General features: G+C 44.0%; 15 protein-coding genes, 3 long non-coding RNA genes, 1 other non-coding gene and 1 pseudogene across 25 annotated transcripts; 13 read left to right on the top strand and 7 right to left on the bottom strand.

Moving 5' to 3' along the window:
* LOC8059409 (protein LURP-one-related 11) lies at nt 2,894-3,837 on the bottom strand. The gene is made up of 2 exons (XM_002456852.2): nt 3,528-3,837; nt 2,894-3,429 (listed from the first exon to the last, which is right to left on the bottom strand). The coding sequence occupies exons 1-2, from the start codon at nt 3,786-3,788 to the stop codon at nt 3,028-3,030; spliced, it is 663 nt and encodes a 220-aa protein (XP_002456897.1). The 5' UTR covers nt 3,789-3,837; the 3' UTR covers nt 2,894-3,027.
* LOC8059408 (protein LURP-one-related 11) lies at nt 7,904-8,991 on the top strand. The gene has a single exon (XM_002458992.2). It carries the CDS (start codon nt 8,108-8,110, stop codon nt 8,711-8,713), a length of 606 nt encoding a protein of 201 aa, XP_002459037.1. The 5' UTR covers nt 7,904-8,107; the 3' UTR covers nt 8,714-8,991.
* On the top strand, nt 11,818-12,933 carry LOC8059407 (protein LURP-one-related 11). Its single transcript, XM_002458991.2, has one exon. It carries the CDS (start codon nt 11,968-11,970, stop codon nt 12,613-12,615), a length of 648 nt encoding a protein of 215 aa, XP_002459036.1. The 5' UTR covers nt 11,818-11,967; the 3' UTR covers nt 12,616-12,933.
* Nucleotides 16,716-17,981, top strand: LOC8059406 (protein LURP-one-related 11). The gene is made up of 2 exons (XM_002458990.2): nt 16,716-17,154; nt 17,269-17,981. The coding sequence occupies exons 1-2, from the start codon at nt 16,858-16,860 to the stop codon at nt 17,626-17,628; spliced, it is 657 nt and encodes a 218-aa protein (XP_002459035.1). The 5' UTR covers nt 16,716-16,857; the 3' UTR covers nt 17,629-17,981.
* LOC8059405 (thiamine pyrophosphokinase 1) lies at nt 20,082-23,508 on the top strand. Of its 2 annotated transcripts, XM_002458989.2 has the most exons (6): nt 20,082-20,411; nt 20,569-20,665; nt 21,405-21,477; nt 22,692-22,793; nt 22,880-23,129; nt 23,217-23,508. In XM_002458989.2, exons 1-6 carry the CDS (start codon nt 20,258-20,260, stop codon nt 23,330-23,332), a joined length of 792 nt encoding a protein of 263 aa, XP_002459034.1. In that variant the 5' UTR covers nt 20,082-20,257; the 3' UTR covers nt 23,333-23,508. The 2 variants fall into 2 exon arrangements, with proteins under 2 accessions (XP_002459034.1, XP_021311094.1); XM_021455419.1 differs by lacking the exons at nt 20,082-20,411; nt 20,569-20,665 and adding an exon at nt 21,238-21,296.
* Nucleotides 23,657-27,422, top strand: LOC110433399 (tafazzin). Of its 2 annotated transcripts, XM_021455418.1 has the most exons (9): nt 24,175-24,308; nt 24,459-24,554; nt 24,661-24,772; nt 24,858-24,976; nt 25,054-25,119; nt 25,240-25,437; nt 26,051-26,169; nt 26,366-26,471; nt 26,547-27,422. In XM_021455418.1, the coding sequence occupies exons 2-9, from the start codon at nt 24,552-24,554 to the stop codon at nt 27,111-27,113; spliced, it is 1,290 nt and encodes a 429-aa protein (XP_021311093.1). In that variant the 5' UTR covers nt 24,175-24,308; nt 24,459-24,551; the 3' UTR covers nt 27,114-27,422. The 2 variants fall into 2 exon arrangements, with proteins under 2 accessions (XP_021311092.1, XP_021311093.1); XM_021455417.1 differs by lacking the exons at nt 24,459-24,554; nt 24,661-24,772 and having other exon boundaries at nt 23,657-24,308; nt 26,547-27,412.
* LOC8057796 lies at nt 27,922-33,661 on the top strand. The gene is made up of 18 exons (XM_002458987.2): nt 27,922-28,440; nt 28,542-28,686; nt 28,783-28,977; nt 29,071-29,327; nt 29,472-29,478; nt 30,348-30,767; nt 31,008-31,145; nt 31,314-31,395; nt 31,493-31,569; nt 31,673-31,788; nt 31,873-31,990; nt 32,123-32,239; nt 32,334-32,425; nt 32,591-32,657; nt 32,760-32,841; nt 32,949-33,040; nt 33,124-33,267; nt 33,353-33,661. Exons 1-18 carry the CDS (start codon nt 28,079-28,081, stop codon nt 33,497-33,499), a joined length of 2,658 nt encoding a protein of 885 aa, XP_002459032.2. The 5' UTR covers nt 27,922-28,078; the 3' UTR covers nt 33,500-33,661.
* On the bottom strand, nt 34,450-35,641 carry LOC8059403 (tropinone reductase homolog At5g06060). The gene is made up of 2 exons (XM_002456851.2): nt 35,524-35,641; nt 34,450-35,447 (listed from the first exon to the last, which is right to left on the bottom strand). Exons 1-2 carry the CDS (start codon nt 35,613-35,615, stop codon nt 34,706-34,708), a joined length of 834 nt encoding a protein of 277 aa, XP_002456896.2. The 5' UTR covers nt 35,616-35,641; the 3' UTR covers nt 34,450-34,705.
* Nucleotides 36,876-40,583, top strand: LOC8059402. The gene is made up of 3 exons (XM_002458986.2): nt 36,876-36,967; nt 37,072-37,165; nt 39,005-40,583. Exon 3 carries the CDS (start codon nt 39,006-39,008, stop codon nt 40,317-40,319), a length of 1,314 nt encoding a protein of 437 aa, XP_002459031.2. The 5' UTR covers nt 36,876-36,967; nt 37,072-37,165; nt 39,005; the 3' UTR covers nt 40,320-40,583.
* On the top strand, nt 47,477-48,925 carry LOC8057795. The gene has a single exon (XM_002458985.2). The coding sequence runs from the start codon at nt 47,651-47,653 to the stop codon at nt 48,362-48,364; it is 714 nt and encodes a 237-aa protein (XP_002459030.1). The 5' UTR covers nt 47,477-47,650; the 3' UTR covers nt 48,365-48,925.
* On the bottom strand, nt 55,359-57,915 carry LOC8067864 (cytochrome P450 89A2). Its single transcript, XM_002456850.2, has one exon. It carries the CDS (start codon nt 57,231-57,233, stop codon nt 55,662-55,664), a length of 1,572 nt encoding a protein of 523 aa, XP_002456895.1. The 5' UTR covers nt 57,234-57,915; the 3' UTR covers nt 55,359-55,661.
* On the top strand, nt 58,795-65,783 carry LOC110433827. Of its 4 annotated transcripts, none has more exons than XR_002451167.1 (4): nt 58,795-59,027; nt 64,535-64,764; nt 64,892-65,137; nt 65,487-65,783. It is a non-coding gene; the product is annotated as an uncharacterized LOC110433827 (long non-coding RNA). The 4 variants fall into 4 exon arrangements; XR_002451164.1 differs by lacking the exon at nt 58,795-59,027 and adding an exon at nt 64,129-64,455; XR_002451166.1 differs by lacking the exon at nt 58,795-59,027 and adding an exon at nt 64,129-64,455 and having other exon boundaries at nt 64,853-65,137.
* On the bottom strand, nt 59,637-64,824 carry LOC8067863 (potassium transporter 5). The gene is made up of 9 exons (XM_021456551.1): nt 64,599-64,824; nt 63,907-64,129; nt 63,103-63,351; nt 62,745-62,795; nt 62,376-62,636; nt 62,140-62,192; nt 61,797-61,911; nt 61,472-61,726; nt 59,637-60,850 (listed from the first exon to the last, which is right to left on the bottom strand). The coding sequence occupies exons 1-9, from the start codon at nt 64,755-64,757 to the stop codon at nt 59,889-59,891; spliced, it is 2,328 nt and encodes a 775-aa protein (XP_021312226.1). The 5' UTR covers nt 64,758-64,824; the 3' UTR covers nt 59,637-59,888.
* LOC110433837 lies at nt 67,407-78,131 on the top strand. Of its 2 annotated transcripts, XR_002451221.1 has the most exons (4): nt 67,407-67,550; nt 67,667-67,736; nt 76,699-76,770; nt 76,959-78,131. It is a non-coding gene; the product is annotated as an uncharacterized LOC110433837 (long non-coding RNA). The 2 variants fall into 2 exon arrangements; XR_002451222.1 differs by lacking the exons at nt 67,407-67,550; nt 67,667-67,736 and adding an exon at nt 76,336-76,384.
* On the bottom strand, nt 68,106-73,354 carry LOC8067862 (potassium transporter 5). The gene is made up of 9 exons (XM_002456848.2): nt 72,871-73,354; nt 72,299-72,521; nt 71,536-71,784; nt 71,277-71,327; nt 70,910-71,170; nt 70,691-70,743; nt 70,314-70,428; nt 69,970-70,224; nt 68,106-69,483 (listed from the first exon to the last, which is right to left on the bottom strand). Exons 1-9 carry the CDS (start codon nt 73,027-73,029, stop codon nt 68,522-68,524), a joined length of 2,328 nt encoding a protein of 775 aa, XP_002456893.1. The 5' UTR covers nt 73,030-73,354; the 3' UTR covers nt 68,106-68,521.
* LOC110433838 lies at nt 75,147-75,517 on the top strand. Its single transcript, XR_002451223.1, has 2 exons — nt 75,147-75,187; nt 75,307-75,517. It is a non-coding gene; the product is annotated as an uncharacterized LOC110433838 (long non-coding RNA).
* On the bottom strand, nt 79,588-81,284 carry LOC8059401. Its single transcript, XM_002456847.2, has 2 exons — nt 80,870-81,284; nt 79,588-80,734 (listed from the first exon to the last, which is right to left on the bottom strand). Exons 1-2 carry the CDS (start codon nt 81,032-81,034, stop codon nt 80,354-80,356), a joined length of 546 nt encoding a protein of 181 aa, XP_002456892.1. The 5' UTR covers nt 81,035-81,284; the 3' UTR covers nt 79,588-80,353.
* On the bottom strand, nt 87,868-87,948 carry TRNAL-AAG. Its single transcript has one exon. It is a non-coding gene; the product is annotated as a tRNA-Leu (tRNA).
* LOC8081304 lies at nt 88,320-88,913 on the top strand. Its single transcript, XM_002458984.2, has one exon. The coding sequence runs from the start codon at nt 88,417-88,419 to the stop codon at nt 88,729-88,731; it is 315 nt and encodes a 104-aa protein (XP_002459029.1). The 5' UTR covers nt 88,320-88,416; the 3' UTR covers nt 88,732-88,913.
* On the top strand, nt 90,096-93,291 carry LOC110433407 (annotated as a pseudogene).

Genomic DNA, 113,579 nt, shown 5'->3' with positions numbered 1-113,579 from the left:
CAAATAAAAACAAAAGTGCTACAATAGCGAAATCTGAAATTTTTTCCGAACTAAACAAGGCCTTAAAGATGGTATGAGTAGATTTATCTTAAACACAGTTCCATAATATATATATATATAGTGTTCCTTTTGCTATACTTCATAGACTTTGAGCCTTCTTTAGAAATCTGGACAACAGTAGACAGAATCGCACACATATATAGTCATAGGCACACACACATAACACATAATGCATCACCATTATCATCGTCACCATGCCGTCGTGCACCAATATATATATAAAAAGATCGGCTTTTCTGTAATCCATATATGTACGATTTGTTGTGTTTTTTCATAGAACGAGCTGAGTTTCCCATGCTCAAGGCCGAGCATGCAAGACCTTGCAGGATGGAATGCCTCTATGAGATTTGAGTGAGAGACTGATCGAGACCGTATCTTCTGAAAAGTTTTCAGAAGATTTCAGAAGAAAGTTGGTCCATTCGTGATTTTTTTTTCTTATCGATCGTGATAAAGTGTTCGATCGACCGTACTCTCCTACTACAAGATTTATTATTGAGCCATGCTCATTGTTTGTGTAATTGAATTAGTCAAGCTCGATTTCATATATATGCATATATTTTAACATAACATCAGTATATATTATCCCTGTTCGTGTTGTACACTTGAGCTGAAAACACAAGGATACGTCCTCACCGACACCAGGACGAGCTAAACTTTTATAGAATTTTCTCTATCTCTACTGACTACGTACTGTTCTATGTTCTCTTCCAGAAAAGTTCAGTAACGCGTACTGCATGCGTGGACTGATCCGGTGTTTCATTCTCTCAACAACCATTTGGGAATTGGGAGGAGGCTGGAGTTTGAATGAATGCCAATCTGAATCCAACAGGGAAACAGGTAGCACGTGGAAAAATAAGAAAATAAAAGGTGCACATGATAACAAACTACTACGTAGCCATCAAAAGCACACTTATCTTTATAGGAAATTGGCAAAAAAAGAACGATGAGAAAAACTCATCGTTCGCCATTTGCAAAAGTACATTGAAAGAAAGCAGCATCACTCACAAGACTTACATAAGTAGTCAATCAACAACCACAGTCCACAGCCGAAGAATAAAATAAAAGTAAAGAAAGAAAATGGACTCTCTTTCTAAAAACGGTACTGCTAGCGTCCGGACGTCCGGCGCCAGCAGCGCGTCCGGACGCCGTGCTCCCTACCCACACCACACGGAGAAAAAAACCGTCAGCCTGCCAACTAACTCGCCCCATGCAAAGGACCACCTTTCGTCCGCTCCCCCGCACAAGGAGCCCATCCCCACCTCCACGAGCACGGGATCTGCCCGCCCCCCACCTCGCCGCACCCTAGCATATCCGTCTGCCGCCAACTCGTTCCCACCGAAACGACTCCTGCCCCGCGCCCGCACAGAGAAGAAAGGCGACCCCCACGTGCACAGATCTGTCCGCCCACAACCTTGCCAACCCAGCACCTCTGACCCAACCACCAGCTCACCACCATAGTCTGTCCTCTAGCTACAACTATTGCAAACATCAAAGGACATCTAAAAATGCAACAAAAAAGAGAAAACATTGCTAAAACAAACGGAAAAAGCTATTGAAACAATGGAAACAATTTAATGCAACAAACAAAAAAATAAACTTCAACATCAAAAAAAAGTCTACTGCAACATTGAGGGAAATATACTAAAACATTGATAAAAACCTATTACAACATCTCAAGCACTACTAATGCAACATTCAAAAAAACATCTGTTGCAACAAAAAAATCTACTGCAACATCGAGAGAGAATCTGCTGCAACAATGAGAAAAAACTATTACAACATCTCAATCACTACTAATGTAACATCGAAAAAAACGCATGTTGCAACAAAAAATCTACTGCAACATCGAGAGAGAATCTGCTGCAACAATGAGAAAAAACTATTACAACATCTCAATTACTACTAATGCAACATCGAAAAAAACGCATGTTGCAACAAAAAATCTACTGCAACATCGGGGGAGAATCTGGTGCAACAACGAAAAAAACAAAATAAAATATCTCAAGAACTGCTCTGCAACATCAGAGAAATGCGTGTTGCAACAACCAAAAAAGATACTGTTGCAACATTCCACATCATCTGTTGCAACATTGAAAATGAACCATTGCAAAACAGCGACGAGATCTGACTCACTGAAACACCAGCTACCACAAAAATCCTTAGATCTAGAAGGGGAAGAAGAGGAGGAGGAGGTGCAGCAGGAGGGAGCCAGATCTGGGTCCAGTAGGAGAAAGAAGGGGGAGAGAGACCTCAGATCTAGATCCCTCCCTACCTACCTCGTCGGAGCCACACATGGAGGTCGCAGCACACGAGATGCGAGAGCAGGGAGGGAGGGAGGGAGGGTGCGCGGCTCACTGGAAGCTGCCCGCCATGGCCCCCACTCCGATGGCTATGGATGTCGCAGAGGAGGGAAGAGAGGATCATCTTCGGTGTCACGGAGGTCACATAGAGAAGGAGGGAGGCAAGGATGGTGCGGCTCGCTGGAAGTCGCTGCCATCGCCCTCCTCTTCGTGTGACATGGAGGTCGGAGGGAGGGAAGAAGGGAGGAAGGGAGAGGGAACAAGCGAGCTGGATCTGACTGTGCCTCCGTCTTGGTGAGCAGCAGCGAAGGCAGCGCAAGCAGTAGCAGAGCGGAGCGAGCGAAGATGGAGCCACGGCGCGCAGAGAAAAAAGTGACGAGCGGGTGCGTCGGGTGGATAAGAAGCTACGAGACGCGTCGGGTCCTTTCCCTGGTTCGCTCGGTGGAGTAGGTCTGTCCGATGCGGACGGACGCTCTAGAAGTAGCATTACCCTTTAAAAAAACACTTTATCCTTCACCTGCTGGCTGCTTGAAAAAAAAACTATTTCCAAAAATCTTGTAGTAACAAAGTAGCTGTAAAAAACTGCTCTTGTTCCCTGAGTAAACACTGCAGCTGCAAGCCTGCAAGCAGTGCAAAAACGTTCAGTTTCAGAAGACGTCTGTCAGATTCAGATGCAGCGGCTGAGGAGGCCGCAAACGACCACAAGCCCAACAAGCAGCAGGCGATCTGCTGCATCTGCAGAAGGGCCCACCGTCAGGCTCAGGACGTCATCTCCCAGCACCACCCCCGACTCCGTCTGCTTCCTCTTCGTCTCCGCCACGACCTCGCCGTCGGGCCCGCTGATCCTATACTCCGATTTGCGCGGCACACCGTCGATCCTGTAAACCTCCCCGCCGACGCAGACCGTCGCCACAGCTCGGCCACTGTCCAGCGGCCCTCCCTTCTTCTTCAGGATCCCACGGGCCTTCTGGACGCTGAACCATCGCTTGGAGCTCTCCTCCTGCTCCATGCCTGCAGTACCGGTGGTGCCATAAGAGTAGCCCTTCCATGTCTCGAACGCCGCAAAATTCTGCAGAGAGAATCACACACCCAAGTGTTAGCTACGCTATATAAGGCCTCGTCACTCGTCAGAGAAGGACGGCAATGTCGTCGCAGGCATGCATTCACCTTCTTGAGGAGCTTGAGCAGCGTCCTGCCGTCGCCGTCCATGACGTACGCCTCGTGGCTGCGGCTGCAGCCGTAGTTGTCGACGCGGTAGGCGACGCGGCCGTCCTCGCCGTAGACGGTGCACCCGTGGCCGCTGAGCACCAGCGACTTCATCCACACCGTGTACACCTGCTGCTTCCCTGCCGCCGGATCGTCATCACTCGGAGTAGCGGCGCGCGGGTGGAGGTGAGCGGATAGCGGCTGGATCCTGGTGATGGCCATTGGTTTCTTCTGAACTTGTGATGAGGTGAGGTGAGGTCTGAGGTCTGACCGTCTGAGGTGAGCGTCAATGCGATCATCTTCTGCGTTCATTTTATACATGGAGATGGAGGCATGCATGGCAGGCCTCACCATGCCTGCATTTCGGATCTTATGAGTATTTTATTTTATTTGTTATCTTTAAGATAAAAGGATTATCATTAGGTGGGTTCTGCTCTCCAGCCTCTCCTCCTCCCCACAGTTTTCCTTTCAGAAAAAAGGTGGGTACGCTTCTGTTCTGCTTCTGCATGCAATGTTCATCACGAGGTCAATTTCAGCAAAACTTGTTTAGTCAGGGATCGGATACTGTACTATCTCTCTCTCTCTTCTGGAAAGTGATCGATGCTGCATGGACATTATACGCTTTGTACACCATGGTGTCTCCTGTATTTAATTTCCAAGTATTTTCTGACTCCTTTTTCTCCACATGTTTCTGTTGGGGTTGCTCAGTGTTCTGTTAAACGCGTGCAGTGTCACAACGCGGATGTATTTTATTTTATTTTTTCTACTTTCTTTAGCTTCGTAGCAGGAGAGCATCTGTATTTAGTTTAGTACTACCTCTGCCCTAAAACTGCTGCTGTTTTAGTTTTGCGCTAAATTAAATTTCTCTAACTTTGACTAAGTTTATATATATATATATATATATATATATATATATATATATATATATATATATATATATATATATATATATATATATATATATATATTTTATAATGTTATTATAGATAGATAGATATGTACGTTTTCTATTAGTTTGGTCAAAATTAGAGAAGATATTACTTACTATAAATGACCTAAGTTTGGAACTAAGAGAGTAGTATATGTAGCAGTAACAGAAGTGCTGAGTGAGACAGATGGGTAAACTAGCTATTTGATTTGGAAAGGTGTCGGTCATAGATTTTCATAATGCCTTTTCCTTTTTACATTCGGTTTCTTTTCCCTACTTTATATATGTGGAAAGAGGCGATGACTGAGGGTCAATATCTGAAAAGTTGCAACAATTTTACTCAAAAGCAATCCATATACGTTTTTATTTCTTTATCTAAAAGAAGCATTTTCATTTGACCAGCTGACTCCATGGCAATCACATGACGCGGTCATAAAGTTATTCGTCACTTGAAACCTCACTATTCCAAAATTACTCTGTTTTGAAAAATGGGAGGTTGCTTGGAGTTCCTTGAAGTTTTCCTGCACGAATCCAAAACAAACTTAATTAAACCTGCTAGCGAGCTGAAGATTCTGATCATGATAAACGCGAAAGCACATGTGTACAGAGAACTGCACTACATACACATTGCACTTTTGTTCTCACCAAATATTCAGATGTTTTATTTAAAGAGAAACGTTGATCTGTCATTTTATTTTCTTTCTATTCGCGGGAAGCTTGGAGAAGGAGCGTGTGATTCGGTCAACAAATTGTTTTTCCCTAGTACACCAACTCTCAGCTGGGGAAGTATATATGCTAATGTTCAGTACCTCAAATATTCCTTCTGTCCTTCAGTACCCCAAGTATAGTATAGAACTATAGATTGTAGTGCACCCGTGCTTTCCATGCCTTTGGAGCAAGCAAACAATTCGATCGGATGAATAATGATCCTATTCACAAGTCTTCCATTGCATCACATCGATCGATCAGGTACAACTGAATGTCTTCATCTGCAGTTAGTTTATGAGCATTATGGAGTAGCTCAGACGCTAATCCACACGAGGCTCCCAAATGCTATGGTATGCAGGCAGGCCTTGCACTAATTGTTAAATCCGACGTCGCTCGCGATAATCTCGTCGCCAATCGCAATATATGCAAGAAAAGTCAGAGACTGCCGCTTCCCGAAAAGCAGGAAACGCTTCATCTGATCGCAAAAAAAACACGCACAAGTGCATGCACTCTAGGTGGATTAGGGAAATAATGGAGTTTTATTTGAAGTTTATCATGCACTGCCAGGTGTGGATAAGCAGTAATCTGTAAACAAAGCTTGTGGGTGGCCCCTGGTGCTGACATCGCGTAGAAGGATGCGATGAACATGAACAAGGATAGAATTCGGTCGCCATGCACATCACTCCATGGAAGAAGCGAATGGAAACTAAACCTACTAAGGGCTACAGCAGTACTGAATAAAACAATCAGATCGTTGTTGAGATCTGATCGCACATGTTTCCCGTTACTCCGATTCTTTGTGGTTAGTTGGGATCCTGATGAACTGCATTGGATGAAGTGAGCCCTGCCCAATGCCAAAAGAACATGGACAGAGATTATGCATTTTTAAGCTGAAATAGCTAGTTAGGTAGTTATATAGCTACACTTAAGCATCTTGGAGTATGTATTTGCACTTGTAGTAAATGAGAATCTTAACTTTTTTTAAAAAAACTTAGCAGGAGCTCTGCCTCTCAATTAAAGAAAAATAGAGGTTTATGTACAGAAAGTCCGAAGGCCTAAAACACCCCAGAGGACACAGAATGAGAATCTTAAATGAACTACTGTATTAGGCATTTAGGCTAGAGAAGTAATGTCTGAAATGAACTCTAGAACATACTGTATTAATCGTACCTGCCTGTAATGATTGTATAATTGAGTTTTTATTTGATGTTTTTTTTATTTTTTTCGAGATTGGGTGTTTAACCTGTTTTTTATTAAGAGGAAGAGGAAGTAGGCAAAGTGCCCAAGTTACACAAGCGATCCATAACGGTGGCAGGCCATCGTTAGCGAATTAGAACGACCTTAACTATTCAGTTGTAAATTACGCCTCATTCTTAAGCAAAATGTGTGACCTAAAACTGGCGGCTCCCTAGGCACGGACAGCACTGGTCATGCTCAAAAAGAGGACATTCATCGCCTCACGCGTCGAACGGTGACAAGGGCATGGTGAAGGCCGTCTGGAACTCATCAAATGACGCCTTGTGAGGAAGTTGCGTCTCCACCTCCATGCCGAGCCTCTGGTGTTTATCATGCACTGGCTTGTGTGGATAAGCAGTGATCTTAAACAAAGTTTGTGGAATTGTAGGTGGCCCCTGGTGCTGACATCGAGTAGAAGAATGCGATGAACATGAACAAGGATATAATTCGGCCGCCATGCACTGATGCACATAACTCCATGGAAGATGGAAGAAGCATATGGAAACTGAACCTACTGAAGAGTAGTACATACAGCAGTAGTGATTAAAACAATGAGATCGATGTTGAAATCTGGTCGCACATGTTTCCCGTTACTCTGAGGTTAGTTGGGATCCTAAACTGCATTTGTTGAAGCGAGCCCATGCCAATTGCCAAAAGACCATGGTCCATGGATAGCTGCACATAAGCTCAAATATATAACTAGTTATTATGTAGTTACACTTACATAGCTGCACTCATTGTTTGGACTAACCCGCCCTAATTCACATGTATTGATGTGAAAAAATATTAATTTTTCACTCCATGCATGGAAGATGGAAGAAGCAAATGGAAACTGAACCTACTAAGGAGTCCAGCAGTAGTGAATAAAACAATGAGGTCGATGTTGACATCTGATCGCACATGTTTCCCATTACTCTGAGTCTGAGGTTAGTTGGGATCCTGATGAACTGCATTGGATGAAGAACATGGAGTGAGCCCCGGCCAATGCCAAAAGAACATGGACAGAGAGGTTTACCTTCTCTGCTTCTAAGCGTCTGATATAGATATATATACCTCATATATAACTGCACTTTAAGCTGAACTGAAATAGCTACTTAGGTAGTTACTATATAACTGCACTTAAGCGTCTTGGAGTATGTATTTGCAAATCTTAACTGAAGTTTTGTTCTGAGAGAGTTGCATACCTGACGCCCTGTGGAGTGGAACATTACTGTATTATTAGGCTGAAGTAATGTCTGAAATGAAACTCTGAACATTACTGTATTAATCCCGTACCTGCCTGTAATGACAGTATACTATATAACCATGAAACATTTTGTTGCCTTCTTCAGCAGCCTACGATTAATAATCAATCAAAACCCCAGAGACAGCTGGTAAACGTGATCGATAATGAATCGAAGTTGCTCATTGCTGACTAGGACTCTAGGAGTACTTCTGTCGTAGTACACACAAAGAAAATGAGCTCGATAAACAACTTTTGGTACAGCACTATTATATATTATATCATATTTTGCATGACGCGTATAAGAACACAAGTTTTTACAATTTTTTAATATGGCCTCCGAAATATATATGGGGTGGCCATCCATGTACAGGCAGCCAGCAGCATCCCATCCTCGTCATCATCAGCGCTCAGCAGAGCAACCAGCGCGCCCTCTCGACCCTCCCCATGGCCAAGATCCAGCCTTTGCCCGCAGCCTCGTCGCCGGCGCCTCCCTCCTCCACGGTTGAGGGACAGCAAGTGTACACGGTGTGGATGAAGTCGCTGGTGTTCAACGGCAACGGCTGCACGGTGTACGGCGCGGACGGCGGCGTGGCGTTCCGCGTCGACAACTACGGCTGCAGGGGCGGCCGCGAGGCCTTCCTGATGGACCGCGCCGGCAGGACGCTCGTCGGGATCCGGAGACGGAGCTGCTTCGGGATGCTCAGGAGATGGGAGGCCTGCCGGTACTCCGAATCCGGGTCCGACGGCGGCGAGGAGACGAGGACGCCGTGGTTCGCGGTGCGCAAGGCTCCGGGCGGCGGAGCTTCCGTGACGATGCATGGCAGCGGGAGGACGACGTACGCAATCGTCGGCGGGTGCTCGCGCAAGCCGGACTACAGAATCATTGGCGGCACCGACGGTGCGGCCGTGGCGGCGGTCGCGCGGAAGCAGACGCCGGCCGGGGTGGTTCTTGGGGACGACGTCCTGACGCTGACGGTGGCGCCGGGGACGGACCATCTCCTCGTCCTGGGGTTGGTCGTCGTCTGTGGCCTCATGAACCGTTGCTTGTGATGGCCGATGGCCATGACTTCATCACAGCCAAGCCATGTGATTTTTCCCCCCTTGATCAGCTAGACTGATTCGAAGGAGGATACAGTGTGAGAGCGTGCTTCAGAGTAGGTTAGTGGCTGGCCATTTTTCCCACCAATTTGAGGACACTTTCCACTTTTTGGTGGATGTATTTTTTTTTTATCCGGATTCTACGGATGTACAACTGTATGCTGGCCACATATACATAGGCCTTGTTTAGATACACCCAAAAACCCAAAACTTTACAAGATTTCCCATCACATCGAATCTTGCGGCATATGCATGGAGACATTAAATATAGATAAAAAAGAAAACTAATTACACAGTTTACTTATAAATCACGAGACAAATCTTTTAAGCCTAGTTGCTCCATAATTAGATAATGTTTGTTAAATAAAAACGAAAGTGCTACAGTGTCAAAATCCAAAAAAATTATGAATCTAAACAAGGGCATAATCTGTGAAGCATACTTTTTTCCATTGCAGACTTTAGTTTGACTTTTCTCTTTGCTAATTTTGTTTTTTTTTCATTCCTGAACATCCTATCATTTGCTCACAAGTTTAGCACGAGCAACCTCAGCATAAATGTGTAAGTAAATTCTTGTGTCACTTCGCAAATCCAGGAGCTACTGCAGGTAGCAAAGATGTCATTATGCAAAAGTATATACTCAATACAATTTGACCTCAATATAATCGAAGATAATTTTTTGCCATGTATGATAAAATCACTGCTCTGGAGTGTAAAGACATGTGGAAGTCGTAGATACGACCTATGCTATGAAATTTCAGATATGCAATTATAACGGTTCATATACTTCATAGAATAGAGTTGACTTACGTAATTTTGTTGAGAACTGTTCAAACATTTGATCGTTTACCATATGTCATTGCGATATATATTTTTGGTTGATTTGTTACATGCTGAGACCATCAATATAGCTCTGACTTCAAAAAGTATCAAAAAAAAAACCCTGTAGACTGTAGTAGTTGCTCTGCTGGCTGTCTTGATATGAACTGTCTGACACTTACTATTTATCCTAGGTAATAATCATGTTTCATAGATATTCACTTTCAACACCATAGAATTACTTCTTCTCTCAGCAAAACAAAAGTAGGAGAGACTTTTTTTGATTAAAAAAATAGGAGAGACTTTGACCCTAAAAGTGCAAAGCACGTATGTACAGAGGACCCCACATAATGCACTTTTATTCTCGTCCAATCATTAAGGTTTCTTTATTTGGAAATGTTGGTGGACCATTTTTTTTTTTTTTTTTTGCAATCCACAAGTTCTTCGGCTAGTTATATTTAATCTCAAATTATCAACTCTTCTTATTTTATATGCTAATTTCCAGTCCCCCAATGGCCCTTCTGCCCTGTGATATAGTACAACTACAATTTACTACACATGGGTCTCATGGCTTTGGAGAAAACTAATACTCAGAAGTCCTCCAAGGCATCACATCGATCGAGCTTGTACAACTGCATCTGCAAATAATTTACACCCATTATTTAGCACAGTTGGTAATCTGCACAAGGCTCCTAGTTTCCTGGCGTCTTCTCCCCATTGTTTAGTCTGATGATGGCTCTTCTGCTCAATATATAATTAAGGCGTTCATCTTGTCCTTGCCATTATTTCCAAGCCAACCAATTAGCTACTCCAAAAAAGCCGGACACAAGTGCTTGCACTCTACTAGCTAGGAACGTAATTCATAACATGCTATTGTTTATTGTTGTATATATGGATGGACTTATATATGGTACGGTACACTACCATGTGTGGATGAGTTTAGTTATGGGTGTCTGTCGCTGTAGGTGACATCAGAGAAAAGGGGAAGAACAACAATATAAATCGGCCGCCACATCATTTCAAGTAGGAGAAGCGCCGCCAGAAAATTGTAATCAGGCCTACTAACTAGGCCTGTGACAGTACTGTCAGCGCTTATCCTTCAGCCGAATAGAGCAATGTGCTGTTCTGATCGATGTGGAAACCTGATCGCACGTGTTAAATTCGCTGTTGCTCTGGGATCAGATCGTAATCTTAAACGGCATTTGAAGAAGAGATGGTGGGGCCTCTCGCTTGCGTCCCATGTCTATGCAGAGTCATACTCCTTTTATTTTTCTAAATGTTAGTATATTTGGTTTGTCCTAATTTAAACATTGTAATAATAACTATTTTTAAAATTCTTATAGTTTGATAATATATGAATTATATATTATGATAGTATTTCTGGTAAAAAATCTTAAATATAAATCATATAATATAAAACTATATAATTTTTTTTAAAAGAATCAATGGTCAAAGATACAACACGTTTGACTTAGGAAAAACTAAATGTGAGACTTAAAAAAAACAGAGACAGTATATAGGATTATGGAAAGACTCATCTATATTACAATCACCGTGCTTCATAGTGACTTACTATAGCACAACAAAGGCCTGGATCTGGTGGAATTAATCCTTCGATCAGTTAGCTAGGGTTGATGCTACAATAGCAGTAGGACGATCAGCAGGAGGCGGCCCGCACCGCCTCAGTGCCTCAATAGTCCGATGCCTCGGCCTCCTCGTTGCTGTCCCGACGCTGCCTATCTCCTCCGTGCAGCAGCCGGCCGAGTTCATCAATTGCGTAGAGAACGAGAGAGTGAATAACATATGGGCCTTACATATCATTCACTACTAGAATACATTTGGGTGGTCGTGTTTACATATATAGTATTGATAGAGAAACATAAAGAAATGAGGTATTATCAAAATAGATGGCTAGCATTGCTGCAGATGTTTCAACTCCTGCCTGTACACATTTACAAAGTACATCACTGAAGGTTTTAGTTACCTACCAAAGTATACCAAACCATATGCTAGATTTTTCTAAACTCCAGAGACACGCGCACACACTTGGTAAACGTGATGATAATAGTAACCTTGTCGATCACTGCTGACTCGTACAAAACTAGAATGAGCATAAACAACTTTGTTAAAAAACTATAATCTATCATTTCCCATGACGCGTATAGGAACAAGCACCCAGTTACCCGCTCCAATTTTTAATCAACTCTATGAAACTCGCAAAACATAAAGAAGAATAGATGGACCTATCTATAAATATATGTGGGTGACCAGTCATCGTCTCACTGCAGCCTGCAGCTAGCTACCGACAGCAGCAGACCAAGCAAGCAATCAGAGAGAGAGAGAGAGAGAGAGAGAGAGGAGCTCTGCTAGCTAGCTCTTGGACCCCATCAATGGCCAAGATCCAGCCTCTGCCTCTGCCTGCAGCTGCAGCTGCATCGCCTCCCTCTTGCTCTCCCTCAGGGGATGGGCAGAGCCTGCAGAAGCAGGCAGAGTACACGGTGTGGATGAAGTCGCTGGTGTTCAACGGCAACGGCTGCACCGTGTACGGCGCCGACGGCGGCGTGGCCTTCCGCGTCGACAACTACGGCTGCCGCGGCGGCCGCGAGGTGTTCCTCATGGACCGCGCCGGCAAGACCCTCATCAGGATCCAAAGAAAGGGCCGCCTTGGGTTGTTCAGGCGGTGGGAGGCTTGCCGGTACTCCGAATCTGACGACGGCGAGGAGACGACGACGCCGTGGTTCAGAGTGCAGAAGCAGAAGGCTGATGATGGAAAGAACGGCGCCGCCGTGACGATGATGCACCATGGAAGAGGTGGCAGCGCGGCCGCGTACACGATCGGCTGGTGCGCGGCGGGCAAATTGGGCTACGAAGTCACCGGCGCTGGCGGCGCGGTCGCGGCGGCGGTCGAGCGGAAGCGGACGCCGTCTGGTGTTGTGCTCGGAGACGATGTCCTGACGCTGACGGTGGGGGCCGGGACGGATCATCTGCTCGCCTTGGGTTTGGTGGTCGTCTGTGGCCTTATGAAACGGTGCTTGTGATGGGGAAGTAGGGAGTTGATGGCTGAGGACTCTCTCCATGGAAGTGCTGCTGCTCCATCACACAAACAAATTTTATCTTCTCTTTGTGCAGTTTTTGCAGCTAGATACATGGTGCAGTGAGAGATTGGTGATAATAACTAGTAATGTAGATATACTAGCAGCAGCTTGGATCCTTTTTTTCCCACCAAATTGAGGACCCTTCCCCTCTTTTTGGTGGATGTTTCTTCCTGGATCCTATTATGGTCATCAGATTGTTTTGCTGTACCTATGTGTTGGCGATATTGGGCAGTAACAAATATACTTATTTTTATTAGCATACACACTTCTGCTTATGATTGCTTTTCACTTAAATTAAGGAATAAAACATCATTCCAGCCTTCACATTCACAAGTGAATGCTTATGGCCAACCAATACACAAAACGAGTACTTAGACCAAGTTCAGCTAGACGGAGATGAAAGAAACCAAAGTCCAAAGTCCAAACCACTTTTCAACAATGGAAACATCGATAAAGAAAGAGGCCTAGAAAGCTACCCTCCTATCCTGTGTGTACCTGGCTTTTACTCCATCAAAACACTTCATGTATCTAGGCACTACAAAACTTTGACTATATATGCAAAAATGTGGTTATCTGAGAGCACATAATCTGGATTCTGGTAACTCTAACCTTACTTGTGGTGCGCTAACCTTAATTATAGTCAACTATCAACTGTGTACCATCTGCGGATGAGAGGCTGTAACCTTGTTTCCGTATTAAAAACCAAGACTTCGACTATGTCTAGGATGTAGATTCGATGGATCTTGAGGGAGGATGAAAGCAGAGATGAAGAACACTATAACATTTCAAATAGTTGAACTAACTTTCATGGACCATATATAATCCATAGCTTGCTAAGACACATGAGCAATTTTTGTTAACGAAACTACTAAGTTGCATGCGCCGAGAAATTTGACCCAAAAGCTTAAGTTTTGACTCTCAATGAAGGGTTGCCCATGAACTACTGATCAGCAACTCAGCATTATCGTTCCTGCAACGCATATATACCTATGGCTTATATCACTACATGTATGCTATAATACTTGGTGAATTGGTGTTAGATATATGTGATATGTCATAGTTAACTCTTTAAGGTTTAAGGTTTAGGTGCGCTCTATGAATGTTCAGAAGGTTTAATTCAAACCAAATTTGTTTAAGTAGGAGAGTAGCCCATCAGGGATCAGACGATACCGTAGCAGGTATGTTGTTTATCTTAGCTTCTGGAAGTAAAGTGATGTTGTATTTACGTGATACACTTGGTGTACGATTCTACGATATAGATCATGTGTATAAAAAATCTTCATTTTCTCCAAATGTTTTGTTGAGGTGCATTACTCAAATGTTGACCGTATTACAATGTGCCAGAATCATTATCTTTTTGGCACTTGGCTTTATAGTAAGAGAACGACTGGTTATAGTTCAGTCTTCAGAGGGAAGTATCCAACAAAAAGTGTATTTGTCTACTCTATGCCTTTTTTGAGGGAACGGTGGGGAAAAAAACCCCAACCTTTCTTTTTATTTTTATTTATTCAAGGAAATATAAAAATAAAGAGATTACAGGAGCACGAGCTGTGCTAAGGGAGCTACCAAAGCTTAAAAAGGAAAAAACAAGTTCATTAAGAGATACTCTCTAGCCGCAGTTGTAGAAAATCAGCGCGGCCAGGCTTGGATTTGATGCAAATCAATCCAATTTCATGCTTGAAGTGAGCTTTCCAGTTCGCCAATAAGCAAGCCTTGTTGTCAAAGATGAGGTTATTTCTAGAGCACCATATGGACCAACATGCGGTGATTAGAACTTCCCTAAAGACTGGGTTAGCAAAATTGATTCTTGCATCGATAATCATGCCAAGGTGAGGAGGTTTAATTAGGTTCCAGTTGATGCCAACAAGGTTCCAACAAGCTTGACTGAAGGGGCAAACAAAGAAGAGTTGGAACAGGATTTTCTCCATATCCAGATTACAGATGGCGCATGAGTAGCTAGTGAGCTGCATGTTTTTCCTCCTCAACATATTTCTGGTGCTAAGTCAGTCTCTAAGGAGCAACTAGAAGAAAAATTTGTGTTTTCCAAGGTTTTCACCTTTCCACATCCAATCAAAAAGAGGTGAGGCTTGCTGACTCCCAAGGAGCAAGGCTGCCTGGCATTTGTCTATTTCATCATTTTTTTATTTGAATATTGCATCTGTTTAATTTCATATGCATATAATTTACACTTCTTTTGTGAATAATACAACTTTACAGTTTAGTATAGCAGAATTGTTGAATCACATGACTCCATCTACTTTGCATATTTTGCTTTTGAAAAAGATGTAAGTCCATACATGTGCCATTTTTTTTTTGCATTCTAGCATTCCTCTCTCTGAAAAGACTACAGTTCAATTGAAATTGAAAAGGTCCTGAAACATTTTCAGTTGTGCAGTTGACTCAGTTGCAATTGCGACCCCATATTAATACACCCAGATAGTGAAGCTTATTTTCTTGGGATATCACATTATCACTGCAATCTTCAAACATTTTTTAAAACAAGATAAGGTTAAGTTTGGATTGGAGATTGGCAAAAGAAATTTATAGAAACTATATAAATTATTGTAATCTGAAGTAGGCTGAAATGCTGCTACAATGCTACAAGCCGAAGATATCATAGACGTGAAATGCACATATTGTACTATTTATTTTTGCCTGATCCAAAGGTTGAGATGTCGTTTTCTTTTCATTTTATTTTATTTGTAACTTGTAAGAAATGCTTGGAGACATATATAAATACCTTTGTGAAAAAACAGAAGGAATGATTCAGTCAAAATCTTTTGCTACTTATGCATTATTCAATCTCAGCGCCGTATATATATATATATATATATATATATATATATATATATATATATATATATATATATGCTGATATTCAATCCCTCTAAAGATTCCTTCTGCCTTGTACAAATTTTAATGCAAGCATGGGTTTCACGTCCAGGAGATAATGTTCGTGCAAAATAAAAGTATTTGAGAAGTCTTCCATTGATCGTATCGGTACAGCTACATGCGCATTATTATGACCACGGTTGGTATCTGTTGCTGATTCGCATGCACGTACAGGTCTACCAATTTTCTACTATAAATAATCCGTGTTGTTTAAGCTAATGAATCATATTAGATTATATTATCCCGGCGCATGATGGAAGCTATTTTAGGTAGCAACAATATTCGACATACAGGTATCCATTTTACTCCAACACCAGAAGAATGCGGTTCCCAAAAAGCAAGAAACGCTTCAAATCAAATCAAAGAAAAAAGACCTCTTTGCTAATTATAACAAGGGAAGAAGTCTATATATTTTGGCCATCCAACTATTATCCAAATTTGTTTTTTTAACTATATATAAATCTAAAACTATTAATTTTGACCATCAAGTTATTAAAACTGGAGAAATTTAACCATCTGATTCAAAGGTGGTTTTGATTTTTAAAAAAAATAGATTATTTTCAAAATGCTCATATAGCTAATTCATCGATCCCCACGCACAAAAACATGCATCCACAAATTAATCAAACTGTGTTCATCTAAAGCCATTCAGTACCATGCATCCCCTATATCTAGAACATCTTGGGCTCTAGATGGCATTCTCGCTATGAACAACCTGTATAATATACTGAATTTCTGTTACCTACAGATCTACTGTGGCATTGTTATTAGATTATCAGTAGAAACTCCAGCCACACTTGGTAAACGTGACCATTAAGTTGATCATAGAGGTGACTCCTTTTTTCAGAAAAAAAACAAGAAAATATTTCATTAAGATTAAGCAAATGAAAAAGGTCCCCAGCCTCTACCATAGAGCTGACTCCTGCATACAAACTAAAGCTTGCTAGCTACTTATATATTCAACTATAATTGGTATATATAACACTAATATATACTTATATCATATCGCATGACGCGTATGATGAGTACGATTAAGTACCCAATGACACAACTAAATTTTTTAATGTGATTCTCTAAAAGTGGAAAACTAAACACGAACAGATGATATATATATAGACACATATATAAATATAACACACGGGAGACCTAGCCAGTACTTGCGTACCATTCTCATCGATCTTCAGTCTTCACCATATATATGATTAATTTGTTGAGCAAGATACCAACAGATCATCGGAGGTGGAGCAAGTAGTAGCAGTCAGCTCCTCCTCCTCGACCACCCCGTCGTCCACAATGGCCAAGATCAAGCCATGGCCGGCGGCAGGTTTATTGTCGCCAGCTGGTTCCTCCTCCGACGATAACGACGAGTGCTGCCAAAGCTCGCAGGGAGCCGTCGAGCAGCAGCAGCAGGCAGCAGCAGCAGAGTACACGGTGTGGATGAAGTCGCTGGTGTTCAACGGCAACGGCTGCACCGTGTACGGCGCCGACGGCCGCGTCGCCTACCGCGTCGACAACTACGGCTGCCGCGGCGGCCGCGAGGTGTTCTTCATGGACCGCGCCGGCAGCAACCTCATCAGGATCCAAAGAAAGGTATAGGTTCTTCAGTTCTTTGCTAGCTACACAACGACGAAGTTACTGTCTCCAACAATCGTCATCGACTCATCGTTTAAACTAAAAGCTCTGTCGCCATTGTTATGCATGCAGAGCTTTTTTATGTTTAGGAGATGGGAAGCTTGCCGGTGCTTCGACGATGGAGAAGGAGAAGAGGCGAGGCCATGGTTCAGAGTGCACAAGACATGGAAGCAGGACGACGGCTGCGCCGCCGTCGTGACGATGCACGGCAGCGGGAGGACGTATAGGATCGAGGGGTGCGCGCGCAAATCGGACTACAGGATCCTCAGCGCAGACGACGGCGCGATCATGGCGGCCGTCGGGCGGAAGCGGACGTCGGCCGGGGTTGTGCTGGGAGAGGACGTGCTGGCGCTGACGGTGGGATCGGCGACGGATCATCTGCTCGCTTTGGGCTTGGTGGTCGTGTGTGGCCTTATGAGCCGCCGCTTGTGATGGGTGGGATCGCAACGGCCGATCAAGAACGGAATTTGGTCTTCTTTTCCTGTGTTTTTTTTATGATTTGGAAGATACTAGTTTGATCCTAAGGCAGTGTACCAGTACGGACATGGTGACAAAATTTTATGTAGTTGGTGCCTTTTGGCGAGCTAGAATTTGTTCGTAGGTATGTAGGGAACAGTTTGGAGATCCCCCAACCCCCACCCCATCAAACCGAGGGCAATTTGTACCATTAATTTGTGGAAGATTGTCTCCCCTGGTTTATCAAGCTATTAAAGCTACGTATCCAATTGTAACTTTGCAAGAATTGTAATCTAATGATGAATCTGAATGTTTATTATCCACTTACTTTCGTCATGGGCATGTTTTTACAGTGTGTGGTACTTCTATTATCCAGCAAAGGAAGACATTGTACATGCATGGTTCATCGTAAAAGGGCCAAACTAATTGTGTGGTTACCTAGACAACTTTTGCAATTTGGAAGTTTTTTTAGGGATCACGTCATATGTTTCAATTCGTCAAGAGGTTTAGAGATTTATCGATGATCAAGATTATGTCATCATGCATATTCTAATTCATTCTAAGGTCTTGAGTTCGTTAGATAACAAACGGTTGTAAGCGATGAATGATAAAGAAAAAACTTTCACTACTTAATATTAGGGATAGGTTAAGAAAACGAAAAAGAAGCCTCCCAATGTCCAATAATGCAGTAATAGAGGTGGAACTTTGGCCGTACCATGTTAGTGACACCCTGGCTGCATGACCTTTTGGTACGACCCAAAGCAGGACATGATATAATAAATTTTAGGACACACTAATACCAACATGATAATCGACCGTGCTGTTTCTAGGATCTTAGTATGATGGGCGACCTGCATTTTGAGTTGTGATGGGAATAATACAACTTTATACTTTAGTGTAGTAGAATTGTAGAAGAGAATTCATATTTCAAGTTTGGTGTGAGGGATTTTGAATGGAAAATTATAATGATAATTCAGGATGGAGGTGGTGATGTATTTATATATCTCTTGTTAAAATAGAATTGCCATCCCTACCCTAGGGAAGCGGTGTAAGTTGGCTCTCTAAACTCTCATTCCTCTCCTCATTAAAACTCTCGTTCCAATGAAAAAAACAAAAGATTTATAAACTCTTACCTTCAAACTATCATTACCTCTTTTCAATAACTTCTAATTAAACTGAAGTAAAATTCCTGCTATCAATTCTCTTAGAACAATCCCTACCCAAAAACCATGAGACAATTTCTATACTTACCAAGGCCTTGTTTAGTTCCAAAAAATTTTGAGAAATCGACACTGTAGCACTTTCGTTTGTATTTGATAAATATTGTCCAATTATGGACTAGCTAGGCTCAAAAGATTCGTCACGTCAATTCCGACCAAACTGTGCAATTAGTTTTTATTTTCGTCTATATTTAATACTCCATGTATACGTCTAAAGATTCGATGTGACGGGGAATCTGAAAAATTTTGCAAATTTTTTGGAAACTAAACAAGGCCCAAGTCATATAGAAACTACATAAAAATAAAACAAACCATGTTTCGAATAGACAATACTCATCAAAATATAATTCTATTCAATCACATCTCTTCTCTCCTGATTTTTATCACTAATAGTGACCCCATGGTACTTTATATGTAGTGTGCTAGCTTTGCCCCTGTTTGTAGATATAGTGTGCATACATCGGAACTTTTTCATTTCTAGTGGTCTCGCTATTCTAAATTATACTTCCCCATTTTAAATTATTATAAAGCGTTTTGATTTTTCTAAATTCATAGCTTTTAAAATATATTTAGATATGCACTATGTCTAAAATCAATATATTGCTAGGTACTCAAAAATTGTAATATAGAGTTATGTATATAAAAAATGTCAAAATAACTTCAAGGCTTGTTCTTCTGGCAGAAAAGATATGGCTGCAAGTATTGTTTGCTGATTTATTGTTTTAGAAAAATACTGGATAAGCTTAAGAAATATATATTTTTGTGATATCTCTTGTCGCGGCAAATAACTTCAGTTTTTTTTTCTCACAAATAAAAGTTTAGAAGTGTTTGAGAATGTCTCTCATTTCTCCCGTTAAATTAGGCCTTGTTTAGTTCCGAAAAGTGAAAAGTTTTCGGTACTGTAGCACTTTCGTTTGTTTATGACAAATATTATCCAATCATGGACTAACTAGGATCAAAAGATTCGTCTCGTGATTTACAGCTAAACTGTGTAATTAGTTTTAGTTTTTGTTTATATTTAATGTTTCATACATGTGCCACAAGATTCGATGTGACGGGGAATCTTGAAAACTTTTTGCTTTTCAGGGTGAACTAAACAAGGCCTTAACAAAAAATGATTGAAAAAAAAAACCTGCCACATCAGACCAACGAAACGCAAGACGCAACCCCGACTCTGACTTCTCGTTCCACGTTCGTCGTTCTCGAAGGAAAAGGAGAAACTTTTGTGCCTGCGCGTGCTCTTTTCCCCTCGAATCAGGAGTTGCGACTGGGAGCTTCGGAAGCCTGCCTTTTCCCATCACGGGCGCAGCACAGCAGCTCTTTTCCCATCTGTACCCCCCGCCCCGCTAGGCCGCTCCTGCTCCTCTGCTCCACCGGTGACCGCCATGCCGCTCCCGACGATGACCCACTCCTCCGCGTTCCTCCTCCCGTCCTCAACCGCCCCGTCCAACCCCAGCGGCGGCGCCGACACGACCACCTACGCGCTCGTCGTCCTCAACCAGCGCCTCCCCCGCTTCGCGCCGCTCCTATGGTCCCGCGGTGACGCCCCTCTCCCTCTCCTTCGCCCGCCCCCCACCTCTCGCCATTGCTTGCCGCCTCCCGCTTCGCTTGATCGGTTTCTGGCTCTCCGCTCTCCGCGTCTGTCTGTCTGACTGACTGACTGACCCGTGTGCGTTTGTTTTCCGCTCGAGGGCAGCGCGCCTGCGCGTGTGCGCGGACGGGGGCGCCAACCGCGTCTTCGACGGCATGCCGGAGCTCCTCCCGGGCGAGGACCCCGCCGAGGTCCGCACCAGGTGATTGCGAATCCCAACTTCGCCTGTTCCTTCCGTTTGGTCGTCCTTCACGCAGTGTGGTCGGATGAATTGCTCGTCATGTAGTCGATGGAATGCACCAGAGACAACGACGAGTCCTGCTGTATTTGTCTGATTGTGCGCGGATGCGCCGCGAGAGCGATGTAGCTGCTCGCATAGTCGCATGGCGCCAAGGGGTGCCTTGCCGAATCCGGTTTCCAGTTGAGTTGATTCCCAAATATGTTTATTGCGCGCAGCGTCCGCCTTGCCACTTCTTTGGAGTACATAGTTTAGCTGGTATCGTTTCCATTCTCGATGAAGTCGAAGACGTCCTCCCCATTGTACTGTAGTTGCTATATCTTGCTATAGAATGCCCGGTTACCTTTTCCCCTTTCTTTTATAAGGAGTACAAAACATGTAACTTGCTCTTTCAGATCAATGAAAATCTCTAGTGGTGTTGAAATTATGCTTCTTTTCTCATGTCACACGTGTCTCAGAGCATCATTATGTTTGCCATAAATTTGAGAAACCTCTGTGCATCTCTTCTCAGATTTGAAGAATGGTTAATCTAATCAGTGTTAATCAGCTGAAGATTTTGTGTATGTGGGGATATTCTGTCAATCAAAGGAACATGGTTGGTTGGTTTACCATGCCTGTACTAGTTGGCATGAGATGTATACAGTTTGGTTAGTTTGGAAGGATTCAGGGCAGTTTTAATTTAATGTATCTTATCTTTGTGCAGGTACAAGCCAGATGTAATTAAAGGGGACATGGACTCAATAAGGCCAGAAGTGAAGGAGTATTATTCCAATTTGGTAACTACTGTATTTTGAATATTTAACATTCATGGTTGAAAATGACAGGCTAATGCTTGGTAGCTCGTACATGAACCTTATAGTCGTAAGCTTGTACATGAACCTTATAGTCGTCCTGCATTTAACAACTGTCAAGGACAATTTTTGAGTGGACATGTATAATGCTATCGACGTTTTGCAATCTGGGTCCACGTGAATATGTTTGAAGTTCTCCTTTGGCTGCTGCTTATGGCAATAACGAACTGGATATTAGACCTTGATCTCTGCTCCCTCTGATTTCAAATGCAAGTTGTTGTAGAATCTCTGTTTCAATTTAACCATCAATATGTTAATGATTGTGTAGAATCTGTAGATTGATAACATAGAATTAGTACTCCTAAATTCTTCACGTAAAATACCTTTACATTGAGGGAGGGTTGTGTGGTTGGCTGGTCTCGGAATGCAGGTTAGAGTGCTGCTCCATGAGTTTGTCACTGTCACTTTGGTTCCAGCAGGTAGCAACTTTTAAGCCTTCTGAAAAGGCCAGGGCTTTGTCCTCACTTTTTTTTAAAAAAAATACAGCATATATTTTTTTATTAGAAATTACATATGTTCTTAGAAATCACAAGTCAAAATGTCACATTTGGGATTGTGTCAATGTCCTAGATGACCTATGTTTGTAATTAAAGTAAGTGTTTCTTAAGATTGCTTTATTAATCAAAGTAGTATGTGAAGTGAAAGAGAAATGCTGGATTATTTGCAATCAGTTAGGCATATCGACTGTCCAAACTTACTAATCTTGAATAAGCTATGCACCTATGCCTTGTTTGTTTTAGATTCTTGTCCAGAGAATCTGTATCTAGCGAAAAAGAAGCATGTAAGACATGCAAACATAATACTTTCTTGTTTCATTGTTGATTGTACTTTGAATACTGCACCTCCATTTTCCTTCTGGACATGATTTGGAATATCATTTGGAAAGCCCGTGGGCTAAGAAATTAGGTACTTTGATATCCCCTGTATTCTGTTTCTGATTTACTGCCTTCGGAGGAAATTTATAGAAGCCATTGGTAAATTGAGGAAGTACTTGTTTGCTGGTTCTGTCTCCCATAACATGTCCAACGCTGCTTTAAGATGCAGCTTCCTGTTCGTGCACCCTTGATACTGAAAGCTCATTACTGGGACAGGAATCCATCGTGACTGACTTATTGATACTCTTCTTTGATTGATTACAGGGCACAAACATAGTTGATGAATCACATGATCAGGACACAACTGACTTGCACAAATGTGTATCATTTATCACAAGCGATCTCCCTGTCCCAGAGAAGTCTAATGTAGTCCATTTAAATTGATTAGAAAAACATCCATTATAACTGCAATGTCAGCTTAACAGATTTTACTGTGATTTCTCTAATTGCAGCTGTATATTCTTGTTCTTGGTGCACTTGGTGGAAGATTCGATCATGAGATGGGGAACATCAATGTATTATACCGCTTTTCAAACATCAAGATCATCCTCCTATCAGATGACTGTTCAATCTTTCTGCTCCCCAAGACACACTCTCACGAGATCCATATTGAGACATCGGTTGAAGGTCCTCACTGTGGTTTGATTCCCATGGGCGGCCCATCAGATATCACCACAACCACCGGGCTCCGGTGGAATTTAGGTAAAAGTGTCACACCTTGTAAATCCTCTTTATATTGTATAGTTGTATGGCAGCGTCTAAAATTGTTAAACTGCACTTCCTATTCAGATAACACAAGCATGAGGTATGGTGGATTGATAAGCACATCTAACATCGTGGATGAAGATAAAGTAACGGTGACTTCAGATTCTGATCTGATCTGGACAATATCGCTTCGGAATTGAGCTGAACATGCATAATTTTGCATGATTCCATGCCCAAATTTTGTCGCCTCAAAGTTGCATGACTGCTGTAACGTGGTGTGATATTGTTTTCCCCTGCATTTTGCAGCTGCATATGTCATTATGTCCATATATGTGAACTTATTGTTCATAATTTAAGGAATCCAGCATCTGCCAAATGCCCCCAATCTATTCACAGCTGTTTGTGCATCTGATTATCGATCAATTGTCGAAGTGCATGATTGCAAACAACTCTTGCATTTTTCAAGATTTCCTTGGCCGTTTTGGATGCATTCGGATGTTTCTAGATGAGGAGCCACCTGGGACCCTTCGCCGACGCTTTTGTGAGCTGGAGTAGTCCTTATCCAATCAAATCAAAGTAAATAAAAAACAAAGAAAGTCCTCATCCAATCAACAATCGGCTCCATCCTCTCACTGTCACCGGGCCCAACTTGTGCATCAGGCTGGACCCACCCCTGATATTTTCCGGTGACTATCTTCCTCTGCATCTGGGTCCCACCACCTTTCCCTCCCCCGCCTTCTTCCTTCCTCCCCAAGACCGCGAGAAAAATTCAGCAGCAATCGCAATTCGCAAGCTCGAAGCTTAAAATAATCTCTTGTAGACGCCTCTGGAAGGTCAGCAGCTAAACCCAGGTAACCTCCAGTGCTGGAGCCGTACTCAACCCTAACCCTAGCCCCCCAATGGCGGCCGGCGGCGGGGCTCCGTGGGCGGAGCGCGCGCGGGTGGTGGGGACGCAGATCCGCAACAGGTTCCGCGTGGCGCCCGTGGACCACCGGTCGCTGTGGCTGCGGGCAGACAGCCGTGTCGCTACTGAGGCGGTCCGGCGGTGGTCGGATCGCGTTCGGGCCCTGCTTCAGAGGGACCGGGGCGCGGATCGGAGCTCCACGTCGACGGAGACGTCTCCTGAGGCGGCGGCGAAGCCTTCGTCCAGTGCTTTGAGATTCTACAGAAAGAGAGGTATATATAAGTACGGTTTTTTGCACTAGTTTGGTTCAATGTTGGTTCGAACTTCGAAGTGTGTTCACTTCAGTATTGTGATGGTCGCTGCGCGTAAATGTTTACAGCTTCGATAAACATTTAGTATCAGTTTCTACTATTTTTTTTTAGATAAGGGATAAAACAATATCTGCCCTCTACATCCAAGGACGTACACAGCCAATTATTACAATGTTTGGGATTAGAAAGGAGTAAAAGCAAACCATGGTATGAGACATTGACCAGGACTCTAAAGTAAACAATAAATATGTTTCCATCCTTTATTAGAAATCTCTAAAGCAATAGTCTCTAATCTCTTGCTTATCGAAGATAGGATGTTCTTGGTTTGCTCATCACGCTGCAGTGGGGCCCAAAAGCGGAGCCAATACGCTCCCCTGATCAGTTTCTACTATTGGAACTGCAACTAGCCAACTACGCAAAATTTGGTTGCTACAACTGTTTTAAGTTTCGATTATGATCTCATGATAAAATAAAAGGAGATCCTACTGATGAGTTATTGTTATTTACCAGTGGGCAAAGAAGTCAATGGGATTGAAGACTCTGTTATTTTTCGTTCGCTTCAAGCATTGGCTGTTCCTCTTATTGGCAATGCATGCTATGTTTTTATGCATGGCCTTAACTCTGTTCAGGTATCCTAGCTAACAAGAGAATACTTGAGTACTCTGGTCTACTTGTTTCATTTTCTCTAAACTCTGAGGATGTGCAGGTTTATGGTGCAGAAAAGCTTCATCAGGCATTACAAGGGAGACCTAAAGGCAAGGCTCTTCTAACGGTATGTATTATCTTTATTGTAACACGTTACTCTTATGTGTATCCATGGGAAGTAAATCTAAAGGTTTTCAGCTATGCTTCTAGTCATGTATTGTTTTATCTTTGTAATTTTCATTTTCAGGTCAGCAATCACGTGGCAGCAATGGATGACCCCTTCGTAATTGCCTCCCTTCTCCCACCATCTGTTATGCTGGAAGCACAAAAGCTGAGATGGACACTGTGTGCAACTGACCGTTGCTTTACAAATCCAGTTTTGTCTACATTCTTCAGGTCCGTTAAAGTGTTACCTGTTTCTCGTGGTGAAGGCATCTACCAAAAGGTATCCATCTTATTGTTATCAAGTATTTGACTGTGTGGTCTAATTTTTTTAATGCTGATGAGCCGATTTATCCATGTGATTCATATTTTGGAAGCATCAGTATTTTAATTTAGTGAGTAGCGTCATCTTGGGAGTTGTAAAGGGCAGAGATACTCTCATGTGCCTTCACTTGTCATTTGTTCCTGCTATACTTCTGGGGAGTAATGATGGCAATACATAATGAAATTCAACACCCACCAGGCTTTGCTACATTTTGAATAGGGAAATTGCAACAAGTGAAGGTGTGCTATTGTTTTTAAACAATTATCATGTGGATTTGAGAATTCCTTGGTCTAATGTAAGTAATTGGATGAAAAGCATAACAAAGTCACTGGTAGTTAAGGTACTATAGTGAACCCCTAAGGTTATATATTGGTATTCCTTGCTGCATGGGTTTTACACACTTCCTTTTGCCCTCTTCTCGTTTATACAATGTTGATTAATGCCTTCATGCTTTGAATATCATAAGTCATCTTTTTTTCTGATCTAAAATTATGGAGTATGATTGATTACATTTGAACTATTGAGTTGGATGCATCACTGGATTTGTAGTCTTTTTTCTTTCTTTGTTTAGGGAATGGATATGGCACTTTCAAAACTTAACAGTGGTGGATGGGTTCATATATTTCCTGAAGGAAGCCGTTCAAGAGATGGAGGGAAAACCATTGCTCCTGCCAAGAGAGGTGTTGGAAGGTTAGAAAATCATTTCCCTCCTATACTGTCCTTTTTCTAAAAGAATATTGGACCACTGATCACCAGCAGTTTGCTTCTGTCTACATAGCAAAACCTGCACTCCGCTTATGCATGTACATTCCAAACTTGTGTTTTAAGGTTCTTACTTATTGACCAGTTGAGTTTTACTCAGTTTGATTGCCTCTTGTTTTACCAGATTGGTAATGGATGCTGACAGCCTTCCAGTTGTTATACCCTTTGTCCATACTGGGATGCAGGATATAATGCCTGTTGGAAAACGCATCCCCAGAGCAGGGAAAAGGGTGGGCCCTCTAACCCACACGACCCATCAAATGCTGTCATAAATTATCCGCTAAATCATTTATTTGATTTTGTAGGTGATTGTGGTTGTGGGTGACCCAATTAACTTCGATGACCTGCTCATTGACAACTGTGATGATGCCCAACACATCTCTAGAGGTATCTTGTATGACAAAGCAACAGAAAGAATTGGGCAGCGTTTGCAGGAACTGAAGGTTGAAGTTGACAGACTGGCTGCAGAGCAGCAATCCGAGCTCCAAAACCACAACGCGAGTGATGACGGATACCGGCTGTGGCAGCAGGTCGATTGGGAAGGATTTGGCATAGGGAGTTCCATGTTGTCATCAGAACCTTCAGCTATCCAAGTTCCATCAAAGGAAGCTGAGCCTGAACCGCACCTGGAAGTGGAACAAAGCACGTCTCCAGCCCCAAGTGCAGCAATCTCTCACAATGTTGCTGTTCCACACTGGTTCCAGCGTCACGTAGATCCTTCTGAGCTCATGGGGTTCGCTGCACGTGGCCTGATCAAGAATGACAAATTCTTTGAGGAAGGTTACAGGGAACTCCAACAATCGGCTACTACTATGAACACTTGGTGGATTTCTCGTGCCAACAATGCTGCACACCGATGGAGCACTGCTTGACTGAGGCCACACTTTCGCCCTCCCTTTGTACATAGGTTGCGGGCAGTTTTGATAGACTCCAATTCTCTCTTTCATGGAGTTGGTGAAAATTAGGGTTATGTGTCGACTATACAATGTCTTACAGAGGTGGGCGTATGATTGTACTTTAGGTAAATGTCAATGTCATCCTCCATCTACACTAGAGGAATGAGCAACACGATATTTCAAGTTATACGAGACCTCGAGGTTTTAATACACGTGTAGCAGATCATGGACCAAAGGCCCGACACAATAGTCTGTTACTGAAGTTCTGCAGTTCATCTTCGGCCACCTGTTCTTGGGGCGGCACATTTGGGGCGTTTTTTTTTTTGCACCTTTTTTTCCCCATTGATTGAGAGGGGGAAAATACCTTTTTTTCCCATTATAAGAGGAACGGAGGTACGAAAAGTTTTTCATTAACAGGAACTTCCGTGACTGTTCAGATATTTACTTTTTCAGTGGTTCAGCAACGCTAGGCATGAATTCAAATAAACCAAAAACTGCAAAAAAAAAAAAAAACTGAACAACTCAGTCGCCATAAATCTTGTACTTTTGCTTGTTTTTCTTTTATTTTAAAATCGTTTATTTACCAGAATTTATGGCAACGGTACTTTTGCGTCTTTTCCTTTTATTAGTTTAGATTATTTTTTAAAAAAAAATCGTTCATTTACCAGAATTTATGGCAACGGTAGAAAGGCAGCAGAATCAATCACAAGCTCCCCAACGTTCACCACGCGAGTTTGAACATTTCATAGCCGTTAGACACAGCCGCACATCCCCCACCCTCCGCATTTAAAATTTCCAACTCCGCCTCATCTCCTTTCATTCCCCATTCTCCACAAGCATCAATCTCCGCCGCCGCCGCCCATCCTCGAGCACCATTCCCGCAACCGCCTCCGCCTCCGAGTCCGACTCCAGCGAGCGAGCGCGACCAGCGACAGCGATCCATGGCCCTCCGCGCGCTCGACAACACGATGCCCGCCGCCGTCGAGGAGCGGCCCAAGAAGGTGGCTAAGGTGGGCGTCCCCGCCGCCGCCGCCGCCGTCAAGGCCACCTCGCCCGGGAGCGGCGACAAGAAGAAAAAGAAGGGGAACGACGAGAACTCGGCGCCCAGGGCCACGACCGCGGCGGCGGAGCAGGCCGTGGAGTACATCCCGTCGGAGGAGCTGGCGGCGGCGGCCAGCCCCAAGGCCAAGGCCGCGGGGCTGGTCGCGGACCTGGACTCCAAGGACTGGGTCAAGACCTGCGAGGCGCTTAACGACGCGCGCCGCCTCGCGATCCACCACCCCGCGCTCCTCAACCCGATCCTGTAAGTTTGATTTGCTGTTGTTACATTCTCGTCCGATTTCGATTTCGGGACCTTTTTTTTCTCACACGTTTTGTTAATTCGCGTGGCTGATCCGGCGGCAGAGAGAAGGTGGTGCTGGCGGTCGTGAAGACGATGAAGAGCCCCCGCAGCGCGGTGCTCAAGACGTCCATCATGGCCTGCGCCGACATCTTCAGCTCCTTCGGCAACCTCCTCTCCTCCGTCTCCGACGACGCCTTCGACAAGCTGGTATGTGCCGTGTCGCGCTCGCACCCCCACCCTCAAGGGACAGTTACAGATCCCAGCTCGCAGCAGCTGACTGACTGATTTCGTCTCCGTCGGCAGCTGCTCCAGCTCCTGCTGAAGGCGTCCCAGGACAAGCGATTCGTGTGCGAGGAGGCCGAGAAGGCGATGCGCGCGATGGCGGCGTCGATGCCGCCGCTGCCGCTGCTGAAGAAGCTCAAGGCGTACGTCCACCACGCCAACCTTAGGGTCAGGGCCAAGGCCGCCGTCGCCATCTCCCACTGCGCCGCCCGGATGGTAGGCCACGCCACGCGCAGCAGCTGCTGCTCTGTTCAGTATATATCGCTCGATTTCAGAGACTCAGAATTCCGTTTGTTGGCGTGTGCGCAGGACATCGAGGCGATGAAGGAGTTCGGGATGTCAGCTCTGCTGCAGGTGGCGGCGGAGCTGCTGAACGACCGTCTACCGGAGGCGAGGGAGGCCGCCCGCGGCGTGGTTTCGTCGATGCACGCGGCGTTCGCCAAGGATGCCGCCGCCAGTGGCCAGGAGGACGACGCGGCCGCGTCCTGGGAGAGCCTCTGCTCGCTCAGCCTCCCGCCCATCTCCGCGGTGGCCGTCGCTAAGATCACCGCCTCCTCCTCCTCGTAGTAGCCACGCGTGCTTTGCTGCGTTGTTTGAGCTCGTCGTCCGGTTCGGTTCAGAATCAGAAAATGTAGCGCTGCGTGAGTCAGAGTGAGTGACTGAACTAGCCTAGCCTTTTTGCTAGTTTGTCGCTGCTGCTGCTGCTGTAGCGGCCGAGTTCTGTTGTTTGTTTCATTGCTCATTTGTTTGTTTCTACTCCATGCTATCTCGCATGGTTACTTCTGTTTATCCATCCCTTTGTGTTACACAAGTAATAACATATCAATTCACATGGCTTACTGGTGTGTTGTGTGATAACGTGAAGTAAAACTTAAAAAGAGTCTGAATCTGAACACATAGACTCATAGAGGAGAAGCGGATATGAACAGGGCGAAAATTCAGGTTCAGAAATAGACAGGCCGGAATTATGTTTGTCCAATGTTCGCTCAACTTTCAGCGTCTAGGCAACGGAGGTCTCCTGTAGTCCTATACTCCTATGTGTGGTTTGACGCGGTTTTTTTCCCCTTAAGGGCATATGCCCTCACTCTCTTACGATGTGTGTTTGTACACTTCTCAAAGCGAATCCAATGGGTGGGAGAGTGAGGGCATATGCCCTCAAGGGCAAAATAAACTTACCCGTGGTTTAAGATGGGGTCAGAGACTGAGATGGGCACTCACTCAGCTCACGCTCATCCAGCAAAGCAACCGAACACCCAAGCTTCTCTCAGTCCTCAAACCTGTCGCATCCATCTGAAAACGACGTCATAATTGTCCTTGCCGAGCAATCTTCCAAAAGATGAGAAAAAAACTTGTGCCTTCACCCCGAAATTCAAAAAGTTTTTAAGATTCTCCGTCACATCGAATTTTGCAGCACATGTATGAACCATTAAATATAAATGAAAACAAAAACTAATTACACAGTTTATCTGTAGATCGCGAGACGAATCTTTTGATCCTAGTTAGTTTATGATTGGACAATATTTGTCAAATAAAAACAAAAGTGCTTCAAAAAAAATTTCGGAAGGCCTTAGGAGTAAAACACCGAGGCACGTTCGTTTCGTTCGTTCCCCGGCCTGTCACTGCCAAAGTGCCCAGTGGGTTCAATCATTCGCCGTGTGAGAGTGAGAACCAGCACGAGCAGCAACATTCGTAGGCGACCAGCTGATCTGCGGCTGATTGCTTGCTTCAAGGAATCGGAATCCTCCTCCAGTCCTCCTCTCTTATCCAAATATACCACTCGTGAGTCCGTGACCCGTCTGCGTCACGCAGATTGTCTACTTCCACGAGCGTCCATGGACGGGAGCAGCAGCAAGGTGGTTGAGCTCAAGCCGCACGGCGACGTCGCGGAGGAGGACCCCGCCCGTCGCGGCGGTCCGGGGACGGATGAAGCCGATGACAACGAGAAGGCGCCTCGCCGGAGCAGGCGGGTTGCTTCCCTCGACGTCTTCCGCGGCCTCACCGTCGCGGTAAGTACACCTCTCTCATGGCTCATGGCAGCCAAGTTATTGGCAGCACCGCAGCAGTGGGAAGCAAAGCAAGGTTTCTGAAATTGTTCACAATTGCAAGCCACGAATTGAGCGGTGGAGATACAAATGTTTGGAAATCATAAATTGAGAATTCGTATTGGAAATCTGGGTGCCTCTGAATGGTCTGAATGCTGAGTTGTCTGTCACTTGCCAGCAGTGTTCAGTGTCGTTTATGTGCAGCTGATGATACTGGTGGACGGAGCCGGCGGCGAGTGGCCGGTCATCGGGCACGCGCCGTGGAATGGCTGCAACCTCGCCGACTTCGTCATGCCCTTCTTCCTCTTCATCGTCGGCATGGCCATTCCCCTCTCCCTCAAGGTCCGTCCGTCCGTCCATCCCATCCATGTTGTTCGTCTCACGTTCATCCCTGTCCGCATCAAGTCTGAATTCGACACCGATCAACTGAAAGCTGCTGACTGTTGTCACTGTTTCGTATTCGTTGGCCTAACCTTTTTCTTGTCTTGGGACAAATCACGAATGTAACAGAGGATCCCAGACCGTGGCCGAGCCGTGAGAAGAGTAGTCATAAGAACACTGAAGCTGCTCTTCTGGGGCATCCTGTTGCAAGGTTATCCTGCTTCGAATCGTGAATGAATGTGCTTTGCAAGTCTATAGGCTCGTGCAACAAAGCTGATTAGCAAATGGTGAATGTGTTTTGTGTTCAGGCCGTTACTCCCATGCTCCGGACGAACTGACTTATGGAGTCGACATGAAGCACGTAAGATGGGGTGGAATCCTCCAGGTACAAATCTGAATACTAGTAATTTTTTCCTCGTCTCTGAGCCTGAGAAAAAAAAATGGGGGGATGTGTGCTATCCAAAATAATTTGGTTTTTGCTCCTGCAGAGGATCGCTCTTGCGTATTTGGTGGTTGCAGTTCTAGAGATTGTCACAAAAGATGCAAAGATTCAGGATCAGTCAAGTTCAGGTTTCTCTATATTCAGAATGTATCTTTCTCAATGGTATGCGAGGTTTGGTTTTCTTTCAAGTTCCGAAATTTTCATTTAAACACGCTAACAGTGTGCTGTGCTGTGTCCATTTGCAAGGATTGTTGCATGCTGCATCCTAGTGATCTACCTGGCCCTTGTCTATGGGATTTACGTTCCTGATTGGGAGTTCAGAGTGCGCAATGTTGACAGCCCAAACTACGGGAAAGTGTTGACGGTACGTGCTTCCTCCAGTCTGTGATTGTGGACTTTATTTCTCGAGCTTCAAAAGTTAGCTAATTAGTAATTACCATTTCTTTTTAATTTTCTGAAATACTACAACTCATCTGCAGTGTTCACTGATGTTTAGGTGACGTGTGGTACAAGGGGGATATTAGACCCTCCTTGCAACGCTGTAGGTTACATTGACCGCAAAGTCCTCGGCATCAATCACATGTACCAGAAACCAGCATGGAGAAGGCACAGGGTTTGTGTTTCCTGACAAAACAAAGCTTTGCTGGTGCTTACTGTTATTTTTAGCGCTTAATTCAGTTGTACTACTACTATGGTGGTCCATGCAGGCCTGCACTGATGATTCCCCACACGAGGGTCATTTCAGAAACGATGCCCCGGCATGGTGTGTTGCGCCATTCGAACCTGAAGGGATACTAAGGTAACTGTCATGCTACAACATCTGTTGCCGTAGCATATTCAGAGTTAAGTTCTTACAGTAGCGGTAGTAAGCAGTAACTGAAAGTGAAGGCCTGAATTGGCCTGCTGAATGGGATTCCGCATTTACAAATTCAGGTTAACAATGTTGCTTTTGTCGATTCCGCAGCTCACTCTCTGCGGTGTTGAGTACGATAATCGGTGTTCACTATGGGCATGTGCTTGTCCACATGAAGGTGTGATATCACCTCTCATTTACAGCTCTATTACGGTGTGGTGTCAGAAAGCAGAGATTGCAACACGTTTACTGACATGTGGTGTTATTTCTGAAATTCCAGAGTCATACAGACAGGCTGAGGCAGTGGGTAACCATGGGAATATGTCTTCTTGTTCTCGGAATCATTCTACACTTTTCACATGGTATAAATAAAAAACATACATACAAATGACTCAAGTGTCATCTTTCATATGAGTTAGCATACCTGAATTCCGCTTAACAGGCAGCTTTTTTACACATTTCCTTGTAGCAATTCCACTAAACAAGCAGCTCTACACATTCAGTTATATCTGCGTCACTGCTGGGGCTGCCGGAGTCGTCTTCTCCGTACTCTACTTCTTGGTAAATGCCGTATCCACGATCCCGTGCATTCAGTGTCTGAATTAAGATTGCTTAGAAAAACCATGGAGAACGCTTGCTTGCAGGTTGACATCGTGAGCCTGCGCTACGTCTTCGCGCCGCTGCAGTGGATCGGCATGAACGCGATGCTGGTGTACGTGATGGCCGCTGAAGGCATCTTCGAGGGGTTCCTCAACGGGTGGTACTACGAGGGCACCAACAACACTCTGGTACATAATAAAAAGCTACTGATTTCTTCAGTTGAGTTGATGAGAACATGCAACTGACAGAAGCTTTTGTGTTGGTTTGCTGCAGGTTTACTGGGTGAGGAAGCACGTGTTCGTGAAGGTGTGGCACTCCACCAGGGTGGGCATCCTCCTCTACGTCCTCTTCGCGCAGATCCTCTTCTGGTCGCTCGTCTCCGGCGTCCTCCACCGCGCTGGTCTCTACTGGAAGCTCTAGCGAGGATCATACACATAGTCACATACACAGACAGTAGCATTAGCATGTTCTTGTTTGAATCGTATTGGAACTGCACATGATACCTCAAACTCAAAATCAGATGTATATTTACAAGCGAAGTCAGTGTCTCGGTTGTCGGTAGTAAATCACATGCCTGAATCATACGACTACTACAAATAGTCTGGCAAACTGTCACTGTCAGGATCAAAGGTCATCGAGTCATGCAGATCCCAGTAATCTGGCGGGAGAAACTGCAACTGATCGCGCCGGCACACCGGGCACGTCGACGCCTTGTGGAACCACGGGGAGATGCACCAGGGGTGGAAGCTGTGCGTGCACCCCGGCAGGTCCGTAACCTCGTCCGCTTCCCGCGACATCTCCTCGAAGCAGATGCAGCACGACGGCGCCTCGCCGCCGCCGCCGTTCCCGCTCCTCCCGGCCAGGCCACCGCCGTCGTTCTCGGCGCACGCCCGCAGCAGCGCCTTGGCCTCGCAGTACACGAACTCGAAGTGGACGCTGATATCAACGATCGCCTCGAACGTGGCGCCGCCGCCGCGCTGCACGGCCACGGCGAGGGCGCGCTCGACGCCCCGGGGCACGGCCTCGTCCCAGTACGCCGGGGTCAGGTAGCGGTACTCCTCCTCCTCCCTGAGGCTGTGCTTGATCGCCCGGCCGATGAGGCGGCGGCAGTCGTCGCCGCTCCGTAGGTAGTTGGCCTCGCCGCCGCCGCCGCCGGAGGAGGAGTTGTCGTCCAGGGCCAGCCATATCTCCCTGCTCATGCGCCTGGGACGGCGGACCCGCTCGCTCCGGCCCCCGATCCCGAGCCACGTGTGGCACTCCGTCATTGCCAGGCGCAGCACCAGCTCGACCCGCGGCCCAACTCCGCCGCCTGGCGGCCGGGACTCCACGTCCAAACGCGTCGTCTCGGACGTGATTTCCAGCCCGTTCGGCATGGGCGGTTCCTGTTCCTCGTCCATTGCTTGCGCCGCGCCTTGAGCTGTAGCCAGACAGTGCGAGATGCGGCGTCCCAGGGTGCGCTGAATTATATGTAACACACAATGCGTGGCCATAGATCATCGTCAGCAACGGATTCCGATTCCGATTCCGATTCCGGTTTGACGGGATCCAGTTTTGCGAGGGGTCGAATCCGATGAGATTTCGTGGCAGGTGGAATCCGACTCGAGTACAGGACATAGCACGGCCTATCTATGCAGCTATGGTGCGGCCACCGTCGGCGCAGATGACCTGCCCGGTGACGTAGGACGCGGCGGGCATGCAGAGGAACGCGACGAGGGACGCGATCTCCTCAGGCTCCCCGAGGCGGCCGACGGGCACCCGCGCCTCCTCCGCGGCCACCATCCTCGCCTCCGTCTCCGGGTCCAGCTTCAGCCCGCTGTTGCTCGAGAGGTCCGTGCGGACGCCGCCCGGCGCGACGCAGTTGACGCGCACGCCGTCGCCGGCCCACTCGGCGGCGAGGCTGCGCGTGAGCTGGTTCAGCCCGCCCTTGGTCGCCGAGTACACCGCCAGCGCCGGGTACGCGACGAGACCCGCGATGGAGGACACGTTCACCACCACGGCGCCGGCTCCTCCGCCGGCCGCCTCCACCAGCAGTGGGTGCGCCAGCTGCGCGAGGTGGAAGCACGACTCGAGGTTGGTGGCCATGAGGCGCGCGTAGTCGCCGGGCGCTGTCTCCGTGGCCGCGCCGAACAATGTCTGCCCGGCGTTGTTGACGAGGATGTCCAGCTTGCGCCCCAGCTCCGCCCGCGCCGCGGACACCAGCCGCTCCCGTTCGCCACGCACCGACACGTCGCAGACGGACGCCGTGACGCGCCCCGTCAGGCTGGCGTCGGCCGCCCACGCGCGCAGGCACTCGTCCAGGTCGCCGGCGGTGCGGGCGCACGTGTGCACGCGCACCCCGAGCCCCGCAAGCTCCTCCACGATCGCGCGGCTGTCAGTCAGAAACTCAGAAGCATGAGTAATCCAGCGACTGAACGTGCATGCATGTGTATGTGTAGTTTAGTTACCCGATCCCCTTGCTTCCTCCGGTGACGAGCGCCGTCTTGCCGGCGAGGCTCCACCGTTCCTCCCTGCTCCGGGTGGTCGTCGGCGCCGCCATGGAGGTAGATCGCACTCGCACTCGCACACGATTTGTCGGCGTTTCTTTGTGTGCAGTGAGACGAAACGAAAGATGTATATATGGATATGGATGTATATATATCCCATTAGTCGCAGTCCGCGGGAGATATATATATATATATATATATATATATATATATATATATATATATGCTGCAGTGGCTAGTGTATTTGGATTCTCCGTCACAGGATGAACAGAGATGCCTAGTTTCTTCGCCTTGTTTTACATGTTTCGTGAATATCTGCTGTGTGCACGGTGGCGTGTTTTCGAACTCCAAATGCACTCACGCAGGTGGCTTGGACCGTGGATGCCGCCCGCTCGGCCGGCACCTCTGTTGCGTTGCGGTTTTGCGACGGGCTCGAACTAGGACGCAAGGTCGTTCAACTAGAGGTCTTGGCCCGTCAGGTTCGCCGTGCGCGTGCCGATGTGCCGTGGCAAGCCGCGCTTCACCGACCCCAAACTCCTCCAAGGGCTGATTTGTCAGAGGCAGAGAGGATTCAAGCCAATTGTCAACAAGGTAGAGACGATTCTGTGAGCATGAAGGAAATCAGTAACCACACCTGAAAAAGGCAATTTGAAAAATCATTACCTTGTGTAGTAAACGTCACCTTATTAGCAAAAGGTAACAAACATGTATTACTACCATGGTTAATCATCTTGAGTAAGCTGAATCATCAGTTTAGTGAAATTAGTTCAAAGTTAATAGTATGTATGGCTTCTTTTAATCTAAAAAGAACTCCTCTAGTTTTTAATGTGGATAAACTTGTGAAAAGGTAATACATGTGGTAGGAGAGAGTCGTGGGCCTCTCTCCCACAACATGTGACTCTGCCACCCCTCGTGTTTGGAAAAGGTATGTTCTCTGCCTCCTTCAGTCCTCCTCATACTCATCTCCTCCTTTCTCCCCTTCTCTTTAGCCGATTTCACTTGTTAGGGTTTCAGTATACCGCGGCGGCGGTCAGTGGCGTTATCGATTCCTACCTGCTTGGAGGGATATGGATACAGTGGCAACTTTGGGTTCTAGGGTTTGGATCTCCTTCTCCGCCTGATCCACTTCAATCCCAAGGAAGAAGGAATCATCCTCACCCAAGGCTGGGACTCACGCTCATGAGTCGTGAGCCTCTCTCCCACTACATGTGACTCTGCCACCCCTCGTGCTTGGAAAAGGTATGTTCTCCGCCTCCTTCAGTCCTCCTCGGACTCATCCCCTCTTTTCTCCCCTTCTCCTTAGACGGTTTCCCTTGTTAGGGTTTCAGTAAATCGCGGCGGCGGTCGGCAGTGTTATCGATTCCTACCTGCTTAGAGGGAGACGGTGGCAACTTTGGTTTCTAAGGTTTGGATCTCCTTCTCTCAATTCCCTTTCCCTCTTGTTTTGCTTGAACCTGCTAGTACAACACTAGGATGTTTGAACCTGCTAGTATGGTATTATGTTCCTAGGATCTGTGCTGCAATTTCCTCCAAGATCAGGATCAGTGGTGCTATCTACTCCAAGATCTCAACACCATCTCGACTAAGGCACTTTCTTTTTTAGGTATGGCTTGGTCTCCCTCCTGCTCCACTCTTTGTTGTTGTGTTGCTAAGTTCTTTGTTATGTTATTGGCTAATGAATAGTTTTTGATGCCATGTTCTTGCTTGTCATGCCATGTTTGTACCAGCGTATTGTTCCTGATTTCCTATTGCCATTATTTTTTTAGTTCCTTGTGTAGAATAGTAGCAGCAAAATGTGTTTTTTAGTAATATGTGATTTAGTGGATTTATGATCTGTGACAAAAAAAATGCCTCCAGTTGTGTCTTTTGTAGTTAGGTATTAGTTCTTTAGGTTTCAATGAGATGTGTCTTTTCCAAAAAAGAAACATAGCTAGGAAAAATTTAGTGCATTGTGAGGGGGGTAGCAATTTAAATACACAGAAGGAGTAGCAATTTAATGCTGCATTTGTGTGACTTTGGGAACTGTTACTTCAGCTTTGCTTTCACTAGGCTCTCAGGGCAATGTGACTTTTGAATACCTTCTAGGTTATTATTTGACGGCCTCACTGGTTGAGGAAAAAGGTTATAAATTATAAAATTTGTCTTGGTAGCCTGCAAACTGAATTTATTTTTGCTTTTTTTGTTTTTGGAGCTAAGAAGTGGCACCAGTGCTTACATGGGTTATGACTGCATTATTTGAGATAATAAGATAGAATTGTTCCCTATTCCTTATTACATGGATTGTATTTTTGCTTTTTTGTTATGCTTTTCTGTTAAGTCATCCTTAGCAATGAGATACAAAACTAAACTACCTTTCGAGGTAAGCTGCTACTTCTTAGCATTGCACTATCCTTGTTTCATGGTTCATGTCTATTGCTATCTCTAGTTGGCATGTTTATTGTTCTATGACTGCTATCTCTAGTTGGCATTAAGCTATATAGGTCTTGCTTTCCTAGTTATTGTTCTATTACTGTCTCTAGCGGCGGAGCTAAGGCTCAGCCACCTAGGGCAGTTAGCTAGGCTCCCTTGCTGCTGGCCCAAGTAGCAGAGACAAGGAAGATGAGGAAAGGAAGAGGGTGCTAGCTAGGACAGAGGGAGCAGTAGCAGATACTAATAATGAGGGGAGGAAAGTTGATGTGACACCATCCTTAGACGTCCCCACACTCTCAGTAGGTTGCAACTACACCACCACCGTAGCTTCTGAGTTCACATTTTTACAACAAAAAACGCAAATAGCAGAGGAGAGGAGGCACGTAAATTACAATTCTCTAATATGTAGATGTTGAATGGAATGGATGATCAACTACTATTGTGCACTTGAATTTATCTTTAAAGTTCCATTTCCAAGCCACTGTGAACTTGTGTTCTAAAAGATTATTTTCGTTTAAAATTTAAAATTATTACATAATTATGTGTGCTACTTTTTCTGATCTTATCAATATTAGTATGGTGTTATGTCTTTGTGCAGGCTCCATAAAAATCTTGGCTCCACCATTGGCTATCTCTAGTTTTTGGAAAATGTGCTAACTTGTTACAATAATACTATCCATGATCCATCCAAGCCAAATAAAATACCTTTTTTGAGAAACAAACAAATAGAAGACATGGGAGGGGATTAGTGGAAGGGATCGGGTGGGAGCCTGTAAGGGGATCGGGTGGGCGCACGGGGATCACCCAACCCCAATGTGGCTTCCTTTTCACATTAGTTTTCATCCCTCATTGCCAAATGAAGCCTTAGGAGTAGTGCTAGCTGTGGGAGAAAGGGAGGAGCAACGTGGTGATGAGGTTGTCACTAGCCTGGGTAATTCCTAGGTGTGAGTTTGTTGCATTGCACATTGAGCATGCTAAATGATTATTGTCACGAGTGTTGTCATTGTTGTTAGCTATTTTTTTACTCTTTCAGCATGGATTCCATGGCGGCTCTACCCAAGGACCCCCTCATTGAGATCTTCTCTCGTGTGGACAACATCAAAGATCTCTTCATGTTCGCTGTGACATGTCGGTGGTGGCTACACCGTTTCACCGACCCAGCCTTCCTCCATGAACTCTGTCGGGGAAAGGCCGAGGACCACCACGTGCACCTCCTTGGGTTCTTCTTCCATGAGACAACATTCAAGCGCTGTAAGAGGAGATTCAAGTGCGGCAAGAGGCAAAACTCCTTGGTCTCTGTGCCTACTTTCTTCCCGACACCAGGATCACCGCTTGGTCCTACAGGTCGCTCACTCACTTCATTCTTTGCTACCGTCGCTAATGGGACCTTCACCTATGCTGAGCCCCTCGTAGCACGCCACGGCATCATATTGATGAACCTCATCCCCCGCACCTTCCGCGGCGCTCATCATAGCTTCAAAGACATGAACAAGCCATTACTCGTCGGCCTCTGCAATCCTATCAGCGGTGAGCACCATGTTCTCCCACCCCTAGAGTTTAGTGCCAATGTCTACTTTAGCTCATTCGCCATCATCACAGCGGCCGACAACAACAATGAAGGGCAGCGGGGCAACATGTTCTCACAGTTGCTCGTCATTAGCCGATGTCCTCGGTCTGATGCGGTGTACCTCCACTCATACTCTACCTCTACATGTTTTTGGAGCGCACCCACCAAATGTCTAGACAAACATCGCTTGTCCATGTTGGGTGGGAGATCTGCTGTCATTCACCAGGGCATGGCGCACTGGCTTTGTGTGGATTATGGGTCTAGGAAGCGTCGGGCCCAAGACAATGACTTATACAAACTAAGTGTGGAGGTGGGCACCACGCACATCTCTTTGACAAAACTCCCAATCCGTGATGGAGGCTTGCCAGTCCTTTGTGTTAACAGAGACAACAAGCTCTTTGTTGCTTGCATCTACCTTGGGCATGTGACTATTTGGACGCAACAAGAAGACGGCGAAGAGGAAGGTAATGAAGGCACCCCTACACCATGGCTCCACACCGTAATCAGAATTCCAGCGGCAGTGCTAGACCCAAACTATCGCCCTCTATGGCAGGGTGGCGCGAGGTGGTATCACTTTAATAAGGGATCATTGCTCGTGGTGTATGACAACAACTCTGTCTTTGTCCTCGACCTCGAGGAGAAGGTGATGGAAAAAGTTAAGGATTGCTTGCTACCCCAAAGTGACAATCAGGGTCGGGTGTTTGTGCCTTACCAGATGGGCTTGGTGGACTTCTTTGGGTCTCGCCGTCCTGCTTTCCTATTGGATGATTTGGAAGCATAGGAATGACATTGTCATGTTCATTAAGCTCCACCTACCTTTGAACCTCGGCCACTCTCTTTGCAAAAAAGGAAACTGCAATGGCCACCTACCATACATGTGTGTGACAGGTTCTGGTGTACTCTTCTTGTTTCGTAATATGTTATAGTCATCGATGTATGCTCATAGATCCTTTGTTATCCCCCAAATGTTGTAATGTGGAAATAATATGTAGTCATTAATGTATGCCATGTTTTAGATACTCTTCCATCCATCAAATGTTTTAATCAGTGGAGCCAAAGTTTGTTATAATCGTTTGTTGTTCTCTTATTTTCTTTGTTTTCTTCTTTGTTTGTTGATCTTCATGCAGTTCTCCTTCCTCTTTTCTCTATGTACACCTTTGTCTTTTTGTTTTGTTCTATTTTAATAAATTTCTGCATGAGTCGTGGTCCCTCCAATTCTCTCAAAAAATGTTTTATTCTTGAAATAATGTATGGTTCTGTTGCGTTGTAGAGCTCAACACGAAAAACTAAGCGGGTGTTTGGTTGGAGGTACTAAAGTTTATCATGTACTATAGCATTTTTATTATATTTGACAATTAGTGTCCAATCATAGACTAATTAGACTCAAAAGATGAGAGTTAAAGTTTAACTCCCTCAACCAAACATGGCCTCAAAGGAATCTCACGATAGGGCAATACATGCAGTACGTAGTTCACTACGGGAGACAGAGGCTTTGCCGAGTGTCAAAAACACTCGGCAAAGGCCCAAATACACTCGGCAAAGCCTTTGCCGAGTGCCACACTCGGTAAAGAGCACACTGCAAAATTCTGGCCGGCAAAGAGGTCTTTGCCGAGTGTTTTTTATCGGGCACTCGGCAAAGAAAAAAATAAAAAAACTGAAAAAATAGAAAAAAAACCCTCCACGTTTTCTTTCAGCTTTTTTTTGTACAAAATCAACACGTTTTCTTTCAGCTTTTTTTTTACAAAATCAACAAATAGGCCGCGAGCAGGATTCGAACCTGCGACCGTGAGCTCAAGGAGCTCCCTCCTTCACCACTGCACTACACCATAAGTTGTGATTACATTGCGTTTTGGTTCCTCATGTATCATACTAAATCATATGTAAATTGATTATTTGAGCCTCTAAACGATTTCAAATCAAAAAGTTGTCAACTACAAAGTTTCATAACTTTTTGAGATCTATAATTTTCATTTAGAAAGTTTCTTCATCCGAGGTCGTTTACAAAATTTGAATTTCAAATTTGAGAAATTTAAAGTTTCATAACTTTTCGAGACCTACAAAGTTTATTTAGTCAGTTTTTTCATCCGAGGTAATTTCAGAAAATCAAAATTAAAAATTTTCAAATAAAGACGCAGTTTTAAATGATAAGATAAACTCAAATGAAAAAATTGTCAACTATAAAATTTCATAACTTGTCAAAATCTATAAAGTTTATTTTGGTTGTTTGATCATTTGCTCATCTGACACGGTAATTCTAATATTTTTCACAAATCTTATATATCTCTCTTGTAGTTCTAAGAACTATAAGAGAGAGATAAAATTTGTGAACAAATTTATTTTCACTTTACCAAATGAAGAAATGGCCAAAATAAAAGATTATAGATCTTGAGAAGTTATACAATTTTGTAGTTAAAAACTTTTTGATTTGAATTTGTTTAGGGCTTCAAATTTTGATTTGAAATTTTGTTTGCCGAGTGTTTCTTTTTTTCACTCGGCAAAGAGGGTCTTTACCGAGTGTCAAAAAAAAACACTCGGCATTGCCGAGTGTCCGAAAAAAACACTTGGCAAACCACTAGACACCCGGCAAAGAGCCGGATTCCAGTAGTGGTTGATCCTTTCCATGTTAATCCTGCTAATCGACCGAGGATTTCAGTCCATGCTCTTGGTTTTGTGGGTGTTCCTTTCTTGGATGTCTTGTGCAGTCGTCCCTGCTGCTTTCCCCTGATTTTAGCAAGGGATGACTGCGTGATGATGCAAAATCCCTCCGTCACTCCTCTGACAGCTGTTTGTGCGAAAATCCTTTGCTCCCCTTTCAATGACAGGCACTCAGTAATCAGAAGAGCAGTGTAGCGTGCACGACGGCGGCCAATGCAAGCTCGTTTTTTTCTCCCCTGATGAAAATTAAACCTTTTCTACAGTACCGCCATAGATCGGAGAGTTGACGGTTACCTGCACAAAGTACTAACTGCATGAATTAGATTACTCTTGTCTAGACTGTAGTCTAGTCTGGTGATTTTCACGTACGGATTTAATTAAATTAGATTACTCTTGGCGGCCAATATAAGCGGCGATCCGCCACAAGTCAAGTTGTAAAAGTCAAATTAAAAGCGCTCGGAGTGGCATGAAGATGAAGAAGAAATGAAAAAAAAAACTATCCATGTATGGTTGGAGGCCTTCACATTATTATTGCTGCCATGTACTTGTGCCAATGAAAAAAGGGCCTTCATATTGTTAGTTTCCCCGTGGTGGCTTTTGGTTTGGGGTCTTGTGATGAAGAGGACGTTTCCTTGTGACGAAGCTTTTTGGCCCTTTCAGGTTGAATGGTTCATCCATCCATCCATTGCATCCGGTATTGTCAAAAGATCACCAGGTTAAGGAAACTAGATGCACACAACACGTAGCTGCTGCTGCCAAATCCAAGAAGAAAAAAAAAACAGTTCATTCTTTCAATTTCCCTGCGCAACTCGACCTCTTTTTTCTCGGAAGCTTTATTAAGAGTAACCAGATTCTGTATTATTAAGAGTATACCGTACCGGTTTCAGAAAAAAAGAGTATACCATACCGTCGCACCCGTCCGTAGCCGTAGCCACTTGCCAGACGACAAAAATAAACGCTCAAAGAATAGGAATATATGTATTATTTACAGTTTTACACCCTACGCTGGGCACGAGCTACCTACGGAGTACATGCCTACCCAACCAAGACCAATATGATGTACTGTTAACTATATATATATATATATATATATATATATATATATATATATATATATATATATATATATATATATATATATATATAAAAGTTCAACACAGTAGTACGTATGGACATTCATATATCAGCTTCTCAACTGGCAACGGCTATCGGCTAACGACTAACGAAATCATGCATGAGAAAAAAAGGGGGGAAAGACGAACTTTCCAACTCCACCTGCTGCACGCGACGTGAAAAAGGATCGGACGGAGGCCCCCGCGAAGCATGCAAGATACCCCTGAGTCCCTGACTGATCCATGCAGCATTTCAATACTCGTGGAATTGATCTTTCCGTGCTTCCAAGTTCGAACGAACTGGCTCAGCCGCTCAGGCCGTCAGTACCTGGGACTGTTTAGTTACGGACGATAAAATTTACTGTCCGTCATATTAAATATTTAGATATATGTACAAAGTACTAAATATAGACTATTTATAAAATTAAAAACATGACTAGAGAGTATCTTGTGAGACTAATTAGTCCATAATTAGACACTAATTGACAAATAAAATAAAAATATTACGATACATGTTAAACTTTAACAACCTCAATCAAACACCCACTTATTTTGTTGATTGTTTATTGAGGTGGCGGCTGAAAACTACTGTAGACTACTAGGGGCCGAGACATTGGAGCTGACAGTATATAATATACAGAGCAGATTAAAGGGAGATCAATTAATAAACCTGCTTACTTGTAAAAAATACGACTAAAAATACTATTTGCTAGCTGATAAATTCGACAAATAAACTCGAATGAATAGACTCAGGTACATACAGTGGCCCTTTTAATCTGGTCACCTTTACCCCGGGGCAAAAAGGACAGGAGATGCAATGTCATGCTTGCCTCTTTTGTACTGTACAGTACTTTGATCACAATGCAAGTCGAGGTCACGAGCGCGAGTGCATGAGGCCTTCTCCAAGGCAATTGCGTGGCGTGCTGACCTAGTGTCTAGGTTGGCAACAATGCTCTAGATCACAAGGCTTGGGGCTTGTTTAGATCCAAAAATTTTTTAGATTTTGACACTATAGCACTTTCGTTTTTATTTGACAAACATTGTCTAATCATGAAGTAACTAGGCTTAAAAGATTCGTCTCGCGATTTACAGACAAACTGTATAATTAGTTTTTATTTTTATCTATATTTAATGTTTCATGCATGTGCCGTAATATTTGATGTGATGGGGAATCTTGTAAAGTTTTGAATTTTTGGTTGTATGTAAAGGCCTTGGTAGCCCTGCAGGCCGTCAGAGGCTCTTGCAGAGGAGTCGACAGCCTCATTCAAAAAGCAAGAGAAGGAGTGCAGCTTTTCAGAATCATATGACCGTGTGAAAAAAAAGGAGTGTGAGAAAGGCTTTGTTTAGTTCGTAAAAATTTTTAAGATTTTCTGTTACATCGAATCTTTATTCGCATGTATAGAATATAAATATAGACAAAAATAAAAACTAATTGCACAGTTTATCTGTAATTTGTCACATGAATCTTTTGAGCCTAGTTACTCTATAATTAGACAATGTTTGTCAAAACAAAATGCTACAGTAGCTAAAAACCAAAATTTTTAAGAACTAAAGGCCAAAAGCTTTACAGAGATTAGAAAAGCAGCTTGCGTTGTGAATTTTGGTGCTCCAGTATGTTCCTGTCTACATGGACTGCTCGCTAACAGTTTTGTTGGCTTGCGTTGGGAAAGCCGTGAGCAACTGGAGCGAGTAGCATCGTATCGTACCCTGGCGAAATTGTCAAAAGGTAGGGTAGGGGCGTAGGGTCATCCATTGTCGTCGAAGAAAAATCCATGATTGAGTTCGAAAAGATTTCGGATTTCAGTACTGTAGTAATTTCGTTTGTTTATGACAAATATTATTTAATTATAGACTAACTAGGATTAAAAGATTTGTCTCGTGATTTCCAGCTAAACTGTATAATTAGTTTTTGCTTTCGTTTATATTTAATGCTTCATGCATGTGCCGCAAGATTCGATGTGACAGGGAATCTTGAAAACTTTTTGCTTTTTGGGGTGAACTAAACCAGGCCCATATTGTTTCCCGTGCTCACTTTTATACATATTGAGTTTTCTGTCTGAAAAAAAAAGAATTTCCCTTTCTTTTCTTGGTTTCCTTTTCTCGCGTTTGTGGCGAGACGAAACCTGTCGTGACGGCTCATCCATCAGGAGCCACGACTATACCACTTTTTATTTGAGGATGATCCGGTGTTGCCGAAGCCAAAGGTAACCAGATTAAAAGGAAACACGACGTGGGCGACTCGTGGCTGACTGCCGCCACAAACATCTCATCCTTCAGTTCCAAAAAAGAGACGTTTTTGACTTATATCATGTTTAACCGTTTGTTTTATTTAATATTTTTTATAAATTATAATAAATAAATAAATTATTAGTAAACTATTTCTAATAATAAAATAAGTCTTAACAAAATATATAATATTTATGTAAAAAAATTGAATAAGACACTCCCCCTCTTAACAAAATATATCAATTCCACATATTATTTATTAAAATATTATGATTTTAGTTATAAAACTTTTTTTTCAAAACTTGTTGAAATATATAATTATGTATATTTTATCAAACTAAAAAATACAATCCGTTAATCAAAATCGTTGGCTCCGCCTCTGATCACTTCACACCAATTAAATCAAATTTGTGCAGTAGCTTATCGATGCTTTTACAATTTGCGAGCATCCCTACGCATGATATGGATATTGATCATGAACACTCATATTTTTTTGTAGGTCGGATGAGTCTACAGAAAGCCAAGCGATTCAGTGAACCCCCGAAATGGCGAGGTAGAGTTTCATGTGGGGTAAGCCGACTCGGAGATTATGCTGAAACACAATGGGTGGTGTGATGTCAGGTATGGCAGGCGCTAACAGACGAGGCACAACCGGAAACCGTTCTTTTAATTTTCTTTCGTTCTTCCCAAGTACTACTACTCCTAAATACTATTAACGTCTTATATTGCGTTGAACTCTTAATCTAGCTTCCCAAGTTCAGAACCTTTTATTCGATCGTGGAACTTTTAAACGTTTTAATCTAATTTTATGTACTTTCAACTTACGTTGACTTTATACTATTTTTTTTACTAGAGCTACAGTTTTTTTTTTTTAAAAAAAAAGGTTTCCTCTGCTTTATTGATTTGAAGCGATGACAGGTTAGGTTTGCAGTTCATGATACGATCACGCACTTTAAAAGCTACATGGCCGAAGCAACAAAAAGAAGCTAGATTAGGGTCCTATTACACTGATTCAGAATCACATCGCTGGAGCTGGAGACCTCCGAAAGCAGAACACACCTGGTTGAGCTAACTCGACTTACTGAATGATCTACTCTAGTTTCTCATGGACATCCAGCCATATCCATCACCCTCTTCATTCCACTCCATAGCAAGATTACAGTAGAACATAGGAAAACTGCTACAGTAATTATTTCAATGCAATTTGTACATATGAATTGGTGTGTCTAAAATTTCAGATGTTGAGAAAGGACTATTTCACTCGATTCCTACAACACCTTTTAATTTGATTGTGGAACTCTTAACGTCTTAATCTTTTCTTATACTAACGCTCTGTTTGATTGGTTGAAAAACTATGACTGAAAATACTATTAGTGATTTATTGTGAAAGAAAAATAATGAATACCTGATAAACTCGACAGATAAGCTCAAGTGAACAGAGCCAACATAGGTACGGAGCAGTCGATCCAAGGGAGGGAAAAAAAAAAGAAAAGTAGTCCCAGCTGGGTACGTGCCGGGAAGCGTGACCGGCCGCATTCAAACGGACGGACGGACGGAGGCCAATTCCGGGCCATGGTGCATCGGTGCTTTGCTTCCGCTTTGTTCGCCCGTGCAGTGGCGGCGGGTGGGGCGGCGGCCGGCGGGGCAGCAGGCAGCCAACCGGTGGCGCACGCAAAGCATGCAGCCGCAGCGAGACAAGCAACTAATCAAACTCGCCTCCTACCAACCGAAAAGGCGAAAAAAAAAAAGGCTAAGCCAAGGTGGGGATCAGAAGAATTATCCAAATCCAAATGGTCGCCGGCCTCCTAGAGCACAGCAGCAGTCATCACATCTCCCTTACAGGCTAAGCGAGCTACACCTTTTCGTTTGTGCCGTGTGCGCCGGGGCTTAATGCTATGTTTGTTATGCTGCTCAGCTCCTGCTCCTATATATACATCCTTCCACCTCCACCACCCAGGGCAAAAAGCCTAGCACCAGCACCACAGCCCCAACCTCCTCAAGATAGCAGCAGCCGCACTTGTTCACTGTCTCGTCTCCGGCAAACCTCTCCTCTGCTCTGGTTCGACGACGACGTCGATCGATCGATCGTCTAGCTAGCTGGTGTACGTACGTAGTATATATGGAGGTGCACGCGGCGCCGGCGGTGGGGAAGCGGCTGTGGAGCTACGTGCGCGCGGCCTTGTTCATGGCGCGCAACGGCAAGCGCAAGCTCCTCCTCAGCATGCACCTCCTCGGCGCCAACAACAAGCAGCGCCGCGGCGGCACCAAGGCCGTCACGCGCGCCGTCGCCAGCCTCCTCTCCCACCACGCCAACTCATCCTACGCGCTGCGCCGCCGCGACTACGAGTTCTCCTGCACCAACAGCCCCGCGGCGGCCTCCTCCTCCTCCAGCAGGCGCCGCCTCGCCTACTTCCCCTGCCTCGGCGCGGTGGCCGAGGACGAGCAGTACGACTACGCCTACGCGTACGCGTACGGGTACAGGTACGACGGGTACGACGGCGGCTCCCTCTCCCTCCCCGCCGCCGAGCCCGAGCCGCCCCTCGACAGGATCGAGTACTACGCCTCCTCCTCCGACGCCGCGGCATCGCCCGCGCCGGGTGGGTCAGCGTCGGCGTCGCCCGCGCTGCTGCTCCCGGGCGCGGCCAGCGGCGAGTTCTCCGTGCGGGTGTCCAACTACTCGTCCGAGGACGACGAAGCAGCAGCAGGCGCCGGCAGCGACGCCGTGGACGCCGACGCGGAGGAGTTCATCCGCCGCTTCTACGACCAGCTCCGCCGCCAGAACACCGTCGCGATGCTCCCCTACTACATGCAGGAAACCATCGCCGCCGCGTGAATCGTGATGCATGGCGCCGGCCGGCCGGCCAGCCGGCTGCTGGACCCTTTTGAGCTGGCCATGTGAACGTGATCGTCGGTCGGGGTCGGAGATGATGATGGTGATCAACCACACGTACGTCACGTACGGTGCCTTGCAATATATGGATTCCTTGCGTTGGCGCGTTGCATTGCTTGGTGTGCAGGCATGGGATCGGGGTATGTGCAGGGTACAGTTCAACGTACATGCCTTGTATATATGTACATATGCAGTACGGCAGTACGTGCCTTCGCTTTTTGCATGTACATGTGTACATACGTATCGTGATGCATGTGAAGAACCAAGGTCTTTGAGTCCCCGTTGTTTTGGTTGCTGGGACGACTGATACAAGCAAGCTGCCCGTGTAGGGTTATTTCGGTGTTGCACGTTTTTCTTCTTCTTTTGTGTGTATGTCAATAATAGCAAGTCATGCATATCCATCGATGTAATGTAATGTAATGTAAGCTACTCCTATGTAGTATATGTCCTACTAGATACAGAATAAATTATGTTAATTACAGTGGTTTGCAACCACCTTTAAAATATCTTATTAGTACATACTACACCTTTGTTCATCATTATCCACAAGGCCAGAAGCCCAGAATGCATGATTTTGTATATTCTGTGTTGGACTACTACTGCCTCAGATTTATATTATATAACCTCTTCCTTTTATCCTTTATAAAATGGTATAATAACCTGCTTGGAGTTGTAGATATGCACTGAAGGCAACAACTGTGTTCGACGGGGAACAGAATAAGGAAAGCATCAACGACGGCAACTATAGTATATTTTTTTTGGACAGACAACGGATGGATTAATTCATCCACTTGGTCTCGTCTGGATTTTGTTTGGTGGGTGGGGAGCGATCGCACCACACCATGAATGTCAAAGCCTCAAAGCAGCGTTTTTTTAGTTTCTTGATGAAAGGTAAAGCTAGCGCTTCTAAAATTATTTGCAGTGACAACCGACGAGGCTAGCTAGCCAATCCACCTATGAACCGTCGGTGGATATATATGAACCAATTATTATTGTTTCTTAAACAGCAAGAATACAATATGTAAATGTACTCATACATAGTGTAAAAGGGAAATAAAGCTCAGTACTTTCTCCATATTCATAAAAAAAGTCGTTTAGGACAATGATACAGTCTCCGAAGCTTAACTTTGACTCTTTATGTTTACTAGCAAAATATGCCCGTGCGTTGCGGAGCAAATAGACGTTTGTAAAAAATGAGCATTTTGTTATATTTATTTGTATTTTATCCTTTGTATTAAATTTGACAATTTTTAAGCTTTTACAACTGACTTTGAAGCAGACTGTCTATATATAGTTTATATACATGCTCTTAGACTTTTTAGGATTTTTATTTCATGCGCAATGGCACCTTATACTCTCTGGTTGAAAGGAGCCTAATAAACTTTTGAATTATGATTTTTAGATTTGATTTCGATTTTATATAGATTGTATAAGTTTCTGTCAATTTGTGCATTGTTCGTGAAAAGACAAGAAGCTAACAATACACTTTTTATTGGTAAGCCGAAGTCTATGTAAATCTTGAGATTGATTTTTATTGTGCGTTGCAACGGGGGAAAATCATCAAATGGCCATAGAAAGTTATGACATAATGTTACATTCTATTTATGTTTATGTTTTTTATAAAATTTAAAGTCTATAATTTATTTTATTGATAACCATGACATCTATGGTATTAGATAGTTAATATTTAAAATAATATATAGCTTGGAGACATATTTATTTAATAATAATAATAGAAATTAGTCAAACCTTCTTTTACTTTAATATTACCTCTTCATATACCTTAGGATTATATTAAAAATGAGAAGTTTGTTAGTAGCTTTATTTTTTTATTTAGATTAGGATTTCTATGAATATGATATATCAGTTAAATGTATGTAGATTATAAACACATGGACTTATAAAGTGTTCATATGACATAACAACACATCATGCAATGGTAGTGTAAGCATCCTCAAGCATAAATTTAGTTAAATTAGTAAATCAGTAAGATATACAGGATTTGTTGCTAAAACTTTTACCACAAATCAAGCATCACATTAAATAGGCTATTATAAAATTTTCATAATAATTGAAGCAAGATAACTACAATTTTAGTTTTACACTAAAAAACATAGACAAGCATCTACCAGCAAAAAAATATACTAAAATTTGTGTTTTTTTTGTTTACTATATGGATCTAAATATGTGGAGCTAAACAAAATTTGTTTTGTATTTTTTAGACTTTTCTATGAATTAATATATATTTATTAATTTTTATAGAAGATTTTGCATTAGGAACCCTAAAAAAGGTTCTATTTTTTCCTCTTCGGGCCGATTGTGATGCGGGCAGTCTTTGCGCGGCCGATTGGCTGACAAATTTATACTTAGGCCCCTGTATTTTCTTTATTTTTAATATGCTCTAATATGTATAGAAGATTTTACATTGGGAACCCTAGAAAATCTTTTATTCTTTTTTTCCTCATCTACAACCTACCGAAACGGATATACAATGTACGGAAACTGGGCAGACTGAAATTTTCTCCTTTTATAAATAGGTATAGATATAGACATTCCCAATATTTAATATAAATCTTGTTCAAAACGATTCCCTTTATGGATATGGAGAGAGTACATAATGACTAACCAAGATACCATCCACATGTACTGTTCTACGGTACTTGCATCCATGTGGATAATGAATAGTCCTCTTCGATTACTCGGTCCCTCGAGGCAATTATTAACGACGGACGGATCGCAACATATTATATATCGAGCAGATGCTACTTCTTCTACCTAAAGAACACCGAAACAGCAGATGAGCAGAGTGCTGTCGTTTGTTGCACGGCAGCACTGCACTGCGTACAGCACTGAGCTGGAGCTGGACAATGATCAAGGCCTTGTTTACTTCCTCAACGAAATTTTTTCGGAACACTGTAGCACTTTCGTTTGTTTGTGGTAATTATTGTCTAATTATAGGCTAACTAGAATCAAAAGATTCGTCTCGTAAATTTCGACCAAACTGTGCAATTAGTTTTAAATTTCATTTATATTTAATACTCCATGCATGCGTCTAAAGATTCGATGTGACGGAGAATCTTGAAAAGAGTGCTGATAGTAGTTCGGAGTACAGCTGTGGCCACTGTCTAGCCTTCCTTAATGCATCTTTATTTGCTAATCATGGGCTATCCATGATACCAGCAACAGCTAGCTCAACCTAATCCACACTCGTATATATACACAACAAACTCTCGAGTCACCCCATACAAGTACAACGTACCAGTACTAAACAGAGAAAGAGCAGAGCAACAAATTAATCTGGATGCATTAGTTGCCCAATTTTGTAGGAAAAATATACTAGATATAACACTAGTAGGAGTGTGTAGGCAAAGCATTCTGTTCGTAGCTAGATGCGGCTGTCTGCTCGGCGTGGCTACGTGGTCTCCCGGACGGCGCAAACAGACAAGAGGTTGAATCCGACTGACTTGCCACGAAGACACGATGAGTCGATGACGATGCAGCATGCATGTCGGTATGAACAACCGTATCCTGTCCTGTCTGTCGATCCAGTGCTGTTCATGTATGTGCAGCTAGCTAGCTAACGCGTAACCAGGAGAGTACCCATAAAAAACCCAGAAAAATAACTGTTTGTATATACAATTCCTCAAAGAAACTGTTGTATATACAACTTAAACATATTTGAGTATCATATAAATTCAAGTTCAACCGAGTTTATAATAAGGAGAGTATCCATAGAAAACCCAGGAAAATAACTGTTGTATATACAACTTAAACATATTTGATTATCATATAAATTCAAGTTTGACCGAGGCTATAGTAAGGAGAGTATCCATAGAAAACCCAGGAAAATAACTGTTGTATATACAACTTAAACATATTTGAGTATCATATAAACTCAAATTTGTCCGAGTTTATAGTAAATAGTATTAGTATTTATGTTTTTAAACAAAATTTATTATAAAAATATATTCTATAATTAATCTAACGGTACTTATTTTATATCATGAATGATATTAGTTTTTATATAAATTTAATAAAATTTAAACTATTTAACTTTTCAAAAAACAAGAATTACATACTTTCCTGATCTGTGGGAGTAATAAATATGAAAACAAGGGAAGGGGCAGTCGTGGAAAAGAAGGAAGCGGAAAAAAAGGGAAGGGGTATTTGTCACTTGTCAGTTCGATGGTCGATGGAGACGTCGCACAAGTGCTAATCGCTTCTTCAGCACTGCTAATTGCTAAACGCTGGGGACAAATACAAGTGCTCTAGATATACTTTCCATTTTTGTAATTTAATAGAGTAATGTGCCATATATTTCACTTCTGCTTTTTTATTTGGTTCGTTTATGAAACAATTTTCATTTTGTTTGTGAAATGAACTTTATTGATTCGGTTACTCCCAAAGCATAGGTCTTGTTTAGATGCACCCAAAACCCTAAAACTTTACAAGATTCTCCATCACATCGAATCTTGCGGCACTTGCATGGAACATTAAATATAGATAAAAAAGATAAGTAATTGCACAGTTTACCTGTAAATCACGATACGAATCTTTTAAACCTAGTTACTTTATAATTGGACAATGTTTATCAAATAAAAACTAAAGTACTAAAGTGTCAAAATCCAAAAAAAATTAGATCTAAACAAGGCCATAGTTAGTATGCTGCGTCCTCGGATGATGCAGTTTGGTTCGGCATAACCAAAGAACCCAGGAAGGGGGCAAGCATGGAGGTAAGGCACTTTGTAATCATTATGCCGACACTGTGCATCAAACTAATAATAGGCCTATAGTCATATTCGCTTAAGTTTATCTTAGCAGTGTTTTTTCTCTCACAACAAATCAATAAACAGTACTTGCCATGACTTTTCAATGTTGTTATTGAGCATCTCCAAGTGTTTGCTATTTTAGTTTGGCATCTATAAAATTTTGACAAAATATAAAAAACATCCTCCAACAATTTAGCATTTTAACTTAGGCCTTGTTTACTTCTAAAATTTTTTGCAAAATATGAATAGTGACACTTTCGTTTGTATTTGACAAATATTGTCCAATTATGAACTAACTAGGGTCAAAAGATTCGTCTCGTCAATTTCGACCAAACTGTCAATTAGTTTTTATTTTTGTCTATATTTAATACTCTATGCATGCGTCTAAAGATTCGATGTGACGGGGAATCTGAAAAATTTTGCAAAATTTTTTGGGAACTAAACAAGTAAACAAGGTCTTGGCAAAGATCGAAAGTTGGCGTATTTTCTTGCTCAGCACGTAAATATGCGCGCGTATCGTTTTTGGCATCGCCGTGCAATCTCTGTCTGAGCGGCTGACAAGGCATGTTGCCTGCTGCTGCTGGTCTGCATAGCCGCCTACTACTGTTGGTCTGCATTGCTGCTCGCTACTCCATGTCCGCTCCTCTGCCCTGAAAGGACATGAAAGTTGCCTGGTCCTCCTCATGAATTGTGATTACTTTCTTTTCTACCATGGGCTTGTTTAGTTCACCCAAAACTAAAAAGCTTTCAAGATTTCCCGTCACATTAAATCTTGCGGCACATGCATGAAGCATTAAATATAAATATAAATAAAAACTAATTATAGAGTTTGCCTGTAAATTGCGAGATGAATCTTTTGACCCTAGTTAGTCTATGATTAGATAATATTTGCCACAAACAAACAAAAGTGCTACAGTAGCTAAATTCAAAAAGTTTTTGCATCTAAACAAGGCTTAGCTGCTGCAATTGAATGATACTTGTAAACAAACTGAATGATACTTTGTGCAAAGAAATTATTTTGTGGGCCTTCTTTTAAAATTTTATCAAGTCAAAAATACCAAACTCTTGGAGATAAGCTGATTTTTTATTTGGTATATGTTTTTGGGAGTTGGCAAATCACAAGATTTGCTAAATATAATTTGGCAAACTAGATGCTGAAACACGGCTATCAAGAACCAGAATGCTTTGAAGGCAGCAATTATATCCAGCTTGATGACTTCCCAGGCCGATTTGTAGAAGAGGCCGGTGAATCCATTGGGCCGTGGCGCCTTCTCATCTAGGGTGTCACACACAACGGCCCAAATCTCTTGTTTCGAGAAGCAAGCATCAAGGCCCAAGAGCTCTAAGGCTTTGTTTAGTTCCCAAAAATTTTTGGTAGAGGTCATGTAGCGTTTTCGTTTTTATTTGATAAACTTTGTGCAATTATGAAGTAACTAGATTCAAAAAATTCATTCCACGTTTTACAGTCAAACTGTATAATTAATTTTTATTTTTATCTATATTTAAAATTTTTAGGTTTTTGAGTAAACTACACAAGTCAAGGCCCGGCAGACCAATCGACGCGGCGCCGGCGTTCCAAGCAACTGGTTGTAGTGTGCTGTGCGAACAGAGCCTCGGCCATTTGCGCCTTGTCGACGACAGCGTGACGGTGACACTCCTGAAGATGAAAAAGTTTCGTGTTTGCATCGCCCAGCTCTAGAAACAGCAACATGGATCGCTGCCTCGACCGCGATCGTCCTTAAGAGGGCTGTAGTGTATGGTATTTGTCAATTGTCACCATCAATGCTCGATGGAGTCCTCGCTAGCAAATACTTAGGCCTTGTTTAAATCCAAAAAAAATTTAGATTTTTATTATGTAGCAAGTTTGTTTTTATTTGACGAACATTATTCAATCATAAAGTAACTACGCTTAAAAGATTTATCTCGCGATTTATAGATAAACTGTGCAATTGTTTTTTTCTTCTATATTAATACTTCAAACATATACCGTAACCAATGTAACAGAAAATCTTGAAAAAATTTTAGGTTTTAGGTGAACTAAACAAGGCCTCTCTGAAAGTTTTCCCAATTGATCGTTCAATCCCACTCTTCTTTCAAGGCCATCAAGTAGTAGGTTGTGGGAACGCGGACTGATGTCGCTTCTTCAACACTGCTAAACGCTGGGGACAAATACAAATGGTCTAGATACTTTATCATTTTTGTAATTCAATAATGGAGTAAAATATTTACTTACAGTACTTATTATTTTATATGTACACACAATCACACTAGTGCAGCTGCAGCATTACGCCATTACCTTACTACTGTCTGTACCAAAGCGCCCAAAAGAACAAGAGAAATGTGATTACTCGTACCTAATACTGTATTTCGTTATATATAAATATATATATAGCACACGAGCAATGAGAAGCAGACTCAACTGCCAATTCGTTGCCATGATGCTACGTACAGTACGTACTAGCAACCCTGCATCAAGCAGCTGCGACGGCGGGCGGCGGTGACCGCAGCGGCACGGCCCTGGCCCTGAGCGGCCGCTTCATGACGACGGTGAACTCAAGCTTCTCGGTGAGGTCCACCTCCTCGCCGTCGGCCTCGCGCCACTCGAACTCCCTCACGAGGTTGGCCACGAAGTACTCGAGGTGCAGCATCGCCAGCGCCATCCCCGGGCAGACCCGGCGCCCGGCGCCGAACGGCATCATCTTGATCTCCTTGCTGCCGGTGAGGTCCACGTCCTCCCCCTCGCCGCCGGGCAGGAACCGCTCCGGCCGGAACTCCGCGGGGGCCTTCCACACCTCCTCGTCCATCCCGATGTCCCCCACCGCGAAGTTCACGGGCGCGCCGGCGGGCACGCGGTACCCATCTAGCGTCGTGTCCTCGTGCACGGCGTGCGGGAGCACGAAGTGGCCCGGCGGGTGGCGCCGGAGCGCCTCCAGAACCACGGCCTTGAGGTACGGCATCGCCTGCAGGTCCTCCTCCCGCACCTCGCCGTCGGCGCCAACGACGACGCTGGACACCTCGTCCCGAAGCCTGTCCTGCATCGCCGGGTTCTTGACCAGGTTCGCCAGGATCCACTGCAGCGCGGTGGCCGTGGTGTCGGTGCCGGCGCTGAGGAACTCGGAGCAGAGGCTCACGATCTCGCCGTCCGTCAGCGGCCTCCCGCCGTCCTCGGGGATGGTCAGCTTCACCATGGAGTCGACGTAGCAGTCCCCGTCGGCGCCGGCCTCCCTCCTGGCTCGTATCAGCGGGAAGAAGAGCTCCTCCTGCCGACGTCGCAGCGACACGAGCTTCTCCCAGCGTCGCCGGAACACGAGCTTGGTGACCGACGGGAGGAAGGAGAAGACCTGGAAGCTGAGGAAGTTTGCGAGGAGCTCCCGCTGCGTGGCCTCGATGTCCCGGACGCGCGCGTCGTCACCGAGGCGGTCGCCGCCGAAGCACATGTAGACGAGGAGGCAGAACATGGCGTACTGGAACGGCTCCATGACGGCGACGGGGGTCTCCCCGTGGCGGCCGTCGGCGCGGACGCGGGAGGCGAGGACGTCGAGCACCCATCGGCGCGCGGGGGAGAAGGCCCGGAGCCGCGACGGGTTGAGCACCCCGGAGGCGAGGTTCCGTCGCAGCGCGCGCCACGTGGCGCCGTAGGGGGAGGAGCTGACGTTGCGTCCGCCGCTGGTGAGCACGGCGCTGGAGGCCGTGGAGGGCGGGCGGGAGGCGAACACGGCGCCGCGCTGCACGAGCGCGCGGTGCGCGGCGGCGCGGTCGGCGACGAAGATGCCCGGGCGCGCCGGACCCAGCGGCGCGAAGGTGAAGACCTTGCCGTGCTCCCGCGCGATGCGGCGGAGGACGGGCTCGATGTCGAAGTCGCGGCGCGCGAGGAAGAGCAGCGGGCCCAGCACCGGCAGCGGCGTCGGGCCCGGGGGCAGGGGAGGGAGCGCGGAGGAGGAGTCGGCATGGCGGTCCTTGCTGCCTGGGGTGCGCGCACGCAGCAGGAGTGAACAGAGGAGGCAGAGGAGCGTGGTGAGGGAGTAGAAGAGCCAGTCCTCCATGGCCGGGCGTGGTGAGTGAGGGGGTCCGGGCTTCGTCGTGCTCAGCTCAGCTCAGCTCGCTGCCGTCTCGCCGGAGAAGAGATAATTCCCGGGAGGGTATTTATCGTATCGCGGCCGGAGATTAACGTTACGTGGGAATGTTTGGGTGCCGGTGGGAAGTGGGTGGCTGGGAATAGATCGAAGCAATCAGATGATATTTCCGGCGGCCGGTGGTGAGTGTTGAAGTCATGGGACTGGCCGGGGTGATTTATTAGCAGGGGAAGAGACGAGGGTGGCAGTGTCACTAGTTAGAAATTTACATATGATAGTGTTTAGCTGCAGCCGTAGCCGCACCCGCAGCCAAGCACTCTAGACATACGGTCTTTTTCAAAGTATAGATTATACATACTTTAGTTTTAATTGCATATCTAGAGATATGTGGTCTATTTGATATTAGAGATAATTACTAGCTAGCTAAAATCGACTCTACCATTACCAATAAACAGGAGAGTTAATAGGCGTGGACTATTTTTCTTTGAATGCTTTTACCTTTAGCCAACCAACTATCCGAATTTAGCTAATTTTTGGTCCCATTAGTAACTAGCCCTAATTCATCAAACCATATTATCTAGATGCATAACAAAAGTTATATATCTAGGCTCCCCTAGTTAAAAATTAGTTAAGCTAGCCCTAGTGCATTTAAACAAGAGACCTAATAGATATAGTAATTTTTAGCCAATTCTCCAATAGTTGTTAGCCAACTAGCTAGATAGCCAAACTCAACTAATTTAAATTGATTTCTGTTCCAACTAGTAACTAATCCTAGCTCATCGAAACGGGCTTGTTAAGACCGCTTATAATTTGGTAGCGTAATTCTGATTGGTTTTGTTTTCTCCGTGGCAAGAAAGTTACTCGGTTGGAAAAGGACCGCGGCATGCCTAACGAGGAACAGTACTTGAGTTTAGGTTACGGCTTACACTATTCATGTGAAATTAATTAATTTCTATATTATCCATCACAGTGTAAGTCGTGTGAATAATGTAAGCATATAAATTGATTCCTAGTGTAAGTCACGTGAATAGTGCAAGGAGTAGTCTCGTAGGTGGAAGTTACCCCCCTCATCTTGGATGCAATAATCATTTCAGTGCGTAGGTCCAAGAGACCGCCAACACTGTGGTTTGGCGGTTTCCAGATGTTCGTGTACTACAGTAAAAAAAAAAAGGTGGTGGACGAGAAGAAGGAGAGGACCTGAAGATCGGGGTGGGTGCGTGAATTTGTACAGAACTTTTTTTTTTATTCAAAATTTGTACAGAACTAGTATAGCACTCTCTACAAAAAAAAAAGAGAAGAGGTTGGGCTCTTCTACTAAAGTCCGGGCCCATAGCCATTATGAGGCTGGATACGCCTAACGTTACTGTCCCTATTGGGCCACATGTACGTGGCCGCGAGCCGCTGTGCGGTTGCATTGCATTTCTGCGAGCGCGAGCTTGAAATCTCTCTCTCTCTCTCTCTCTCTCTGCCGCGCGTCCGCGTGCCGCGGCAATGGGCGGCGATCACTCCGAAGTCCGATCCCCTGGTAAATCCCCACTACCGGCTTCCTCCGATGATCGCTGGCCAGCTCTTCTCAACCACTGTCATTTTTTTGTGACCCCGGTTCTTCTTTTCTCCTCTGCTCCCAGTCCCAGCACTCCGGCAGATCCGTTGGGCACTCACTCTGCTGGACCGCAGCCCGCAGGGAGGAGGTGTTCGATCGGGTACCAGTCGACTAGTCGAGGCAGCTGGATCGCTCGAGCAGTCCAGGGCTGGGATGCCAAGGTACGATGTCGTTGTTTCAGAATTTCGTATGCGGTCGTAGCTCTCTCTCGTTTGCTCCCATTGTTCTGTTTGACGAAATGCCGGCCTCGACGCTCTGTTTTACCACCGTGCTAATGTTTGCTTGCCTTTGAATGCGTTGTGAGTTGTGGGGATCACAGGGTGGCTTGCTTCTGTTGGCAGATATTAGTGCTCGTGAATGTTACTCTCTCACTTGCTGATTTGTATCCTTCAGTGGTCAGCGGTGAATTCTCCCTCTAGATTCATCTGTGGTGAGAGTTTATGTGTGTTTTCTCGGTGTCTGTCTTTGGAAACAAGGTCCCCACATATGTGGCCTGCTTTCTGATCTGTACACTGTATAGCAGGGTAATAGTACAATATCTCAAACTTACAAGTAGACTGCCCCATCTTATCATGTTTTTAAGGACTAATAATAACAAGTAACAATATAACATCATTTTTACCTTTCTTGCTCTGAAGTTCCCCTCAAGTATTCTACGCTCAGTATGCCAAACTATTTACCTGGACGTTAGTGTTTACTGTTTACCATTGTATAATATAAATTTGCTAGGTGAGCGCGCCTCCCCCCAACTGTTTGGGATGAGGGGAATAACAGTATAACACCATTTGCAGTCTTTAGAACAATACAGTATTTCATACCTAATTTGGCATAAGTTAAAAGGAAATATTTCTAACAGGTTTATGATGTAAGCATCCATTATATGTACTCTAGTTTGTCCACCTCTTCGAACAGAACCTTCCATTTACTGACTTGATACTGAATTGACCTCGGATGTTGTCATGTAGCTAATCATCTGTCTGCTTTTGATTAAATTGTTGTGTTCCACAAAGTTCAGCATCGCTCTAGATCTCATATGTCATTCCAACCCGTAGCACTCTGTTATGAGGGACACATGTTATCTTCTCTGGTTGCCTGAAGTTCTTCCTCATGAAATTGTAAGCGTAGTCAACTATTATCTTCTTAAATAAATCTGCATTTGGTTCTGCCACCACATTAGCTTCTCCTAGCATATGGACAACGCCATCCTCCATCTCTCTCTGTATTGTTTGGATCTCATAGATGCATCCATTTGATGGAGCAGCAGTGCTTCTATCTGAAGAACTGTCGGACAATGTTGCCTCTTGAACTCTGATGGAAGGCTCAATTGCATCTTCTAGTTCTTCTGCTGAATGATCTCCTCCTGGGCTGTAAAATGATTCTTGATGGATAAATTGTTTCAAATGTTCAATAAGTAAGCCCTCAAATTCTCTTGGATCTTCTACTTTATCATTGTATCCATAGCGCACCACACATCGGAATACCCTGTAATCTCTTGGCTCCACATATCGGAAGAGGAACCGCTCGCTTGTTTCTATTTTGCTGATTGGTAAGTACTTTATTGAGATAATCACAAGAACTGAATGGATAGAAGGTACCCTTTCTACCAAGTGAGGAAGTATGGGTGGGATGCCTTGCACAAGCTCAGAGTACAAAAAGCCTATTCCTGGCAACCTGGTCAGATTCCGCCTAGTGGCCAATTCTGCCACAAAGTTACTTGATACTTTGTTGTGGAGCTCATAGTTGTATCGATGAACATGGACATAATGCCATGTGGCCATTATAAACATCAAAATTGCTGCAAAAGCTAGTGGCAAGTATCCACCTTGAGTGAACTTGTAGAGTGCCGAAGATAAGTATATGAGCTCTGCTCCACCAATTATTACTAGAAAGAGTGCAATCCATAGCAGACTTGTCTTCCATATCATAACCATTACTAAAGTGACTAGAAGTGTTGTTATAAACATCACAAAGACAACAGCAATACCTGCACAATATAATGGTGGTATGAGTATCTGATCATATAAGTCAAACAGATCCATTTCAGGACGTGTATCGTTCTTATATGGTTTCTAGTAGATCATGTCCCTACTTGCTCTAAGAAAATGATGACAGATCATCATGCAATTGGAAAAATACACTAATCTTTTGGATTTGATCAAATTGTCTTCGTTCACATAGCACCACATCTTAATGTTTGCTAGGGTGATTTCATGTGTTCTGCTTGCGCAGTTCAAATAGCAATAACATATGTGTGCTCATAACTTGTTTACAATCTAGTCAGGTATAAGGGGACACCTATCAAAGCGGGGAGCAAGTTCAGTGCATCTTATAACAATTATTATTATTGAAGTATAGCTGGATGCAAATGAACCTATCAAAGCTGAGAGCCGATTGCCCATTACACTAAATTGCTTCAAGTAGTTGATACATATTTTGAAAAACTTAGAGAAAACGGCGGTAAGCAGATGATTGCCAAGAAAGAATTAGAAATGCGGTAGTTTATAATTTCATAAAAAAAATGAATATTCAGGTACTGCATTTTTTTCCTTAGTTTAATTATATCTTGGGGTGTGAGGGATACTTGTTTCTAGATTTGAGAATTTACCATATGCATTGCCAATCTTTTCTGTAGTTTGGAAAATAACTGTAATAGCTACACACAAAACCATCAAGACATAGTTGATCTCCGGGATGTAGACCTGTCCTTCAAACTTCGTTGATGTGTGGGTGACACGAACTCGTGGAAAGCAACCTAGAACTTGGGACTGAGCAATAATTGCAAAGGCACCAGATATCATAGCTTGGCTTGCAATTATAGCAGCAGCTACAGCCACCACAAATGTTGGCCAATATAACGGACCTGGTAACAAAGTTCATGAGTTAATCACTAGAATTTCATCTTTTATTAGTTGATTCTTATATGTTCTTACCTGGAATTGATTTGTAGAATGTATTTGCAACATTTTCTGGGTAGATACGAAGATATGCAGCCTGTCCAATGTATGCCAGCAGTACTGAAGGAAACAGAACTACTGAAAAGCCAATCTGTAGTGCAACAAAACTTTATAATGAATATCTAACTGAATCAACACATAAATCAATTTCGAAGTTCAAGATTCAAAACTATTTCTTTAGAAGATGAAAATAATCATTTTATGACTATTTTCTCCACACACTCAAAAGGTGTTTCTCCACAATCACAGCTTCATAATCAATGGGGGTCAGTAATTTGTAAAAATGAAAAGCCGGGAATTAGGAGAAGTGCTCAATTACCTGAACAGCTCTCACATTGAAGTGACCAAGGTCAGCAAACATTGCCTCAGTTCCTGTTTTGCAAAAATGCAATGCACATTACATGACTTTGACTAAAGTTATCGATGTTTATTTCTATCAGTGCCATTACGTAAGCACATTTTTCTGCCAAAATATTAAGTAGATCTCTGTCTCTTAGAGATAAGTGCAAAGGGTATATTTCAGAGTTCTGTTATGGACTCTGGGATCAAAAGTACCTGTAATGCATAAAATGACTCCTCCAAGAGAAATCCAGCCCTGCTTTCCATTCCTTTTGAAATAGTCCACAATATATTTTGGATTGAATGCTTTCAGGACACTAGCATCATGTTTGATCAAATTATAAGCTCCAATACCAGCAATCAAGAGGAACCATGTCAAGATTATTGGGGCAAATGTGTAACCAACTTTGTCTGTGCCAAAGCGCTGAACAAGAAACAGGACGATCAAAATGGCTATTGAGATGCCAACAATCTGTCCTGTTGTTTGGTTAAGAAGGTCAGATTAAGTTCCCATCCTAAATAGCAAAGTTATTTAAACTGTTGTAACTCTCATTGATATGCATTTCAATGCATAGCTTAGTGTACCTTGAGTCAGGTTCGTTGCTTTTTGCTGGATCCCCCCAACAGCGCTAAGTACTGCCAAAAAAACATGCTTATGAGTTTTTCTTAAAAAAAATCATCCTTATAAATATATTCTAGTGGCCAGAGAACATGCATCGCCTGGCAGGGTAATAATAGCTCTCTCTTAATTATTGCAACTGACAATTTTGACTTTTCCTCTTTCGTATTTGAACTGAGAGGACATTTTTAGCATGTGTGTTGAATAAGTGCATAAAAGTGATATCCTGACTTATTTCTTCTTTTTCCTTTTAATAATCCATGTGTATTTCAACTATCCTCCTGTATACAACATTTTTTACCAGAGATGAAAAAGGAAACTCACCTGACATAGATGGAGTTAGAACACCATCACCAATCACCATGGATGTTGCCAGGACTGTCACTAGGAAAAGCATGACCTTAAATTTTGGACTGTTTTCCATCTTCTTCTTGATCCAATGAGCCCTCTTGATACGATTTGTGGGAGACTCTAACTTGTAGTGAGAGACCATTGCATCTTCAGCCTGCTGATTAGGTATCAAGCTAATTCTGGCATACCTTGATATCAATGAATAAAGTGCAAATGTTCCTCCTGAAATATTATAAATTGATAATACATGTTAGCTTCTCTCATGAAACGAATTATGTTTTCCTGTGGTGCTTTTAATTTTATTTTAGCAAATTGGGTGCTCCATTCTCACTGACGTAGGCTAACGATTTTTACCTATATTTTTAAAGATGGGCATACTTACTTGGGAACGTATCATGTGCAACCCAGCTTCGTGTGCAACCTATGCAACCACCAATTAAAGCCTACTTACATAACTTTTATTTATTGTAATCTGTAGGGGCAGTCCTACCATGTTTCCTTTTTTAAGGAAAAAACATGCTACAGTCTCTTGTGAGCTTTTTGAAAGCTTCTTTTTATGTCAGAGACTTGTTTTGTATTAAACTTTGATTGAGTGCAACCAGTTCATAACTTGTGCAGAGATCGGAACAAAACTTCCTTTTTCTAAAATATTTCTATCATTCTTTGTAATATGTTCTTTTAACCATATTCTCTAGTCTAGTTCTTAAACGCTTGTCTGCAGCCATACCAGGAGAGTAGAAGCTGTGTTGAGAAGATGTATGGAGCATATTTACTTACCATCACCGTTGTCATTAGCTTGCAGGACAATGAAACAATATTTTATCAATGGAAGGAGAATCACAGTGTAGATAATTAGAGACATGACTCCAAGGAGGTCATCTGTGTTGTTGATCCCGTTTGTAAAGGTGCTGGAGAAAACGTAGAGAGGAGAAGTCCCCATGTCTCCATAAACCACACCTATGCTCTGGAATGCTAAATGCAGTGTGGTCGCCCAGCCAACCTTCATTATCAAAGTGCATGCTCTGAATCAGATTACATTGCCTCAAAAGGAAAGAAATATGCTTGCCACACAATCCTTAGATGATCAAGCAGCTGATATGCTTGGTCTCTTTAGTAAGACAACGACAAACATGATAATTCAGCATTTGCTTAAGATTTCAGCAAAATCATAGTAATACTTTAGGAAATATAAAAAAAACATATAAAAAAACTCGACCACATGGGAGACTCCCCTTAGACTTTGTTCTAAGAAGGCGACAGGGGTTTCATCAACCCTGGAGTTCAAGGCTGTAACCATTATGGACCGAGAATGTTTAGTGCAACATGGTATGTTTGTGTGAGAACTATATTTAACTTTGAAATTTTGCTTAAATAAACTGATGAGAATTCAAAATTTACCGTGCAGTTACATGACTTCAAGCCAAAGAAGGATCGTTGTCTGATTGGATAAGAGTAATTGGAGAACATACCTTGGCTGCATGTGTTGATCTACCAGGGATCATTCCAGCCTCCATGTGCAGTGAATCAAATCTCTGTAGCCTCTTTGGTGGCATTTTGTGTGATGCATGTTCAGAGTTGGCATCACCGTGAGCAGCTCCGTTGCTGCTTGTGTGCTGAGGTTCAGTCATCTTGAAGGTATGGGAGTCTTGCTCAGTTGCTCTGGCCGACCTCTTGTTCTGTTTCACATAACATGGCTTTTATAGGCAGTTGCTTGTGATGCTAGAACATGAATATGAACGTGTGCTTTCTTCCTTTTTCAAAGACCGGCTGGTATGGACATATTCTGGGATAAGGCTGGATTCTTGTGCAACAAACGGATTTCTCATCGCATGTTGGCAAGGTCAGATGCTGTTATTATCATTCACTTCACTTGCCAAGGTCTTCGTTCAACGCTGCAGCCGTGAACCTTGTGATCTGCTTTACACAAACCGGGAAGGTGGCTACGTCGTGGGAGCCTGGGAGTGCATGATGACTTTTCTTCATCACCAATGGCTGTCACCTGTCACTCGTAAGTCCTAAGTGTGTTGCTGTAGACTTTCTATAAGAATCGGTGACTTTGCCCTTCAGTCCCAGTTTCCCCCATACTCCTTGACAATAATGAAAAGAAATCCTATGCAGAGGCTAGATGCCATTAAATATAAAAATATGAAAAATAGTATTGAACTATACATAGATGTCCTTATCCTTTAAAAAAATCAATAATGACTGCTGTGTTTGAAGACATATATAGACATACCTATTACAACTTTGAAATTGAAATGTCACAAAAAAAAACCCCTACATTAGTGCCTAACTGCATATCAACTACTGAACTACCATAGGATCTGAACTTTGCTTTCCTACTTGTTAACTTACAGGTTGATTTAGGCAAGCGTGCATTTCTCGTTGCCAATATGTAAGGACTAAGCATACGGCCATATGGGATATTTGCAGCAGTGTGTAACGGCCCAAAAGTGGCTGCCAACAGTATTGACTTCCAATCTTCGATACTGTGAGCAGCTATTGTTGGAAAATATCGGAGCCCCAAGTGTTCTTTGGCAACTTGGGACTTGTTTAGTTGGAGAAAAATTTTGTCTTTGGCTACTGTAGCACTTTTGTTTGTATTTGATAATTATTGTCTGACTATGGAAGGTTCAAAAAATTCGTCTCGTAAATTATAGGTAAACTATATAATTAGTTATTTCTTTTATTTATATTTAATGCTCCATACATGCGTCTAAAAATTCGATGTGGCGGAGAATCTTGAAAATTGTTGCGAACTAAACAAGCCGGCAGTTCTAACTCGCTTTCGTGCTGATCTGCGCCATGGACTTGACCATTGTTTCTCGTGAAGCATACGTTTGCAGAACGCTCTTCAATCTTCATGACGTGACATGCATCTGGATTATGCCACCCGGCCGCAAGGCCACAGAAACCAAGCGTGTCGATTCCTTGGAAGGACTGACAGCGTGAGCAACTGAAGGGACCGGGGACCTTTGACCATGTGCGCAATTTTTAACGTAGTTTCCAGGTTGATTAAGCTTTGCAGGCTTTTGTTCGTTCAAGAGTTTCCCAAGTTTCTAGCCTTTTTCTTACTAATACTACTACGTGTGGCATGGCCAGTGGATAAAGACGCCGTAATGTTAGTGCTGTTAGTTTGATTTCTAGAATTCCATTGTGAATGCAACTACGGGAAAATTCCTGGTTAGTGCAGTTGTCCTGGTATGTGCTTGGATGAAGTAAAGTGCAGAACACAAATGGCTATTCAGTGATGACTAGGTAGGTAGATGCAGCGAATGCAGCTTTGGGCTACAAGACTATGGCGTGATGAACTGATGATGAGAGCTTTTTCGCCTCAATCTTTCCAGTCTCTCTTTTGAATGAAATTATATGGTGCATGGGAAACATTATGGAATACCTTGGTAGGTAAAATCAGGAAGCGCTGGGGCAGAGATGCTCAGTGCCTGGTTTTGACGGGTGTGTGTGCCGTGTGCGTGTTCCTTTTGTTGGTCGTGTCAATGGATGATTGCATAGTCCATAGATGCTCTCCGACCGTTATCTGCTGGTCTCCTTTGTAGTGTCCAGTTGCAGGCTTGTAGCCATCCTTCTTTGAACCTTGACCCATTTTCGTTCGTCTCTTCGTCTAAGGCCTTGTTTAGTTCGCAAAATTTTTCAAGATTTCCGGTCACATCGAATCTTGCGGCACATGCATGGAGTATTAAATATACATAAAAACAAAAACTATTTGCACAGTTCATCTGTAAACCGTGAGATGAATCTTTTGAGCCTAATTACTCTATAATTGGACAATGTTTGTCAAATAAAAACGAAAGTACTACAGTGCCGTTTTTCACAAGTTTTTGCGAACTGAACAAGGCCTAAGAAGCAAAGCCATAGCTATGGTGTGCCGTCCTCGCTTTCATTCATCTCTTCATTCCTACTAGTACCACTATGCTGAAAAGTAGGCTTGTTTGTCAGGTATATATTTCATCTTGAATTGTTATATGAGAAGGTAATGATGCACTGTCCAACAAATAGATCAGCGTTTTCGCATTCTCGCTTTCATTCGTTTCTTTGTTCCTATACTACTATACTATATTATACTATACTAAAAAAAAAAGTAGGCTCGTCTTTGTTTTTTTTTAAAAAAAGAGTAGGCTTGTTTATCTGGGCCATGGAAAAACGCCCAACGATTTTTCCATTGGGCCCATGCACGCAGATATGCTCCGGGCCAAGCCCGCATCAATGTACTCTGCTAGGCTTCATTTCGTTGCCCCCGCGACCCCCCTTCGCGGTTGCATTATTCGCGAGCGCGGGTTTGAAATGTCTTTCTCCGCCGCGCGTCCGCGGCAATGGGCGGCGATCCGATCACTCCGATGATCCGATCCTCTGGTGAATCGTCGCGCCCGCGAGGGCGGGGCAGATCTCTCTGATGATCGCTGGTCAGCTCCTCTCACTCACCGTCGTCTCTCTCTGCCATCCTTCCTCTTTGCTTTTTTTGCCCTCAAACACTGACAAGATCTGTTGCGCACCCTTTTTGGATGGACGAAACGAAAAGGCGGATTCGGTACCAGCATTGGATCATCCGAGCAAGTGAATCGACTGGACCTCCGGGATGGGGTGTGAAGGTACGAATACGATCTCGTCAGCTGTCGTGGTTTTTAAATTTTACTAGTGCCTTCGCCTGTTCCCCCTATTATGTTTGATGGAATGCCCGCCTCGACGCTATGTTTCATCACCGTGTAGTTGTTTGTTTGCGTTCGACCGTAACCTGTGATGATGAGTTTACCCCTCGGGTGGATTTAACCTTTGCGGATATTCCTCAATCACCTGCTTGTTTGCGGCCTGGAATCTTCAGCGATGATTCCTTTTCTAGGTTCATCGTTGGCATTAAATATCCCCAACAATAGTTGATGCGTGTTTTTATCTGCATCAATTTTTACTTTTAAGTTTTTATAAGGGAGAACTTTCCACATTTGTTTTTAGGACTAACTATGTAACAATATAACACCACTTACAATCTGTAGGACAGTGCTTCATACATAGTTTGTTACAAATGATTTGAAATTAGAAGGAGAAAAATTACCCTTCATTTTACCTTGTGCCAATATGCTACAATATTTAGCTAAACATGCTGAACGGTATGAGTTTCAGGTTTTCAAAAACAGATAGTTGATAGATAGCACCAGGAGCTCAATAAATGCTTGTTTTCCCTTAGTTTCCCCATATCTAAACATAGAACCTTCAATCCCGTACTTTTCAATTCACTCTGATAGGCTGTTTATTTTACCGCACCTACCCCAATCCTTGTGTTTGCCTTTCCTGGCTTGATAATGAAAAGGCCTACTCTGTTGTCAAGTAGCTAACTGCCTGGGTGTTCTCATTGTGGTCCTGTACCAAGTCCAACATTGTCCTAGATCTCATATGTCATTCCCACCCGTAACAGTCTGTTATGAGGGACACATGTTATCTTCTCTGGTTGCCTGAAGTTCTTCCTCATGAAACTGTAGGCGTAGTCAACTATTATCTTCTTCAATAAATCCGCATTTGGTCCTGCCACCACATTAGTTTCTCCTAGCATATGGACAACGCCAGCCTCCATTTCTCTCTGTATTATTTGGATCACATCCATGCACCCATTTGGTGGAACAACAATGCTTCTATCTGAAAAACTTTTGGACAATGTTGCCCCTCGAACACTGTCAGAAGGCTCAATTGCATCTTCTACTTCTTCTGCTGAATGATCTCTACCTTGGCTGTAAAATGATTCTTGATGGATAAATTCTTTCATATGTTCAATAAGCAAGCCCTCAAATTCTCTTGGATCTTCTACTTTATCATTGTATCCATAGCGCACCACACATCGGAATACCCTGTACTCTTTTGGCTCCACATATCTGAAGAGGAACCGCTCATTTGTTTCTATTTTGCTGATCGGTAAGTACTTTATTGATATAATCACAAGTACTGAATGGATGGAAGGTACGTTTTCTACCAAGTGAGGAAGTATGGGTGGGATGCCTTGCACAAGCTCGGAGTACAAAAAGCCTATTCCTGGCAACCTGGCCAGGTTCCGCCTAGAGGCCAATTCTGCTACATAGTTACTTGATACTTTGTTCTGGAGCTCATAGTTGTATCGATGAACATGGACATAATGCCATGTGGCCATTATAAACATCAAAATTGCTGCAAAAACTAGTGGCAAGTAGCCACCTTGAGTAAACTTATAGAATGCCGAAGATAAGTATATGAGCTCTGCTCCACCAAATATTATTGGAAAGAGTGCAATCCATAGCAGACTTGTCTTCCATATCATAGTCATTACTAAGGTGACCAGAAGTGTTGTTATAAACATCACAAAAACAACAGCAATACCTGCATAAAATGATTATGGTGATCATTCGTGGACGGAATAAGAGAAAATATATTTTGGGACGTGGATCATTCTTGTACAGTTTCTAGTATAATCTAGCAGATCTTGTCCCTACTTTCTCGGGGATAAAGAGCTCATAGATCACCCTGCCATTGGAGTTTAAGATTTTATAAATTTGTCTTCAGTCAGATACTACAAGATTTCATTTGTTCTGCTTTTGGGACTTAAGTAGGGATGACCTATAGAGCTCACAATTTGATTACTATCTAAGCAGACATATAAAAATTACTCCAAGTAATTGATACTAGTTATTGAAAGCCAAGAGTTTACTTCATCAAAAAGATTGTCAAGAAAGAATTAAAAATGCAGTAATTTAATGCCATTAAAAAATGAACATTCATGTATCTTACTATTATTTTCTTAGTTTATATCTTGGGGTGGGACGTGGTAGGGAATAGGGATATTTGTGTCTGGAATTGTGAATTTACCATATGCATTTCCAATCTTTTCTGTTGTTTGGAAAATAGCTGTAACAGCTACACATAAAATCATCAATGCATAGTTGATCTCCGGGATGTAGACTTGTCCTTCAAACTTTGTTGATGTGTGAGTCACACGAACCCGTGGAAAGCAACCTAGAACTTGCGACTGTGCAATAATTGCAAATGCACCAGATATCATAGCTTGGCTTGCAATTATAGCAGCGGCTACTGCCACCACAAAGGTTGGCCAATATAATGGACCTGGCAGCAAAAGCCATGAGTTGTCATTAGATTTAATATTTCAATCCCTAATCCATGCAATTTCTTAGTTCATTCTTGTAAGTTTTTACCTGGAATTGATTTGTAGAATGTATTTGCAACATTTTCTGGGTAGATACGGAGATATGCAGCTTGTCCAATGTATGCTAGCAGTACTGAAGGGAACAGTACTACTGAGAAGCCAATCTGTAGTGCAATAAAACTTTATCATAAATGTTTCACTGAAACAAAACAGAAAACGATTTTCAAGTTCAAGCATCATATATACTATTTCTTTTAGAGGATGAAAATGCTTTCCCCCTTTTAAAACTATTTTCTCCCACATTCAAAAGGAGTTTCTTCACAAGCACAGCTTGTCGAAATCTATTTTCTCCATAGGTGCAGTAGTTTGTGTGTGCATGCATTCAGAAAATGAAATTTGTGGGGACTGGGAGAAGTGATCAATTACCTGAATGGCTCTCATATTGAAGTGACCAAGGTCAGCAAACATTGCCTCAGTTCCTGTATTATAAAAAATTACAATGGACATTACAAAAACTTTTTTTATCAGGGACTCAGGTTACATTGCCTCAAATTTTTCTTGCAAAATATCAAGGTGATCTTGTAGAGACCAGAGACTCAGGTTTATATTGCACAGTGATGCCATGGACTCTGGGAGAAAAAGTACCTGTAATGCATAAAATAACCCCTCCAAGAGAAATCCAACCCTGTTTTCCATTTCTTTTGAAATAATCCACAATATATTTTGGATTGAATGCTTTGAGAACGCTAGTATCATGTTTGATCAAATTGTAAACTCCAATGCCAGCAATCAAGATGAACCATGTCAGGATTATAGGAGCAAATGTGTAACCAACTTTATCTGTGCCGAAGCGCTGAACAAGAAAGAGGACAATCAAAATGGCTATTGAGATGCCAGCAATCTGTCCTGTTGATTGGCCAAAAAGGTCAGATTAAGTTCACTGTAAATCGAAAAATTATTTGAACTCTTGTAACTTCTGTCGGAATGCATTTTGATGCATAGATTCTTATACCTTGAGTCAGGGTTGTTGCTTTTTGCTGGATCCCTCCAACCGCGCTAAGCACTGCAAAAATACTTATTATTTAGAAAAGGCAATCATCCTTATAAATATATTCCAGTAGCCAACAAACATTCGTGTGAGTGGAATTGTTTCATAAAAGCGGGACCTTGGTTTCTTTCTTTGAAGAATCCACATGTATTTCAACTATCCCTTGTATGAAACATTCCTTACCAGGGACAATGAGCAAAACCAGAAAGGAGTTTGAACTCACCTGAGATACATGGGGTTAGAACACCATCACCAATCACCATGGATGTTCCCAGGACTGTCACTAGGAAAAGTGTGATCTTAAATTTTGGACTGTTTTCCATCTTGTTCTTGATCCAGTGAGCCCTCTTGATACGATTTGTTGGGGACTCTAACTTGTAGCGAGAGACCATTGCATCTTCAGCCTGCTGATTAGGTATCAAGCTAATCCTAGCATACCGTGATATCAATGAATAAAGTGCAAATGTTCCTCCTGCAATATTGTTAATACATGTCAAACTCTCTCGTGAAACAAATAGTAGAGGTTCCATCTCTCAGCTGGATGTAAGATTCAGAGGCAGAGGAGGTGCCGCAAGTCACAGTTCAGGCACATCACAGTGAGGCTGTGGGACCAATTTACAGACTAGATCAGACAGATGACACTACCGTAGTACCGTGGCCACAAAACTGATGTTTCTGTTCAATATTTCTGGGTGCTTTGCTTACTTGCTGATTAATACTGGATGCAGTCACTCAGTATCACTGCATCTAAACCAATGTGGTGAGAGACTTCAGGGTCTAGTTGATTTATCAGTTCTCACTCCTGTGGCCCTTTCTGACCATTCGTTTCTATATTTCTTAACATTCTCTCTTCACAAGACATTACTTGTAAAAAAACACTTTCTTCTATTCTTAAAGCCGCTTGTATATAGCCATACTAGTAGTTGCCTTGAGATTCATAAAAAAAGTAGTTGCATTGAGAAGATGTATGGAGCATATTTACTTACCGTCTCCATTGTCATTAGCTCGCAGTACAATGAAACAATACTTTATCAACGGAAGGAGAATAACAGTGTAGATAATTAGAGACATGACTCCAAGGAGGTCATCTGTGTTGTTGATCCCATCTGTAAAGGTGCTGGAGAAAACATAGAGAGGAGAAGTCCCCATGTCGCCATAAACCACACCTATGCTTTGGAATGCCAAATGTAGTGTGGTTGCCCAGCCAACCTTTGGTATCAAAGTGCAAACATGGAATCAGATTACATTTGCCTAAGAAAAGGCAGATATAGTGATGTGCTTAGTCATGCAACCCTTAGATGACCAAGTAGCTGATTTTTTTTTGAAGGAAAAAAAAAATCAGCTACTTGGTCATCTAGCTGATATAGTGATGTGATTAGTTTCCTCACATAAGACGAAGGTAAACATGATAATTCAATAGTTATTTTAGGTTTTAACAGAATATTCTCTACAGAAATATTTAAACTAACGACAATTCAAAAATATCCATGCAGTTATGAGACTTCGAGCGAAAGAAGGATATTTTGTTTGATTGAATTAGAGTAGCTGGAGAACATACCTTGGCTGCATGTGTTGGTCCACCAGGAATCTTTCCAGCCTCAATATGCAGTGAATCAAATCTCTGTAGCCTCTTTGGTGGCAGTTTCTCTGATGCATATTCAGAGTCTGCATTACCATTAGCAGCTCCGTTGTTGTTTGTGCGCTGAGGTTCAGCCATCTTGAAGGTCCAGTCTTGCTCTGGCCGACCTTTTGCTCAGTTTCACATAACTTGGCTTTTATAGGCATCCTGGGTGTGGCCAAGCGTGATGCCAGACAGTTACTTTCTTGCTGTCATAGGTGCCTAACTTGTGATATATTGGAGTATGGATGGGCGCTCTCTCTTTTTCAGTGACCAGTATGAACATGTTGGGGGATAGAGAGGAATGAGGATGCTCGTGTAACCAACAGATATCTCACTGCATGTTGATGAAGTCAGACACAGTTATGTCTTATCATTCGTGTCACTTGGCAAGGTCTTCATTCAACCCTGCTGCCGTGAATCTTGTGACCTTTAAGTAAGCCGGGAACGTGACTGTGGGAGGGCATGCTGACTTTCTTCCCACACTCACGGGTAAGTGTGAGTTGCACTAAACTTTCTGTAAGTATCAGCGACATGGCCCTTCAGTTCCAGTTCTCCCTACACTTATCGACAATATGAAAAGAAATCCTACACTGCTGGCATGTATAGATGAGCCATACATGCATGGATCAATTCTGTAGAAACTATAATCCTTTGAGTGCATACGGACATCACATATAATCTATGCGAGTATGAAAATGAAATTCTAGCTGTCACAAAACCCTACTCAGGTGACTATTATACGCTCTGAACTTCGCTTTCCTTCTTGTTGAAGTTGGAGATTCATTTATGCAAGTTTGTATTTCCATTTCCCAATATGTGAACAGCCGTGATGTTAGAACAGTGTGTAATGGCCAAAAGTGGCTGCCAATAATATTGACTTGGAAACTTCAATACTATGAACAGCTATAGTTGGAAAACATGGGAGCCGAAGTGTTCTTTTGCGACTTGGTAGTTTTATCTCTCTTGCGTGCTGCCCTGCACCATGGACTCGACCATTCTTTCTTGTGCAGGCTCCGTGCAGAGAAAAGTCTTCGTGATAATGGCTTCTGGTCTTCTAGAACTGGAATATACCACCTGCAGCCAAGCATGTGAATTCCTCGAAAAGATTGGCAACCTGAATTACTGAAGGGGACAAGATCATTGACCATGTGCGCAAGTTAGTTGAACTTTCAAAGTTTTTAATCTTTTCTTGCTACGTGCAGCATGGCCAGTGAATTATAACTTATAAGAACTAGTAAAAGCGTAATATTAGTGCTGCTAGTTTACTTTTCTATAGTTCTGGTTACTATCAGGGTTACAAATGACGTACTTAGACGAACTCATTCCAAACTAGATAGTGACGATTTAGTGATGACTTGGTAGATGCAGCCTATGCAGCTTTCGGCTACATGACTTCGGGGTGATGACAAGAGTGTCTTGGCATCTTTCTCCTCATTTTTCCATTCTCACTTTTGAATAAAATACGCATGGTAAATCTAGCTAGGGAATACGCCTGGTTGGTAAAAAACAGGATACGGTGGACCAGAAAGCTCAGTGCCTGCTTTTGACGGGTTGTTCCTTTCGTTGGTCGTGTCTATGAATGATGCCAGCTCCCGGCCGTTATCCGGTTTCCTTTGTATCCAGTTGCATGCAGCCATCCTAACCTTCACCCATTTTATCGACTCGTCATACCTGTTGTGCCGACCTCGTTTTCATTCTATGGTGAAAAGTAAAAGTTATCTATGTTAGCAGCTTTGCACGTGCAAAGATTTTCGAGTTGGATTCCAATTTAGTCTGATAGCTGTTTCTCTGTTAAGTCTGTTAAGTACTGGTAGCTGTTATGGGCTTTTGTGGTCCCTATTGCTCGTGTAGTGTAATCGTGTGGATTGCCTGAGATGGGACACGGATTCCATGCACCAGCCCGGAATGACCAACGAAATCGTAAGAGGGAGCCCACATGATCAAGTTTGGTAAGTTTAGCCTGTCCAGTGGGCAGCCCATTTCCTAAGGGGTTTGTTGGGCCTCAGCTTTTTCCAGTTTTAATGTAGCGCCAATCCCAGTAATTCTTTCGGTTCTTGCTTCTTTGACTCAGTTGTTTCTCCTTCCTACTTCTGTTAAGGGCACTCCCAATGTAAGACTCTATCATAGAGTCCAAGACAATTAATTACATATTATTTATGGTATTTTGCTGATGTGGCAGCATATTTATTGAAGAAAGAGGTAGAAAAAATAAGACTCAAAGTCTTATTTAGACTCCAAGTCCACATTGTTCGAGGTAATAAATAACTTTAGACTCCATGATAGAGTCTGCATTGTGAGTGCTCTAATGAAACACATGCATTACACCTTCTCGAAAAATAAAATTCCTAGTTTTTTGCTGATCAATTATCACAGTGAGCGGACTCCCTGTTCTTGCTGGTCACATTGCTGGTCTGGAAGCAGGGGAGTCTTGAGTTCTTTGTCTCTGTACAAGTATAGTCCACGTGTGTGTAATGTGAGGGCTTCTAGCAAATGTCTTGGCAGCTTGTGTAATCGTGTTGTATTGGGGAAAAAATACATATTTCTCTATCTAATACTAATAAGAGATATACACCTCCTGCATATATATCATGCCTGTGCTTTACAGATTTCTCTTGAAGAACAACAGTTGTTACTCCAATTCTTCGTTCCTTCAAATCATGGAATCTTGACATGATAGATTAAATTCTTTTTGCCTTTCAAGAAAGTTTAAAGGCAATATAATGCTATGAATTCCCGATTCTGTATGATATTGATATATAGAACAGCTCCTGCGGGCATCCGCCCGATAAATTCCTAGAGAACGCTTTCCAAAGATCGGTTTTAATCCTGTAGACTTGGCAATAAGAAAACAGCATGATTTTTTAAACTTTTTCCACTTATTATATTCTTGGCTTTTCTATATACGAATTTGGACATTCTGACACCATAAATTATGACTGAACTCACCTTAAGACTTGAGAGCAGTATATTTGGATCATCCTCTTATCTGATATGCTTGTTGCCTATGGATGTCGTCGTTCTCAGTGTCACCATTCACCACACCATTGGAATTGGAATGTATAATATATACTATTACTCGTACACAAGTGGGCCCTCAGGAATTATGCTGCAATTGGTAGTGGGGAATTCCGAAGGATGTGCCTTGTCTTTTACAAGTGGGTTCATTTCTTGCTTTGTTCTTTCCCCTTGTACAAAGCAATTCCATTCCGTTTTCACTTTTGGTAGTGAAACGTAATCGCTCTTCTCCCTTGGTTGCGCCACGTGGTGATTCCAGGCACGTTAGAAGGTGATATCAGCCAGATCATCTGAGCTGTGTTCTTGACTCTCCTTTGACTAATCCCACGTGAAATTCCACCTGCTTTATATTTGCTGCAGCCTAACTGGCGATTCTGATGCGCTATTGTTTGCATGCTGTATTCCGCGTTAGTGTGTCCTGCGTGGATCCTGTTTGGTAAGGCTGCCTTGTTTAGATGTAAAAAGTTTTGGAATTTTGACACTGTAGCATTTTCGTTTTTATTTGACAAACATTGTCTAATTATAGAGTAACTAGGCTTAAAAGATTCATCTCATGATTTACAAGTAAACTGTGCAATTAGTTATTCTTTTTATCTATATTTAATATTTCATACATGTGCCGTAAGATTTGATGTGACGGAGAATCTTGTAAAGTTTTGGATTTTTTGGTGTATCTAAACAAGTCCGCGTTTGGCTCTAGCCGAAGCCGCTTCTGATTCATTTCTAAAATAGAACCTTGCTATATTGCAGAATATTATCTCTAGAAGCTGGAAACATTTTGTGAGGAGAAAGCCTTTGCAGACGGCGGCATTCCAACGCGAGGTGATAAGCTTAGTCGACGAGCAGCGTTTCTGTTTATTGTTTTTCTTGTATACTCCGTATATATACTACACAAGCGGGTCAAAGTCAAGAAAAGAGAAAGGTCATACTGTATGTGTGACGTTGTAAACATGGAAACAGTAGTATTTGTGCATTTCTTAACGCGCTGCCTCTGCAACCAATTCCTGCAGGATATCATTTTGGAAATGCTACGGTTATACAGGACGGAACGGGTAGTGGTTCATTGGTGACGGGGATGATGATGACGGAGCAGTTATGTGGACACCGAGGACGGCAGCGACGTGCCAAAGCCCAAAGTCCAAATCATAGGTAACAGCGTGTGAACTCCTGGATTTAATTTCAGCTATACACGTACTTTGCTTTAGACAGGCTCCAGACTTTACCTTGGTTGACCTCCAATCCAATTGAGCTAGAATCACTTTAACAAAACGGTTGCATACATGCGAAATTACTCTTGAGTTTTACCGTTCAATAGGAGGTGAATCCATCATCTCCCAATTTTGTGCCAATCACAAGACCTTCGTCAGCTCTTAAAAAAACAAGACCTTCAGTACAATCTTTTAAGTGACCTGTATAGGAAAATGGAAGTTTACGAGTTATGACATCAGAATTATGCTAAATTAAGTTTAGGCAAGGCTCCAAAAAAACTTTGTGACAATAAGATGGACCTGCACTGATGGTGTAGTATGTATCGCAATCTAACTTTCACATGGCACTAACATATGACCTGCACCTGGCCAGTGGCTAGCATGGTCTGAAGTGATGGCAACTCGCTTTTTTTCAGCAAAGGAAATCACGGGTGACGATGAGATCCTAGTACAGTGAACATTAGGTCCAGAAGAGGATAGCGTCAATCATTTATCAGCCATACCGCACTTAATCGCGATGGATAACCTATCTCCTTGGAATTGCCCTCGTTTCTCGCCTGCCAAATACTACAAATACTGAACTCCGGCCGGCCTTATTGCTCCCTATCCTAATAAAATAGAAACAAAATCAAAAGGGAGAAGGAAATCGTCAGGAAATTGGGGGCCGACGGCGACAGGAATTCAGGAACAGGGGAGCGCGATGCATGCATCCGCCGTTTCCGGCCGTCCAGCTCAGCCGTGTCGAGACACCAGTAGGATGTGGGACAAACACCCAAGAGTGCACGCGAGCACAAGCTTTCCTGCTGCCTTTTGAGCTGCTGGGAATCACCAGCGACAAAGACAGAATTATATAGCATAATAGTCATTAGTCAAGGCCCCGCGCCTCGTGGCCTGGTCAAACTAATGAGGATAATCGTAGTAGCTGTTGACACCCCGGCCCAACCTTTGAATACTAACTTGAACGGTTCGTCGTCAGTGGTACTAGCTGTTCAAATCTCATGTTCATGTCTATGTCTTAGGCTCTTATAGGTGATTCTGTGGTATCAGACTGAGTTGACACCACCAGGACGACTTGTGATTGTTTGTCTTCGTCAACCGCAACTCAGAGGTTCATGTATTTCTTGGTGCAAATATAGAGAGAGATACTATACTGTTAGTCGGCCGGCTACTGATCGATAATACTGGAGCTGAGTGAGAGTGACGTGGAGGTTAAAACGAGGTTTAGCACTAGCAGCACGCACACCTCGGATCGGAAGCTCACCAGGTGGACTTAAACTAAACACTTTGCTAAGTTGCTGTACTAGTATAGTATACGATACTTCCACTTCCACAGTAGGAAAAACAAGCGCTACAGACAGACAGACAGAGATGATGGTGCTAGTGGTAAGGACAGTTAACTTGGCAAGGTAAACCAGCACCAACAACAAAGGAGATTATTGCTGGAAAACGGAACACGAAGCAGAGACAAGGACGACTTGCTCGGTTGATCTTGTCGCAGGCGGGACGGGACAAGCGCGCGGGCGTCACGTCAACCCCTTTGCCTTGCCGCCTCCGGTTTGGCACTCTCCCCCCGTCCTGGCCTCGGAACTTTCGCCGCGGTTGATGGATGCGGATGCGGCCGACAGCGACACTTGCATCCATCCGTCGCTGGCGGCTCCGTCTCTCTCTCTCTCGGCGCCCGCGCGTCCCCTCGGTTGGGCTTCGTTCCGTTTCTCTCCCCCCACGCGACGCGATGCTGTGCCATGCGAACGAACGCGACGCTCCGGCCGTGGCTGATGCGCCATCCGACGGCGACGCGGCCGGTGCTGCCGCGACGTGGTTGCGTGCGCGTCGCACACAGACACACAGGGCCGGCCGGCCGGGCCAGGTCGCCGCCGAAGCCGAGGCCTCCACGCTACTCTCTCCTCCCCGGCTCGTCGTGGCGCGGCGGTCAATGGCGCGTGCGCGCAGCGGCGACGCACGAGGGACGGGTTGCCGCTCCCTGGTTTCCTTTGTTCATCGCATCGCAGTGGTGTACAGTACAGTACAGTACAGGGAGGAGGAGATCTCACTCTCACTGTCCGAGTCCGGCGAGTCCGTCTGGGCCTCTGGGGCCAGGAGAACAGCTCAGCCTCAGCTCAGCATGTGCAGAACGGAACGGAACCAACGACGAATGACCGAACCACTTTGCTTGCTCCGCCACCAACCAGCCGGACCCCGTATTTCCCGTGGGAGGATGGGAAGGGAACGGCCGGCACGCCCACGCACCGTGTCCTGTCTTCTCAGAACCGCCATGGCCAGCTTGGAGCATCCAGCTGCTCGAACGAACATGGGAGGATTTTCTTTTTTCCCCCTTCCCCAATCCCCTCGACCGACAACGTATGAACACACGAGGCCGCGGCGGCGGCGGCGGCGGCGGCGGCTCAAGATCCGGACTCTGACTCTGATGATCTGATGATGATCACTGCATATAAATATCATGTGTATGTACACGGTTTCATTTCTTTTATACATATTGTTTCTAGCAAGTACAACCATGGTTACATGGCGGTAGCTTCATCGCTCGCTTAAGCAAAGCGAGAAGCTGACATCTTTTTTTTTTTTCTCTCAACTACTACAAGAACACGAACGCTGACCGACCTGAGTGCTGAATTTTATATCTACAGACAGCTCCACCCCCAGATCACAGCAACGAACAAGAGATGGATCGATCGACCCATGCTATGCTAGTTTACAAACACGAACACAAAACACAAACTTTTAGAAAACCTTGCTGACAAAACCCAGTAAAAAAAATTATAAAGGAAAAGAATTTCAGTTTCTTCTCTCTTTGACCCTCAGCTCGCTCCCTGCTGCTGTGTGGTGTGGTATCGGCGAACATCAATCTACTTGTACTCTTCTTGGCGAGAGGAGAAGATGTCGTAATCTCCCCGTCGCCTCTTGCCTATTTCTGATTCTGATCTGAACTGAACTGCTGTTAATAAAAATGAAAAACCCGCTGCTGTATATACCACAAGAAAGACGGACGAACGGAGCACACGTAGCATCATCATCATCATCATCGTGGTGGTAGTAGTACGACGGCCGGCCGGACGGCGAAAACTGTACAAGGTTTGTGAGGACTTGCTCCTCCTCCTGCTCCTCTTCCCAGGGCGGGGGGAAGGCGGGCGGGCGGGCGGGCGGGCGGGCTCGGCGCCGCCGCCGCGGGCGGAGCTCGCTCAGGCGCGGGCGGACAGCACGCGGCTGCCACCGTTGCTGTGGGAGCTCCGGCACGCGGCGACGTCGAACCCCTGGATCCTCACGGCCGGCGCGAACGACGACGGGGCAAAACTGCTGTTGTTACTGTTATTACTGCTGCTGCTGCTGCTATACGTCGGGCGGTGGACGTAGCTGGTGCGGCTCCGGTGGTCAAAAAACCCGAGCTCCAGCGGCGTCGGGTCCGCCGCGGGGTGGCGCTGCTGGTTGAGCAGGAAGTGGGGGTCGTGCACCAGCGGGTTGTCCGCGCGCGCCGGCGGCGACCCGCCGAACACCGCCCAGCAACCCGCGTCCTCCTCCTCCCTCACCTCCGCAGGCTTGGTCCTGCCTCCTTCCTTGCTGCTCTGTAATAACAAAGGACACGTCTTTGTAAGCGAAGATGGACAATAGATTTTCGGAGGGGAAGAAGAAATTTTCGAAGGAACAAAATTGTTTTCAACGAATAGGGGAAGACGATGAATTGGTCCAGGCAGCAGTACCTTGTTGAGCAGGAAGGGCGGCGGGCCAAGGATGAGATCGGCGCTGCATGGGTGGACCTGGACCCTGCGCGGGCGAGGCGCGCAGAGCACCGGCTCGGCGTCCCGGCAGCCGCCGCTGCCGGAGGCGGACTCGACGAACAGCCGGTTCATGGCCCTAGAAGGCATCCTCCGGATCTCTCAATCTCGCTAAAATTTCCTCCTTTGGGCAGAGATGCTCAGGCACCGCTGCGGCTGGAGATTTGCAGGCCGGGGTCGAGGAAGCAGAGGATTAGATGAGGGGATGGGATGGAATGGAACGGACGAACTGAAGCAACGGAGGAGGGAGGGGACGGGTTGGCCTTGCCTTGCCTGCCTTTTCGTGAGGCGGGTGAGAAGGAGGCGGCAATGCGGTGCTGACCGCCCCGGCCACCGCAAATATACCAACCGCCCAGTTGGCGCCGGGTGGGCAGGTGGACCACGTCTCTCGTGCCTGCCCCTCCTTTTTTTTCTTCTACTACTAGATGTTTTTCTTTAATTTCCTGCTGTTTTGTACGTGTATTTTTATATGCCCACCGCCTCTTTTATTTGGTGATGACGAGTAAACAAACGAAGAAGAAATGTGTGTGTGTGTGTGCCGGCGGCCGGAGGAAAATATCCCTCGTTTCTGTCGTTGGGGCCGTCACGACTTGCTTGCTTGTTGTTGCTTGCAGCACATAGCTAGCGTAGCCGTACGTACGTGCGTGTGCACCACTCGTAGGTCCAGGATCTGATCTGACTATTTTGGTGACCTAGACTTTTTATTATTTGTGGAGCAAAAATATCTACCCTCCAATCGGGGCAATCTGAACCCTAGACTTCATCTATATCATATCAAATCTATTGCCTAAACCCACGGGCAATCCGAACCTTACTATTTCTCTTGCTCATTCCGCAGCCTTGTTGTCCGATGTTACCTATGGATGGTTACCTTGCCTGCCTCCAATCGACATTCCATAATAGAGTATATGCTTCGGAGGTGTCTGTCATCACCGTGTGTGTAGCCATTGTCATCGATCACTGTCCGGTCCCTGTGATATATAACTTACTCTTATGTTACATGTGGCCTATGTATAGCCCTCTTTTTTTAAAAGCTTGTTAAATCCATCAACAACATTATTACTGTCTCCATTAATTCGTTAGTTTCACCAGTGTCTATCTCATGATTTTTTTTTTTTTTGCAACGGATAGCATTATATTTTTCTTAACATATATACCGTTACAAAGAGCGGTCAAATTGCATTCAGATCCTTACTACACCCAACTAAATCACAGAATTTATCAATTTGCCTAGCCATTACATGAGCTGTCTCATTGCAACTTCTCTAAATATACATAAAAAAGACAAAAGCTTCGTGTTCTAGTTTTTTATTATCACATACAATTGCTCCAACTTAAGATAATCTCTCTCCGTCTCAAAGTAATTGTTGTTTTGGTTTCCGTATCACAAGTTTGACTAGATTTATAAAAAAATACATGTAATATTTATATCTTCAAATAAATTTATTTAAAAAATAGATTCAAAGATCTTTTCGATAATACTAATTATGTACCATAAATATTATTATTTTTAAATATATATTTAGTTAAAATTATTTTTCGGGAAGCGAGAATAACAATTATTTTAGGACATATGGAGTATGTCTAGATGCTGTGATTGTGTTTTTTTTTTATGATATGATCAATTCTTCATCTATCTTGTGGTTCTAAATTCTTATCGCCTCTCGTTACTCTGTTATTAGAGGAAAAGAAAATAAATAGAAACAAAGTACAAAAGCCCTGTGGATAAGACCTTCGAAAAGCACATCTGACATCTGATCCAGTTCTCCATGTTTAAACACGCATAAAAATAAGAGAATATGCAAGATTTGTCTAGGTTAATTGCCGTCCACAAAACAAAAAGACGTCGTGGACCACAAATTTCAAAAGGAGATGCTCCTTGTTGCTCACGTTATGTTACGTTTTGATTTGATTGTTCGTTTTTAGATCATTTTTTTTGCGTGAGGAACTAGACTAAATTAATTGGGAAATATGTGAAAATCCTTTTGTAGCTAGCTTTTCACCGTGCATAAGAAATCAGTGAATGAAAAATGGCACAAATTGAAAGTATTCTTGGGTTAACATATCTTTTTATAGGGTCTCTCAGATAAGATTGAATGTATTTTTTTTCTTCTATGCGGTGATGAAGCTAGAGTAAATCAAAATAGTTACCTTTTGCCTTATAGATGTGTAGACTTGAGTTGCAACCATGATGAAAATAATCAATTGTATTCTATTTTTTTGGATGCATTTGCGCCCACATGTATATAGCTTCACCCATGCTTCTATCTCTTTAGCGTTCTTTTGATCTTGACAGTTGATGTGTTGATCTGGAAAACAATTCATTTGACTTTGATGCAATGATTTCGATCTCTTTGGCCAGTTTGTTCTACAACTAAGTTTGATTTCTAAACGATCAAGCTATGAAGGATTGTAAGCCTATACAATATTCCCTGTGTGTTTATCTAGCCAGTTAATGTTATTTCAATGTGTATTAGAACTCATTGCCATCTATCAGTGACTTTTATGGTTTTTAGGAGTCTTGCATGACGAGGGGGTTTGTAGAGAGGATTTGGAGGAAAAAGACAACCGGAATGATTTTTTATGTACTCTTATTTTTTTAAAAGTTGTTTGGTGTAAATAAATCTATCATATATATTAGGGTGCATTTGTTTTCTTGATTAAATATGAGATATGAGGCACTACAAAATGTGTTTTTGTTAATAAAAATGGCAGCTAATTTGTACCCAAGGCACAAGAGCATATGCGTGCACCAGATTCACATATATCCTTCGTGAAGAAATTTAAGTATGGCTGCTCTAATAACTCCTATATTATTGTATGCACTTTGCTCGACCACTGTCGATGTCTTGATCCTTTTGGCATGCTAATTCGTCTAGGCTAGCCAGTCTTGTTTGATAATCAAATTAAACATGGATTCGTGACCAAGAATCTAACTAATTTGTGACTCCTGTTGGTAAAATACCGTCTCAAAAAAGCATATAATTCCCTATGTATAGACACAGAAACACAAACAAAGAGGGAATAAGAATGATTCTTGTATTTAATTGACATCCACAAGAATAAACAACGTCGCATGCCACAATTTCATGAGAACCCCTTTTGTCGCTCACGTGAAGAGCAGCTTATGTTGGATGACTGTTGGTTTCAAGAGGATCTCCAAAAGCTTCTTAAAAAAACTCTAATATACTCTATAATGTCAGTCTCAATGCATAGTTTCATGACACAGTTACCAAGACTATAAACTAGATAACCCAGCCACATGAGTTTTATGGGGATGAAACTCTTCTCTCATCTGATGAAACTCCTTCATTTAATGACCCTGTCAAGTCAGCAATTTTACTTATATGACATCCTATTTAATATGAATGACACTCTCATAAAATATACATTGACACTGGCCTAATAAACTACTCCCTCTGTTACAAATTACAGGTCATTTAGACTTTTCTAGATACTACATTAATTTAGAGTACTATAGGTGAAGAAGAAGTATCCTAAATTCTTAACCTAGCAAATTGATTATACTTTACGGTAAATTAGCACCAGCGAATGAGAAACCGGTGGAAAAAAAACAAAAATAAAAATAAATAAGAGAAATGATATGGCGTGGGTTAGTTAAAAATGGCAGCCTTGTTCCCGAGGCGGGGGCGCCTTGGATCTCACGCCCACTCACTCACATCTGGTTGGCCAGCATCGTCCTGACACGCACGATGCACCGACCACGTTCTGTCCCCTCACCAGTCCAGATTTTTTCTGCCCCGCGCATCGCATCGCAACGCACGCAGCCGAATGACGAAACTACCCCGCGCTGCGGTGGGCCCTCCCATGAGCCATGACCCTTGGCTGGCCCCGTTGGCCGTTGGTCGACTAGTCGTCGTCGTCTACGGCTACGTTAGTACTCTACGTACGTACTACTGTATGAATACACCCTGCCGACTTCGCCGCCGCTACGCACGCTGCGGACCACCGCCAGTGCCGTGGACGTCCTTCCAGCCGTCGGATCGGTCACCGACCGGCCCGATCGATGCGGTGCGGTGGTTGGGGCGCGTGCCCTCGGCCCACGTGGGCTGGAGGCCCATCCCGCCATTCGGGTGCTGGATTGGATGGACGAATGGAAAAAGGCGAAGGGTGCCACTGCCATGCTGCCACCTCTCTCTCTCTTCTCCTTCCCGCTTTATAAAAAAAAAGCTTCCCTGGATGCTGATTGCTGAAGCAAACGGGGGCGCACGCACGAGACGCCCCCACGCCCATGTGAAGAGCTGTGAGCGTGTGTGACCACGCGAGATGTGGTATGGGACTGAGCTCGTGAGCTGTCCAGTGCAGGTTTATCATTGCACTCTTTGCTTGCTTCAACCTGACCTCATCTAAGGAGATCTTTGTTTTTGGTATTAAAGTTTAACAGATATTATAATATTTTATTTTTGTTTTGCAATTATTATATACTAATTAGGTTTAAAATATTCGTCTCCCCAATTACTGTCTAGTTGTGTTTTTAGTGTCATAAATAGTCTATATTTAATATTCTAAAAATACGTCCAAACATTCAATGCAATGAGAGTTAAAATTTAACTCCCCAGACCAACCAAACAGGGTCTAACACTGAGCTAGTCTGCTCCTGTGCTGTGCAGTCGTAGTCCCAACAGCTCAGCTCAGCTCAGCTCAGCGATTGGTCGCTGCTGTTTCTTATCCTTGTTTAGCCTGGGCGTTAAGTAAGGTTTTCGGATTAGTGCGCAAGGATGGGCATGGGCTGCTTTAATGACCCATCATGAGTGAGATCGTGGACCCTTCCGAGTGTGGGCTGCAGGCCCATCTACAAAGCCCAACCACCTGGCCTTTTTATCGTCTACTATCAGGTCGTGTTTAATCTTGGTTTTTATTTTATACTACGTACGTACTTCCTCAAGCAAAGCACCCACTGTCTGTGTGTCTCCATTTTCTGCGCCAGAAAAGACACTGCCAGTGACGGCATCAGGAATGAACGGGTGAGAATTTGGTGGTTGCGGTGGCCTGTGATCGGAGGTGCAGCCGTGCAGCATTCATGTCACACTCACGTCGCGCACACACTGTCACCTGCACACGACACTGCCGGTTAATGCTTGAACGCCTCAACTGACCGACCGACCGACCACTGACCAACCCAACCGGCAGTGTTCTATGTCACATCAAATCTTACAGTACATACATAAAGTATTAAATATAGACGAAAATAAAAACTAATTACACAGTTTGTCTGTAAATCGCGAGACGAATCTTTTGATCATAATTAATCTATGATTGGACAATATTTACTACAAACAAACAAAAGTATTACAGTAGCAATATCTACAAAATTTTCGCATCTAAACCAGGGGCGGAGCCACCCATATGGCAAGGTATGGCTCTTGCCATATCTCAATTTCTGAGTCACTCTCTCCTAAATTACTTTCTGCCATTAGCGTTTCTAGTAGATTGATTTTTTTACTCTAAATTGTGGCTTTGAATACTCTGAAGAAGCCTCATTGAAGGTTGAATGCTTCTATCTGAATGTACTTGGGGTCTTGAACTCTTGATCTCTTCTAGCTTGTGGGCTTGAGTGTATGTGCACAGGCCGGCAATCCATTTATTATTAAAACACACGATTAACACTAGTACATTATATTGAGAGAGAGATTCAAAGGAATTGATCTTGAGAAAATTAAGAATGCATTTCAAAAGTAGAAAGATAGGAAAATGCAATTACCTAGGTCTCCTAATATAACTGAAGCTTCAGTATCACCCAGTTTGTCCATTGAGTTCATTCACATCTTTTTTCAATATTTTATCTTAATATTCAATTTCTTCCATATATAATATTTATATATGTAGTTCTTATATGTTTTGTACTTGATGAATAGAATAATCTTGGATTTGTATAGAAATCACTTTACTTTTAAATTATATGCAACTTATATTAGCTATTTCGATAGTCGTCACACCTCAATTTAAATCCTTCCTCCGCCACTGATCTAAACAGTCAGATAGTATATACTGCTAAAGGCACTTCGTTTTCCTCCAACCAACGACACGTCCCACTTCGATCATTCTAGTAAAAAATTATAATTAAAAGTACTGTTTGTTGATTATAAAACAAGCTATCTTTTTACGCGGCACTCGGCTACCACGTACGTACGTGATGGCCGTTGGCATCGGGAGGGCCGCGTTGCTCACGGTAGCCGTTGTTGTCCTCGTCGCGGGCCTGCAGGTGCCAACGGGGCCTGCCGCGCGGCGCCGACCGCCGGGGGAGGCCGAGGCCGAGCTGCGGTGCGTGCGCAGGGGCACGATGGAGATGCTGGCGTGCGCCGCGGCGTCGGAGGGTGCGAGAGCGAGTACCTTGGCTGCATCGACGTCTGCTCATCACACCGTTGCTCTGCTATGCTATCCATTTCTTTCTCGTTCTTTCTGTCGCTATAATCTTGTCGACCTACTATTGCAGTGGGTATAATATAATATACAGAATATTCACTCTGTTCTAAATTATAGTCATTTTTTTTTTAAAAAAAATTAAAACTTCCATTTTGCTATGCATCTAGATACAATAATATATCTAGATACATAATAAAGTCTAAATATATAACAAAGTGGATGAAAAAAAAATCAAAATGATTTATATTTTGAAATAGAGGGAGTATAAGGTTCCGTATGAAGCCGTTTGAAAAAGTAAAGAATCGAAGAGCAACAAAAACATAAGTTTAAAAATAAAAAAGTAAAGCATCGAAGAGCAACAAAATCAGAAGTTTAAAAATAAAAACAGAAACTAAAAAATTTTGAAAAATAAAACTAGTGCTGAGAGTGGATCGAAGAGCAACAAAAACAGAAGTTTAGAATAAAAAAACTTAAGAATCGAAGAGCTACAAAATCAGAATTTTAGAGAGAGAGAGGGTAAAAAAAATAAAACATAATTATGTTGAGAGTGGGATTTGAACCCACGCCCTTTCGGACCAGAACCTTAATCTGGCGCCTTAGACCAACTCGGCCATCTCAACTTGATGGCCGAAGATTACACGAATTATATAAAACAATAGAAATAGCAGTAACTAGAAACAGGTATATTATCTGCACGGCGGCCAGGTCAGGTCAGTTTTCACTAAAACACGGAAGTGAACTCGGTTCGTGCAGGTGTGATGAGCTCGCAACAGGCCTGTTACTTTCTGTTCCGCTCACACAGATGTTGCTGCTTGCGGGCAAGTGAGCACGACGTTCACTTCACTCTTCACACATATCTCATGCACACATTAGCATGCATCGCTGCACGTTCCCCCCCGGCAACGCCAACTAGATCTGCTAGCTCCTCCTCGCGTCGCCGCGTATATATACAGATGCAAATCGGGCCCAACCCAACTCAACGCAGCTAGCATCGATCTCTCGACACCTTCTTCGTCTTCACTCTTCAGAGCAGATCGAGCTGGTTCGACAGCTCCGAATTGAAGAAGGTAGGTAGACGTACGTGCATCATGAAGGCTGTCGCGGCGATGACGATGACGCTTCTGCTGCTGGCGCTCGTGCATCATGCAGCAGGATCAGGTCACCACCAAGGCCACATCTGGAAACACGACGACGCCGGCCACCAGTACCGGTCGTCGTCCCCTCTGGCCGGGCTGACGCAGTGCGTCACCATCTGCGGCTCCGGGGTGACCTCCTGCATGCTGGACTGCTACCAGCCGCTGATCGACCTGGACCCCGTGGAGCTGCCCGTCTGCCTCCTCAAGTGCACCAACGACGCCATGGTCTGCGCCTCCGGCTGCCCCGTCAACGGGAACGGCGTCTAGGTCGATCGTCGTCTATTAGCTACCCACGCGTGTTACACATATCACCCAGCCATTTATTCACTACTACCAATCCAACGCGGTAGATATACCCGCACCTCTGAATGTTGTTTTAAGTCCTTTGTGCTAAGACTCGACATCACTACTACCAAATGGCTTGTGAATTGAAGACGGTGTTCTCACTAGTCACCATGTTCGTGTGTAATATGTGCTGTTTCACCGTTCAGTACAACTTCATAATAATAAAGGTTACAGCTTATTATGCATATGCATACATGACGATACAATCACGATACCCTGATGATGCTGATGGTAATATCGAAATGCCATGCGAATGGGTATCTAGCTGAGTTGGTTAGGTGGCTCTAGTAGTCCTCGGGTCTTAAGGTTATACTTCCCATGAAAACGAATTTCAGGTTGGATCGGTGCTAAATATACTCGCGACCTGATCAGTAGCTTAATTAACAACTTTCAGGGCCGCAGCCGGATAAAAGCGTGATAAAATAATCAAAACCTAGCCAAACATTCACCTATACAAAAGTTTTAGTTGGGTTAGTTCCCACGGATAAAAGCGTGATAAAATAATTTAAATCTAGCGAAACATTCACCTACAGTACAAGTTTTACTCGGAGTTTTGCGAGGTTTGCGGCGTATGTCCACTGATCAAGAGTTAAGGCAGTATGTATCACTTTGGCAATCCTTACAACAAATACAACTAGATGAAAGACAAGATCAGATCACTTAACGATTTTCACAACAGATAGAAATTACACCGTCAAATCAGCCTACAACATTCAGTTTATTGGCTCATTCCCTTACCATGATTGGGAGAAAGTATGAAAGCCAAGGTTAGATTTTTCTCTTGGTTGTTACTCCAGCGAAAGATTCTAACTTCAGACAAGATCATATGGCGAGGCGGCCAAGCAGATATGCACAACAGAAACTGAATCACCAAAACATCTGGTGGCTGAGTGCGCCTTTTCACAAATGGTCATGTAAATGCTAGCCCAGAAGTTTCATCTTCCAATAATCATCAACGGCACATCGACCACAAAGATCAAAACATGGTGGTCTGTCATGGTTGGATCAGACCAAAGTACGACAGCCACAAACCATGCCCAAGGGATCATCTATGCTGTCTTGAACCTATGGAAAGAGTGTGACAACAAAACACAAACACTGACACAGGCAACAAGTCTAATACAACAAGACATTACTATATGCCATGACGCATTTTGTCATACAGTCTAAATAGGTCGTGCCTGAGCGGGCCCATTTGACCATCCATAGGAAACATGAGGAGGCCCAGATAGGAGTATTTTAATCCCCACTATTGGGCTGGATGGCATTTCTGTTTCCGACGGAAGCAAGAGGGAAGAAAGGGAAGGAGGCGGCGCGGGAGCGGCGAGCAGCGCCGCCGCGAGGTCACCCTCCTCCGGGCTCTCCCATACGAGCGCCCCCCCCCACCCCCCCCCCCCCCCCCCCCCAAGCGATGGTGGGACCTTATGGCGCCGCGGGCCGTGGCGGTGATCACGGGCGCCAACCGCGGGATCGGCTTCCGAGGCTGCCCGCCAGCTCTCGCTACATGGCCTCCACGTTGTGCTCGCCTTCCGCGACGCCGCCAAGGGCCAGGACGCGGCCGGGAGGATCCTGGCGGAGGCTCCCAATGACGCTGTCGTCAGCGTGGAGTCACGGCAGCTCGACGTGGCGGACGTGGAGGCCTTCGCGGCCTGGGCGGTGGAAACCCACGGCGGCATCCATGTCCTTGTGAGCGCATTCTCATTGCCTTACCTGGCCCATGTAGTTGTGTCGTTTGTATCCAGTGATTAGTTGCTTTGCTTTCACAATACTACGGAAGATACAATTCAATTAAACAGCAAGACTAGTCCTAGTTTTTTTCCGACAAGTACGAACTACCTTGCAGTTATTTCTGGAATTTGTACTATGGCCTTGTTTATGTTCCTGGTGAAAAGTTTTGGGGAAGTAGCACTTTCGTTTGTATTTGTCAATTATTGTCCAACCATGGCCTAACTAGGCTCCAAAGATTAATCTCGCAAATATATCTATATTTAATGCTCCGTGCATGTGTCGCATGATTCGATGTGATGGAGAATCTTAAAAAGTTTTTGGATTTTAGATGTAACTAAACAAGGCCTATATATATAATCGATTTGTAGAAAAGGAGAAGAACCAGGTGCAGTGACACCACCTTCAATTCATAAGACTGTTATTTACGGAGATCTTTCCTGAAGGCCATTTCTTATATGTGTTGTACCCTGGCTACAGGTTAACAATGCAGGTGTGAACTTCAACAAAGGAGCAGATAATTCTGTTGAGTTTGCTGAGCAAGTTATCAAGACAAATCACTATGGCACAAAGCGGATGATTGATACTATGATACCACTAATGAAACACTCCCCGTATGGTGCTAGAGTATTTCTGTGGCGCTTTAACTTGTCGCTAGAGTATTTCTGTGGATAGTAGAAAATACTAAGTGTACTATGGAGCTGGCTGATGGTCGGTTGCTAAACCAAAGTTATTGCTTTGATCAATACAATACTGCTATGTCATGATCAAAATATGCATTCCTAATTTGGCTCACAAATCAAAGCGACAGATGTATTGTACTGAGATAAAATATTGATCAATCAATCCATGCATACATGTTTTCACATGTTTATTTACTATCTGAATTATTGTGTACTAGTTTACCGAACTGCATAATCAGTAATCTGTACACTCATGTTCTTCCTTATGAATTTAAATATAAACTTGGACAAATTTGATGTACTACTCTTTAGGTTTCATATCTGCAGATTTCAGCACCACAAAAGATTGCTGCCCTACTCTGAAGGAGGGTATCCAATACTAGATGTCAGGACTTCATGCAAGACTTCATGCAGCAGCTCCAAGATAGTGCTTTGCCTACGGCATCATATAAGAACTTCAGATTCTTCAGAAAGTAGTTCATCAGGTCCAGCTCTACCATGTACCGCTTAAGTTATAATTCCAACAATACTTTAAACCCTCATCTAACGATCCGTTTTCCTTTTAATTTTCATAAATAGTAACTTTGCCTTCCATCTATCAGAGTCATTGACATTATTGGATAAAGATTATAGAATATCTAAAAGAGTATATTGTTAGAAAATGAATACTGAGAGAGTAAAGATAATCAATTTTTATTAGTGTATGTACTAAATTTATCCACTAAACTTTTAGTACTTATGTAACGTAAAATTCTAGACCGTCCTGAATATGGATTGATTGGCTAGCACAGGGTAATAATTGGTAAGTTCACCAGATATTATATAGTATCTAAATAGGAAATGTGTTAGAAAATGAATAGGGAAAGTATAGATAATTAATTTGATTACTTGTACACGAAATTTTTAACACTCATGTAAGATTCTAGGTCGTGCTGCAGCACAGGTTGGTCTACTTGCCTGAATAGAAGTTTTATCTACCATCAGTCCAATATATATGTCCATTATTCAGTACATTGGTCTTAGAAAATATCGCACAAGACACATACACATACACCATATAACTAAATGTGGAGACTACAGACCATCACATAGTTTGTATGATTCTGCAGAAATCATGCAAATCTTGTAATGTGACTTCCTGAATTGGCCTCAGGATTACTGTTGGGCAGATTCTGTTTGTGAGTGCTTGACATGCCTGCTGCATTGTTGGCCTGACTTTTGGGCAGATTTGCAGACAAGCAAAAGCCGCCAGCATGAGCAGGATGATGTCTTTCTCCTCAGCTCTCGTTGGTACTGTGATGCGATGGTCCAATATATCCTCGAGCTTAGTACGCTGCTCTGTTCGACAGAAGAATGGAAGCAGCAGATCTCCTGGGTGCTTACCCATGACTACTTCCATGGTGAGCACGCCAAAGCTATAGACATCACACTTCTCTGTAAACACCATTGTGGATGACAGTTCTGCAAAAAGAAATAGAACATTAATTAGAATATAAATAACCTGAAAAATCAAATGGATTTGTATGATAATAAGGATTAAAACATTGTACCTGGGGCTATATAGCCACATGTCCCTACAATTGTGCTCCAACTTGAGGAATTATGCTTCAACGTCTGAGCCAGGCCGAAGTCTGAGACACAAGCCTTAAAATCACAGTCTAACAAGATATTGCTACTTTTGATATCACGATGTATAATGGGTGTATCATAGTCATGGTGCAAGTAGGAGAGAGCTTGAGCTACGTCTTTAACAATGGCAACTCTTTTCGACCAATTGAGTTCCTTGGCAAGCTGTTCGTCCTGCAAATTAGATGCTAAACTCCCCCTTTGGATGAAATCGTACGCAAGAAATTTGCACTTGGAATGAGAACAGTACCCGTACAACTTGACTATGCATCGGTGCCTTACTTTCGTTAGCACTTGGATCTCAGCATGAAATGCTTTCTCATCAGTGTAATCAACTGAGTGGAGCAGTTTGATAGCATAGATTCTCCCTCCCTCGAGCTCAGCTCTGAAAACAGAACTGTATCCTCCAGTACCAATGCAGTATTTATCATCAAAGCATTCTGTTGCATCGAGTATGTCTTGGAATGCAATCTTCCCATCAAAATTCAATATGGAGACCATAGCATTAGATTTACTTTTGTCACCGACTTTTGAAGATTTTCTCCTCCTGTAAACAACTATCATGCATCCTAGTGTGAGACAGACGAAGCAAAAGCAAGCAAAAGTAAGAAGTATTGCCATTTTATTGGTTTTTCCTTCCTTGAATCTTTTGTTGAACTCTGGGGCGTGACATGGTGTCAAGCCATACTCTGGACCACCACATAGATCCATATTGTGGTCAAGTGAAACCCTGGTATTGACTGAGAAGTTAAAGGTTGCATCAACTCTGCCACTCAAGTTGTTGTACGATAAATCCAGATACGACAATTGGTGTAGCTTTGGAAGAGTCACTGGGATGGTACCGTTCAGATTATTTCTGCTCAGATCCAACTCTAGTAACCACAAATAATTCCCAAGCTCTTGTGGTATTGGTCCAGTCAATAAGTTGTCTGATATGTGCAAAAATGACAAAAACCGGCATTGCGCGATCTGAGGTGGAATGCTACCAATAAGCTGATTGCTACCTAAGTCTAAATTCCATAGATTCTTTAGGAATCCTAATTCTGGTGGCAGCATGCCACTTATTCGATTATTGAAAAGACTCAAACCCTTCAGACTCAGCTAAATTTCCTATGGATGCTGGGATAGATCCCGAAAGGTTATTATTGGAAAGATCAAGGTAGGCAAGTTTTGTAAGATTACCTATGGAGGGAATAGATCCATTGAGAAAATTGTTGGACAGGTCCACATCATAGAGCCCAGACAAGTCTGCGAAGTGGAGGTGATCCAACCTGCCTTCAAGATAACACCCTCGAAGGGATATGTTCGCCACAACTTGGACAGCATCATTTGGATTTGGGCCATGGTGGTGAGGCACCATAGCACTGCAGGTAACGCCAATCCAGTCACAAGGGCTGCTGCGCTTGCTCCATGTGTGCAGGCAGCCATAGGAGAAGGAATTCAGACTAGATTTCCGTCGGAGGAGCGTGTCTGCTTGGTGATCCAGTTGGCTCGTCATAGAAATCGCGCCGCAAAGAATGTTTGGCATGACAAGAAGAAGCACCAGGGAGATCTTAAAGGCAAGGAGACCCATCTTATGCTAGTGATGCTCTAATTAAACGCCCATCTGTGTGCCCAGTGGTCTTTTCTTGAACTGTATATATACACATGAATAAAGAGAGTGCCACCGTCAGTACTGAGCAGAACTGTGTACTGTACTACCAATCATGCATTTGCATTAAGGAGACCTTGACTCAGGTCGATCGGTCTCAGTCTTTCGGTCACACTGAGAAATAATTGTGCTAAACTTGGGCTAGCGTAACTGGACCGTTTTGAATCTTTTCATGCCGGTGACTCAGGCCTTGTTTAGTTTGTGATTGGAAAAATTTCGCGATACTGTAGCACTTTCGTTTGTTTGTGGTAATTATTGTCCAACCATGAACTAACTAGACTCAAAAGATTCGTCTCGTCAATTTCGATCAAACTGTGCAATTAGTTTTTATTTTCGTCTATATTTAATACTCCATACATGTGTCTAAAGATTCGATGTGACGAAAAAATTTAAAAAATTTTGGGTTTTCGAGTGGAAGTAAACAAGGGCCTCACGTAGCGGCCGACGAACAAGAGGCTCTAAATCGAGCCCCCTTCCGTAGGGTAAAGGGCAAGTGCACGCGTCGATGTTGTTTCTATCCCTACCCTTACTTAGCTCCTAGGGCGTTGAACACAAGTCAACACACCGGCCGAACATCTCCCACCTCCAACCAAACAGCTCAAGAATAATCTCGTGACTGTAAAAAACTGAGATAGTCAAGTTAAACAGTCAAAATCCAAATACCATATTAGTGCGATATAGGAGTAATTGACTGCAATCAGCATTGCTTTTTCGCGTCTTGGGCCAGGCGGTTGATGGTGATTCACGTCGTTGGCCTTTCTCCAAGCCGCCGCGGATCTCAGCGACGGGCGCACATGCCACATGACATGGGCATCTTGACATCCCGTATGTGATGACATGCATGGCGACGCGCGGGGCTTCTAGGCAAAACGCTTTAGGCCTTGTTTAGTTCTAAAATTTTTTGCAAAATAGAAATAGTAATATTTTTGTTTGTATTTAACGAATATTGTCCAATCATAAACTAACTAAGCTCAAAAGATTCGTCTCGTCAATTTCGACCAAACTGTGCAATTAGTTTTTATTTTCGTCTATATTTAATACTCTATGCATGCGTCTAAAGATTTGATGTGACGGAGAATCTGAAAAATTTTGCAAAATTTTTTAGAACTAAACAAGGCCTTAATTTGCACTCCCACATGTACGGTGGAAGTGAGGGGGCGTAGCATGCGAGGGCAGATTCACAGCCTTTGGCCGGGGCGGTAGAAGGATGAGATCTTCGCGCTACTAGCTCCGCCTTTGCTTTTGGATTAGATGTAGGGATTGAAAACAGTATGAGTATTTTTCAACCATATTCAGAGACCAAATTCGTTTAAAGGGGTTAGATTTGTCCATATTCGAGTCCGAATATTCAACATCCGATTCTGTATCCATATTCGAATACTTAAATTATATATTTATGATGTCGACATCCAATCCTATCTTATCTGACATGGTTGACATTATCCGTATTCGAATCCGAATTCGACTAGAAATATAAAAACAAATATGATATCAGTGATATGTTAGAGATAGAGACGATGACTTTGGGTATATCGTTTGCTAGTTCTGTTTCATAAGAGGATGCTTTTCATTGCTAGAGACTAAATCTAAAATAAAAATTTGTTGTGTGTATAACTCGTGTAGAGACTAAAATGAATTTCTTTCAAAGATAAGATGTAGTTCATGATCTCTGATGTCCTAATCTGTTACTATTTGCGAATTTGAAAATTGGAATGGGCCCGCTCAAGAAGGTCACAGCTCTGTCCTCGGTTAGCTAACTAGGCCGTGCCTGAGCGGGCCCATTTCACCATCCACAGGAAACGTGATGACGCCCAAATAGTAGTACTTTGATCCCCACTATTGGGCTGGATGGCATTTCTGTATCCATATTCGAATACTTAAATTATATATTTATGATGTCGACATCCAATCCTATCTTATCTGACATGGTTGACATTATCCGTATTCGAATCCGAATTCGACTAGAAATATAAAAACAAATATGATATCAGTGATATGTTAGAGATAGAGACGATGACTTTGGGTATATCGTTTGCTAGTTCTGTTTCATAAGAGGATGCTTTTCATTGCTAGAGACTAAATCTAAAATAAAAATTTGTTGTGTGTATAACTCGTGTAGAGACTAAAATGAATTTCTTTCAAAGATAAGATGTAGTTCATGATCTCTGATGTCCTAATCTGTTACTATTTGCGAATTTGAAAATTGGAATGGGCCCGCTCAAGAAGGTCACAGCTCTGTCCTCGGTTAGCTAACTAGGCCGTGCCTGAGCGGGCCCATTTCACCATCCACAGGAAACGTGATGACGCCCAAATAGTAGTACTTTGATCCACAGGAAACGTGAAGACGCCGCCTGAGTAGGTGCGACCTTCAAGCGCGGCTCATCCTGCGGCACTTGCCTTGGTCGTGTGGGTGGTGCGCTCGCAACATGTTCATGTTGTTGCTCTTTCGCATGATATTGGTCCCTTCTGAAATCTCTTGGTTGCCATTCTTGGCGTGCCCACGAATTCCAGCGAGGAGGCAATGGAGCCTGTCTTGAATGATGAAACGGGCGTGGAGGGAGATCCCTCCGTGGTGCTAGCGTCTTCCGCTCATCTTGGGGGCGATGGCTAGCGACATAGTACCTGCCACCAGCTTGTTGAGAAGACTCCGGAGCGTGACCATAACGACCAGGGCCTTGGTACTTAGACCTGCCACCAGTTCGCGTGAATGGCCTCGATTCTTGAGAGTTACGAACAGGAGAGACAGGCCTCCGATTACCCCCTGCATATGCAGTTGGCTGGCGACCCTGGAGCTGCCTTTCCAACTCCTTCATTTGAGCTTGCAGCTGCTGAAATTGCTGCCGGAGCTGATCGGTTGGTGGTGCGTTTGCATGAGGCGCCGGTACTTCATTTGCTAGTGCAGCAAATTTATTTTTCTCGGGGCTGGCATCAGCCGTGGTATGGTATGATGCAACCATCATAGACGGGCGTAGAAGAATACTTTTAGTGCGAGCTGCAATTTCGCACTCGGGAAATTTGGCTACACGTTTTAATGTACGTGTCCAAAATTCATTCATAATAGCTTGCCTGACAAGCTTCTTTAATTCAGTTGGCCTATTGGCCTTTACCGATAGCACATAAGGCTCTCCCACAACGTCGAGGAACTCAGGGACTTGTTGCACTTGCTTAGGCGTCGTGCTTCTTACAACGTGTGCACTCAATTCGGCATGAAGCTTCTTGACGTGGCTCCGCTTCCTTCGATAGTTGCGGAGAGTATTCTTCTTGTTCCTAGAGCGCGCATTGCACATTGACCAGGACAAGGAATAAGAGGCGTCATTAAGTGCCTCGAGGACTTTGGCCTCTGAGATTGGACAACTCGGCTCCCGTGCATTAGAGAGCGCTTTGGGCTTCCCTAGCAGTTCACGAGCGTCGGCAACGGCAGTTTGTCTTGCCTTCTTGGCTTTAGCAGCCGCATGCTCGCGTGCTTTCTTCGATTCTCCAGCTTGAACTGGTGCAAAATCTTGTGTGAGATGGTAGTACTTCTTCTCTCCGTGGGTGAAGACTGCCATGGGCGCGTGAGTGCCGAAATGAATCAGACACGGAGCAGGAGAGAACTTCATCGCTTCTTCGATGGTGATGGCAGGGAAGGACTCACCTGCGAGAGGGAATCCTTCAATTAGTACACCGTGTAATAAAACTTGTATGGAGGAATATATATTTTCTAATGCTTCACATGTATATATAAACACGGCGTGCTTCTCCTCTAGTTTTTTCTTAAAACGGCTTTGGCTGTTTGGACCAGCAAGCCACGCTCAATTTCTTCCCTCTTTTTTTTTAAAAAAAAACCAGACATAGAGAGTGAACCAAGCACACAAACTAGGCACTGAATGCCCTTTCGTGTATACAAATATATGAGTCTGCATAAGCATGCAAGACGTTCTTTTAATGATGCGGCAAGATTGTTGTTCTTCCTTCGTGTATAAGCCGGGAGGCATGTCTTTGGAGTAAGCATCGTTCAATCATATACAGCGACCACGAACGAGCAACCTCTTTTTTTTTGACGACCATTGAAGCGCAGCAAAGATGGGAGGAGAATCGGGTCCCACTGGGCGTGCCATTTTGTTTGGTCGAAAACCGGGCGAAGACATAGAAAAATAATGTAATGCAAGGGAGACACATGCGCACATATTCGAGAACCACATATTTCATTAATTCTTTCTTGAATATACAAAATACATGATCAACGAAAAAATTGTCTTCTTCCGTCTTCAGCGTCATGCTTAAGGAGAGGTCTGACTTGTAGAGAAAATTGCGTGGTTCGCCGATTCCCGGGGCCTGTTGGGCGCGTCCGGTTAATTACATCCGCAAGACGAGCTTGCGGAAAACCTCCGATTAAGCTGCGCTCTATGGTCGTCAAATATATTAGTCGCCGTCGTAGCCATATGTGATATACGGCATAATGATTATGGGTGGCTTTATGTCGCCGAAACTCGGTCGTGACATCACTATCGCTACGTCGGTGTAATAAACGGAATATGTTAATAAAGGGGTTGACTTTCGCCTCGTCGGTGCCTAGTCATGTACGTCGGCCTTCATTAACACGGACGCGTGTAAGTTGCCTTTGCCTCGTCGGTGCCCAGCAACGATCTTGTCCGATCCCGTCAATTGGAACGTGTAGATGGACTAGTGACCTCGCCTCGTCGGCACTTGGCCAGAGTTCCGTCTAGCCTTGTCGGTACTAGACGCAAATAGTAGAAATCCGCCAAAAAATCAATTAGCGGCAAAGTATTGCTTGAACGATGCTTTCTCATTACGAAATCGAATCGACAGCCTCCCGGCATCAATATTTCATAACAAAACGAGGTATTCTTATCTCGTCTCTTGACTTTTCATTATTGCGACAAGCGGGAATTTCCCGTCTTGCGTGTTGCGACGAGCGGGTTTTCCGTCTCGCGCGTCTTGTCTTCTATCATCACAAAGAGCGGACGTTCTCGTCTCGAGCACTGCAACGAGCGGAAATTTCCATCTCGCGCATCCTTTCTTTTAGCATCGCGACAAGCAGAAATTTCCGTCTCGCGCCCTGCAACGAGCGGGACGTTGCCGTCTCGTGCGTCTTGAACCCCTTTTTATATATAGCTTCACTTTGCCATCAGCAACTCGACAGACAACCTCGCGCGGCGAGGGTTCTGATGTCGTCAAGTTTCTGGCCTTCTCACGATAGCAGATCTGCCGCCGTAGAAATAACAGAGAAGACCAAAACGATCTTTCTGCCCGTCGCCGTAGGAATAATAAAGCTAAAAAAACTTGAATTATATGCATCTTGCAAGCAACTATTGTTGCTGCGCATCCCAACTTGTTAACGCATCTAAATTAGATGCTCACCCGGAAACACAACAGCCGACATGATGTATATATGAGTCGCTGCAGAAAACAGGAGATTGCTTGCTCCTCGCTGGTCTTGCTTCAACGAGAACTTGCAAGAGCTGGGGCGTCTTGTGCCTGACTTCTCGGCGAGGGGAGCTGCAGATGTTGTATCTTGATGCAGACGTGATTAGCGAGACGAGCGGCCGGACGTCGGAAGCAAAAGCCTGGCGGCGAAGTGCGTCAACGAGCCGGGCGTGGAGTTGATGATGTCTGGAAGCGAGAGCAGAATCCTGGCGGCGTGTATGCGTCAACGATCAAGAGCAAAGGTTCGCGTATGCGTCCCTTTGGCAGGAGGTGTACGTATCCTTATATAGGGATGGAAGCCTGGCTTTTGCACCCTCCCCCAAGCAAACGCGATCAGATCCCGTAATTAGATAAGATCAATTAACTGTACGTTCAATCCTTGCTCCAATCAATCTCTAGTACAGGTTTGCCAGGACTCTCTATCCAGCCCAAGATACTCTTTACGTGAGACTTGATATTATCGACATGCGGACTAGTAGCTCAACCAGAGCTCAGTCTATACGATTTTGTTACATAAACAACTCCTTCACGCCTCTCCTTTTTCTCTCTTCAGAAAGCCGGACACATTAGCTTAGCATATATACACGTATACACATGTACGGTATTAATATTTGCTCATAAATTGCTATATATTAAAAATATCCATGCACTTTCCGACGATGGGACTTCATTAGTAAGCATGGCCCATATGTCATAAGCTTTTCCATAATTAACAACTTTATAAGCATGGGCCTATGGTAGTTCAATACGACAATACATATTCCATCGAGACTCATATGCGCCATGACATTGGATCCATACATGCGTACGTGCATATATTATTTAGAAAGCTAGCTAGTTAAGAAACTAACTATATATATACATACTCGTGATGCATGTATGCATGCAGGAAGCTCCAATAAACTTTTAGCATGTCATGGGACCTGACAAAACTCAGCTCCATGGATCGATCCGGAGATTATTGAACGCACGAACTTAATTAGCACCATATAATTTCTAATAAGTCATAGCATATGCTTATTCATTATATAGCTCCAAAATATTAGAGCCATACATAAAAAATATTGCACGGGTCACTCCCTGCTGGCAGCCCGTGTTACTTGGCACAGGGAATATTATATACCAAAAATTTATCATACAAATGCCACCCGCCGAGTTGAGTCTATGCGCGAAGCAGCGGAGATTCGACTCGGGGAAATATAATTTCGACATATATACCTGACTTCGTGATCATAGCCTGGCTTCATTTTTGTCTCTGACGGCTTACGGTCTCAAAGGTATCTTGACACCACAAGTCGACAAATATTTAGAAAATATGGCGAAAAAACATGCCACATTTGACGATATAGCGAAGATCATACCATATCATGGATAAGTATTCTGATCCCATTGCAACTGAAAATGCTGGTGATAGTCAATGGAGTATCGAAAACTTGGCGAAATTTATCAAGGTGGATGCAACCGTTTAGCTATAACGGTGCTAGCCATCCCTCCTGAAGGGTTTCACAATTCCACAATCGTCGCACTGACTTGCTTCACTGCTCCCAAATAAATAGCATATACATCCGAAGCTCCATAGGTGTACTGCCAAAATATAATTTAGCCAAATAGCGTATAGGCCAATTTGTGGGTGAAGGGCCATCTTGGCACATAAGCCATGATGGGCGTCAATATAGACATGCCTTGAGTTCTTCTTGTATTCCAAAGAATGAGAACAATATATTTTTTTTTTAAAAAAAATGTCGGCTTTCCCATGAGTCACCAAGCTATGGAGCACCTTCCGGCGACGTCATCCAAGGGTGTATTTTGACATAAAAGGTCAACGACACAAATTTCACTTGAGGTTTAGTTTCCTCATGATATACGTGTTGAGAGATTAGCACTTCATTAGGACCTCTTTAGGTCAGAGAAATTACCTCCGAGCCTCCCTTCAGTCATGTGCCTCACACCTTCTACCATTGTCCAGTAGGGAACATAGGATACAGCTATATTTTTGGAATTGGTTTGGAGGAAAACTGGTTATGGTATTTCTTTTTTTTGCCTTTACTTTTGCCGAGGACGATGAATAGCTACCCTCCTCCTTCGTTCACTTGACACCTTTGATTTTTTTATTATTATTGAGAGCTTCGAGACACTTGACTATGTCTCCTTTTTCTTTCTCTCCTTTTATTTTGCTTCTTGGATTTTGTCTTCAATGAATTCAGAGGGTAGCTCTTCAACTTTATGTAACTAATAATCCTCGCAGGCTTATTTTTTTTTTGGCCCTTGTTATCACCTCTTAGGGTGGCATGTGGCTTCACACTTGATTCAGACTTTTGTCGAGTCAGGTAGCCCTTTCATGCTCTTTTCCCTATAGTCTCCCTAGAGGCTTGGTACTCCCTTTTAACTGGACGTAGGTGAAGGGTGTGGTGAACCCACGACTCTCAGAGTCAGCACGGATCGAAATTCATCTGCCCACTTTTATCCCCTATTGGTGCCAACCATGTGCTTGTGTTGAGGTCCCTTTACCTCGAATTAAGTTGATCGGGGCATTCCCTGCCCAGGGACACGCCTTGAATGACAGCCACCAGAGGACTGAGCTTGACGACATATATGGGAGAAAGCCTTTTGTTGTTGGACATGATGTCCATTCATTTTAAGACACATTTTCTATAACGAGAGAAAACATGTTTATATATTTTTTAAAAAAAGAGGAAGGATCGCCCGACAATTAGTCACGCGAAATATTTTTTTAAATATCTGCCATTGATAGGCGGCATAGGACGGAGTCCCTGGTCATCTATCAGCTGATATGCACCACCATCATAAACCTGCTCAATGACAAATGGCCCTTCCCACTTCGGCTCGAATTTCCCTTTCGTCCTGTGTGTAACGACAATAGGGCGTCGAAGAACAAGAACAAGTTCACCTTTGCGGAAAACTCGCTGCTTCACCAATTTATCATAGGCCCTCACCATGTTCTGGCGATATAGCTCTAAATTTTGGAGTGCGTTGAGACGACCCTCCTCCAAAGCATCCAGCTCCTGATAGCGAAGCCGAATTTGCTCATCATTTGTAAGTTCATCTTGGACAGCCACCCGTAATGATGGGAGCTGCACTTCAAGTGGTAAGACTGCCTCACTTCCATAAACGAGGGAGTACGGCGTTGCTTGTGTTGGAGTACGAATAGTAACTCGGTATGCCCATAAGGCTTCAAAGAGACGATCATGCCAGTCTCTTTTATACTTCGTCACAGTCTTTTTAAGTATTTTCCCAAGGGTCTTATTGAACGCCTCAGCAAGCCCATTAGCTTGAGGATAATATCCCGTGGAATAATTCCATGTAATATTATACTTCGCAATGAATCTTTGCATCTTAGTGGATGTGAATGCCTTAGCATTGTCGGATGTAATACTTCGTGGAACCCCAAAACGATATATGATATGTCGTTCTAGGAAGTTGATGACGTTGTCCGTCCTTACTTCTCGTAAAGGTATGGCCTCAGCCCACTTGGAAAAGTAGTCAGTTGCAGCAAGAATGTAGTGATGCCCTTTGGATGAGGGAGGCTCAATGGAGCCAATAACATCAATTCCCCACGCGTTGAATGGCCATGAGGGAACGGTAGGGTGAAGCGGAACCGGTGGTTGATGCTTGAAGTCGCCATGAATTTGACAGTTATGACAAGCCTTTGCAGTTCTAAGGCAATCAGCCATGATTTTTGGCCAGTAGTACCCAGCCAACCTGATCCTATGATACATCTTGGCACCCCCTTGATGGCCACCGCATACTCCATGATGCATCTCTTGTAATATTTGATCAGCTTCTTTTCTTGAGACACACCGCAGGAGTATTTCTTGACCAAATGATCGTCGGTACAAGATCCCGGCCTTATAGATATATGATGGTAGGCGTTGTTGTAGGCGGCGCCTTTCCACCGAATCATCTGGCCACGTGCCATGATTAAAATAATCAATGAATGGCTTACGCCAATCATCTTGCTCAACAATCATCGTCGTCACTTGATTGACTTCATATTCTTCAGGAACAAGTTCTAGGACAGCGGGGAGTAGCCATCTCTCTTCTATTTTTATTTCAGCGGGCTCGCCACCTGGGAGCACTAGCGCTGCTGCAAGTTTAGCCAATGCGTCAGCTGAGGCATTTTTGCCTCGTGGAATATGTGAAACTTGAATATTCTGAAATTTCTCCATGAGCTTACGTGCCGCCACATAGTATGGCACCAGCTCAGGTTTGCGTACCTCATAAATATCATTGATTTGGCGGACGACGAGCTGAGAGTCACCGTATGCTTGCAAATTCTGAATATCCATAGAAAGTGCAAGTAAAAGGCCGAAGATCAGGGCCTCATATTCAGCTTCATTATTTGAGCACTCTTCCTTAAGGAGGGAGAATGAGTGGTAGATGGTCTCGCCTTGCGGCGTCTTGAATACGAGTCCGGCCCCGGCTCTTTTGCTAAGCGTGCCGTCAGGATTTGTTTCGGTACGGGATGCACCATCAAAATATAATTCCCACGGTGATTCAATACCGATGGAAAATACCTCTTCATCAGGTAAATCAATCACTAGTGGTGAATCGTCCGGCACAGGGTGGGCTGCAAGAAAATCAGCCAAAGCTTGCCCTTTAACTGCTTTTTGTGGGACATAAGTAATGTCAAATTCCATCATAAATACAGCCCATTTACCAAGACGTCCCATCAGGGCCGGTTGGCTTAGCACGTACCTTATGGGGTCTGCTCTTGCTATGAGCTGAATTTGGTGCGCCAACATGTAGTGTCGCAACTTCTTTAGTGCGAAGACGAGGGCCAAGCACAACTTCTCAATAGGTGAGTAGTTATGTTCGGCACCTACCATGGTGCGGCTCAAATAGTAACATGCTACCTCCTTTCCTTCATCATTATGCTGTGCGAGCAGCGCGCCCACCGAAGAGGGCTGCGTAGCAATATAAAGAATTAGTGGGCGTCCTCTCACAGGTGCCGCCAGGACAGGAGGGTTAAGCAAATACTTTTTAAGGCTGTCGAGCGCATTTTGGCACTGCTCGTCCCAATGGAATGGCACACCCTTTCTCATTAGTCTCGAGAACGGCTGAGTGCGTCCTGAGAGATTAGATATGAAGCGTCGAATATATGCTAGGTGACCCTGTAATGATTTAAGGTCACTCAAATTTTGGGGAGGCGGCAAATCAAAAATAGCTTTAATTTTCTTTGGCTCAATTTCAATGCCTCGATGACGAACAATAAAGCCCAAGAACACACCTGATTGTACCGCGAAGGCACATTTAAGCGGGTTCATCTTTAGTTGATACTTCCGTAGCCTATTAAAGACAATACGTAGATCATCCTGATGCTTTTGGCGATCCTTTGTTTTCACGACCAGATCATCAATGTAACATTCAACCGTCTCATGGATGAGGCCATCAAGGACCACAGTCATAGCACGTTGATAAGTCGCGCCCGCATTTTTGAAGCCAAATGTCATGACAGTGTAGTAGAAATTCCCTTTGGGCGTTCGAAAAGCTGTATCGAATGCATCTTGTGGGTCCATCTTAATTTGGTTATAACCCGAAAAACCATCCATGAAGGACAAGGCACCATAGCCGGTGGTAGCATCTACTACCATCTCTGTGATGGGAATTGGAAAATCATCCTTAGGACAAGCACGGTTTAGATCGCGATAATCGACGCAAATCCGAAGCTGACCATTCTTTTTTTTAACAGGAACAATGCTTGATAGCCAACGAGGATATTGTGCCTCCTTTATAAAGCCCGCAGCGATTAATTTATCAACTTCAGCAACTATGTCATTTTGTAGCTTAGGACAAACTCGACGAGGTTGCTGCTTGACTGGCCGAAACCGAGGATCGATGGCCAGCTTATGAGTGGCGACGTGAGGGTCAAGCCCAGGCATCTCCTTATAGCTCCATGCAAAACAGTCACGGAACTCTGTTAAGAAAATTCGATAACTTTCGCGTTCCTCCATTGTGAGGGTCGCGCTCACAAAAGTGGGACGTGGGTCATCCTCCGTTCCGAGGTTGATCTCAACTAGCTCATCAATAGTCAATTGGACACCGTCTTCGAGTTGTTGAGGAGCAGAAGCAGCGTCAAGAACTTCATCTTGTTCCACGTTCATGTTTTTATAGATTCGATTCAGAAGGTATTGTTCGTCTCTCAACCCTTGATAAGCATTAGCAGCAGCTTGCAAGGATCGTGACTGGTGAAGTATAGGACACGGGTTACAATCCTCATTGTCAGAAGCTGCACCCTCCCTATCATTTGTATTTGCAACGACGGACGTCATGTGACACATCGCTCGCCATGGATCATTATTGTTATCACCCTCGCTTTCAGATGAATCTGAATGAACATAACCCAAGCCATATTTTGGTTGAGTCTGGTTTGTCTTCTTTTCAGCCATCTTAGAAATCTTCTCTATTTCATCCCACCACTCTTCACATATGGCGGGTGGTGGTGGTAACCTACAATTTTGCCGAAGATGAATCCCAGACTTCTCGAGTAAGCGAACCATCCTTGGTTCAGCTCTGGTAGTAGTGGTGGGTTCTCCTGTCTCTAAACAGACTTTTGGAAATTTAATTACAAAATCACAAGGCAACGCTTGTGGTGCTTTGTAGAAGAGCATCGGAGATTTATAGCCTGCTTGTCTAGGAACTAGCCACACATCTAATGGTGTCGTCACAGACGTATACATTGAAGGAGGTTGTTTCATCCCAGCCTTCCTTTGATCCTCAATTTCTGCCACCCTTTTACGCACCATCCCTTCTTGAGAAACTGTAGTTCCTGCCTTTGTAATATCAGTACGTAGCATCAGGGGAGGTGGCATGTTGCCTTTTGACGTGAGAAGCTTAGGAACTCCTCGAGCGCCTGTAGAATTAAGATGAGTCAAGTCATTGGATTTTAATGACTTTATCATTGAAGAGTCTTTTGCTTCAGCCCCCAAAGTCAATTGGGGTCCAGGCACAGACCTTAAGAGTATAGGCGTAGCTGGCGCACCTGAGCTTGGTGTCGACGGAGTATTTTTAATATTGAAGGACGGCGTAACCATGAGAGATTTTCCGTGCCTTTTAACTTGTTCTTTCTTTTGAATTCTTCTTCCAGAATATGGGGTGCTCAAGGTATCCACTTCAGAAGATGTATTCGAGCCAGGTGTAATAATTATGTCAGCAGCTGGTGCAACACGTCCTTGATGCTTACTCAGCTCTCCACCTGAGAAATAATATTTCGCGTCGGCATGATGCGACTCATGAACGGTATATGGGGACTCATTAGCAGCGATGCGATGCTGCATTCCTTTATTATCTAGGAATTTTAAGCATTGGTGGAGTGTCGAGGGGACTACTTGGTATTTGTGTATCCATGGTCTACCCAAGAGCGCCGAGTATGATGTATTTGCTTCAATTACAAAGAATCTCACTTTGAAGCTAAAAGTGGACATTTGAATCTTCACAGTGATGGAACCTAGGGTTGAAGTGCCCTGGTTATTAAACCCGCAGATTACCACCTCAGTCGGTTCAAGGTCATCCATTGTGAATCCAGCACGAGTGAGGCTTCGAATCGGCAAAATATTCACCGCGGAACCAGGATCAATGAGCACACGACGCAAATGAGCGGTGCCAATATTTCCTTCGATGTAAAGTGGCCGATTGTGATTATCATCCTCCACCAACTTATCTTCCTCTGAAAAGGTGATTTCGTTGACTTCACTTGCATTGCAAAGAAGTCGATGTTTAGCCATAGTAACTTCGTAAACTTCTGGAGCTTCAAGCGCTTTGATGAGGGCCTGGCGTAGCTCTGGAATTAGTAGCAATGCGTCATAGACGCTCAACAATGCTGGGATGCGCTTTAGGTGTGCGACAACATTGTAATCAATTTTGTGAGACTCTCCCCCACTATTGGGTGGAATATCTTGTGCGTTTTCTTGAGCAGCTGCATCCTTTGTACGAGGAGCGTCTTCCTTGGCACCCTTTTTTGGCTGAGGCCTTTGGAGCTCTGGCAAGGCCTTTCCGCTTCGCAAATTCATGTTAACTTCTACTTCAGAACACTCTGGTGATACTTCATCCATAAGCATTTGGCGCTCACGAGGTGTAAGCCCATCATCCGCTTCAGAACTAGTCGTATCATTATATTTAAGGACCACAGTACACGTAGCCATATCAGGCCCACGATGTAATATAGTATACTCCTTTTTACCTTGTGGCTCACCATTTGGAGCTTTAGCTTGTTGCTCCCAATTATGAGGCATGAAATGTCCAAGCGTAGGCAACATTCGGCTTCGTCGGGGGAATGATTCATTTCCTTGCGCCTTAGGTACAAATCTAGGCGGCATACGACGACGACTTGGATCGTGCCACCTGTATGAGGGTACATCCATAGAATGCAAAATTCTACGTCCTGAATCACATTGATGTATGCGTCTTGGCGACAACTTGTGATGAGTAACGGTCTGCCAAGCATTGGGGTTCTGCTCAGCTGTTTCTTGAGAGAGCTCCAAACTTTTTAATCGGTGCTCAACCTGAGCAAGTGGTACCCAGCTATCATCATTTGCTTCAGCAGCGTTCGTCCTTGTGGTTATTATATTTACTGCATGAAAGTCCGGATTGACGGCATCAGGTGGGATTGCCAACCTCTTTTCATCGATGGCTCTTTGTAGCCACTCTTTGAAGGCGACACAATCTTCAATAACGTGCCCGACATACCGATGGTATGGGCAATACAAAGGATTGTCGACCATCTTAACTTGATCTGGTCGCTTAGGATCAGGCAGGGTGAGGTACTCGTGCTCCATAACTTGTTGGAAGAAAACCTTCACCACCTCTCGACGAAATATATATTGCTTCCGAAGGAGCTCTTGAATAGATGGTCGTGTCTTGGCGCCAGTATTATTTCGCATGCCCAATATAGGCACATTCCTTTGATGCTGTGAGGTTTCAACCCTTGCAGTGTTAGCTTCGGCTGGAGCCTTCTGTTTGCCGCCATTATTATTATTATTATTGCCCTTGAAGGTCGAGTTAAACCTCCTGACATTATCGGGAGTGCTAGCATTCTTGTAGAGTTCCATAATCTGAGGTGACTTTTCGAACTCCAATTTTGTCGCAGCCACCACTGAGCTAAGAGCACTGAATGTTTTGGGCTCACGCCGTGAAACTTCCAGTGACCAGTGTTGTTGCATGCCATAGACACACATTTCAATTGCATCCTCGGGATCCATCTCACGTGCGAGGCGTACATAGCTGTTACGAAAACGGACTATGTAGTCATCAATTTTTTCGTCACGCCTTTGGCGAACTTGTGCTAACTCGATTATTGAAAAATCCTTCTTCATTGATACAAAGTGTGCCTTGAATAGCTCTTTCATGGTTTTCCAGTCAGGTATGGTGCCAACTGGCAAGCGACTATACCAATGAAAGGCTGCGCCCGTTAATGAGCTAGAAAATTGTCGTAACAAGAGAGAAGGGATACGAGCAGTATCGCCACACATTGCCTCAAAGTACGACAAATGTTCTCGTGCGTCTCCCGTTCCGTCAAATTGTCGAAACTTCGGTGGATTCCAGCCAGCTGGGAATTGCACCAAATCATGCCAAGCCTCGTAAGGCTTATCAAGCTCATAATCGGACGATTGCGGTGACTGATCAACATTCACTTGTCTCATCTTTTTATTTATTAGGTCCTCTATGATAGTATGAAAATTCTTCAATGTGTTCGGGGGAGGCGCAGCATTAGCTGTTGCACCCAGTGAGGTGAACTGTAATTGCGGCGGAGGCTTGGGTACCTCATTAGTCTTGGGCACATGACCCGCATCTTCCAGCTCTTCTATTTGTGGGTCAGCTGCGGCCTTCTGTGGAGTTCGAGGTACACCTTGCCCAGAACCTGTTAGGATCTCAACAAGTTGATCGAGTTTTAAGGACAAATTATTTATTTGTTGTTGCTGGTTACGCAGCTTCTCGTCAATCGACCCGTCATGAGCTCCCTGTGCACTTGTTCCCGGCCAAAGGTGCGGGGGCATTCCATATTGTGGATTTTCAGGAAGGGTTTTGTCTTTGTTCTTGGGGTCTGGCTGTTTGGCCTGACTTGTATCGTCCTTCCCATTGGGATCAACTAGATCATCTTGCTTTTGATTTTCGTCCGAGACCATATGAACCGGGACAGTGTTTTGACCTTCGTTTTCACTCTCCTCGTCTGATACTACAGAATGATCAAGTTCAGAATAGCGAGGGGAGTTAGTGTGTTGTTCTAGAGAAATGCTGGAATCATCATCCAACTCTCCATCTTTGAAGGCTCCATCAACTGGACTCATAGTGCCTTCAATTTCTTGCATAGCGATTCCTTTCAATCGGGTTGAAGCACCCGGGCGCCGTGCTATCCGCTCTAAGGAGGCAGGATTTTGAGGGAGTTGTGATTGTAGGTCATTATAAGCACGTGGAGATAATCCACCCTCAGACTTAGAGCCACCAGAAGTAATCGGGCAGCATGGAGCCGATGACACACCCTCTTGTTCTTGATTACCAGGTCCCTTGGACCGGCGGCGTAATTTCGGAAGCGAACCATTAGAAAAGGTTGCTTTGGGGTTAGGTACGATCTCTTCATCCGAAGGATATGAGAAATCATGAGTAACTTGTGGAGGTACCCATATCAGATCATCTTCATGTTCAGCATGTGTGGACGTAGTGCCACACGAGGCCATCTGAATGGGAGAGGTAGAACCATGCTCCCTATCTTCAACTTGCATTCTTTTAGACTGCTCCCCTGGTCGGTGAGCAATCAACACCGCTTGCTCAGTCTCCTTTATCAGAGACGATGGGTGCATATCCTCTTGTTGAATATATTTATGGGAGTCTTCCATAGTGACATCATTTTGCGTTTTCTCCAAAGACCCTTTAGCGGAGGGTTGGAGCGAAGGGTTCTCTTCTTTGGCCACACTTGGCCTTTCATCCCCTTGTACTAGACGTGGTCTTGGCACGAGGTTATCCACGAGATATTTGTATCTCTCGTTTTGGAGTAGAGTAGGCGAAAGGCGAAGTGTAATCTTGTCGTAGAAGGGGTGAACTTGTCCTTCGGGGCGGACCCGAACATGCACGCTGCCAAGTACTAGATCTTGTAGCTCTTGGTACATAGCGCGTCGATTCCTCCTGCGGTTTTCGCGTTTGCGTTGATTAGCGGTAGGAGGCCGCGGAGCTTTAGGTGGAATCATCGGAGTCGGCAAGAGTGACGAGTTCACTTGAGGGCCTGATGAAGACGCCGCCTGAGTAGGTGCGACCTTCAAGCGCGGCTCATCCTGCGGCACTTGCCTTGGTCGTGTGGGTGGTGCGCTCGCAACATGTTCATGTTGTTGCTCTTTCGCATGATATTGGTCCCTTCTGAAATCTCTTGGTTGCCATTCTTGGCGTGCCCACGAATTCCAGCGAGGAGGCAATGGAGCCTGTCTTGAATGATGAAACGGGCGTGGAGGGAGATCCCTCCGTGGTGCTAGCGTCTTCCGCTCATCTTGGGGGCGATGGCTAGCGACATAGTACCTGCCACCAGCTTGTTGAGAAGACTCCGGAGCGTGACCATAACGACCAGGGCCTTGGTACTTAGACCTGCCACCAGTTCGCGTGAATGGCCTCGATTCTTGAGAGTTACGAACAGGAGAGACAGGCCTCCGATTACCCCCTGCATATGCAGTTGGCTGGCGACCCTGGAGCTGCCTTTCCAACTCCTTCATTTGAGCTTGCAGCTGCTGAAATTGCTGCCGGAGCTGATCGGTTGGTGGTGCGTTTGCATGAGGCGCCGGTACTTCATTTGCTAGTGCAGCAAATTTATTTTTCTCGGGGCTGGCATCAGCCGTGGTATGGTATGATGCAACCATCATAGACGGGCGTAGAAGAATACTTTTAGTGCGAGCTGCAATTTCGCACTCGGGAAATTTGGCTACACGTTTTAATGTACGTGTCCAAAATTCATTCATAATAGCTTGCCTGACAAGCTTCTTTAATTCAGTTGGCCTATTGGCCTTTACCGATAGCACATAAGGCTCTCCCACAACGTCGAGGAACTCAGGGACTTGTTGCACTTGCTTAGGCGTCGTGCTTCTTACAACGTGTGCACTCAATTCGGCATGAAGCTTCTTGACGTGGCTCCGCTTCCTTCGATAGTTGCGGAGAGTATTCTTCTTGTTCCTAGAGCGCGCATTGCACATTGACCAGGACAAGGAATAAGAGGCGTCATTAAGTGCCTCGAGGACTTTGGCCTCTGAGATTGGACAACTCGGCTCCCGTGCATTAGAGAGCGCTTTGGGCTTCCCTAGCAGTTCACGAGCGTCGGCAACGGCAGTTTGTCTTGCCTTCTTGGCTTTAGCAGCCGCATGCTCGCGTGCTTTCTTCGATTCTCCAGCTTGAACTGGTGCAAAATCTTGTGTGAGATGGTAGTACTTCTTCTCTCCGTGGGTGAAGACTGCCATGGGCGCGTGAGTGCCGAAATGAATCAGACACGGAGCAGGAGAGAACTTCATCGCTTCTTCGATGGTGATGGCAGGGAAGGACTCACCTGCGAGAGGGAATCCTTCAATTAGTACACCGTGTAATAAAACTTGTATGGAGGAATATATATTTTCTAATGCTTCACATGTATATATAAACACGGCGTGCTTCTCCTCTAGTTTTTTCTTAAAACGGCTTTGGCTGTTTGGACCAGCAAGCCACGCTCAATTTCTTCCCTCTTTTTTTTTAAAAAAAAACCAGACATAGAGAGTGAACCAAGCACACAAACTAGGCACTGAATGCCCTTTCGTGTATACAAATATATGAGTCTGCATAAGCATGCAAGACGTTCTTTTAATGATGCGGCAAGATTGTTGTTCTTCCTTCGTGTATAAGCCGGGAGGCATGTCTTTGGAGTAAGCATCGTTCAATCATATACAGCGACCACGAACGAGCAACCTCTTTTTTTTTGACGACCATTGAAGCGCAGCAAAGATGGGAGGAGAATCGGGTCCCACTGGGCGTGCCATTTTGTTTGGTCGAAAACCGGGCGAAGACATAGAAAAATAATGTAATGCAAGGGAGACACATGCGCACATATTCGAGAACCACATATTTCATTAATTCTTTCTTGAATATACAAAATACATGATCAACGAAAAAATTGTCTTCTTCCGTCTTCAGCGTCATGCTTAAGGAGAGGTCTGACTTGTAGAGAAAATTGCGTGGTTCGCCGATTCCCGGGGCCTGTTGGGCGCGTCCGGTTAATTACATCCGCAAGACGAGCTTGCGGAAAACCTCCGATTAAGCTGCGCTCTATGGTCGTCAAATATATTAGTCGCCGTCGTAGCCATATGTGATATACGGCATAATGATTATGGGTGGCTTTATGTCGCCGAAACTCGGTCGTGACATCACTATCGCTACGTCGGTGTAATAAACGGAATATGTTAATAAAGGGGTTGACTTTCGCCTCGTCGGTGCCTAGTCATGTACGTCGGCCTTCATTAACACGGACGCGTGTAAGTTGCCTTTGCCTCGTCGGTGCCCAGCAACGATCTTGTCCGATCCCGTCAATTGGAACGTGTAGATGGACTAGTGACCTCGCCTCGTCGGCACTTGGCCAGAGTTCCGTCTAGCCTTGTCGGTACTAGACGCAAATAGTAGAAATCCGCCAAAAAATCAATTAGCGGCAA

The sequence above is a fragment of the Sorghum bicolor genome, chromosome 3 (assembly GCF_000003195.3).
Source record: "Sorghum bicolor cultivar BTx623 chromosome 3, Sorghum_bicolor_NCBIv3, whole genome shotgun sequence".
NCBI lineage: Eukaryota > Viridiplantae > Streptophyta > Magnoliopsida > Poales > Poaceae > Sorghum > Sorghum bicolor.
This window is presented reverse-complemented; position numbering and strand designations above follow the sequence as displayed.

Coding starts and splice junctions, on each gene's coding strand:
- LOC8057796 (XM_002458987.2), top strand. CDS start 28,079: ATGGCCCTCCGCGCGCTCGACAACACGATGCCCGCCGCCGTCGAGGAG. Junction 28,978..29,070: donor CCCACTGCGCCGCCCGGATG/GTAGGCCACGCC, acceptor GCGTGTGCGCAG/GACATCGAGGCGATGAAGGA. Junction 33,041..33,123: donor TCTCCGTACTCTACTTCTTG/GTAAATGCCGTA, acceptor GCTTGCTTGCAG/GTTGACATCGTGAGCCTGCG.
- LOC8067862 (XM_002456848.2), bottom strand. CDS start 73,029: ATGGCTGAACCTCAGCGCACAAACAACAACGGAGCTGCTAATGGTAAT. Junction 71,785..72,298: donor AGCTAATGACAATGGAGACG/GTAAGTAAATAT, acceptor ACAATATTGCAG/GAGGAACATTTGCACTTTAT. Junction 71,328..71,535: donor TCTAACCCCATGTATCTCAG/GTGAGTTCAAAC, acceptor GTATTTTTGCAG/TGCTTAGCGCGGTTGGAGGG.
- LOC110433399 (XM_021455417.1), top strand. CDS start 24,032: ATGGCGGCCGGCGGCGGGGCTCCGTGGGCGGAGCGCGCGCGGGTGGTG. Junction 24,309..24,857: donor GAGATTCTACAGAAAGAGAG/GTATATATAAGT, acceptor GTTATTTACCAG/TGGGCAAAGAAGTCAATGGG. Junction 26,472..26,546: donor TCCCCAGAGCAGGGAAAAGG/GTGGGCCCTCTA, acceptor TTGATTTTGTAG/GTGATTGTGGTTGTGGGTGA.
- LOC8067863 (XM_021456551.1), bottom strand. CDS start 64,757: ATGACTGAACCTCAGCACACAAGCAGCAACGGAGCTGCTCACGGTGAT. Junction 62,637..62,744: donor AGCAACGAACCTGACTCAAG/GTACACTAAGCT, acceptor ACCAAACAACAG/GACAGATTGTTGGCATCTCA. Junction 61,727..61,796: donor ATTCTACAAATCAATTCCAG/GTAAGAACATAT, acceptor CTTTGTTACCAG/GTCCGTTATATTGGCCAACA.
- LOC8059406 (XM_002458990.2), top strand. CDS start 16,858: ATGGCCAAGATCAAGCCATGGCCGGCGGCAGGTTTATTGTCGCCAGCT. Junction 17,155..17,268: donor TCATCAGGATCCAAAGAAAG/GTATAGGTTCTT, acceptor TTATGCATGCAG/AGCTTTTTTATGTTTAGGAG.
- LOC8059408 (XM_002458992.2), top strand. CDS start 8,108: ATGGCCAAGATCCAGCCTTTGCCCGCAGCCTCGTCGCCGGCGCCTCCC.
- LOC8067864 (XM_002456850.2), bottom strand. CDS start 57,233: ATGGAGGACTGGCTCTTCTACTCCCTCACCACGCTCCTCTGCCTCCTC.
- LOC8059405 (XM_002458989.2), top strand. CDS start 20,258: ATGCCGCTCCCGACGATGACCCACTCCTCCGCGTTCCTCCTCCCGTCC. Junction 21,478..22,691: donor AGGAGTATTATTCCAATTTG/GTAACTACTGTA, acceptor GATTGATTACAG/GGCACAAACATAGTTGATGA. Junction 23,130..23,216: donor CGGGCTCCGGTGGAATTTAG/GTAAAAGTGTCA, acceptor CTTCCTATTCAG/ATAACACAAGCATGAGGTAT.
- LOC8059407 (XM_002458991.2), top strand. CDS start 11,968: ATGGCCAAGATCCAGCCTCTGCCTCTGCCTGCAGCTGCAGCTGCATCG.
- LOC8057795 (XM_002458985.2), top strand. CDS start 47,651: ATGGAGGTGCACGCGGCGCCGGCGGTGGGGAAGCGGCTGTGGAGCTAC.
- LOC8081304 (XM_002458984.2), top strand. CDS start 88,417: ATGAAGGCTGTCGCGGCGATGACGATGACGCTTCTGCTGCTGGCGCTC.
- LOC8059402 (XM_002458986.2), top strand. CDS start 39,006: ATGGATTCCATGGCGGCTCTACCCAAGGACCCCCTCATTGAGATCTTC.
- LOC8059409 (XM_002456852.2), bottom strand. CDS start 3,788: ATGGCCATCACCAGGATCCAGCCGCTATCCGCTCACCTCCACCCGCGC. Junction 3,430..3,527: donor TGCTCAAGCTCCTCAAGAAG/GTGAATGCATGC, acceptor TTCTCTCTGCAG/AATTTTGCGGCGTTCGAGAC.
- LOC8059403 (XM_002456851.2), bottom strand. CDS start 35,615: ATGGCGGCGCCGACGACCACCCGGAGCAGGGAGGAACGGTGGAGCCTC. Junction 35,448..35,523: donor GGAGGAAGCAAGGGGATCGG/GTAACTAAACTA, acceptor TCTGACTGACAG/CCGCGCGATCGTGGAGGAGC.
- LOC8059401 (XM_002456847.2), bottom strand. CDS start 81,034: ATGCCTTCTAGGGCCATGAACCGGCTGTTCGTCGAGTCCGCCTCCGGC. Junction 80,735..80,869: donor CGCCCTTCCTGCTCAACAAG/GTACTGCTGCCT, acceptor TTGTTATTACAG/AGCAGCAAGGAAGGAGGCAG.